The 144,179-nt window shown below is 43.1% G+C and overlaps 1 protein-coding gene across 1 annotated transcript; it reads left to right on the top strand.

Moving 5' to 3' along the window:
• Positions 1-23,864: 23,864 nt before the first annotated feature.
• Positions 23,865-104,478, top strand: ITPKB (inositol-trisphosphate 3-kinase B). Its single transcript, XM_048507999.1, has 8 exons — positions 23,865-24,205; positions 29,781-31,645; positions 88,800-88,899; positions 90,175-90,388; positions 96,567-96,771; positions 99,242-99,343; positions 100,488-100,559; positions 101,542-104,478. Exons 2-8 carry the CDS (start codon positions 29,969-29,971, stop codon positions 101,755-101,757), a joined length of 2,586 nt encoding a protein of 861 aa, XP_048363956.1. The 5' UTR covers positions 23,865-24,205; positions 29,781-29,968; the 3' UTR covers positions 101,758-104,478.
• The last annotated feature ends 39,701 nt before the right edge of the window (positions 104,479-144,179 follow it).

The following is a 144,179-nucleotide window of genomic DNA, read 5'->3' as shown; positions in this document are numbered from 1 at the left end:
TTAATCCAGAAGTGAGTGTACAGTCCGTACAGTGTGCAAGAATAGACCCAATAGAATTTGGTGGATATGGATTTCCACTGCAAAAGAACTTCTAAACTGTGGATGATGATTGCAACACTAATCTTGCCTCCAAATTCTACATACTCTGTTAATAGTATCAAGTTTATTTTTTTTTACATCTAGCCTAGTTTGGAGGTGCTACTAGCCCAAGGCTTCTTGTTAGATAACCAGGTAGCAATGGTGCCTTTCACCAGTGATGAGCCAACTGAGTATTTCTTGGGCAAAAAAGATATTGTCATGATACTGCATGCCCAGGTAATGTCTAGATTCAGGGGCATAGACTTCTTCATTTTCCAGGATAGGCACAAGACTGAACTTGGTACGGGTCCATACTTACTAATCTATATTAAATTATTTCAATGTGAATTATTTATATTTCTGAAAGCCACATGCTATCAACAATTAATCATGTGGTTTTAAAGTGTGTGTGTGTGTGTGTTTGTGTGTGTTTGTGTGTGTGTGTGTGTGTGTGTGTGTCTGTCTGTCTGTCTGTCTGTCTGTCTGTCTGTCTGTCTGTCTGTCTGTCTACTGGTATATATATATTCACTCGTAATAGTCTGAATATCTGTAAGAGGAGGGGAAAGATGTCATGAACTTCTTCCCTGAGACAATTGAGGTATAGTTGCCCCTTCCACATCGTGACTTTCCAGATCGTGGTTTTGGAATATCACAGGTCAGCATGAGAAAGTACTGCAAATTAGAATTTTAGTGACATAACTATTCAATAAAATAAATGAACAGCTACATGTTTTTCTTAAAATTAAAATTTATAGCAAAAGAACTGTGGTTCAAAGCATGTTTATGGCAATCTCTCACATAACATCTCACAGTGATCTTGCAGTGATTTTTGAGCTTTGAAGTTTTCTAGATCGCAGGCAGTACTGTGCCCCTAACCCGCACAATGTGGAAGGGACAACTGTAAATACTTGTGTATAAAAGGAAATACATCTCTGTCTAAATTAGATTGTTGCAATTGCACTCCATGTGGGGCTGCCCTTGAAGAGTGTGTGGAACCTAAAATTAGAAAAACTGTAACCAAAGTGATGACTAAATTGGACCATATTACTCCAGTATTCTTCAACCTATGCTATTCCTCAGTTTGCTTCTGAAACCAAAACAATTTAAGGCACTGGTGTTGACCATCAAAATCCATATGGTTTGGGACTAGCATACCTTAAGGACTGCATAGTCCCCTGTGAATCTATCCAATCTCTGCAATCATCTTCAAGAGCCCTCCTTGGAGTGTTCTTGCATTCTAAGGCTGAATGGGTGGCAAACCAAGAAAGGACCTTTGTGATTCTGGCATGAAAATTATGGAATTCCCTCCCCAGTCCCCATCTATCATTGTCTTTTGCCTGTGGATATAGCCCGCCCCTTCCTGTTTTGTATGACATTCCCTCAAAGACCTTCCTTCCTGTTTTGTATTTTGTTTAATCACTGTTTTAAAAGTTGATCTTAACGTTTTTGATTGTTCACTGTTTTGGGGATCTAGATTGAGTGGAAAATTGGTGTGAAATGTTTTAAATAAATGAAAATAACTCCACTGTTTTCAGGTGTCTGTCAGTTCATGATGTCTGGAATGCTCTTTTTAACTGGTGTACCTTTCAGCAATCACTGGTTAGCTCCAAACACAATCTAGTACCAAAAATCACTGTCATTTATTAGTTGTAGTTATATACTAGTTGCTGTACATTCATAGAAATACTCCATTCCTGTACTTACAACTGAAAAAGATCAGGATTCTATAGCAACTCACTCATTCTAAGAATGTTGTTTATACACTGTGGCTTTTTTCCTGCTAGTTCTGGGCACATTCCACCACCACCACCACCACCATCATCTGTCATGGCTAGTCCTCCATTCTTGTCAGAGAGTGACGATGAAAGCACCCTCCTGCATCCTCCTCTCAATCTCTCCACCAACAGCGAAGGAATGTGGGTCAAGGGATGACAGCAGCTGTTCCTCAGAGGAGGAGGCGGAACAAGCACAGCTGTTTAACCCAGAAGCATCACTCCACACTGACAGTCCAGTGCCAGAACCATCTGCTGGGCCCTCTGACGATCCAGGACGTCCTCAGAGTCTACCCCCAGTACCGAGCAAGCAGTCCCCCCAGCTCACCTTCCCCTTTAGAACAGCATTGCCAAAGAGTATGCCTGGATCTAGCTGAGCACAGAAGATCAGCTAGATTAGCTTCTCACTGCCTGAGGGTAGCGGGCAGGACCAGCTCCCAGAAGCAAGACTGCTAATTAGTTCCTGCCCCTGCCCCGCACGCTGATAAAAGGGTGTTCACAGCTGCGAGCTCTCTACAGAAGGCAATACATCACCTTGATGGCTCCTCTGCTCCAGACCTGCGGATTGCTTCAGAAAGCCTGCCTCTTGGTAACAACCCCTGGACTCTGCCCCTTGGACCTGCACTCTGGATTTGTGTGTTGGACTTTGATGACCCGGCTGACTGGTGAGCTTTCTTGCAAACCCTAACACTGAACTCTGACCAGTGCTTGCCTGGTGCTTTAGAGACTGTTCAAGCTTGCTTAAATAAAGTTAGTAAACATTTGCCAGCTGCAAACTGTTTCCTGCGTTTCCATGACAGACAGCCCGTGACGACGACATCATCCTCATCCTCATCCTCATCCTCCTCATCATCCTCAATATTATGCCTAAGATCACTACATTTCCTCTGAATATGAGAAAGGTGTTTTCTGCTTTAACCCTTAGATCCACAGCCAGATTATCTTTTGGAAAAATGTAACATTAGTCACAAACATAAGTTCTTTTCAGATATTAGTCAATTTACTAGGAACTTACCAACCAAGCTTAATGGGAGTGCATATGATCTTCCTACTATTTGCAGTCACCAAAGTGTGTGAACAGGGTAGAGTGTGTATTTACCACTAATTGTACCTACCACACACTCATAATCTCAGTGTGCATGAATATGAACCCTGAAAAATCCAGTGGCAGTTTTGCCAGTATCAAAGCTGTACATGCATGTTAAACACATGGATTGCCTCTTTCACACAATTTGGTGACTGCACATATTGAGAGGATCATAGGTAGTGCATGCTTCCATTATACAGAGACTGTTTATGCTCATGTGGTCTCCTTCATTTTGATTGTACATTCATTTCAAGAATCAAAATTCATTTGATTCTCTGTTCCTACACTTTCCTGCTCCCTGGCACTCACCCTGCTGTCAGATCAGAGAATCGCCATGGTTTCTGAAAACTCTGTTAAGTGCAACTTTTTCTCTCCCTTTGCAAGGAAAGTGAGGGAGATCACCACATGTTCAGTTTTCCTCAGTTTTTTCTTGCTCCTCCTCATCTTCCCCCACCAGTAGCACAGTAGTCCCTCCCACTCTTCATGCCACCTTTTCAGGAAAATCAGAAGAGATTCCTTTTTTATTTATTCATTTTAATACTGAAAGTCTGTTGCTGAAGCAGTGAACAAACCCAGGGAAAATGACCAAATATGACAACAACAACAAATAAGGCAGCAGGCAACTCCCCCCCCCCCCCCATAGAGGTTGCTTAGAAACAATGAGGAGGCAAGGGGGAGAGCAGTGGTGGATTGACCTGGATAGGGACACTTCAGGAAATGTAAACAAAAATATGCCCAGAAGTCCCACTTTGAAGCCAAGAATTGCTTCTCAGCCATGCAGTAAGTGGTATGTGCATAAAGGACCAGAGTTGGTGGGCTGGCAGCAAATGCGATTATAATGTCTGAAAGAACTGGCATAAACTCTGCTGGATGTGCCAAGCAGTTCTATTGTTGTTGCCTGTAGTCTTTTGAGGCAGGTGGAGACAGGCGGAGCTGAGAGAGCTGTGCCCTTCGGGGGAGGGTGGTATACAAATCTAATCAATCAATCAATCAATCTTTCTAGTGCCTGGCCTAAAAGTACTTTAAATTTTGCCTTGCAGTCATTTCACAGGATCTAGACAAATTTGGATTATGGAAACAGTGTGGAAGAGGAAGTGGGGCAACCAGGCACCTGAAATGAGATAGAGACAGATAGATAGAGGTAGTGCAAGATAGACAGATAGAGACAGAGGTAGTGCAATAAACTTCTTGGCTGGGGTGGAGGTGCACTATCTGTGAGAGTGGGAAAAATCATACCTCCAAGCAGGGCTCCAGTCAGAATGAATATGAATATCAGGGGGTGACCGACGTTTGTTCCTGAAAGCACTTTTGCTCAAATGCTGAGAGCCAGCTTTCTTAAAATGTACAGATACTCAAGGGACCTACAGCAGAAAACAGCTGATGTTTGCCTGTCTTTGCTGGTGCTACAGTTGCCAACCTCCAGCTGGAGCCAGGAGATCTCTCACTATTACAACTGATTTCCAGAGAATCGAGTTTTCCTGGAGAAAATGGCTGCTTTGGAGGGTGGACTCTGTGGCATTGTGCCCTGCTGAGGTCTCCCTTTCCCCAAACCTTGCCTGCTTCAGGCTCTACCCCCAAAACATCCAGCTGTTTCCAAGTCTAAATCTGGCAACCCTTTTGGTGGTGCTGTATTAGTAATGAAAAAGGTTCAGGGACTGTAATAATAGTTCTTTCAATGTGAAAGTAAAATTCTGAGGAAACATTGGGCAAACTGCTGAACTCTTATCTCTTTGGAACATATACTTGCAGTTCAACTGCAAATTAAATATGTATTGGATAGTCTGGATTTTTAAAATGGTTAAATCCTTCATGGACCTTTAAAAAGTTGTAGTTGAGTCAAATTAATACTTGTTATGACTTGCATAGTTTTAATTGTGTTGCATACCAGTAATAGTTTATAAAAACAGTTACAACAACTTTCTTCTGAGTTCTACTATAGCAGTATCTCCAATTCTTCAACATATAAATGCACAAATATAAAGGAGATAGGCTGTTCTAGAATGAGCCTTGCAGAGATGGAAGAGGAAGAAGAGCTTGGATTTATATCCAACTTTTCTCTTCTGTAAGGAGACTCAAAGCAGCTTATAAACTCCTTTTCCTTCCTCTCCCCCAAAAAGACATCTTTTGAGGCAGGTGGAGCTGAGAGTTCTGAGGAACAGACTAGCCCAACATCACCCAGCAGTCTTCGTGTGTAGGAGTGGGGGAACAAATTTGGTTCACCAGATAAGACTCTGCCATTCATTTTGAGGAGTGGGGAATCAAACCCAGTTCTTCAGATTCAAGTCCACCTGCTCTTACCCACTACAACATGCTGCCTCTCCCCTTGTTCATCTCTTTTAAAAAATAATGCATGTGCTCTAATGCTAGAGGGGGTCTTGGTTCACAGGTTACATATCTTCTTTGCATGCAGAAGGTCCCAGGTTCAATCATCAGCATCTCCAGTTTAAAAGATCAGTTGTCAAATGAGGAAAAGACCACCATCTGACTGTGATAGGCTCACTATAAAGCAATTTCATGGTAATAAACATGGAGGCCAGAACAGTCTCTCATCAGTGTTACCACTAACTTATTTCTCATAACTGACAACTCTAGTGCTGTTCAGCAAGCACCTGTGATAGTTGCATGAAATCACCTGCAATGTTACCATAGTAGCACTAATTGTACATATGGAAGGAGCTTTTTGAATATGAGCAACCACCATATGAGTTCCTATGAAACCTGGGGAAACACACCCTTGCCATTGACACAAAGCACAACAGGAAAAATGCATATATTGTGCAATAAAAAGAACACCAATGTGTTTCTGTGTTTCTGGAAATATATCACCTGTAAATATCCTACTATAATTACTTAAATTCTGCAGGATGCCATCAAGATGAATTTGATAGTTGAACCCCTCACAATTCACACCATTTATAGTCAGTGTGACTCATTGTTGGCTACACACATTGGCTCCTGATAAGGGAGCACCCTGTACAGTTACAGTCTGTCTGAGCAGGAGGAGTGACATCTGCCTTTGCAGTCCTCTCTAGATATTAGACAGGCAACCCGTGGGTGGGTGGAGTGGAGTGTGGTGTTCCTAAACGGCTAGATAATTGTTATGCCCAGCAGAATGGTAACCAAAGCAACGACATCCAGTACAACGCAACACAATCCCACTATTATCAGCAAAATTAAGTATCTCTGCTTGAGGAAAGGAAATGAGAAATGCTTTTAATGCAACAAAATAGCTCTTCTGTATGCTTATCCCTGATGGTAGAAGTGATCCCTGTTTATCCCACTATGAAAAGGAGAATGGCAACAGCCAGTGTAGGGTTTGTCTTACTTGCAGAAATTGTATATATATGCTAGGGTTACCAACCTCTGGATGGTAGCAGGAGATCTCCTGGGATTACAACTGATCTCCAGGTGACAGAAATCAGTTCACCTGGAGAAAACTATCACTTTGGAAGGTAGACTCTGTAGCATTGTAATTTGTACCCCATTGAAGTCCCTTTCTTCTTCAAGCAATACTAATATGCACACACATACACCCTACACAAATTTCCCCATCAGGCTCAAGCTCTTCATCACATTTTGAAGTAGAGAAGTGTGAAAGGGTGTGTGTAGGTTTTCCATATCCACTCTCATGACAGATGAGATCACGGGCAGAAAAAACTACCCTTCACCCTTGTCCTGTATCTCTTTGAGCTCAACTTTTATTAGAAGAGTCATACTGGATCAGACTGAGGGTTCATGAGGTTCAGCATCCCGTTTCCCTCAGTGGACAATCAGATCCTTCCATAAAGTCTATAGACAGGGCACAGAGCCCTTCCTGCTGCTGTTCCCCAGCAAATGGTAGCCAACGCTTCTCTGTCTCTAAAAAGCAGAGTGCCAGTCAGTCACCAAATAAGAGCCTTTGATGGACCTCAACTTCCAGAATTTTGCTAACATTAATTAGACAATCAGCATAATTCTTTTCACTTTTCTCTTGGCTTTAAAGTGCCACTTTTGCTTTCGGTTTTCCCATGTCTGCTTGATTTGATTGTGTTGGTGGTTTTTTAAATGGATTTTGACATTGGTCTATTTTAATATATCCTCTTCTCAGTGGTGGGATTCAAGTAATTTAACAACTGGTTCAGGTGGTGGGATTCGAATAATTTAACAACTGATTGTATACAAGCACCATTTTAACAACCGGTTCTGCCGAAGAGGTGCGAACCTGCTGAATCCTACCACTGCCTTTTCTGCACAGTTTGTAGAGAAGTTAGAGATGAATGTTTAAATGTATAAATGCATGATCTTATTTTAAATCTAAGCTAGTGGATATGACTACACCTTGTGGCAGAGAAAAACTAATTATGTCTTGTGCAAAGAAGCACTTTCTATCATCTGCCCTGCATCTACTTCCCATCGATTTCACTGAGTGCTCCTACCCCCACTAGCATTATGGGAAAGGGAGAAAAGTTGCTGCCTTTTTTCACTTTATCCACACTGTGCATACTTTGATCAACATTTATCACATAGCCCCTTTATAGTCTAAAGTGAAAAGCACCACACTCTTCAACTTTTCCGTGCAGAAAGATGCTCCAACCTCTTGATCATTTTGATTTTTTAGAATCTGGACCTAAACCATCTTTTTTGAGACAAATAATATTTAAATGCATGCATCGTAATACTTATTTATTTATTTATTTATTTATTTATTTATTACTAATACTTTATTTGGTATTTAATTTACTTTACTACTTCTACTTACTTACTTACTCTACTCTACTTACTCCGCACTTACTTACTTACTTCTACTTTATACTTATAATTTACTGCGCATTTACTTACTCTCTACTTACTTGGAGTAAACGCCTTTCCTTCTAAAGTTACAATCGGGAGATTTCAAGGTGTTTTATTCGCTGACAGACTATGCCCATGCTCTGTTAATGCCGTGGATACAATACAGCATATCCTCCTAGAATGTCAGCTACACTCTGCATTACCTAGTCACTATATAATCCCGATTATTAAACCTAAAACAAATCTGCCTTCGGCTTATGTAGTGAAGTATTTACTTAGAGATGCATCTTCTGAGATAACCTTTAGGGTCGCTACATATCTAGCGGAAGTAATATCCCAAAGACGGTACTAAAATGTGTCCCTCAATGTATCAAATCATCTAAATTACATTGATTTGATGTCTGAGGCTCAGGTCATTGTGGTGAACATGGGAAGTCATTCAAATCAGTTTTGATTAACATATGGATGTTGCGGTGTGTCTCCGGAGAGTTTGTGTATGATTTGTCCTAACTTGGTGTACTGGATTCCTTGTTGTATTGCTGTTTATCATACAAACATACTGTATGCAGAATTATTTATGCCTAATAAAGGTTTACTGTACTGTACTGTACTGTACTTACTTACTTACTTACTTACTGTTTCGTTTTCTATACCGCCCTATTCCCAGAGGACTCAGGGCAGTGTACAACATAAAACCTACTACAACCAAACAGGGAACATGATTAATACATTACAAATATACAGGCTCCATCAATTTAAAATATTGCTAAATCCCTTTAATTTGATTGAAAATTTTATACACACACACATAAAATTTTCACACACACACACATACACACACACACACACAGAGGTGGGATCCAGCAGGTTCTCACCAGTTCCCGAGAGTGGGTTACTAATTATTTGCGTGAGCCGAGAGGGGGTTACTAATTGGCTCTGCTTTTCCGTTAGAAATCCCATTAGGTCCAAAAATCATCAAGTCCTGTTGTTTCCTATGTGGCTGGTTAGCGAAGGTAGAAAATGGGATCATTCTCCCTGTTGGGCTGTTTTAAAAACATGTTTTAGAAATATGGTCAAGTTCCCTGTTTAAGGAAAGTATCCGTCTTTTGATTTCTAGAAACAAAATTAAGTATTTGAAAGTATTAAGTATTTGACAGGCAGTCAATTAGAGGAGAAGTAGTTGTTTCTGTTGGCAGCAGACGACAGGACTTGGTCTAATGAGTTTAAATGATGGACAGAAAGATACCAGCTGGAAATTAGGAACTTTTTTGTTTACAGTAAGAGTTTTTTACAGTAATAGAGAAATAATTAATGCCCCGCCCCCGGAATGCCCGGCCACGCCCCCGTCGTGCCCCGCCCAGCCCCATTGGCGCTACGCCACTGTTTGAATCCCACCACCATGGGAACCTGTTACTAAAATTTTTGGATCCCACCACTGCACACACACACACACATTTCAGGGTTCCTGGGCTGTCCCTGTTGGATTCAAGCCGCTGTATTGTTCCTTTGTGAGTCCAGCTGTGCAATCATGAGCGTAATTACTCAGAGGTACACCCCACTGAGTTCAGTGGGGCATAGTCACTGGTAAGTATATTAAGGATTACAGTCTAGATCTATTTTTCTTTTTGCTCAGATATATTATTCAGTTTCCATATGTACTTTTGCCTGTTTTAATATGAATCTCAGTTGCAAGTTTGAAGATGTTGCATTTCATAATTAACATTTGTCCATATATTTTTGCTAGTTAGAGTACTGAAGGAGATTTTTAAAGGCTATGTTTTTAATTTTCTGGAATAATGTTCCTATTGGTAATAGAATCTTGAGATGTTGGAAAAATGAGACACTAGAGGGAGCTAAGCAAAAGAATACCCTAATCTAGTGATAGCGAACCTTTTCGAGACCGAGTGCGCAAATTGCAACCCAAAACCCACTAATTTATTGCAAAGTGCCAACACGGTAATTTAACCTGAATACTGAGGTTTTCGTTTAGAAAAAACGGCTCCAAGGCATGTGTTACTCAGGAGTAAGCTTGGTGGTAGTCTATGGCTTTGCTTTGAAGCAACCGTGTAACTCTTCCAACAGGTGAATCAAGACCCTAGGAGGGTTTACTCAGAAGCAAGCCCCATTGCCAGCAACCGAGCTTACTCCCAGGTAAAGGATCGTGCTTTAGTTCTTCGCATGAAAATCAGTGGGGTTTAACAGAACTTAACAGGGTTACCTACACTACTTCCCCAAAACTAGGTCTTAGGTTTAATGCTAATAATCGAGCCCAGTGGCCCAGACCAACCTAGATGTGTGTGTGGGGGGGCACTCTGTTTGCATGTGCCCACAGAGAGGGTTCTGAGTGCCATCTCTGGCACCTGTGCCGTAGGTTCTCCATCACAGCCCTAATCCCACCTCACAGTTAGTGAAACCTTGCCACAATTTTCCCTAAGCCTAACATCCAAACCCACATTTGGAGAAGAATAAAAAGTCAGCATAAGATGCCAACTCATGATTTCCATTGCTGGACAGAGGACAGGAAAAAACCCGGTATCATAATTGAATGCTTTTTTTAAAATGGGGAAGAAGGAAAATCCTTTATTGTTGCTGATGTGCGTTAAGTGTCATCAAGTGTACTGCCTCTCTCTTTAATAGAATAGATTACATTAAGTAGAATAGATTACATTATCTATTTTGCCTACAGATTTCCTTTTCAAAACTTTCATAGCGTCTGATTTATTTTGTTCCTTCATATATACCGCGTCTTTCTTGCAAAGCTGAATCACATGAAATTAAAAGCCAATTAAAAGCCTAGAACTGTCATATAAACTATAAACACAGTAAAAAAATTATACAGTAAGAACTCTAGGACATTTCCACAACCATTAAAATTTATATAAAATATATAAAAACATACAAAATACATTCCTTATGAAATGCCCTCCTACTAGTACTCTCAGATACAATCACTTGGGTTTCAAAGGGAGCTATCTTTATTGCCCCAGGAAAAGGGTCCTTTGAGGAAAAAAGAGGGGGAACCCACGTCCTCGATATGCTGGCTTTTAAGTCAAAGAAGTTCTTTCCCCACATTCTGTTATTGATTTTGCATTTTACAATGGGACTGTGGTACATCCTGTTTGCTATCTCTGTTTACAAAATTCAGTGAACAACCCGGTGGCTTGCTGGGATGCAGAATTTGTTCCCTTGTGAAAGAAGGAAGGATCTTTGGTTTAATATTTTTTTTTAATATAGAGCTACGACTTTGTAAAGAAAGAGCCTTTCTGCTAGTACTACTGTCAATAAGGCTACTATAAAATGTATTTTACTAATGGTCACTCAACAAGTATATTAGCTAATGATTAGGGCGATCTTGACCAAATTTTGTTTTTCTGGCCTAACACAACATTATGGTTTTGATAATTCCTTGGTCACTACTTGCTGCTCATGAACCAAATGCCATGTTTTACAAATAGTTACCAAAAGTCTTTCTTAATCCTAACTTTCAGGACAAATGAAATGTGAGGCTTCAAGCTCATTCCTAATTACAGCTGGATCTCTGAAGGGGTGCTCATTCAAACAGACTTTGGAGCCCATAAGCATCATATTTGTGTCCAGGCATTATGGGCACAGAAACCAGCTGGTGCCAGATGTGCACAGAATTCAGACCAGACCAGACCTTTGCAGCCAGTCATCACTGCAGCTTCTAAGTGTGGTGAACAAGATGTAGCATCATTTGGTTCTTTTGTGGAAATAGTCAAATATATAAAAGAAGGAATAAAAGATATTTCACATGTTCCTCCAAAATTCTCAAGCTTGTACATTTTTCAATGGCAGCCCTTCTGTTTCCTTTTGAAAGACTGTCAAGGTTTTTTGTTACGAACAAATATTTTCCCGCCATTTAGTTCATCACCCCTGCTTTTTGTGACTTTTCTGTGGCTCCTTTCTAGCAAAGTCAAGGAAGAGAATAAAAAATGATGTGGCATTTGGAAAAGAACATTTCTGCCATTAGAATATCCCTACATAGTTCACACTCAGCTTCATCAGGGGATCTATAAGGCAACCATCTCTTAGCAGCAGTGGCGTAGGAGGTTAAGAGCTTGTGTATCTAATCTGGAGGAACCAGGTTTGATTCCCCGCTCTGCCGCCTGAGCTGTGGAGGCTTATCTGGGGAATTCAGATTAGCCTGCACACTCCCACACATGCCAGCTGGGTGACCTTGGGCTGGTCACAGTTCTTCAGAGCTCTCTCAGCCCCACCTACCTCACAGGGTGTTTGATGTGAGGGGGGAAGGGCAAGGAGATTGAAAGCCCCTTTGAGTCTCCTGCAGGAGAGAAAGGGGGGATATAAATCCAAACTCTTCTTCTTCTTAGAAGGTTCCCTTCATAATAAGGCTCAATTCTGCGCTGGTGTGTCCCCCTTTTCTGCATTCCTTTGTAGCAAATGCTCATTTCCATTAAAGACGTGGAGACAGGGGGGTACATGGTGTTCTTCCTTCTCAGTGGGTCTATCCAGAATCATGCTGACCTCTTGCTTTGTGGTTTGTTCGCAGTTTTCACTTACTGACTCTTGATGCTCTGTTTTGGCTCCTAATGGGTGTGCAAGGATTTCTTTTTTAAAATGCAAAGACTGACAATGTCAGGCAATTGGCAGCACATCTTACCCAAATAAAGCTCCTAAGCACCTAAACTCTCTCCTGCTCTCCTTCTCCAGCAAGTATCCATTTTCAGTCAGCGTTCTCCAGTCATTCCTTTTTCACTCCTCTGGCTGCGGATAGAAGTGTTGAGTACAGAACTGTACCTTGCAGATCCGGTTGGCAAACACAAAGGTGACATTTGCAGATGTCAGCATGGCTACCTATAAAAATATGGAACAATTGGCTGGCAAGAATGTCACGCAGGCCTTCAGAATTGGATTAGTGGAATTATGTTTGTCCCATTAACCAGTTCCCTGTATCTTCCTCAAGTGCAACCGTTCAAGTTCTTATTTGCTTTTAAGAAGCTCTCCTTTAAAATAGCCTGAGATATCTTCTTCTTGTACCCCCACAATTGAAAAGAAGGTTTCTTTGTACGAGTTCCCTACCATATCGTCACACAACACTGTATCTGCTGAAACTAGAGTTGCCAACCTCCAGGCGGGGCCTGAAAAGCTGTTATTGCCGTTGATAGTGTTACAACCGATATGACAGTTGATACAGACAATAGTGATCAGTTCCCTTGGAGAAAATGGGTGCTTTAGAAGGCAAACTGTATAACATTATACAGTACCCTACTGAGCTCCCTCCCCAAAACCCAACCTTCCCAGACTCTACCCCCAAAATCTCCAGGCATTTTCACACCTAGATCTGGCAACCCTAGCTGAAAGAGTCTTTATATCATTTCCATCATGTCCAGTAAAAAATAGGTAAAGAATCTTAATATATGAAGATTAAACAATGTACCATGATAGGCCAATACAATAGAGTCCCCTTACCACTGAATTAAAGGGAATTCCAGTGGAAAATATGTCCAGTAGATAATCTGCTATTGGGAAATAGAACAGAGTTGGCATGACAGCAACCCGCATTGTTTCCATAGGTTCCAATCGCTGCCTGCACGGATGCATGCGAACGCGAAAACAGGAAAGCAGGTTACTTTATCCCAACTGCAATCTGCTATACATTTGCTGTGTGGAAAGGCCCCCAGCCACCAGAGGCGGAGCTTCCATGGGGTGGCCTGGGGACATACGCCCCGGCCGGCCACCCTTCAATCCCGTGGGGGCCCCCCGGAAAATTGCCCCTCACACTTCTAGCCTGGCTGGCCTTGGCTGGTCTGGCTTTCCTTTCAGGCAGCTGCAAGGCCTGGTGGGTGTGCTGGTGAGCATGCTGCCTGGTGGGCAAGGATCGAGGCTGAGGAGGCACACTTGTGCACATCCACAGAGTGGAGGCCGAGCAAGCGGGAAGGAAGCGGTGCAGCATGGCTGCAGTTTGAGGCGCTGCACAGGCTGGCCATGCATGAGGCGCTCTGCTGGCAGGGGCTGAGCTTCAGCTGGGTCCTGACTCCTGGTCTCCTAACGAGCAGGCGTTGGCTGCTGGGCTGAGAGTGAGTGCCGGGCACGGGCAGAGTGGGTGGGGGCGAGCAGAGTGCTCCCTCCTAGGGCTTCAGCATGGAGGGAGGGGTGGGTGTCCCCACAACACACATGCAAAGTTCCTCCATCCCTCCCAGCTTGCAAGAAGGGCAACACCTCCCCCCAACATCACTCCCTTTCCTCTCCCCCAACATCCTAAAAGTTTTTACCTGCACAGCTGCAGCAGCCCATAGGTTCTTGCAAGCTGCTCCCTCCAGCCAGCTGCTGCTGCTGCTGCTGCTGCGCCCAGGCAGGCCATGCTGATGGTGTGTCTCAGGGGGTCTCCAAGGCTGCTGCGGTGCACTAGGGCACTTGGTGAGGCCGAGGGGGCATGGGCGCACACCCCTGCCCCTGGGTCCATGCCCTCTCATCCTTGCCAAGTGCCTGAGCGCGCCATGGCAGAAGGGATGGAGCCGCCTGCTTTGGAAGAAAGGGGCAGGCATCATCTTGGGGGGGGGGTGGCCTCTGGGGGTGGCAGGCTCCCAGCCCTCCTGCTCCTCCTCCGGCTGGCTGAGGTAAATGGGGTGGGAGGCAGGGCACGGGGAGACAAGGGGGTGGGGGCAGGGCACACACTTGGGCAGGTCTTGCCCTGGGTGCAATTTCCCCTCCCTATGCCTCTGCAAGCCACACATGGATTTGTTCAAAGATTAGTTATTCAATGGCTATATGAACAAGAAATGGGAAAACTTAACATATGCATTGCTTCATAGAGCATTGACAACCAGGACTTTCAGCATGACATGCACAAGGGTATGATTTTGTCAGATTATTGAAGTTCACGTATGAATGTTCTAGTTCTCCATTGTTTGCAAACTGACTGACACTTAAAGCTTAGATTGGCACTCTGTCTTTCCAACATCCTCCTTGATCTTTGTGCCTGACTTCTGACAAAGGTTCAAAATATTTTTAGTTTAGTTTTTAGAATAAGACACAGAAGTCTTTTGACTGCAGTCAGCAGCGTACCTGCCAGAGTGACATGTCCCTGGATGCCACTTATCTGGTCACGTGGGAGGCACAAAATGCCCCCACAGAACAAAACCTTTTGCTGGCTCAAGTGGACTGCAGGGGGGCGGGGGGAGTGGGGGGGCAGGGGTAGCATCCCGAGCAACTGTTGCCCCAGGTGCCATCCCCACCCCCCCCGACACACCTCTGACTGCAGTAGATTTTGAAAAGAGGTTCTAGCACTGGTAAAAGATGCTAAAATCTTCCTGTGTACTCTATTAGGAAATGAGATGGCAGCAAGGCTCCTCCCAAATCCATGAGACACAGTTTTGTCACACGTGGGCCATTCTGTGCATTGTGGAAGGCACGGAGATTCCCTTACACTTGCTTGTGTAGGCTCCAATTTATTTTTCTGTTCCTAGAAGCTCAGCAAGCCAATACAATACTACAGCACTCATGCCAAAATAAATGAAGAGATTGGGAGATGGTTAGGATAGTTAACTTCCATTTTAAATTACCTACCTGCACACTTCTGATCCAGCCTGGTAGCAGACAGTGCTCTATTGCTGCACAGTGTATATTTATGGTGGCCTATGAGCCCCACCTTTGACCCAGCTGTAGAGATATAAGAGGAAGGCTGAGGGGGAGGGAGTGGCAAGTATGCCTGGAGCCAGTTTTGATAGTTTCTTACCAGACTGGGCTAGTTCAATCATTTCAATTCAGAAAAACTTGGCACATTCAGTAGTTATTCCTCACTCTTCAGAATGTCAAAATTTTCCAGTGAGCTTCTAATATTATCTACTTACAAAGATAATAATCTAAAAATAGGGGGGGGGGGGTGACACCTTGAGGGCCAAAAGCTTTTGTAGGCCAGAGTCTACTTCATCAAATGTATGATGTGAACTCTCAGACAGCAGATTCATGCATATGGAGGAGGAAAAATGTGAGTATGGGTTAAAATGCATGTGATAAAGTGAGCGGTAAGCAACAGAAGCATATGCATTGACAAATCCATGAATCTTTGAGGTGTCGCACAAGATTCTGTTTTGTTTTCACTCATGGATATCCCAGGAGAATTACAATAAAGCTAACACTGAAAGCTGGTGTGTTTTGGCCACCATCCAGGATTTTATTGTAACAGGCCAACTATATGAAGAAGGCTTGAGAGTGCGTCTAAATAGGTGGATAATTGCCTGGGGGCGGAGGGGGGCGGTTCTCATTTTGTTGCAAATTCCCATTCTAGGTCATTTCAAGTTTTGGCTAGGTGAAGGCATGCCTATGTGACTTATGACTGATAGAAACCAAATGGATTCTGCTTAGGTTCATGCAGCAGAATGGTTCCTCCTATGCCAGCACTGCTACTTTTGTGGTTACCTCAGCCATACAGGGTATCCAGGCATCTGTGAGATGTTTTCTCAGCTATGAGCTAAGAAGTACTCATAAATCCTGATTCTCTAGTAAATACATTTTCTGCATGTGTCTGGTTGTACAACTATATTTAAGTTCAGGAGTATGTAACTTCTGTCACCCTTTTCTGAGCATGGTCACAGTGCCAAATCAGGAGGATCATGGAGACATGGGCTCAAGTTCCCATTCTGGCATGAAGTTCACTTGGTGACAAAGGTGTACTGCCCATGGGAACTTGGGGTATCCCATGTCGCCAGACACACACCATTTAATCATTGGGGGGGGGGGGGCACCAGGCGCCAGCCAGGTCCTTGCGCCTGGCTTCTCCTGCCTGGTGGCTCCCTTCATGCCGGGGCACTGCCCCTGCCCTCCCTGTCAGCAGGGAGGACGGGGAGGGCAGGAGCCAGCCTGAGGCAGGTGGTTCAGGTGGGCGCTGTGGCTGCCGGAGCTGCCTGCCTGAGCCGCCTGCTGCTGAAACATACAAGGGCTTGTCCCCAAAGGAAAGAGGGCTGCGCACCTGTAGGTGTAGTGGGCGAGGAAGATGTCCAGGTGGAGGAGGTTGGTGCAGCAGTGAAGCTGGGTGCCATTGCTGCAGAGGACAAGCAGCAGCAGAAGCAGGAAGGAGGGTGCCTCCTGCAGCACCCAGGCCAGCCAGGCTGGCAACCGCCAGCCCAGCAGTACCGCCGAGTGCCCCAGCAGCAGCACCGCTGCCATGCAGCAAGCCAACACCAAGCTTAGCCCCCGCAGTGCCTGCTCCTCCACCGGCCCCGACAACCACCGCCAGAATGCCACCACACCACACCAACCAGCCCCCCGGCAGCCCCATCATCCCACCGGCCAGCATGTGCTTTGCCTAACTGCCAACTGCTCACCAGGACAGACTAGGGGCCTGGAAGGCTAGCAGAGGTTGCACCTGTGTGATCCCACCTGCCCTTGGGCCAATGCTCAGTGGGCCTTTTCCAGGCTGCTGCCAGGCCGGTCCTCTACCTCCATCGGCCAGGGGCTGGGAAGGGGGGGGGGGTGAGGAACCAGGCAGGGGAGGTGCAGGGGACAAGGCACCATTTTTGTCTGGTACACCTCTGCTTGGTGAACTTGAATCAGTTACTCTCTGACCCTTTCTGCACAAGCCCCTCAAAACATTTTGCAAATGTTTTCATAACCCTCCGTTGGTCCACCCTTACCCCCTCAAAAATGCTTCTTGGCCATCATTTTGTGGTCATTCGTTTTTTAAACAGATCTGTAGATCCTTTGACACGAGACTTCAAAACCTCATGATGTGATCTTCTAGGGGGGTTGTGTCTACATAGTAGTTGTAGACACGTAGACATGACCCCTCCAAAATGAAAAAAAAAACACTAATGGAAATATAGCATGAGACAGCCAGTGCGAGCACAGAAAATGGCATCTATGAGGAACTCCAGGGAGTGTAGAGCAGCATGGAAAACGTTTTAAAGAGATCTGAACAGGAAGTGAAAATGGTTCCACAAAAGAAACGCTTCCAGAAAACTGTTTTCAGAAAGAATCACTTGGGTACAGTATGCAAACAATTTTTTTTCAGGCAGGAAATACAACTTTTGGGGCTAAAAATCATGCAGAACTCCATGGAGAAAATGTTTTACTTCCTGTCCCAAAACATTTTATTTGGTTAGTATGGAAAGGGTCTCCCTCAGCCGTACTTACCTAAAATGGAAAGGAGGTAGCCATCTCTGTTGTCTTGAGCTCAGTGAAGGAAAGGTGCAATAACAATAGAATTATGATGGTAACAATAGATGAAAGCATTTCCTGGGGGGGGGGGGTGAGTGAATTTTCTCAAAGGGCTCAAACAATTGCTTGACATTTAAGGGCTGGTGAGCTGCTAAGAAAAACTGCACTTCAGTGCTCATATCAGATCACATCTCCACTGGCTTTTGTAATATGTTGCATGGCAATAGGAGGTATTGTATACAGATAATAAAACTGTTGTCCAGCAACCTCATTTAAGGCTATTTTCATTGTTCTGTTGCTTTTTAAGATTAATAATAACCCAGACATCCATTTTTAAACATCTGTTACACATTTTCAAAGTTGTCTTTCTGTTTCATAGAATGTACAGCCTGAGATAAAGATCTGTTTTTGTGTATTCAATGTATTCTTGAAACCCCTTACAATTGCATATATAAGGCACAGGGCCTTGAGGTATATCTGTGCCTGCTAAAGTTTTATTTTAAATTACATATTTAAAAAATTCCTACCTTCCCCCTTTGTCTCCAAAGTTACAGAGTGTTTTTCTCTCCCTACCCCCTCCCTGTTTTTCTAAAGTGCATGGGTCATGCAGCCCAAGAGTGGAAACTTTTACAGCATTTCATGTGACTTCCTGCTCATCTCATCCCTAAAAAGGTGCTGTGGATTGTCTCAACAATGTCACAAAATATATGTCTATTAGGGGTTACAAAAGCAGAACAAATGAAATAGTGCCAAGAATAATGTGAGACAAAGAAAATTGCCTTCTGTGACATACTACAGACTTTAGAAAACAAGTCTTTCTTGCTGTAATAAAAATTATTTAATTTTTATTTACATTTAAAGTGATTCTATTATGATTATATGACAGCCAACTGGAAGGGATAATGTTTTCAGGTACTCTTAATAGCGTATGTGGACAGTAATTACCTTTCCCCCTTCTTAAATGAACTTTGGTACTATTCATGCTTATAAACTACATCATGATTATAAACACATTGCTTAATAAGTCCCAGTCCTTCGCAGCTTTAGTCACAGATCTTTCCAGCTCCTATGGCTGTTGTTAATGTCATTCTTTCTGCTTCATGTAAGGAAAGCATGCTGCTGAGTGGTAAGCCATGGCATAGCTCTGAATCAGCCATATCTGATAAACAAAATAAAAACACATGTGGAAATAAGTTTCCATGCCCTCATCTGCTGTATCAGATGCGCAAAAGCTGGGTGGACTTGGGTGGGGAAGAAAGGTCAGATCAAATAATGGGGGGTTTTATTTATCGATTTAAAACATTTCTATGCCACCTTTTTGCCCAGTTCAAGATTTCCCAGGCAACAAATGTAAAAACATTTCAAACATTAAAAAGCATTCAAAATATAAATATATGTGATTTTTTTAATGGCTAAAGAAAACACAATCACATAAAACACATGCACAGGGATGAGGGCTAATAAGATTAGGAACATTAAACATCCCCCTCCCCCCAGCAAATCTTCAAGCACTGGTAGAAGACAACAACAGAGGGCATGTAGCCTCTTGCCTTAGTATGTGGGAATGACCACCCTAGACCAGGTACAAACTGGTCCTGGCTTCAACATACCTGGAAGGTTTGTGGAGGACCACAGGCAGCTGGGAGTAAGCTGAACCCCATTAATACAAGCAGGGTCTAAGTCATGTTCTATTTGTACCCAGCCAGTGGTGGGAACTGTGGCTTCCCATCTACTGCTGCCAACTGTCAAATCAATCAGCCCAGAAGTGCTGCCCCACACAGAAACAAAAAGGAGGAGGAAAGCGTGCAGGCATAAAGAACATTTAATTTCTTACCCTTTCCTTAAATATCAGACCCTACCCAGTTAGGGCAGGCATACAGATCTACCATGGTTGTTTCTGGTTTGATCCCAAGTCTACGTGCAACAGTAAGGCCAGATTTGCCCCTGAGAACTCACTGAACAGGGAACTATGGTCAATTCCATTTTCCTGTTAAAACTATGTGTATGTTGCATATTTACAAGTTGTTGTAGTGATCTATCGTATCTTTATACATGTTCCCTTTAACACCTAATGTCCAAACAGCACAACATAGCCAAAGGTCAGTGAAGTAACATCTAATTGATTTCACTGAGAGTGTGAAAAGCATGTTCTCAAATCCTTCCTGTTGAAGTTAAACAGCCTGAAGGTCTCATAAGCAGAGTTATGCCATTCTAAGTCCATTGAAGAGTGTTACTCTTCTTAGAGACTGCAGCATTTATATCTGGCTCATAATAGTGAAGCAGCCCTAAAGTATGCTTTCCTTTCTGAAAGCATACTCTATTGAATAAAATGGAATTATTTCTGAGTAGACCTGTTTAGGCATGCTCCATATGCCCCCTGAAGAGTATAAAGACCATGTAAAGGACAGATGTACAATACTTTCAGGTTAATGTGAACTAGAAGAACTATAGGTTGAACCAGAGACATTATCAAGCAAAATTGTGCAAAGATGATTCCTGTAGTCAAAAGAAATGAAAAGCCTCGATGGATGATGATGAAACACTTAAAATTACTAAAGCTACATGAGAGGCAAAAGTAAAAGGTAGCAGAAACAGAATCAAAAGTCCAAAGCATTCCAGCAACACAAAGACAAAGATAATAATTATTATGATCACTGTAAAGAAACAGAAGAGAACAATAAAAAGGAAGAAGAGAACAAGAGTTCCACAAGATCCAAGATCCAAGCGAGTTCCACAAGATCCAAGAAATCAAAGGGAAATTTAAAACTCAGCTAGGCATGCTGAGAGATCAATACAGAAAACATCGACTGAACAAGACAAAATAAAGAAAAAGATAAGAACAATAAACTGAAGAGATATACTGAAGAGATAAAAGTGACAAATTCCTTCAAAGAAGAATCTTTAGAAGAAGAACCTTCAGTTTTAGATAGTGAAGTAAAAGATGCACTGAGAGCATCACCAGGAATAGAAAAGTTGAAGGCAGCAGGAAAAGAAGACGATCCAACTTGAGATGGATTTATTTAACAAAGAAAGTTCTGGTCTGCAGTTTGCAAGTCTTGGGCAAGGCTGTTAATGATAGGATGTTTTGGAGATTGTTAATTCATAAGATTGCCATAAATTGGGCAACTTGACAGCACTTAAGTGTCCATCAGATTCTTTTCTCACAGATAAGCTATATCAACAGAATTCGCACAAAATAAGTGGAGCTATGTTGCTGACAAAATGAAGGAAAATAAAGGCATATTCACATGCTGGCTTATTTTAGAATAAACATGTTCATTTACATTAATATGATGTCATCATTACAATGGGCAAACAACACTGCATCAACAGTGTTAAAAATTAAATTGCAAAACACTACATACCTGAATTAATACTGATCCATACCTGCTTGACAGTCTGCCTCAGCTTTTCTGTGCAAGCTCAGACAAGCCGATCAGGCAGCACTTCTGCAAACGGCCCATTCTTAGACTCTGACAAGTCTGATGGGAAGTGAGGGCCAGGGGTGTGAGGCAATCACTTAAGAGTGACTTTGAATGTTACAAATGAGCAGTGACAGAGCAAGTACAAATGATTTCCATTTCCTGTTTTCACATTCCCTGGGTCTTGTACAATATTTAGGTTATCTCATAGCTGTGGTGAGGACTCTGTAGATTGAAGGGGGTGAAAAAGAAAGAAAGAGCCCCAAATATGGGAACAGGCATATAGATGGTAGACAGACAGACAGATTGACTGACAGACAGTCAGACTGACATACATACATACGTACGTACGTACGTACGTAAATACATAGATGCAAATGGATGAGAAGCTTCCTCCCCTTTCTCATTTCTTTGTTCTTGATGCTTATTTATTGAAGTAAGTGGTAGATCACTTACTTCAGAGTAGACCAGATTGCTGTCTCTTTCTCACTCACTCTCTGTAGGCCTTGTCTCTTTCTCACTCACTCTCTGTAGGTCTCTTTCTCACTCACTCTGTCTCTTTCTCACTCACTCTCTGTAGGCCTTTCTCACTCACTCTCTTTCTCACTCACTCTCACTTGGCTCAGCCTCTCACCATTTTCTTTTCTCCTTACCAGATCCTAGGTTTGGCCTGCTCAGTAGACTGATCTGTGATTTTTGTCTGTCTCATGCAACTTTGGCCATGCACATGATGTAATACTTTCTCAGAAATTAAAATGTGATACATGCGCTTTTGTGAGAATATATGAGGCAGATTAAAAGGAGTCAGAGGAAGCAGGTTGTTTTTTTAAGATGGAGATGTGTGTTTTGGTCATATCTCAGCGTAAATCTTAATGCTGTTCTTAAATCCCTAAATAGGTTTTGTTCCACAAATGGATCACCTTCCAATCTTCATTTGCCTGTGTGTGTTCGTGTACCAGTGGCATAAACATTGATGGACCACATCCCATTTCCTCAGGTGCCTACTGATGAGGCCTTTCATTGCACAGGGGACTGGCTGTTTCTAGAATGTGAGTGAGAAACAATACACTGGTCTGGAAACAAAACATTTACAGTGGAACCTCGATTTTCGTTGGTAATCCATCAGAAAAGAATCGATGAAAACCGAAACTGATGAAAATCAAGGCAAACTTTTCCATAGGAATCAATGTAAATCCAATTAATCAGTTCTAGGCACTCCAAAAAACATACCAAAAAACACATTTTTGGAGAATAAACATACTGTTCAATGCTGAAAACAGTAACAAACAATAACACTAGGACCAGCTTCAGAGCCAGTGGACCAATGTCGCACCAGAAAGCTGTCCAAAGAGGTTTGTTTCTGATGTCTCTTTAAGATTTGTCTGAAATGGGGTAAGACTTTGTCATTAAACAAGTTGCAGACACGGCCTGCAACAGCTTTGTACGGGTGATTTTTCTCCACAAACCCCTGCACCTTACTGCAAATCGATGAAAACCGAGGCAAATCGATGAAAACCGAGGCAAATTTGTCACTGAAAAAATCAATGAAAACTGAAACCAATGAAAACCGAAGGCAATGAAAACCGAGGTTCCACTGTAATTAGTTGGATTATTTTTAAAGGAATAAGAATGTAAATGGTTCTCATTACGTAAAACATATATTCAGTTGCGAATGATTTGGCAAACTGTCATTTTCTAACTGCAGTTTAATATAGGTCATCTCATTCTACCTAATGTTAGGGCTGGCCTTGTGGATGGAAAATACCTGGCCATTCACTTCAGTACGCAAAGAAAGACTTCAGTAGTTTTATCAGAACCAGAAGAAAGACCAGTTGGCTCTGAAAGTCAGCAAAAACTTAGTGGTCATGGTTGCACATACTTGTGCCAAATTAGAAACACAAAGACTGAAGAGAAACTAGGCTTCTAGGCATAATTTATCCTCATTTGTTTAATCCTGCACAAACTGCACAAGGTGGCAGATCACTGCCTGAAAGAGTTTTGGATCAAAAATCCCCAGCAAGGGAATCAACAGAGAAGGGGGGCTGGTGGAAGTGGGTGGATAATCAGAAGAAGGGGAAACTGTTCATTTCATTTGCTTAGTTTCAGTAGGGAAGGGAAACCAGATAAATGGCTCTTGTGATTTCTGCATGCATCCTACACGAACATCGTCATGCATGCTTACATAGGAGTAAACTGTATTGAAGTGGTGTTTACTTCCGAGTAGACCAGAGTCCTGTCTCTTTGTCACTGACTTTCTGTAGGCCTTGCTGGTGGTTTTGAGCGGAGACCAGAGGGCTGCAAAAGCAGAAGCCCCAGCCTAGGATCTTGTTGTGAACGAATTTTTAAAATATGTTTTTAAATAGCCGCAGTGAGAACGGAGAGGAGTGGAAAAATGGATGGTGGTATCTTTAACCCTCAAAGGTTGGAGCGGATTTTGTTCTGAGCTAGTTAACAATGGAAACTTTTTTTTTCAAGTGTTTCCCTCCAGCGGTCCTGCCAAGCGATAGAGAAAAAAAAAAGAGAAAAGAAAAGAAACTTGTTCCGCTGAGTTCAACCCCAGACAGGCTCACAACTTCCTTCCTGCTTTCCGACCCCCTCCCCTCCCTGCTCGCTCGCTCTTTTTTTTCTTCCTGCACATTCAACAAACATCGCGCTGAATGACAAGGGTGGCGTTGGTCAAGAAAAGCCATTAAGCAGGCTCCCATCAGTGAACAAAGTCAAGTTCCCGACTCAGCCGGAGAAACAATTCATTCGAGGCTCTTTGTTGTTGTTTTTACCCCGTTACACTGTTAAGAGGGAAAGAAAGCAAACACCTCCAAAGCCTCGATCTGGACGAGGAAATAATTGCTTGAGTGTTTTTAAAGTCTGCGCGACGCTATGCCCGCGCTTTCACCCGAGGAGATGTGAACTGGTAGGGTGCATCAGTCTCCATACAACAGGTAAACTCGACCTCTATGCTTTTGCTCTGCTTCCCCCCCCCCCTCTCTCCCTCACCCTCTTCCTCCTCTTCAAGGGGATCGCTCTTTGGGGGACGGTGTCAAGATAGCCTGGGCGGCACGAATTTCCCCATCACAGAGCCTTGTGCCCCTTCCGGTGTTCCCGGACGTATTGGGCCATCAGCTGTGGTGATCCAGAGCCCACCACGCCTGATGCATGAAGGTTAGCCTGTGACAAGTGTCCCCAATCCAACCTCGTTGTTGTTGCGACTGCAGCGGCACTGCTGCCCTCCCGAAAGTTTCTGTATAAAGTTGCTTGCACGCCTTAGTTTCTGCAAAACTCCTCTCGGCTCTATTGAAGAGGGAGAACTGGCCGACCCTTGCGTTAAAGTTCAAGTTTGAGCTCCGGCAAGGGGGTACCTGAAACAAGCTTCCTTTGGGGGCAAGATCCGAGGAAGGCTGGACTCGAGTGGTAAAAAAGAAAAAGGAAAGAGAGAGATTCCAGGGGAAATAGTGGTCTTCTCTCTGCAGTGTCGCTGACTTCGAGTTTGTGGCTTTGTGAGTGATCTGTGGTGTTATCGATGATCCCAAGCACTTTTATCTTGGACTGGAGTTTGGGTAGTCAGCAATTTGCCTAGGATAGTGAGGGAAAGTCATCCATCAAGGGCCTTTTAGATTGTACATAAACACAGATGGCCACTTCCAGCCTGCTTACAAAATATCTAACATGCATTGGTTCCATCCACATCTGGGGACACACAAAGTTTCCATAAAATGAACTCTACTCTTAATGGGCCATGCAGGGACCACGAAGACCGCTAGCTTGCCTCAGGTCCCTCTTGCTGTAACTGCACATAAACAGCAGGCAAGGTTTATAGATGAATTTGTGTGCAGTACTTTGTGTATAACAGCAATCTGTGCTGGAATTCATATAGACATTCCAAGTCAAGACAAGTAGCTTGTCCCAGAAGAAAAATATGTGGAGCTATAAAATAATAACAATAGATGCAATTTAAAGTGGATTTGTTTATTTACTTCTTTTATATATGCTTTCCTCTCAAATGGAGACCTGAAGCAGTTCACATTGTTTTCTCCAATTTATCTTCACAGCAATCCTGAGAGGACGGTTAGTTAGGCTGAGTGTTTGGCCTATGGATTCCATGGCAGGGTGGGCTGAGAGGCTTTGAACCTGGGTCTCCCAAATTCAAGTATCCTAACTGGCAGAAATATGCACAAAATGAACCAGTGTGACATAGTGGTTAAGAGTGTCAGACTAGTATGTGGGAGATCTGGGTTCAAATCCCCACTCACGCCATGGAAGCTCTCTAAGTGAGCTTGGGCAGTCACATTTCGCTTCCTAATCTACCTCACAGGTTTGCAGTGAGAATAAAATGGAAGGGAAGAGAATGGTACAAGCTGCTTAGGATCCCTGCTGGAGAGAAAGACAGGGTACAAATGCAATCTTCAATATGTGCAAGCTCTTTATATTTCAGAAGAGCAATGAATACTTCTCTAAGGCTCATTCCGCACATGCAGAATAATGCACTTTCAAACTGCTTTCAGTGCTCTTTGAAGCTATGCGGAATGGCAAAATCCACTTGCAAACAGTTGTGAAAGTGGTTTGAAAACACATTATTTTGCATGTGCGGAAGGGGCCTAAGAGACAGTTGGTAGTAACATGGGAGGTGGGAAGAAAGAGAGAGATGTACATAGATGTACAAAGCACCCAGAAACAACAGCAGGCAACACAAGCCTTAAGCAATGTATACCCATCCCTGGACGAACTGAAATAAGTGTAGTTACATGAGGATAGTCCAGTAGCATAGTGAACCATATTGTATTCACACAAATCCTGAACACAGTTGCCATCTCACAATCATGGACTTTTGACCTTAGAGAATTTGGAATGACACAGACTTTGCTCTCTTTGATAGAACGGGCTTAGAATGTAGAAACTACTTATGTGAGTTGTTTAAATTGTAAGCCACCTCGAGTTCCTCATGTTGCCAAGGTGGCAAATAAATATTTTAAATATGTACTTTAAAAAAATTATAGCATAACTGTAGTACAAATTCAGCTAAATATTCTGCTAGTCGCCATGTTGAATCTGTTGCACAAAAACAACAAAGACATTGTGACACTTTAAGGGTTGACAAATTTATTGTGGCATATGCTTTTGTAAGCCATAAGCCACCTGGAGAAAGACAGGAAGTGTTAAAGTTAGTGACTGTGGGTATATAGATGTGTATGGGAGGGGATTTTCATATATATGATTGACAGTGATATCCTAAGCAGGGATAAACTTTTCTAAACCTGCTACAGTCAATTCGTGTAGAAAGGTGTAATTCTGCTTAGGATATCACTGTCAATGCAGTTTTAAATTAATTGTTTCTTTGACTGATTTATTTTGCTGTTATTATTCTGAACTGCTTTGAGAACCATCATTGCTGAAAAATAGTATACAAACATTATTAATAAATGAAACAAGTATCAACCAATGATATCACTTTGTCAATCAAGTTCTAAGCTGGACCCCCAGTTCTCACATCTGCAGACTTATGCTAAACGTATGTAAAAGTATGGCATAAGCCTATGGGGCAGTTTGGGTGCTTGGAGGGTTTCCCCCCCCCCCCTCTCATTTCCGTGCTGCCTGAAGCCTCTTTGGAGGGAGTGCAGTGCTGCCTTTTCCGTGCCGCCTTCGGCCACCACAATGCCCCTCCCCCCACTCGATTGCACTGTTAGGATGGTGTAAGACTGCTTAGAAATACATTTTGTGTATCTTCCAAAATAGGCTGTGGCTCATGGAAGGCTTATGCCATAATACGTTTAATAGATCTATTAGTCTTCAAAGTGCCACAAGTCTCTTGGTAATGCCACTGGCACTTACATACAGATATAAATGTATGTGTGTATATAAAACCAGAAGTCTATAATGTAGTACCACAAATGTTAGACCACACACTCTGCACCAGATGACTTACCAGGCCACTCATCCATATCAACTGGAATCCGTATTGCTATAGATGCCTACCAAAAGGCACTCTTTTATTATTCCTTCGTGTTCCTGGTTTTGAGTACAAAATGAAGAACATTAAGTATTCCATTTTAAATAAGCCAGGGCATTGCAAAAAAAAAGGTAGGCAGGGCAACACCGCATGAAGCTTGTAGACGCTTCCCTACTATTCATCACAATCATTGTAGTTGCATGCTGTCTACTACCTCTTATATGGGGGAGTTGGATAAAATACCGGTATATCTGATATTAGAAAAACTCTGCATATTGTATAGCCCAGTACTGCTCATATTTACTCATAAATGGATCACACTAAATTGTTGTGTGCCTTGGCAAAAGACTAAAGTCATAGATGGCTGACCTGGCTGCCCAGTAACCCCACACCCAGAGTTCATCAAGTTGCCTAGTTATTTCAAAATTCATGGACTAGATTCAGTGACATGTATTGGTTAGTTCATTTTTGATCCTAAGCAGAGTTACATCCTTCTCAATACATTGACATTCATTTTCTCATCTGTATGACGGCAAATGTGTTTCTGGCAGGCAAGAACAACTTTCTCGGCAACCGTGCCCATTCTCAGAGTGGCATTTAAACTGTTCTGCTGTTCATGCACGGTTGCTACATGTGTAGTGTCAGCATAATATTCACCAAGGCCACATGTTTTTCAGCATTCTGTTACTACATAGCAATATTTTATAGTGACAGGAGGCTCCCACTGTCAGTGTGTTGTAGTGGTTGAGCAGAGACACCCAGGTTCAAATCCCCACTCATACCATGAAAGCTTGCAGAGTGACCTGGGGTCAGTCACACACTCTCAGCCTAACTGACCACACACGGTTGTTATAAGGATAAAATGGAAGATAATTATGCAAGCCACTTTGGGTCTGCTTTGGAGAGAAGTTAATAAGAAAGTTATATGAGATACTGGACATGTACAATTTTGCACAGATAAGTTCCTGCCTAGCAGTGTCACGTTTCAGTTGGTCCTAATTTCATTTTGCTTAGCCACTAGCATGACTACTAGCCCCATAAGACTAGCATGTCTCGCAGCCTCCCCTCCTGTAGTCTGTTGAAACATTTATACCTTGGGCTTCTGTTCTCACTTCCTTCAAAACCTCACTCCTTCCTTACAGAAAAGCTTCTCCTTCACATATGTTTTAATTTTCTTCAGCTTTATGGCCTTCCTCCTAAGGGCTTTTGCCTTCAACCTTTACTTTCTTCAGCCCCATGGGTAAATTTCCAGGCCCAGCCTTTCTCCCCAATCCCCATTCTCTCCTTGGGGGTCAGCCTATCACTCCTTGAAGCCCCACAAGCAAGTCTAGAGTAAGTCTTCTCAACCTCATAACCTCCTCCAGCCCCTCTTCAGTCACATTAAGTGTCCTCATACTGGCTCAGGTCATTGGTCTGTGCAGGTCAGTATTGTGTACTCTGACTTGAAGCAGGTTTTCACCTATGGCCTAGTACTTTTAACTGGAGATGCCAGGGATTGACCTGGGATTTTCTGTATCTAAAGCAAATAAGTCATTTATTTAGAGATATTAACCCCCACCTGTTCCCCCAACGGATACTCAGAGCAGCTAACAACACCATTTCCCTCATCTCCAGTTTTTTTACCCTAACAATTACGCTGTGAAATAGATTAGTTTGAGAGAGTGACAGGCCCACAGCGTGACAGTGTGATGGATTCAAATCTAGATCTCCTAGTTCCCAGTCCAGTTCTTGAACCACTGAACTTGCTGGTTCCACCTCTGATCCACAGGCATACAAAAATGTATGCCCCTGTCCCTTGTTCCTAGACATAGAGGCTGATTGCCATGAGAGGTTCACTGCATTTGCACAGTGCCACTCTTCTTATTCTTCTGTATTTCCCACAAGACAGAGCATTGAAACACAGTTTGAGCTGTGGTTTCCTGGCAGTATTTCTGCAATCAGTAGTGGGATTCTCTTCAGCCAGCATCACCACTCAGATCCTTGAACTGAAATGTAGTAGGGCCCAGACCGATTTAGAAAACATATTATTTCAACTGACTAGTACCACACCTACTTTAGAGAGAGTTGCCCTAGGAGTCCTTAAGGTGTGTTATGTGTTCTCAGGAGTTAAAACCAGAGGCAACTTGAGCTGAGACACCTGCTAGTCTGATTTTCACAGAAGGAATAGTAACCATTTAAAGAAGACAGAATCTGACATGATTCCCCTGGTGCTCTACCTTCCAGTGAAGGAGAAGAATAAAGTGACAAATTATGGCCTGATTGTCTGCTCCTGATTGCCTGTGTGAACGAGTCCAGGTAATGATTCACGGGACTGTCTCAGTCGACTGGGATGGAATTAAATGTAAAGTTTTGCTAGCTGGGATGGCATTTAGAAAGTCAAAGAAAGGGCTGAACTCTGGTGAGCTGCGCAAGTCCAAATGGGAGCCCCCCCCTCCGTCCCCCGCCTCCCCTGTAGCGCAAGTTGTGCCGCCATTGGCCGCGCTCTGAGAGGCGGCAGCGAATGAGCGCTCCGGCGTGGAGCTCCCGGTTTTTCCCGCGCTGATTGTTGTTGTCTCCTTCTGCTCTCTCCGCAGTTGTGTATGGAGCTCCGGGCCGGGGCCGGCTTCCCTTCCTTGCGCGCCTGGGGCTTCCCGGGCGATGCCGCCGCCGCCGCCCCTCTCGCCGCCGGCCCCGAGAGGACCTGGGCTGCTCGGCAGAGGCTGAACCCGGGGCAGGAGGAGGAAGCGGCGCCTGTTCCCCCCCGGCGGCCGGACCCAGGACTATGGCCGTGTCCTGCTACGCGCTCAACAGCCTAGTGGTCATGAAGAGCGGCGAGGAAGAGGAGAAGCGCGGCGGCGGCGGCAGGAGCAAGACGCCTCCCTTGATGCGCAGGCAGGTGCAGCAGCCCGCTGTGGGCCGGGCGGGCGAGAGGCATAGCAGCTACTGCCCGGCGCTCCCCAGGCGCAGCGTCGGCTCCAGCAGCAGCAGCAGCGGCAGCAGCCCGAGCAGCAGTAGCAGCAGCGCCGCCGCCGCCGCCGGGCCGGCTTTCCTTTTCCCCGAGTCGGCCGAAGACGCGGCGGGCGGGCGCGGGACTTCTCGACGCCTGAGCAGCCCCGGCTGGGCGAGCCGCTTCGGGCAAGGGTTGCAGCAGGCGAGCCCTCCGGCTCGGTCCCCCTCTCCGGCCTCGAAGCGGATCCTCCAGCGGGAGCTGCAGCACGTGCAAGTGACTCAGAAAGTGGGACTCTTCGAGGCGCACATCCAGGCGCAGAGCTCCGGGGATCCCGCGCTCCTCCTCCAAAGCCCCCGCCCGGGCAGGAGGAGGTCGCCTTCGCCCAGCCCAGTCCGGCCAGCCCCGTTGTTCGTTGGCATCCCAGCTGAGGGGACCGGGAAACAGGAGGAGGAAGAGAAGGCGAAGGGACCGGGGAGCCCTTTGTCCCCCTTGGAGATCAAGGAGGGGACTTTGGAGCAGGAGAGGGTCCAAGGTGCTGGCCGTCTCAAGGCAGAGAAGAGCAGCCACTCTTCTGGTGCTGCTGGTACAATGGACTCTTCGGTGGAAAATGGGCTCTTCGGTCTGCAGCGCCCAGAGAACATGGAGATGGGTGGCAGGCTCTCCAGAGCGCAAGACTCAAAAGAGGCAGAGATGGGGAACAGATTGGCCCAGGCACCCTGCCCCGACGAGGCAGAAGAGGATGTGTTTTCAAAGAGGCATTGTTGGGATGAGATGGAGACAGCAAAGGGAACATCTGGGACACAGGGGTTGGGAAAGGTGAGGAGGCTGGGATCTAGTGGGAGGCAGGACCGGGATAGGCCGAGTGAGTCCCAGGCGTCAGAAGGGACCAGCAGCGAGAAGCAGCCAAGAGAAGGTGATGGGAGGTGTTCAGAAGGGCTGGATGAGGTGAACAGAACCTGCAAGGACTCCGGCTTCTCAGAAGCCCAGCAGGGAACGAGCAGCTTTCCCAGAGGGCAGGGCTTAAAGGCTGGGGAGCTGCCCTTTGGAGAGCAGCTCCAGGAGGCAAGCATCCTGCCTTGTCCTGCCAGGACTGATAAGGAGGGCAGCAGCTGCCTGTTGGTTTTGGCAGACTCTAAGCCACTTTCGGAGCTCATGGCTGAAGTCACCAGAGATGACCTGCAAGGAAAGCATCCTGGAGAGCAGCTGTCACCATCTGCAGAAGCAGGAGCACAATGGGAGAAACCTCCAGGAGAAGGGGAGAACTGCTGTGGAAGAGGCAGCAGCGGCATCCCTGCAGTCATTGTTACTGACCTGGGCACTCAGGAGGAGGGAGAAGCGGGAGAGAGCCCCCCACAAAATATGCCCATCAGGAAACTATCTTCTTCCTCTGCTTCTTCCACTGGCTTTTCCTCATCCTGGGAAGAGTCGGAGGAAGACATTTCCAGTGATCCAGAGCGGTCGTTGGATCAGAGTCCAGCCTTTCTGCAGACCCTGGATAAGCCAAAAGTGGTAAGTTTTGAACAAAGCAGGTCTTATACAGTAATAGGGTGGCACTTGGCGGGTTTCTCAATGTGTTGCTGAAACTTTCATTTCCCCTCCCACCTTGTACACATTTATGTTATGGAAATACTTTATGTTTAATTCTGCTTCTGTGTTGCTGCTTAGTACCAAGACTTTTCATAAGGAATATGTTAACTCCCTCCATGTTCGGGCTTGTTCAGCTGAGCTTTGTCCTGTTAGGGAAAGGTTGAATCTTTACACTGACGGAGTCTTTGCAGCTGAGTTTGTGCTGTCTGTCATATAGAGCAAGGTGGGAGGATCTGAAAGCTATTTGGAAAGAATGTGGAATGGATGATGGAGAACACCTCTTTTTGAGGGTGTCTCTAGAGAGGACCATGTGATGGTCTCTGTAATCATCATCCTTTTTCACTTCAATGAGGCTTCTTGCTAAAAGTTTGAAAGTCATCAGCCAGCAGGATGGTGTACACCAGGGGTGTCCAACTCTGGCTACCCAGATGTTAATGGACTACGATTCCCATCAGTGGCTGGCAGGGACTGATGGGAATCATAGCATGTGCACATCTGGGTAGCCAGAGTTGGATACCCCTGGTGCACATTCTTCTCTTTTCCCATTTCATTCTCACAACAAGCCTGTGAGGAACAATTAAGTCACCCAATGAGGTTTTGAACCTGGTTTCTAGTCCAGCATTAGTCACTACACCACCCTGGCACACAACCTGGGAGATTTAATAGAGAATATGTGATTAATTCATCCAAATCTTTTCTTTTTTTAAAAAAATTGTATGTTTTGTGAATGAGCAGGCTCACAAACTAGTTAGTTGCAAAGCAGCTGTTATAGCAACCAGAAATCTACTAAATCTAAAATCTCTGGACATTTAGCTTGTGCACATTGCAGAATGCTTAGAGACAGCTTTCTTTGTGTCTCTTTTGGTATATTCTCAAGGACACTAAGCAGGTTAGCTAACTGGAAGGTTAAGGCTGCAATCCTATATGCATTTATTTGGCAATAAGTCACATGAAACCAGAGGATGTTACTTTTGAATAAACACTCATAGCACACTTCTCTCTGTGATACACCTCTGAAGATGCCAGCCATAGATGCAGGCGAAACATTAGAAACAAGATCTACCAGGCCACAGCCACACAGCCCAGAAAGCCCGCAATAACCAGTTGAGTCTGGCCGTGAAAGCCTTCAGCACTGCACTAATAGAATTTAGTTGTACGATTTCAGAACTTTTAATAAAAAGGCTGATAAACACTAAACAACATGATGTTTTTCAATCAGATAGAAAGGTCCAGCCAGTGGTTAACAGCATCAAAGACATTCACTGAAGGGCTCAGATACTTGGGTGGTATACAATAGTACAATCTGTGTGGATGACCCTGGTGATATGTAGGTTGGCATTTCCTGATGACTAGTATTTGTGATGCTGTACTAGTCCCTGGTCCAATATGAAGGTGATATGTCATGTATACTTGGTTTATTTTGTAGTCAAAAGTTATTTCCTCCCATACTGGTCCAAAGCCCAACCACAGTCCACATAAAGTTCTCCTTTCCACATCACTGGAGTTAGGGTCACCATGGTTCCCGCGATCTGAATATTTATGGTATTGAAAGATAAAATATGTTCATATTACACAAGACTATACATATATTTTATGCATTTTTGTGTTTCTAAACTTTTTCTGTGCCATCTGCAGGCCTTTGCATGCTGTCTGCAGTTTCTGCAAAACTCCCCCAAAATCCCCATAAATTCTTAGGTCAACCCGTGATATATCAAAACCACAATGGGGAAAGTTGTGATGTGGAGGGGATAACTGTAATACCTTTATTAGGAACTGCTATAATGGCACAAAAGAGTTTCGAATTCCCCAGAGCTCTTCCTCAGGTTGAATGCCAGGGCAAGTCATTGTATACTTGGGCATTTGATGTAAGGTCGTGCACCATTTTGGGCCATTCTAGCTGGTGGAGGAAATGGCTACTGCAGGGACAGTGCCAACAAAAATGCTGCCACATGCATGCGAAAATGCTGAATTTTCCCACCCATGCAGCTGTCATCCATTCTTTGCTGCAGTTTGCTCCAAAACTTTGGAACAAAGCAAGTTTGAGAAAGAGTGGAGAAAAAAACAAAGCAGGGAAGTGCCAGGAGATATACGAATGCACCACAAGGCAGCTGGGGAAAAACTCACCCGCTTTCCAGCAGTATTGAACCTGGTGTGGAAGTGGTGTGGAAGTGGCCTCAATTTGAAGCTCTTCTAAGTGTACCATTATGAATGTTTGGTTTAAATTTAAACCAGTTTGAGCCACTTAGCATAACTAACATTTTATAAATACATTGATATAAATTAAATGTTTTTAAATTGTTGCTTTTAATGGACTGATTTAAACAATATTAATCGGACCGCTTTGGACAGTCCAATTCCATGTGAACCCTGCTACATAGTGATTGCAGCTGTTGTCTGCCCATGCAAACATGGGAAAGAGCAAAAAATGCATTGTTTTCATCCTCTGTAATGGTTTCTAAATTCCTGTGGTCCAAACAGATGTTCAGATGTGCTCACAGCCCAGTTCCACATGGATTCCCCCATAAGATGGTGACACAAAGTTATTTCATGGTGTGGGGGATGTATGTATGAAGGGACCGGTTAGGCAAAGAAAGCTTCAGCTGTTACATTAGTTCTGTTTCACTATGAAAAAAACTTATTCTAATTTGTCTTTCATCTTAAAGCCCCCCCCCCCCCCCCGCTGTTTGCCACAATGGTCTATTTCATTCAGCTGTTATTAAATCAGGAATGCTTCATGCTTTTATTCTCAATTAAAAGCCAAAGTTATTGTCAGGCCCTCTCCCTGACTGAATTGACTGTGACTTGACTTCTGTCTTATTGATAATGTGATTTTAAGAGCAGTTTCATACAGACTTTTAAACAAGTATCCACCAAGGAGAAAATAAAGCTTTTGACAACAGATTTCGGATCAAATTTAATCTCAGTTTCTCAAATGTTCCCTCTAGTAAGCACTCCATGTTATTGACCAGTAACATTTAAGACCAGAGTTGGCTAAATTGTGGTTCTCAAGTCACATGTGGCTGTTTCTGCATGTAAAGTGTAAATTTCCAGAGTTAACTCGGACTGTGCCTTACATAAAATTGGCACGTGAAAACCAAGAGTCTCTAATTGTTTTAAAGCAATGCATTAACCACTAAACCAGAATGCTGTACAGAGAAGGATCAGTGTCTCCAGTGATCAGTGAGCACAGGTACCAGTCTTCTGATTAGAAAGAAGTCAGAACTTGGTTCATTATAGGTTTTGGTGAAATCTTCTCTCAGCCAATGATCATTCAGTGCTGTTTATAAGAACTTTATTTAAAACCACTCTAGTTACTCTTGTACAGATTAAATAAAACGAAATAAGTTACGGAGAAAACACTAGCCTATGTTAATTAGATAAAAAGTGTACATCATTGCTTCTCTGTAGCTTGCATTTAAATATAAAATGTAATTTCTAAGATTTGTACCAAGCTTTTTTAGGAGATAAAAGACAGTTTTGCATCAGTCCAGATTTGGAAGATTTGAGGGCTTTTTTTGGGGGGGGGGAAGGGGGCAGGATCTGGCTGTTTTATATAGACACAATTGCATGAGCCTCACATGATGTTCTTAAACTATCAAACTTGTTTTCCTAAAGGCATGATGTTTGACATTGTTGTGCATTCCCAAGAATAGTTATTGCAAACTTTGTTCCATTTGCTGTGGGGATTTATTCTGGATATAAACGGCTGATTCGTTATTTTGGACGTAAAGCCATTGATTCATAAATTATCCTCAAGTTATTCTCAAAGCCGAAACTGCAAGCTTGCTGGAAGAATGAAAAAATGCATGATTGCAGATTTACGTTGGAATCTAAAAGCAAACTCTCAAGCATATTCCATCAAAACATTCTAAGCAGTGTGTTTAAAGTGAAAATATGCGACATGCTCGCAGGCCAGTTCCCACAGCATTCAGGTGTTTTTCCCCCCTTCAAATGATTGGTCATTTTCTTCTCCCTGTAAGGTTGCACTGTTTTGCACTCTGTCTTCTTTTGACATCCAGTTCCCACATGCAGTTGTGACTTGGCAAGAGGGTACATAGGCGTACAATTCCAATAGAATAGGCATCATGTGGAGAAAATGGACAAACTCAGGAGAGAACTGTTGATCTTAGTCAAGTGCAGCATTGGTAAATTACACCATGCTTTATAGATCATCACTCCAGATTAAAGGATAAAACCCGATCCACACGCACAGGAAAATGTTGAGGTGGTAGGATGGATGTGTCATTTCAGACTGCAGGGGGAGAATCAAGGTTTTGCAGAGAGTTCAGAGGAACATTCAAAGCCAGAATCCACCTATTACAATCTGGCCTAAGTTCTTGGTGGTCCGCATTGCCAGATGCATTCAATGGAACTTGAGTCCATTAGTACTCAGTCCAACATAACCTTGTTAGTTTTTATGGTACTATAAGTTTTTCGTTTAAGTTTTGTGGTGCATGAAATATGTAGCATCCATCTTTTGTGTGCCTTTTCCAGTTTCTAAGGGGACATTCATTTGTTTTTCCTTTTGTTGTCACACGTTGTGATAATTCCAGCAATACTTGATAGAGTAACAACCACTATGTGCAAGGAATTATACGGTATAGAATTATCATAGGGTTCATATCCTTTTTGCAGATTATAGTATTTCAGCCAGCTTGTGAGCAAATGGCTGACTACCTAATCTTATTTATTTCAGAAAAATAACAAAGACTATGACAACATCAGAAAAGAGGACTAGCTGTTTGCTATGGTTAGAGTTGACCCTCTAGCCCAGGGGTAGGGAACCAATTGGCCATGCTGACAGAGGCTGATGGGAATTGTAGTTCCTGAACATCTGGAGAGCCGCAGGTTCCCTACCCCTGCTCTAGCCATATTCTAGGTAGGGCTTGGCCACCATGACTTTCTCATCTTTTAGACGGCAGTACAGCTGTAATGATCATAACAGCATTTGTATATGGTCTGAAAAGAGAGGGAGAGTGTGTGTCCAGTTTGCTCCAGGAAGGCCAGCAGACTTGCAAAATTACTTTGCTCAATGAAAGATGGATCACTGGTGTTTATATTTTCAGTGGGATCCTAATCTTGCCTCTCTGACCTCACTTAGAATTACCTCTAGCTTCATCTTTCTTGTTAGGTTAGGTTAGGCCAAAGAGTAGGTACTAGAGTTTTTCTATTGGAATCCAGCTCTGATTCTGCCCATCATTAGTAGGAACAGATATGAGACCTTTGAACGGCTCTTGTGTATATGTGTACATATGTGTAATGAAACATTTCAATGGGCCTGTTTGTATAATAATCTGAATACATATGCATACAAATTTGCTTACTCACATATTATGATTTCTTATTTATTTTCTGGAAGGATGTTATGGTTAGGATTGAATTCACACAATGTACATTCAAGCCAATCTGATACAAACTGACTTTGACTCTGTATTGATGGCAGCCAGGAATATACTTACAACACAAACTGATCTCTTCTAGATTTGAGCTAACCAAGTTGACCCACATATTACAAAGTCAGTGGTCCACATCCAACTTTTCTGGAAGTCATTTTATAGTGAGGCCACTCCAAAGATCCTGGATCGTGAGTCCGCTTTCCAGGGATAAGCTAGATTCTAGGCACTTGAATACTTTTAGATAACTGTTTTAGTCTTTGACTAAATGTAATCATCTTGATCCTGCAAAACTGCAGTCATGGCAGCTTGAACAGCAGTGGCAAAGCATCACTTTCTTTCTCTGCATCTTAAATAATAAATTGTTTCCTATATAAAAATCTACTCATGTGCTGTGATAAGAGTCCAAAGTCTCTAAAGCAGTGGTGGCGAACCTATGGCACTCCAGATGTTCATGGACTACATGGCCAATTGGCCATGCTGGCAGGGGCTGATGGGAATTGTTGTCCATGAACATCTGGAGTGCCATAGGTTCGCCACCACTGCTCTAAACTGTGTGGGTGGGGGGAGGAGGTTGGTGGAAAGGACTGGCCCTTTACTTCCATTCCTGGCACTATGCCTCCAGGTTACTTGTCCACCAGTTCATTCAGGGATGGCTGTTTCAAGGTGGGAACCTCATAGAACCCAGAAGCACCATCAGGGAACAGCTTAGCCAGCTTTCCTGAAACATGTGGCAGGTGCCATATTGGGGAACGTTGATCCGGAGAGTCTCAGATTACATGCTAAACATCAAGCCACTGAGTATCACTGATCTAAAGCTATTTTGCGCTTCATGACATAGGACAACAGTATCTTAGTAAAAAGGTGGTGTGAGGCTGACTTTTTAAAAATCTGATTGCTCCTTATATGATTTTAGTGGCCAGAATGAGCAGCTGTCCAGTATACGTGGTGGCCTTTTATTACTGTTATTATGATTTATCATTTCTTATGTCATTCACAGTGAATAACATAAGCTGCAATTATTTATTTGTACCCTGCTTTCCTCTCCAGTGGGAACTCAAGGCATCTTATAACATTATTTTCCCCTCTTCTATTTTATTCTCACAACAGCTACTCTGTAAAGTTAGGTTAGTCTGGCCTGTGGTCACTCAGAGAGCTTCCTTGGCAGAGTAGGGACTCATATTTGAGTTTCCAACACTAGTTTCTACACTATAGACCTCATTTATCTTTGCAAAAGCCATATAAGGTTGGTTGGGCTGCGGACCTAATTAGATGTTAGTTTTTTTTTCAGGTCTGCATGTTCAAATGTTTGTTGCTAGATCTGTGCTAGGAACTTAATCCTAAACATGTATGAGTACAGTTCAGATTGGGACCACAGCCCTCAGGGAAAGGAGGCTTCAGCCCCCCTCCCACATTGTCCTGACTTGCAGGGGCCTGTGGGGGCACTGGTAGCCCCTTTGAGATCACTGAGGTTTCCCCAGGGAACAGGAAAATGACACTGAGGGGGAGACTTTAGCCACCTTCCACTTGATGTAGTCCCAATCCACACTAGGCTTCCAGATGTCTGGAATTGTGTCAGTATGAAACTCACAGAATGTGTTTTATTGTGCAAATCTGGGGAAAATGTGTGTGGTTAGGTCTCAAGAAGTGCATCAGTTTCATGGGTATTTGGACTGCTCCTAATAAAAGATAGTTAAGGTTCTTGTTTCAAGGTTTTTTCAGTGGTCTGTGTGGCTAAGATGCTGTTTTTAATTTTTGTATGTATTGTATTGAGAATTGCTATCTTTATGGATTTTTTTCATTAGTGTTATGGCTCTGGAATTTACCTGTAATAATTTATGGAGTGGTTGCTAGTGTGGCAGCCAGATATTAGGCATGATGAAGATAATAAATAGTACATCTATGATATCCGTGTAAGCTGGGCTTTATGAGTCTTTACAGTTCCAGTGTGAGAAAATGTACCAGGGCAAACACTTTCAGAAGGTTTACAATAAAACAGTTCAGATCCAGTAACAAATCCAGTTTAGAGCCCAACAACAGGCAGAAAGAAATATTTTGACACACTCTCTAATTAATTAAATATTAACTTAATTAACTATTTCCTCAGGTTGTGCTGATGTTTATTGTTTAAGTAACTTTGAAAAATGATTAGAGAGATGTACTTGCTAGAATAGCTAAAATGGAAACTCTGTATTTGGAGGCAGTACACCTCCAAGCATCAGATGACCTAGGATGGACTGAAAATGTTTTAACTCCATGCTGTGCTTGTGGACTTCCAGGTCAGTGGTAGAATAAGAATACTGGACTAGATAGACCTAAGCAGGGTTACTGGGACCCTTCTGAGTCAATTGATATTAGTGAATTTAAAAGGGCATAACTTTGCTTAGGATTACACTTACAGTCTGATCCAGAAAGGCACTTCCTACATTCTTCCCCCACACAGCATGGAATCTGCAGCATGTTGTGTCCTCCTGAGAATCCCCGCTCTCATTTTGTAAGCAAAGTTCATTTCTTTTTGTGATGGCTATTGCGTTTGATAATGTGTGGGCTTGGTCTGTTGAAAGCACATGGCTGGATTTCACCACACAGGAAGCTCCTGTGATTAATACTCAACACTGGTGTTCATTTATGGTCTGTGGCCTAACCCCTGCCCAATATTTGTTGATTAAACAGAATTACAGACATCATAGCTCTGGATCTATTAGTACAAATTTGTAGATTTTTAAAAATGTTGTTCCTGTTTCTTTTGCAACCTCACTGCCTTTCCTTCCTTTGACTCTTTCTACCTTCATGTGAAAACAACTGCACCTCAATTTATTTAAATATACTCAGTGATATGAAACAAATTTGGATATCTGTCATCTCCTGAGTACATAAATTGGATTATTTGACATCAAACACTATCAACACTTACTATAACTGTAATATTAATAAAAGGGAAACTGCCTCCATGTCTGATCAGCTGTCCCTTGTGGCTTTTTGTAGAGGTAAACATGCTGATGTTCTTTCCCGGAAGTATGATCTGTGCCTTGCTAAGAATCAAAAGAGCTACACTTAGCTAGATTGATGAGTATGTTATTCTTGCTTCTGTTGCAGAATATCTCCTGTGAGTACAGACTGCCATTTTTCAGTGGGTGGAAGAGCTTTTCTCCACCCCTTGTGCCCCATACTATACTCATACTTTGCATTGATGTTCTTTGTTGGAGATGAGGTGACTATATAACCCTGTCATTAGAGAAGTTCACTTGCTTGTCTGGGCTACAGCGTTTCTGATTCTAGCCAGAACAGCTTCCTGTGTTGCCGTTTCAAACCTAAAATCTGAACACAAAGTTTGTCTGCAAATGACCTTGTAAAGTTGTTACAAAAGTACAGATGTATTTGTAAGAGTTGCACTTTGAAACGATTTTTAGTAAAGGGATATAATCCAACAATCGCTCCAGAGTTTGCAGGTCTCAAAGATAGTCTTCCTTGTATCTTCAAGCACAAATGTGATTTGTGACAGTGTATAGTCTTTCTAGAAACAATGCAAGAAGTTGTTCTGAATAAGACTCAGTAAATGGTGTGCCATATAGCTTAACTAAAAGCAGGCAGGACATATTCAGAAAGCACACAATGAACTTTAAAAAAGCAACAAAAAACAACAGGTACCTTGTTCTGAGATATTGTTATAGGGATTGTATCTAGGTGATTGAGATGCATTCTTAACTCAAGGTAATTGCTACAAGATGTATGTAACCAACCTGGTATATGTTACCACGGCCATTCTGGGGCATTCTTTCCTTGATGTATACTTTATGGCTTCACACACTGAGTAGCTAACTTGGTTTTCCCTGACACTTTGGTCTCATGAGAACCGGGATTGTTTCTGTTATCTCGTGGGGGCAGGATGTCAGGTGGCTCTCTATCTTTATATATTGCTGACCTTGGGGCGCCTCAACTCCAAACTAACTCTTTCTCACATTTCTTGGGAAAATGGGAGTGTGAACTAACAACGGTATAAAGAGGATAGCAAAATCCAGGTTTGCCAGAACTGGCTTTGTCAATCTTGGTTCTTCGATGCCTATCAATAAATACTACTGATCAACAATACAGAGTCCGTTTATTGCTTCAAGGTTCGAGACCTAACAGATATACAATCTTGGAACATATATCTTCACTCCTAGTTGTTCTTTGTCTAGTCATTGGGTGAAATGATGCAGATATTTGTTTGAAATGCACAGTGTGTTTGATTTTTGGAGAATCTTTCCTTAATTTTTTTAATTCTCCCGTTACAGGATATGTGCGTTTACTGCCAAAGTTGATTTATGACCTTAAAAAGAAGATGTTGGTCTTTGGTTTTTTGACGCTGGCTATTTTTTTACCTGACCAATATGCAAAATAACTGTTGCAAAATGTAGCTTGTCCATGTCACCAGTTGTTAGCCGTCTTCTTGTATCAATTCCCACTGCAGTATCACAACTGCTAGAGAAAATGCAACAGATGGCTTGGAATTCAAAACAGTTAATAAAAGTGAAGGTCTTCTAGCTGAAAACACCATCCCGAACAGCATACCGTGCAATTCAGTTGTACTTAGCTTCTCCTACGCTAAGCACAGCTATTGAAAGACTCTAGGTACCGGTCAGTGTGTTCCAGTCAGTGTGTTCCAGGTCCAGCATTTGTGCCTCTCTTAATAAGCAAGGGCAAGGCATTCTAAGATCACGGCCTCCGTTAATGTAAGGAAAGCAGCATGACTGGTTGGGACATGCGTCTGCATCCCCATTGTTGAAAGGAAAAGTGTATCCATTCTTTTGATTGGCAGCAACTGTAAAATAATTCTGAAGTGAGCTTTGTTTACACATGGCATTTTCTAGACAAACACCAATCAGACCCTTTGCTTCTGTTTTTGCAGTTGCAAAGCATTGCGTAAGGGAACAGTTCTAATTAATTTCCCATTTCAAGAAGGCCTTAGTGCAGTGGTGGCGAACCTTTGGCACTCCTGATGTTATGGACTACAATTCCCATCGCCACCACTGCCTTAGTGGGATATAAATTCATTCCTTTTGTTGGTATAGAGCTGTATTGGCAATGAGAAACAAGAGAAACACATTGCTTTGTGAGAGCTAAATCTTGTGGAAGACTGGCTAGTAACTGGGACTAAGATCATGTGTTAGGAATGCAGCTAGCAGCAGAGGCGTAAACAGTAACACACTTTTCAGCCCTGTTGCATTAATTTTTTTAGGCTTAGAAGGATGTAACTCTGCTTAGAATTGTACTGTTGGACTAGATTAGTTGGTCTTGATTCACTTCATCATCAGCAAATTAGCTGGTGCATTGGCTGAATCCTAATTCAGCCATTTCATCAGGAATATGTACACATAATCTCCTCCCTGCACCTCTTTTGGGTGATCTTTTCATTATTATGAGGTTTAACTGAGACAGTTATGCCTTTAGCAAAGCTAAAGGTATTGACTATTAGTTGTGAATGGTGCCTGTGCTTTTTTGGTTCCCATTTGAATTTCCTATTACTTCATTTCACTTCCTGCATTTCATGTCCCCCTGAACCCCTTCATATATAAACTTCTACCTAGTGAGAACCCATTAAATTGCATCCAAAGAAGTGGCTTTCTTGTCTACAAAAGTGTATAGTGGAATAAAATATTGTTAATTGTTAAGGTTACAGTTAGACATCTCTTTTGTATGCAGGCCAAACGATCAGGTTCACCTGTGATTCTGTGGGAATATCCAATCCCATATTTTATTATCTCCTCCCCAAACTCCGCTTCTGTATTGGACAGATTTTTGAAAAATCATGGGGTGGTATGGACCTCAGGGGATTGTATCATTTCACAATGCAGGAAAGGGATTATATGATTGAGCCATTTAAAAAAAGCAGCTTTCTGCGCATAGAGAACTGGCATGTAATGGAGCGGGCTAGGCCAAAGCCTATTGATTTTCCCTGCATGCAGACATGCAACAGTTATATCATACATTTACTCTGAAGTACATCTGCAGTTACAATACAGTTACTTGTTTGTTACCAACTTTCTTTCTCATCTCCTCTTCATGATACTTAACACTGCAAATCCTTTACAGCTATGGTCCTGCAATCTGACTGTGTTCTCTAATACTACAATATACCACTAAAGGCCAGGATAGGTGCAATAGGAGCAGTTCTATGGGTTTAGTGTGGTTGCTAACCTCCTGGAAGTGCTTGGAGATTGCCCAGAATTACAACTTATTTTCAGACAAGAGACATCAATTTCCTTGGAGGAAATGTCATCTTTGGAGTATGGAGCCGCTGGCCTTATAGCCAGCTAAGCTCCTGCTCCTCCTCCTGCTCCTCCTCCTCCTCCTCCTCAAACTCTACCCTCCACACGATCCTCCCCCAAATCTCCAGGAATTTCCCAACCCAGAATGGTCAACTCTGGTGTTTAAGCCTGGAGTCATATGGAAAGAGGAAGGTGGGGATCCAGTTTGAAAAACTGAGCAGCTGTATGGTGGGAATGAACCGTTCCCCTTCCTGTGGCTTCAGTCTGAGCAATCCTCTTCACAAGCCATTTTCTCTCAGCTTCCTTTGTTGAGGGAAAGCATTTAAGAGAGGGGTTGTGTGTAAGTAAGCTGCAGATGACTCAGGCAATGCCATACTGAAACAGAATTGCCAGTGTTACTTCTAGCTTCTCCCTCCTGAATCCGCTTGTATCCTGCCTTTCACCAGTGGGTGTGAACCACTGTGGCAACAGTGCTGTTCGCTTTACTTCCTCCATTGTACTTTGTTAGCATGCATTTTATTAGGAGACATGTATATTTGTTTGCTTATAACATTTCAGTTGTTTTCTCCAGCCAATTTTAGCAGTCAAATGTGCAAATAAATATTTTAACAATATCAACATGATTTAAAACTTACTGAAACTTACTTTAATTTGCTGAACAGCATATTAAAATAGGAGTAAATAAAAATAACTCTAAATCCAATTGAAAATTAAAACGTCTTAAGCTTTCAGTGACTGCTGAACAAAGAGGAGAGTTCCTAGGAAAACAGTTCCTAGGTGAGGGAACTACCACTGAACAAGCTGTTTATGAGTCAGGTGCTGTTTGATGCTGTAATCATTTGTAAGAAGCTGAGGACTGGGCTCTTTCCTGTACTCCTGTTGCGTGTGTTCACTGTCATTGTCTTGAAACAAATTGTTAAAAGTGTGCGATGAAGTGAACTTGCTCATGTAGCTAGCTCCAAAGTGGCAGAATATCTGTGGAACAAATCATATCCATTCTAGTGTAATTCTGCAGAAGTTTAAGGGCCTTTGCAGCAGTGATTGTGGGTTTAATAGATGCAGCTGCCCTATAGCGAATCATTGGTTCATCGAGGTCAGTATCGTCTCCTCAGACTGGCAGCAGGTCCCACAGCCTGGTCCTCTTTAACAGGAGATGTTGAGGATTGAATCCAGGACCTTGTGCGTGCAAAGCAAAGGCTCTTCCATTGTGCCATAGCCCCTGGGTGTTCAGAGCATAAAGCCACGCTGCCTGGTGATGGATGATTCAGGATAACTTTTCCAGGGAGCTAAAAGTAGTCCACGCTATCTTTTTTTAAATTGTCTTCCAGTAGTCTATGGTCAAGATGCCTTTATTTGCTTCTGTAGCACTTCAAGTGTTACCTGGAACTATTACGGAAGTAGATGTTGGCATGGAACTGTCATTGGATAGTGCCCACAACAAACCATGTATTCTTGTTGAAGTAGTTCAACTCTGTGAAAGTGATTACCCATCTGATTGCATTTGTGATGTGTCTCTTCATATGGCTGTTATGGGTTTTCTGGACACTGTGCCATGGAAAGAAACATATCTTACCATGACATGCCTCTGAAGATGCCAGCCATAGGTGCAGGTGAAATGCGAGGAGCTAAAACTACCATACCACAGCCATACAGCCCAGAAAATCCACAACAGCCAGTTGATTTCGGCTGTGAAAGCCTTTGACAATACATTGTCTCTTCATAGCCTCCTTTTAAAAACTGCTTATAGTCTCTTTCCTTTAGTTTGGAGAGGCCCCTCCTTACATGCACCTAAAAATAGTATCATCTGATTAAATTCAGTTCTCTCTTTTTAAATGTTACGGTCCAGTCATGCTGAGATACTTATTTAAAGAACCAGGAAGTGTTTTCTATTTTTTAAAGCAAAGGATTTTTTGTATTTTGAAACTGAATTCTTGCATTTTAAATAGCTTACTTTCAGAGGCAGCTGGTTCCTGTATGAATTATTAGAGGAAATGGATCCAACAACATCCACAGACACCATGGGCAATTTACAGCCATCTCTTATCCCTCCCATTGCTGCAGCTTCTTCCACTACCCAGAAATATTATTCCTGATTTGCAGGATCCATGCAGAGAAAGGACTATGAAGCTCAGTGACGATGAGCTTGAGTGACGAGGCAAAGAGATGAATTGCCACCCTTGGGCTGCTGTTCCTCCCCATGGGTCCCTTGGACCCTGGGACCAATCCTTTGTGGGGTCTAAAAGAGCTGCAGCAATGGAGCGGAATGCAGGAGGGCTACTCCTTCTGCACAGGAAGTGGCCAGATACTGTATAATTGCCAAGAAAACTTGATCTCCCTTGCCTTTTCCAGTTTTCTCATATTCATCTGTTAAACCAGCCTGTATGGAGACCTTCCTCTGATAACAGCACTATGTAGCCATTTTTCTATCCAGTCAGCAGCACCAGGAGACTTGAGGAGACAGGCAGGGCTTTACTACATTTTTCAGCCACATCTAATCTTTTGTTCTCCTTATTGCTAGTCCTTATATTTATAGTTGGGGGGGGGGGGAACATGGGGTTCCACTATAGTCATGCCTTCCTCAGCTTGCTCCCAAAGACTAGTGTAGTTTCATGATTATTTTTCCCAGATGCAACAATTTGCAGGTTAGTTGTCCTTTTACTGGTAATGAAATATTGTACCAACTAATTTTATTGGTTTTTGTGCTTATCTCAGAAGTGCTGATGTCAAGAATATATTTCTCTTCCAGTAAGCATTGTTTACTCAGATGTTGCAAACTGTCTGAAATCCAGAACCCCCCATAAAAACTTCCTACATTCATATGCAAATGTATAACTGCTATTTTGCTAATTTAATTTTCATTTACTCATTAATAGTATCAGCTAAGTTTCACTTGCATGTTTCGATAGTTTCATCACGACTGGAAACTTTTTACGAGCTATGAATAAATTTATGCCTCTGCTTTCTTCCATGTAGTTTTATAGTTTCTATTTGAAACTTTTGGAGCTGGGGAGGCAAGTTGGGGAGTATGTTTAAGAAACTAGGAGAGGTTTAGCTTTCCTGTGGCTTAGGGAGCTAAATAGCTAAGTCTGCAATCTTTTTGGTATGCTTCATGCTGCTGGATTTTCTTAAGTTACAGTGCGGTGTTATTATGCCCTTAGGCGCTGCTCACATTAAATGTTTTTCCAGTTTTAGCAACATTCTTTCCAGGCTCAACTACATTTGTTTTTATCTTCTCTATGGCAATTGATGATCTCAGTCTGAAAATGCATAATTCGGTAGGATTTCTTGTTATGTATTTCTTCTACAGCTGAATCAGGACTGCCTAATCCAGTGACGTGTTGTAATGTTTTATGCTTTCTTTAAGAAATCCCAGATTCAAAGAGTCAGCAGCGTTTACACATTACAAGTAATAATTTTAAACAGGCTTGATGGTAATAAAGAGTGTGCTTAAATAACTGTTCTCTTTCCTCATCCACTCAGAGCTTACCAGTAGGAAACTTAACAGGAGAGATAAACGATGATAAGATAAACACTATAATCTTTTAATAATTTCACATGGAAAGTCAAACAGCAATTTGGCATGGGACTGGAGCAAGAAACAATAACCATGACTTAGTAAGGATTATAAAAGAAGCCTATAAATACCAAATAAGAAGTACATTACTGAAGATGAGTCTAAATTAAGAAAAAAGATTGTAGAACCGCACGCTGACTCTACAGCTGTAATTCTATGCACTATAACATGAAAGTAAATTCTAATGATGACCACAACAGGTTAACTCTTATGAGAACTTGAACTGTGCATTACTTTGATTTATGCCACTTTAATATGATTGAGCTGAGTTTGCTATTGCCAGATTTTATGGACTCAGCAGCATCTGTGAATGATGGGCTTCCAGTTTAAAAAATACTCCTGATTGAAAATAGTTGCCCTGGCTTTGCATTTTTACTACTAACAAGGTATCTTAAAGTTGTTGATTGAATATGGGCAAGGTAATTGAGCGAGCGGTGGCGGCTCAGCTCCAGCGATTCCTGGATGACACAAACGTACTGGATCCCTTCCAGTCTGGCTTCCGCGCTGGTCATGGGACCGAGACGGTGCTGGTCACTGTTGTGGACAACCTCCGACTACACTTGGACAGAGGCGGTTCGGCGCTGTTGGTGTTGTTAGATCTCACCACAGCGTTCGATATGGTAGACCACAACCTTTTGGTCCACCGCCTCGCTGGTATCGGGGTTCGAGATTCAGCCTTAAATTGGCTGATCTCGTTCCTCCGAGATCGGGGACAGCAGGTGGCATCGTTGGGTGAGATCTCCAAGCGTCGCCCCATTATGTGTGGGGTGCCGCAAGGAGCGATACTCTCCCCGATGCTTTTTAATATCTACATGCACCTCCCCATGGCGAGTCTAGTTCGAGTTTTGGGTGGCGGTGTCATCAATACGCAGATGACACCCAGCTCTTTGTTCACAATGGAGGGCATTCCGACCTTGGCCCCTGATGCTCTCCAGCGTTGTCTTGATGCTGTGGCTGGTTGGTTGAGTGCAAGTCGGCTTGAAGTTGAATCCCACTAAGACGGAGGTCCTGTGGCTGGGCGGGGGGGAGTGTCCGGTGGCCTTTTGGCCTTCCCTACCCCTTCTTGGCGAGACGTTAAAATTAACTTTGTCCGCCAAGAGCCTGGGGGTGACTCTGGATCCCATCTTTATCATTGGTGGTCCAGAGTCACCCAGACAGCCCAGGCAGCTTTTTACCATCTGCGGCAGGCACGGCAACTGGCCCCCGTGATCTCTCCTTCGTTCTGATCTAGCCACTGGGTGATCCATGCCACGGTCACCTCTAGATTAGACGCTACTGTAACTTCGCTCTACTGGCGGGCTTACCTTTGGCCATGATCCGGAAACTAGAGAACTTCATTACAGAATGCGGCAGCCAGACTCCTTTCCGGAGCAACAGCAAGGGACCGGATTACTCCGGTCCTATACCAACTGCGCACTGGCGCTACCGATCGAGTACCGGGTCATGTTTAAAGTTTTGGTTTTGACCTTTAAAGCCATCTCCGCGGCCTTGGCCTCTGCATATCTAAGAGACCGTCTCTCCCTATATCGCCTCTTCTAGGCCCCTCCGTTCATGGGAGGCGGACCTACTTGGTGATCCCTGGCCGAAGGCTTATCTGGCTGGCCTCTACAAGGGCTTGTAGGGCTTTTAAGGCTCTGGCCCCTACCTGGTGGAGACAGGCTTTCCAGGTGGAGATCAGGAGCCCTAGAGCTCTTACAAAGTTTCCACAGGGCCTGTAAAGCGTTTGACCTGTTCCATGGGCATTTGGGCCAGCTGGGATGATAATGTCAACTGCAACAAAAAAGCAAACATCTGGCCTCCTCCGTGGAGTTCATAAAAGGGGGAATAGAATAGCTGAAGCCATCTTTAGTCTAATATTTTATGTATTTTAATTAATTTATATATATGATGTTTTAACTTTTTATTTTGTTGGAAACCGCCCTGAGCCTCCGGGGAGGGCGGTATACAAATACAATCAATCAATCAATCAATCAATCAATCAATCAATCAATCAATCAATCAATCAATCAATCAATATATTGCTAACAAGAGAGTTCCATTAGGTTACCAGAGTCTGCTGTTTTCCCACTTCCCAGAATGTATTGCAATAATTTCAACATGGTTCCATGGACGTAGGTAAGAAAGGGGGGTGTTTCTGAGTTCAAACCCTCCCATTACATGTGCGAAGCTCCGCCCCCATTTGTGGTTTTTTGTATTTTTAGTGCTTTTTCAGTTTTTGGCCTGCAGGGGGTGCAGTTTTTAGGCTAGCACGACCAAATTTTCAGGGATTTGTTGGGAGACTCTCCTGATGATACCACCCAGGTTTGGTGAGGTTTGGGTCAGGAGGTCCAAAGGTATGAACTCCCAAAAGGGGTGCCCCATCCCCCATTGTTTCCAATGGGAGCTAATAGAAGATGGGGGCTACACCTTTGAGGGTCCATAACATTAGACCCCCTGAACCAAACTTCAACAAACCTGGGTGGTATCATCAGGAGAGTCTCCTAAAGTTACCCTGAAAGTTTGGTGCTGCTAGCTTAACAATTGCACCCCTGACAGCAGGCACCCTCCAAATTTCCCCATATTCTCCTTTTAAATCTACCCCCTTCGGCATGGATTTAAAGGGAGAATCTGAGATCCCCAGTTGAAACATTGAAAGTGAGGCTGTTTCAGGGTGGGGGATAATCCACCCCAAAACAGCATCACTTTCAATGTTTTAACTGGGGACCCCAGATTCTCCCTTTAAGGTGGATTTAAAAGGAGAATCTGGGCTCCCTGGTTTAAACACCATTGAAAGTGATGCTGTTTGGGGGTGGATTCCAGCATCACAGCGGCCACAAATGGGGTGGGGGGTGGGCAGGCTCCATTTTCCCTAGCTACAGCTCTGCCTGGAGGGGAGTTCAGAAGGGACTGCCGGCTGCCAGCTGGGAGCCCAGCTGGTGGGAGGGACGGGCGGGGCAGGGGAGTCTGCTGTTCCTGGTCTCGGAGAGCTGCTTTTATAAGCACTGAGGCCGGGGTGGGGCTTGGGGAGGGTGACCATGCCCCCAGGGGCAGGTAGGAGCGTGGTCCCACCTCCTGAACCCACTCCATAAAAAAATCTATACCTACGTCACTGCATGGTTCCCACTGTAACTTCCCAACTGTCTTCTGCCTGAACTCTATTTTGTGTCCTTGCTGGAGCCATTTTTGAACCAAACCTGTGCTTTAATGTACACATGGAGGAGAGTTATTAACTGCCCCAAAGGATCATGGAAATGTCTGACCACTAACAAAGGAGGGAGGAAGAGTCAGCTCAACTTGCAGCACCTGTGCATCCTCTCAGGTGAGTGCTCACCCAGGTTGTGGTGGCCGTTCTGCATGCACCTTGTTTACATCAGGGAGGCAGCTTTGGGAGTTGCACCTGGCTTACAGTAGGACACGCAGTTCCTTGCTCACTTGGGCTTTCAGGGGCCTGCCTTGGATACTTTCATACTGGCTTGTTTTATGTTGTTTTGCAGGTAAATCCAAAACTAATTTTAGGTAGTCAAAAGCTCTTACTGCTTGAGATGCACGTGCAAGTAAACATTCCTCTTGGCATTTTCACACAGAAAAAAAAAGAGATCCCCGCCCCACATGGCCTGACTGAGCTTGGGACAACACTGTCAGATCAGTTTCACTGTTTGAATCACAGTGGTCATCTGCAGATTTCTACATATACATAATTCCTGAGGAATCCCAAGTTTATGCAAAGATGCTTTGTACATGAATTTCAAGATAAGGAAGGCTTTGAACAAATTAAAATTCCTGAGCTGTCTGCAGGGCTTTTGTTGTTATTTGATGTGCAAATTGAAGGTAGTACAGAATGAAGACATCATAGTGTAAATATATTCTGTGCTCGTAAACCTCCACGATCCTGCAGAAATTTTTGAGAAGCTGTCTGGGTGAGCGGAGCTACCATAACCAGCATGGCGAGCATCCCTGGAAATGTTGCTTCCCTAAGCTTCATTTATCTCTATGGTCAAGCTAACTCTGGATATCTCAGGGATATCTCATAAATATTCAGCAATCTAATGTTCTGTGCTGTGTAGAAATCAATCCTAAATTAAACCAAAGTTACTAGCACAAATATCACTCTGTTTCTCCTGCAGGTCTATAGTTTAATCTGCCTGTGTATATTATTATTATTATTATTATTTATTATATTTATAAACCGCCCTCCCCCGAAGGGCTCAGGGCGGTGAACAGACAAATAGCTAGAGCACAATAAAATCAGTAATCATTAAATAACGGCTCTATACATTTTAAAATCAACCCCGTTTAAAATGCAGCGTTCCAACATCAGATAAGCAATGGCATCCTTTACTTCAATAGATCCCCTAAAAAAAGGGAAGAAGCTATAGAAGAGAGGGACAGCAGGGTCCACAGATGCTAAAGGTGCTAATATCAACGGCCAGCCTCACCAAAGTGCCCCGGTGGAATAATCAACTTCTGAGGCCCTGCAGAAATCATTAAGATCCCGCAGGGCCCGCCAGAAGCTGGTTTTGTAGAGTAAGTTCCACCAGGCAGGGGCCAGAGTTGTAAAGGCTCTCAGCCCGGTAGAAGGCTAGCCGCATCATTGAGGAGCCTGTGAGGATCACTCAGTAGGTTACCCTCTGCTGAACGCCCAGTGGCTCCATTTGGGACATATGGGGCGTGACGGTCCCGCAGAAGTCACGGAGGTCCCAGGCGGCGCTGGGGCGTCTTTGGGAAGGTCAATACCAGCACCTTGAAGATGGATTCTGACTCAACCGACAAATCAAAAGCAAGCGGTATAACACACAGGTGAAATGTTGATCTCTGGCGGCACTCTCACTAGAGCAGGCGGCCGATTCGACTGGACCAGTTTTACCTCCGGACCAATTCTAAGAGGAAGGCCTGCATGAGGCCCGAAGTTGCAATAGTCTAGTCTGCGGTGACGTTGCTAATGGGACTACAGTAGCGCCAGATCCGGCTTGGGAGAGGAAGGGGCCAGCCGCCGGGGTTTGCCGGGAAGATGAAAACCTAACCCAGCTGGCATGGGCCACCTGTCTCTGAGCTGAAAGAGATCGAATCCGCGTGATCCCCCAGCTGGACGGAGGAGGCAAGCCGGGTGCCACCAGCCCCCTCCCACACCGGGCGGCTAAAACCTCAAATCCTCCCCCCCGCCCAGCTTGTGAGGATCTCCGGCTCTCGGCGGATTCAGTTTTAACCTGCTCTGCTTCAACTAACCCAGCCACCGCCTCCTAAAACAATGCTGGAGAGCTACAGAGGTGGCCACCGGCCTCCCTCCATCAACAGAGAATGAGCTGAGTGTCACTCGTAACATAGGTTGATGACAGAGTCAGCCCAAAGCTCCACTACCAACTGAGCAAGGGAGTCTGGCATATAGAGGTTAAAGAAGGGTCGAAGGGACAGCAGCTCCCTGAGGTACCGCACACTGAAGTGGGCACTTTTCGGGAGGCTGGAGTCCCCCTGACCACACTTGCTGGAGTCCGTCCTCGGAGAAACCAGCAATCCACTGAAGGAGAGTGAAGCTCGCACCCCAGAAACTGCCAGCCGGTGGGTCAAAGATCGCGGATCGACCACATCAAATGCTCGCGGTAAGATCTAACAACATCTGCTCCAGCAGCTACCATCCGGCCAGTCAAGCTGCATCACGTACGTGGAGCGGCTCCAGACGGGCGACAAGAACAGTCTCCGTCTCCATGCCTGTAGCACGGAAAGCCGACTGGGAAGGGATCAAGGTCGATGTGTCCTCCAGGAAGCCCTGAAGCTGCCCCAACATCATTCTCTCACTTACCTTCCCCAGAACCAAAAGATTCAAAATCATGTGTAATTGGCCAGGATTCTCAGGATCTAACGATGGTCTTTTAAGAGGGCGGACCACTGCCTCCCCTTCAACCCACCGGAAAAACTCCTTGCTCAAGGGAGCTATTAATGATATTCAACAGGGTGGGGTCAGGGTAGCTCACGCCCGGCATGCTTTAATAAGCCAGGAAAGCACGGATCCAGAAGGACAGGTAGTAGGTCTAACAGCTGCCAGCCCGCAGCCTGTGGAAGCTGTAACCCTGAGAGCAAGGAAGAAACTGGAATGGCCAAACAGCGGGGCTTCTGTGCCACGCAAAGGAGCCTCCAGTTCAACAATTTTATTGTCTCGCAGGAGGAGAGGAAGGGTCCTGGCGGGCTGACGCTAACTTCGGCCTCGCGAAAAAAAAAAAAAGCTCATAAATGCCTCTTCACAGCTGATAGCCAACAAGATTTGTAGAGCTCCTCTCAGTCAATGAGGTGAGTGACCCAGTGATCGCGAAATAATGCTTGGGCGAGCTAGTAGATGCAAGAGAAGGAGGAGAAGAATGTCCTCTTGCCTCCTTCCGCTGCTATCTAATCCCAGGCCTTCATAAACGCCCTATATAAGATGTTCGCTGCTCCGTCACGACTTCCTCCACACTTTCGCCTTCTAGCCGCCTGAGCTCCCTGCTTTCATACCGCCAGAAGCTCCTCAGTTGTACCAAGGACAGCTTGACCGGCGAAGCGCAGAGAAACGGGAGCAACAACCTCATGCATTCTGGTGCGCCAGGCCAGAAATTCCAGTCTTTCCACCTGGCTACCAAAAGGGTGGCGAAGTGTCCAGGGTCCCGGTGAGCATATCTGTGAAACCCACTTAGGATCCATAAGTCTCCGCTGGCGTGACATAAATCCGCCTTCGTCAGCCAGAACAGGGATGTCGTGACACGCCCACCCGGACTTCTGTGCATAATGGTCAGACCATGGCACTTTATCTGTAGAGGATATGACCATATCAACCCTGACCCCAAAGACTGGGTCAGAGTGCATGCCCAGCCTCAAGAGTGGGGCCAGAATTTGCACCAAGGAGAGGCCCGAAGCTTTCGCCATGGATGAGATGACTAGGTCTGCAGTCGCCATTGACGAGGCAGTGTTTGCCATGGACGTTGCAAGTCCCCCCAGGACTGGCAAGTAAGCGGAACCCTGTAAACCAGTCCGCCACCACCTCCAGTGCAGCCTAGCGAGGCAGCGTCCCCTGGCGCGCCAGGCGACCGCACCAGGGTGACTGCCAACCCTCTCCGAGGCCATCCACTCCAGGCCAACACATTCAAGACCCTGCGCATCTCTCGGACATGGTAACAGCCACTGGGAAGGGATGACATCACCGGATTAACATTGCCACACCACCCCCCCCGCCCCTGTGTTCGCGGACCTGCGGGAGGGCACGCCGAAGCCTGGTGGTGACCTACCTGCGGGCGACGGGTCTCCCTTCCTCGCACTTACCAGCCCTGCAATGCTTTCAGCGGATCCATCTGTTGGTCTCCGAGATGATTCTCGGAGAACAAGCGGTCTATTATTTATGGATCTGGCATTTATCAGCACACCAGTGTGAAGCATGAGTAGCCCTGAACCACCTACTCAAGTGCTCTTTCCTCCTCGATAGAACGGAGGTCAGAAGGTATGGCGAGCATGTCTGCATCTCTCCAGCTCTCTCTCTCATATATGGCCAATCGCCTACCATCATATTTCAGTGCCCTGCCCCATCATCACTGGGATCCTTAGACCCACATGGGTGGCCCCATTTCCATTCTGGCATCGTTCTTGGACTTATCTAACTTCCTTGTGAGATTCCCTTTGGTGGGCCTAGTAATGGCCTCACCTCTACTTAACTCTCTATCTATCTAGCAGCCTATCTACACAAATTAATTGAACAACAATACAGTCAACACTTAATAATTCCTAATTAATTAACAATTATTTCCTAACCACTCTGCTCACATAGCTACTTACAATAATTTCTACCTCAACTACAGGGAACATAACCAGAGCCAGAGATGTCCAATAAATATCAGTCAGCATTAAGATCTCCCAACAGATTTGGATATCACTAAAATGACTTCCCGATGTTCACAATTCAACGTGGACATGTATATCCACAGCAGCGTTAACACAGCCAGGCTCACATAGGGAAACAACAACATAAGCCGTGTTGCCACTAAGAAACACCAAAGTACAGAGCTGAGTACGGGACCACTTCTCTGTACTTGTGCCCTCTGGTGGTCATCAGTAGGCACAGGATTACAGTCACAACAGGAGGATCCAAACCTAGGGCCCACACCACCTAGGCGGAGCCTCCGTATTAGTCTCTGAATCCAAGGATTATATAGGGCCGAGGAGTTAGAGTATGTAATAATAGCGAGCAAGTAGTAGGGCAGGTAGCACAACAGTCGGAGAACCACTGCCACTGGCCACTCCTCCCAGATCTCAAGGTGCCGATTCCTTAGGTCAGTCATATTTGATTTCCATTCAGACTGAAACATGATATAGTGTTGAACAAGAAATAGTAGTGGAGGAGGTAAGTAACTTCAGCAACTCCTCAAGAAGTAGAACTACAGGGATACATTTATGGAAACGAGTAACCTCCACTCAAAGCACCCAGACCTCAGACCTGGAAATTGCTGAGTTTTGTATGTATGGAAGTCAGATGGCAGCCATTCATTTCTTCAGACACTAACACTGGACCTATTCAACAGGTTTGCTAGACAGCTATTCAACTCCACACAGTGCGTTAGTTCTTCACCCTAATATGAGCAAACAACATACTTTCCAGTTACAAAGAGGGAGGGAGAGGAAGCTGGAAGCATTTGGTATGCAATGAATCTTTACCAAGGGCCTGCTCTAACCTACTTTTAATATCGGTTGGTGGCTTGTTGTAAAACCCCTGTAGATCTTCATGTAGAAGATTGTATAGTAGAATGAAGCATTTGTGCAGCTGGTTCAAAAACCATTTCATGATTTGTATCTCATTTAAGATTAGGAATTGTTTATGGGAATGAAGATTTTTGTTGCAAGGTTAGGATATTTTCATTGATACAGTATATATTATGCAGATTAAGTTATTTCGGGGGCGGAGGAGGAAACAGGTGAGGAACAAAACCCAGAGCCTTTTAATGAACAAAACAAATTGTACTTTCCTGTGTACTCATGAGCATTAAAATCATCTAGTCTCTTATAATCCTATGGTAAACACTGCTTTACAAAACATCTTGAGTGAAATATGGGAGGGACAGATGTTCACTTCTGAAGTGAATTTATGAGGGCCAAGACAACAGACAACTCCTAGACCTAAAAATGAGATGTGAGAGACAGTGTGGTAGATTAGAGTGTAGGACCAGGATCTGGGAGAACTAGCCTTGAATCCATACTGTAGCATGGAACCTTGCTGGATGGCATTGGGCCAATTGCAGCCTCTCAGTCTAACCAGTCTCACAGGGCTGTTGTGACAATAAAATGGAAGAGAGGCTAATTATGTATTCTACCTTTTGTCCCCATTGGGGAAAAGGTGGGATATAAATAAGGTAAATAAATATTAGATTTGGACTTCAAGCCCTGCTTTAGGAAAGGATACTGCCAGATAGTTAGGAATTGCACTACCTACCTACCTACCTACCTACCTACCTACCTACCTACCTACCTACCTACCTACCTACCTACCTACCTACCTACCTACCTACCTACTTCATGCATACATGCATATCTAGAACACCAATTAACCCCCTTTAGTCCTCCACTCTTATGTCATTCTATGAGGATCACATGACTTGTTCTAGACTTCTGAGATAGCCAGTGGTCTATTTTAATTGGCTGTGTGCGGTTTATTTTCCAGAGTGCCTCAGTGAGAGTCAATTAAGACTTACTCAACTGATCTCAGTTACTTGATTCTGCTTCTGAGACCGATTTTATGGTCTGAACATGATTCAATTCTAGGATGTAATGTAGATGTTTTAGCTTCTTTCTAAGGTTGGTACTTTTTTCCTGACTTTTTTCCCCTGCACTTTTAACAGATGTGTGTAATGCAGGAATTCAGTAGGAGCAGCATTTTGGAGAATGGAGGTACAGTGATGGGAAATGATGCAAATGTTGGATTCCTGCTAAAATGAAGGATTTACAAGCATAGACCTTTCAAGGAAAAGACAACTAATAATCCTGTTTCTTTATTGTGTTCCATGTCTAACCACTGAAGCCTAAAAAAGTAAAACTAAAAGGTTTCCCCCTCCAACCGACTCTTGATCCAGGGGTGGAAGGAATTAGACATAATGTGTAATACTGAAGTAGCAAAACCAGTCATTGGCCAATTATGCACGAAGTCTTTGCTGTGTAGTGGAGGCCAGTGATCACCGCAGCAATTGCATACTGTGTTACACGCTTTAACCAGACATCCCTTTGAGCCAATTTCGACCATCTCTCTAAAACATCTTCAGATGAAGGCAGTCTTTCTAGTTGCAATCACATCAGCTCGGTGAGTCTCTGAATTGAGTGCTTTGTTGATTAAACTGTTCTGCATTTTCCATAGGGATAAGGTAGGCCTTAGAGTTGATCCCACCTTCGTTCATAAGATCAATTAAGCCTTCCATGGACAATTGAAAATTTGTCTTCCATTTTTGGCTGAATCCCAGGCATCCCAGGAAGATATACTGGCACAAGATCAATGTCCAACGGTCCTTGAAGGCATTTCTGAACAGTACTTAGGATTTCAGAAAATCAGAAATAGCTAATCACAATAAAGGATCCAAACTATCTTCTCAAACAATTAGCAAGTGTCTTCAAGAGTTTCATTGAAGAGATTGTACAATTCAGAATCTGTCAGTTCCGGCAGGGATCACGGCTCACTCAGTTCACAACTCCTCCACTAATGCTGCCTTTAATAACAATGCTTCAGTGGAGGAGGTTTGCAAAGCAGCCACGTGGTCATCAATTTCTCCAGTTGTCAGGCACTACAAGCTAAATTTCTTCGACTCTGCAGAGGTAAGGTTTGATCGTAAGGTGCTTCAACATATTCTGAATGAGGAAAACGATTCCACCCATAGTTACTGTGACACTGCTAGGGGAGATCACCCAGATATCCTTGAGCTCAAATGGAAAACAACCATTGGTACTTATTTGTGAAGGGTCCTTTTCCTTTGAGTGGAAGAGGACATCTGCCCTCCCAAGTCATTGTTTTTTCTCTCACATTTACCAGGCAACTGCATTGTATATTTCTTGTTAATGTTTAACTTCCTAGTTTCTTATGAGCCCAACGTTATTCGGGTTACTTCTCCAGGTTATGCTCCCTTGTGTTGTCTTTTCCTCTATTGTTTCTTATAGCAAGAGAGTAATGTTTTTCCTAATGGAAAGTATGAGACTGCTTGTCGGAGTTTCCAGAACTGGAGAAGTGGGTGTGTTCTAGCACAACTAGGAAACAGAGAATTAATTTATTCCTGCCTCCTCTGATTGGTCACTGGAAAACACCCAGATGTCCTCTTCCGCTCAAAGGAGAAGGGGCCTTCATGTGTAAGTACCAATGGTCATTCACAGTATCTATGTAGGTACCACAAACATCAATTGAGGCAAGGGAAATGCGTGGGGGGTGTGGTTTGGAACTGTGGGAGAAGCTAGGCTCTTTGAGTATGTGGGTCATTGAAGTAATGAAATGTTTTGAGTAGCCTACTGAGATTCAAAGAAAGAAAAGCCAGTGGATTTATTCAGAATCAGACCAAACTGCAGAGTGTCTGGTCTCATCCTAAATAAATGTTGAAGGTAACTTAGTGAAATTCACAGTTTGAAACCTAATCTTTTCCCCCACCCTCCCATTTGAAAATTCTGGATATCCCTATTGACAACCACTGGTAAGAACTGTGCCATCCTATCCCTTAAGCTATTCTTAGGTAATTTTTTCAAACTTCTTTTCCCAGCTGGTGTCCCAGCACAGACCTGTTCAGTTTGGTTTCTCTAACATGTCATCCATCCTCATAAATGTGCCACAACTAATGTATAAACTATTAAAATCCATTCTGATTTTTAGCAAACAGCCTGCTTTCATATGATGTTCACAGTGCAGTAAAGTGGTATCATGTCACTTTCTAAGGAATTTTAATTAAACACCAGTCGTTAAAAACTGAGATGCTGCATTTGCAAACACTTGCAATCTAGTGTTACAGTGCACCCAGCTTTTGGATGCTTTCCCCCCTGTTCCTTGTGCCTCTCAGTATTTAAGCAAAAGATGATTACTTTCAGATGTGATGGCACCATCTTTGCCAGTTCTGCAGAACATGCTTTTCATGTTTTTTTCAGTTCTTCTTTTCCAAGTTACCTCATTCTCTCTTCATTTCCTCTGATTTTGAAGAGCATATATGTATTTAATGCTCCTCAGTGGCTGCATGTAAAGAATGATGATTTTATCAGTAAGGAGCAAATTTCTTCTGGCTAGCAGTATTTGCAAACTATTCCACTAATGATGGTGCAGTCATGCCAATTGTACTGTGGGGCAACAGTTAATAACTACATCTGGATAGGGATTTAAAGTTAGCAGCTGGATCAAGCCATTCATTAAGACTAGTGTTAGATCCTGCCCTGAAACATGGTACCTGCCAAAGGGTATGCCAAAAATATGTATTAGGGGAGAAATGTTAGAGTGATAGAAGGAAGGGCTGCAGCACAGTACAGGATCTGGTCACACAGTGACTTTGTGGCTAAGATGACATTTCAACTACTACCTTTGCGTCCTATTAGCCATTTCACAACTGGCTTAGCATAGCAAAAAATTGCCTTTGTAATTTTACATAAATGCACAGAAAGAATGAGTCAAACCTGAAGTTACACAGCTGCAATTGAAATGGTTGACTCTGAGAGGAGACGATCAGCAAGAAACGTTGAGCAAGTGGCTGGTCAGACAAATGGTCATGCTATTGCCGGGTTATTGTTTTTCGTTTGCTAATTTTGACTAATTGTCAGCTTGACATTTTGATGAAGCTGAATTGAATAGTGGCGGTAGTAACAAGCAATGATCTTTAGAAAAGACAATGTACTTGACTGAGTAACTCTCAAACACCCCCTCCTGAGAAGTTGACTGAATTGGGGATGATGTAGGAAAGGCATCACAAAAGACTGAATGTTTTATTGAAAGGTCATATGAACAAAGTGTGGGTCATTGGAAACAACTTATAATTTCAACTCTGTATACAGGTTTGTTCATGCCAAGATAACCCAGAGTTCTTTTCAAAAGATGTGCTTCATTATTCTCCTCTGATAGTTTGTTCTTGCTGAAGGTCAAATTATGTTATCTACTTATTTTTCAATCTTCAGTTGACTGAATCCAGGCCACTGTAGTGAGTGCTACTCTCCCATTTTGGATCTTATGAATTGGCAGAATCTCTGTCTCTAAAAGGGTATGCTGTGGGAACTGATGCTCAAGACCATCTCAAACCAAGTCTGCCAACAAGCTCAGGGCAGAACAAGTTAGAAAAGGGAGAATCAGTTGAAGGAGGTCAAATGCTGGGGCTGGACCATGAAAATTTGGATTCAAATCCTCAATCAGCCATGTGCTCCATGGAAGAAAGCAAGAATATAAATGCAATAACTAACAAGAGAGAGAGAGAGGTGTGCATAAGGAGCGAGGTAGGCCTCAAAGGGTCCACTGAATTTGTATTGAAACTACAAAAGAGCACAAGAATACTGGTGATAAATTTATTTAAGTAGAGTGCAAGTGTCTAGAGAGAATATACTTTAAACAGCAAGAAAATAAAGAACCTAGCTCATCTCAAACAAGAGACTGTCTAACAGGAGACTGTTTAACATACAGTACAGACAACAATGGCAAGGCTAATGCCTAATTAGAACATCATCATGACTAGAATAGCCCAGTTGCTAAAGAATGCATCTCTTTATTGAAGCTACTTGAACAGAAGAAAATCTTTGGACGATAGAGATCCTGTGTAAGCAATGGGCATGACAAAATATATTTATTGCTGATGAAGTGGAATTATAGGCCATCTGAGAATTATGATTTTATTTGGACACCACTCCTGACTTGGAACATGTACTTTGGACAATGCAGTTGGACTCTTTGGACTGATCTGGATTTGGATTATGACTTACTTTTAGAACACTAGCTGATTGTCCAGTAAGTGGTCTGGACTTTTGCAGTGTTTCTAGATGTGTTTGTGTGGTACTATGATTATGCTCTTTGGATATTTAGAGGCTGTAATTTATTAAATACACATGTATAAGCATACAAAGTTACATGCTATCTTGTTAACCCCAGCATAGTGATTTTAGGTTTTTCCCTTCAGTTGAGCAAGCCAAGTCAAGCACATGAACCACAGATTTTTTAAAAAGTTTTTTTGTACAATCCTCCCAATAAGAGCATACTGTTTCCTTTTCAGATTTAGATTGGTTTTCTTGAAGCTCTTTTGAACTGACCTCAGTTGCAGTCAAAGAGATCTGCTATCTTCTAAGTTAACTGTAAACAACATGAACTGATGGGGCCAAGCATAAGAAAACCCAAAGTGGATGTGTTTTTCTGATATTGTTTCATGAACTAGTTTGTCTGGCAAGCTTGCAGAAATAGTAACTGGGCAATAAAGAATATGCCCATGTTTGTAAATAACATATTTATACATGAACTTGTATGGGCTGTATATTAGTGAACATTTTCTCTTTTTCCTCCCTAAAGTTGATGTGCATTAGCCATGATTGCATTGTTCTGCAACAAGCACACATGTTCTTCCAGTTCTAATTCTACTTCCATGGAAATATCTACTTCTACTTCCATGGAAATGTCAAGCTTCAGTGGACTGTAATGATTGTATCTCTTTCCTTATGTTTATCTGTGTAGAAGTAAATGGAGTTGAGAGGATATGTTTGCACTTGCTGGCCCCACCCAAACCCTCCTTGCATTCAAGGGGCTGATGTCTACAGAGCCTGTACCTATACTCAAATGTGTATGCAGTCCAAGTCTGGGTACTTGAAGAACTTGGATTGTGCATATGGGTTTTTGTGTGTAGTCTCTGCACATAGGACCTTTAGATGTAGAAGGCAGTGATGGGCCATTGATTGTGGTCCTGGTGATCTCCACTGCATAGATTAAGATGCTGAGTTGTAACAGGCATAAATGGAGGACCATTTGTTTCACAAAACAGAATTGAATGCAACCTTGAGGTGCAGATGTTGACACCCTTTAAGGAAAAACTGATCCTTCTTTGCATTCCCACATATGTGCCTGTGTGGAAGCAACAAAGCTCTAAGGAGCTTTTGGCCAGAAATCAGTTCTCAGAATTTTCTTCCTGAAGGAGAGTTTTACTACACTGAACATGCCTTGAACGGAGGTATATTTTTTATTTATTTCTTAAATTTATATACCGCCCGATCCCCGAAGGGCTCTGTATGAGAACCTTTCTGCTCTGTCATGTTAGCAGCTCTACATGTTTTCAAGCTGTGTTTGCCACAGGCTTTTCTCACACTTTTATCTACCTAACTTTGAGACCTTCTCACAGATACAGTTAAGATCAAGTGGCTAGAACTTTTGAAAATTGGGCAGTTGTCATTCTAAGAATGCAAATCTGAGCATTCTTAACATGAAAGTGAATTTTATTCAAATAAATTTATTTGCACAAGGATGTGCTTAGGGTTCTAGTGTGATTTTTCAAGATTGGTATTGTCTGCTGAGACAGGCAGCAACCCTCCAGGATCACAGATGGAGGTCTTCACATCATCTACCACTTGATCCTTTTAGCTGAAAATGCTGTGGATTAAACCAGAGGCCTTTGGCATGCAAAGCAGTTGCTCTGCCACTTAACTATAGTCCCTCCCCATTGTACACATTTCATGCTGTACATGCATATTACGTTCTCTATCCAGGTTCAAAATCCTGGTCTAATATGTTGATCCTTAGAGAAAGATTTTGGATCCTGAGTAAATATTCTAATTATACCCTATAATATTTTAGGGCTGCCAAAATTTCAGATGCCCAGTGACAGCCTCACCCAGGGTGCACTCCCGCGGGGTGGGAGTGGGACCCTTGATATCAAGGGTCAGAGTCTGTGTGGCCAGGGACACAGTTGAAGAGTCAAAGGCTGAGAAATACTCAACAAAAATATCAATTTAAACTGCACAGCTGCCTCTGGCTAGTCAAAGGGAAGCATAAAGGCAGTCAGAAGCAGTTGCAGTATTTAAAGAAGCTTCTTTTGAGACCCTGAAAAGACTAAGGCTGGCTAGTAGTTTAAGAACTGCAAAGTTCTTAAAGCTACAGCACAGCAAATTCTATAACCTTAAAAAGGTACTAAACAATTAAAAATAATGGGGTTCAACATGTCCACATCCCTGCCATCAGAAGCATTTTCAATTACACACTGTTCTGCCCTGTTTGTTATTTGCAGACCCCCATGGTGTAATGGTGAATGTTTTGGACTAGGACCTGAGAAACCCATTTGTGCTATGGAATCTTGCTGCCAGTCACACACTCTTGACCCTGACTCTGGCTAATGAAGTTCAGTGAAAGCTAGCATTGTTGTGAGAATTTTGGGGAATTTTAGTCTGTATCTGCATCATTCCCCCCCCCCCTCCCCCCGGTCCTGGCTGGGATGAACGTCAGATAATTGTTGGCAGTCGCTGCATTGGATCCTTAAAGAGCCCAAACTTTGTTGCTGCTGTTACAGCAATCCTCCTTCTAGCCACTGTCACGATGCACATCACTGTTGTCAACTTTTGAGAAATGGGCAGGCCTATTCTTGAATACCCCTTGCCTATTTGCTTCATTATATGAAAATTCATTTCCTTCTATTCTATTAAAATGTTTTGGCAGTTATCCATGGACTGGGGGATCATGGCAGTTGAAAGCTGACAAACTGGTGAGACTGTGGTTCCTCCAAGAAGCTGGGGGGGTGGGCATCTATGGGACGTCAAGAGCCTAGATGTATTAAGCTTCAGAACTGAAACATCACTTAGATGCTACTGAATCTAGCCTAATAAACTCAGGGTTCTGGCTTTTGTATATTATATCTTTGTATAATTCCTATTCATGAGAATGCATTATTAAAACTGAAGCTGAGTGGTTTAATTTCTTCTATTCAGGTACTTTATATTAGCTGTTTCTGCAGCTGCATAATGGAAACATGGACAGGGCATATGCTCCACTCAAAAACTCATTGTGTTCCCACACTCAGCAGGAGCAGAATACAGAAAAGACAATGCTGCTTAGGCACTGAACCACAATGTGGTAGTTTATCAGTACTAAGATGTACCAAGGCCAAGAGTCTGTTAGGTTTTTATCTTTACACGTTATTGTTTAAAATTTCCACAGACCTGAATTGTTTTCGTTTGCTCTTTGATATTCCATATAAAGGGGTGCAGAGACACCCATATTCCATGGCTGTTAGCTGCTCATGTGTGGGTTAGCCCAAAGCGTATATATAATAGCAGTTTAAACCTCCACCCACACTTTGCTGCGCATGATTGAACATGTTGTTTCTTGTTCATGGTTATGGACATGGCCCAGTTTTTAGCATTTGTGCAAGTCTATTTGACTCTGATGCTGGTATGAAGTGGCTGAAAAACCTGGTTTCTGATCTGGCATTGGTGTGGATATTGATACTTACAATCAGAACAAAGGGGCGGAAAATGGGATGTGATATGTGTACTGCTGGACTTCTTGGACCAGAAATGGTTTTCTCTCTCATCAAAAGGTATAAATGTCCAGTGATCAACAGAAAAGTAGTTTTTTACAAATACGTTGTTTGTAATTTGATAAGAAACTCCTTGTAAGAATTCTGGATACATTCTAAATGTTAAATGTTTATAGTTACTTCTAGTGAATGTTGACAGCAACCATTAAGTAATTGTTCTCTTTCAGAAATTTTGACGCTCTCCAGATGTGTACAAGATTTCAACTTTCACTGTTAACATTTATGTGGCTTTAAGCTCATTTGTTTTAGCCTGGAAGGAAAAGGGATTTGGCTTGAACCTGAGCAGCTAGTTTACAGGAACTGACTAGTACCTAGTACAGTATGTGCTGTGCAGTCATAGTTCTGACTTGTCACTGGATGGAATAACAGAGGTGGCTGTCAGAACTGAAGAATAGCTGTAGCCAATTACTTTATATCAACCTGGGAAACCTCTGGGAAACTTCTTTCTCTCTGCTGCTGGATGGGTTTTGCTCACAAAGTATAAACCTCACAGTTCATGTTGTACACCGTTTCTAGAACAGTGAAGATGAAGAGAAGGGCCAGCCTGTAGCTGGAAGTATTTCCTTCAGCATATGCACCAGTTCTAGCAAGAGAAGGTGGTTGATAGTGAGGTCTGTATGGCAATATTAGAGGCTCAAAAATGAAAAAGCCACAGTGGTCAGGAACAGTTCTAAAGAGGCATATTCTCCAAGGTAAGGGTAAACCTGGTCAGTTACTGAGATTGGCAGATCTTCGCTAGCACATATACTCAAATTACTGTAAGAGTTTCAAAAGAGTTTAGGTATCCACAGAACCTTCTTAGGGAAAAAGGGGGTTTAGTAGCAGTCTCCTTTTAGAGTACAAAGCAGCAAACTTATTTCTTTGATATGGTGGGAAATGCAGTGTAATTGTTAACAAATTCATTGCTACATGGTCACTAGTTTTAGAGCAACACAAGTAGTTGTAATCTAAATAAATAAATATCTAAATAAATATTTATACCTCACTTTTATCTACAGTGGGGCCCCTCAGCAGCTTCCAACACTGTTCTGCTCCTTTTCTTGTTCCAGCAACCACGCTGTGAGGTAGATTAGTTAAGAGAGCTTGACTGCCTAAAAGTCACCTACAGAGCTCTTGTGGGCCTTTGGCAGAGTGGAAAGTTGAACCTGGTTCTGTCATACTCTAGTTTATCCAGGGTTGCCAACCTTTTCTTTAATGATAGTTACTTCTGGGAAATAAGTGATTAAAATATCCTAGGTTGATACCAAAATACTATAAAATAAAAGCAGTAAAAATACTATACAGCAGATCTTTTCACTGCCTTTTCTGAGTCTTCTAAGGGATGCATGAACTACTCTACAGCAGCTGATGACTTCTGCTGTACCTACTGTGCCATGCAGAGGACTGATCTACACCCTCTTAAGGATCTAGTGAAGTTCTTCCCAATTTGAGATCATAGGGTTATATTACTGCAGGTCTGTTTAGATCTAGTCTGTATTTCTCAGGCTGTGATTTTGGTATCATCACCTTCAAAATAGAATTAAACTGTGATGTTTTGCTGTCTTCTGTGAAGAATAGCCCTGCAGCTACTTTTTCTGTGACTTTTGGAGAGTTGGAGTTACCTTTTAAGACTCCTGCATTAGACTATTCAGCCAAGGACTCAGGAAGCAGAGAGAGAAGGAAATGTTTACTGTTTAGATTTCCAATTCCACTAGATGCCTACAAAAAGGTCAGTCTGAACAGGAAGCTAGAACCCAAACTCTGAGGAAGAACAAATGAGTGGGGGAAAATGGTGGGGGGAGAGAATGGGAATGTAACCTGCAACCAATTGCACAGCCAGCCGCCACCCCCGCCTTCCTGAAAGATACGCCAGTGATTATAGCTGCAAACTCTGGGTTGGTGAATTCCAGGAGATTTGAAGGAAGAGCCTAGGGAGGGCCCTGGGGAGCTTGGCAGGTTATAATGCCATAGAGGCCACCCTCCAAGGATGCTGCTTTATCCGTTGGAACTGATCCATGCTACTCTAACCTTGAAGCTATATTATTGTAATGTACTCTTTGAAAACAGCTCAGAAACACCAGTTAATATAGAGTGCACATTCCAGTTGCTGATGGTAGTTAGCAAATTCAGTAATATTACTGAGATCTTGAAATGTGTGCATCGGCTGCTGACTGTTTTCTGAATTCAATTCAATTTGCTGGTTTTTGATTGCATAGATATTCTCAGAATAGCAATCTAATAATTTTACTTTTCCTTTATTTTTCATGGCTGTAATCTTATGCACACTTATTTGGAAGCAAGTACCATTAAACCTACTGGGATTTACTTTTGAATAAACATCTATAGGATCAGGCTGCATAAACTAGGAAGTATAGTTTACTTCCCAGGAAACAGGCAAACAAATTGAACTATTTGCATATTGGGAAATGGAGTCTTTTTCATAGATACTGTTCTTTAAGAAGAGTTAAAGAACTATATTCATGATTATACAGGTTTGTATATGTATGTTGTAGCAGGAAAGATGGTCCAGCAAGTATGTAGGTCCTGGGACGAGTATGTGGGTCCCAGATTGTCTGCACCTATCTTCAGTTATTAAAAAGATGGGTGCTGGATGCTCATGCAGTGGGAGGTTCTTGCCCCAGGCTCCATGTTCTGTAACTATGCCACTGTAGGACATTTTGGCGGACATTGATTCATATGGTTGCCATGAATCAGCAGCAACTTCATGGCACTTTACTCACACAAACCTCGAGAAAGTCATACCTACACTTCTACCAAATAAGCAAGTTTCTTTTCAAGACATAGCCTTTTGAAGACAGTTATTTTTTCTTATTCATACTAGGAAGAAAGTTCCAGTATTAGATGGAAGTTGGTAGGAAATGTGGAAATAATGCCACTTTTTTATTTTTATTCTACAATGATGTATTATTATTGTTTCATGGTAGAGTACAAGCTTTGCCTGCAGAGTGTTCCATATGTGACATTACCACTTAAAGGATCTTGAATACGAGTTGTTGAGAGAGGCTTCTCTGTGCCTGAGATCCTGGAAGCCATTCTAGCTGAGCAGAATGCACTGAGCTGGGTAGATAAATGGACTAACTTGATATAAGGTAACTTCATATGTCATGCTAGGCACCAAAGGGAGTCCTTATTTGGTCGATTCCCCACTGAGGATTAGATGTGTGCTCGTCACACAAAATATCCAGGTTTCCAGCAGAATTCCCCACTGCACCAGCGCTGAACATGCTTTCATCCCGTTTCTGGAGCTCCCCAGGCTCTCAAGACGCATCGGTTATTTTAGAACCTGCAAGAAAGTAGACCTTTTCAAAAAACGTGTGGGTAATCTGGAGCAGTGGGGAAGTTGGGGGGGGTGAATCCGGATTTGTTCTTCCCGCCACTGGTAGTGATGTGGAGCCTCCCATCCAATGAGAACGCAGTGGGCTGTGCGCTATGTGTGCACAGCCTTTTAAAAAATTTTTGCGGACCAGAGCTCCACGTGGATACGAAGCAACATGGGGCTGGTTTTGACTGACTGAGTAGAAGGCAATACAAAGCAGTGCTACACGTCATATCCACATGGAGGCATGCGGAAACAGGGCTTCGCTTTAATTGACCATTTCTTCGTTTCCGCATAGCGTCCTTCTCCGCATGCTCACAGAGATGTGGATCCAGAAGTTTGAAAATAAAAAAAATTCCCGCCCCAACACGACGCAACAGCCAATCAGGATATCCCCTGAGTGGATCACATGTTCAATCCGCCTCAGTGGTAAATCCTTCGTTGCTGCTGCGTTTCTGGGAACAAGGATCGTTTGTGAGACAGAAGCTGCAGTGGGGATGCTGAAACTGTGCTGAAAAGGTCCCAGTTTTTCCTAAACCGGTTTGTATCTACATTCATTTTTTCAGTGGGAAATCAACCTTTGATGATGTATAACCTATGAACAAGATCGAAGAAAGGGTCACATTTTATGCATCACTTTGGGGTTAGGGTGATTTCTGCAGTTCTAGCTCAGTCATTGGGTACTATACCAGAGGCTCCTTGGCAAAGAAAAAACAGCAAAGTGTCTGCCTCCTTTCCTGGCTCAGTGTTGCGTCTTTCCCTGTGTGAACAGTGTTGACCTCTTGCTGTACATTGTTTGTGTAACACTGCTTGAGCATGAGCAGTCTGTGCAGCTGATAGGGACCAGATAAAATGAACAAATACATGCAATCTTGGAACAGCACTGCATACAGAATGCCTTAAAACAGTCTGGATGCCATGTGATTGGAGCACAACCTACCACTCTGAAGTGCCTGTTCACGAGGAACTTGGATCAGCTTGGCTCATTTTGCTATGCTTTTGTCAAGCTGGTGCCTGTACTGTATTGTTGGCTACTGTTTAAGAAGTAGAAATAGTTTTTTTGTGTCACAAAATTTCCACTGACTTTACTCCTGGGTTTTTGTTTGTGTTTTTTTAAAATAAAACCTCTACTAGCTATGTAGCAGTTAGGTTGCTGAAGCTTCATCCCATCCCATTATCTTTATGCCGGAAAGAAGGCTTCAAAAGTCCAGGAGCAGAGCCTGTAGAAAACCTTACCTGTCTGCACAGAACGCCAGAGTTTAAAATGAAATTTTAAATTGAATATGATCTAAAGCTGACAATATGATTTCAGGACTTGGACACTTTAAATATGAATAAGGTAGAATACGTGAATTGTTGTACTGTGAATTATTTATTTTTAGTATGAAAATAAGTTATGTTTTTAAATATTAGTCACATTGTAATTAAAATATTTTAAAATTCTAATTTACTGTATTTTTTCCTGCAGTGGTTCACAGGAACCAAAACTAAATAAAAAGGGCAAATAAGTATTTGATAAAATTTGATTCTTAGTGAAAATTCTGTGGAGGGGTGTTTCTTGGCTGCTGTCTCCTGCCCATTTGATGGCCTTATTGATAGGAATTAGAAACACAGATCTTATGAACCTCTCTGTGGGATTCCATAGGTATTTCTGCTGGTGGAAAGGGTGTGTTTGTGTATTTTCTCTGATTCTCCCCCTCCATCAGATCTGTGACATGCGTTTCATGCTCCTCAGAAGCAGCACTTTAGGGGGGATTTGGGTCTGCAGTGGGATTGGGGAATTCTTGTTCCATTATTGGAAATTGGTTCCCGCAGTGTGGGATCCAACCCTTCTGGGTGTTGCAAGTTAAGGAATTTTGAATGTGGGTCAGGTTTTATCGGTCTTCTATCAGTAGATGATATCATGTATAGATTAAAGAGCTGGTTTGAGAGTCCAGAAGGTAAAAGGTACATACATACTCTGCCACCAGTGTACAACATGCTTCACACAGTCATATGTGCAGAAAAAAGTAGGTTCTTGCCCCCAAAGTGCTTACAGTTTGAAACACAGAACATGTGGTGACTTGCTTCATCTATCAAATCATTTGCCCTTCTCTATGAACTATGAATGATGGCTATTCAACATGCAGTTGCATTGGGAAAAGAACTGGGAAGCCTGAGTTAGTTCCTTGTTATCTTATGCTATACGCTGAATCCATGGCAATGGATGCACAATGCATGTTCATCTTGATGGACACATGAAAGGGTCTCAGTCCTTGAAGTCTATGTGGATGGATTCACAAAAGCAGGTTTCATAGAAACAGATAAATGTGTGGGTGGGTGAGCAATTGAAGCCCTAGCTCTGGTAAAGCGAACGTGAATGAATTCAAGGTCAAGACTTCCTATTTGGCAGATTTCTAAGGGCCACACTGTAATTTGTATTTGCTCCAAGTCACTGCTTTTGTTGGAAGTGGTGGGTGCTGACTAGTTTATTTTTGAAAAAACCCTTGTCATCCAGTGAGCCACACTTCCACAGCTTGCCTGCTGAGATCCTTTAGCCCCCTCACCCCCCCTCACAGCTCTCCACTGCTCTTCATGTAAATATTTTTCCATGTCTCCCTGCTTTTCTGCAATCATCACCCTTGCTGCTAGAGCAGCCTCTCCACAGTCCACTGAGCAAGACCGGCACTAGCCACTGCACACCCTACCCCTCAGATGCAAATGCTGGCGATTTGTACATTCTGCTACATGACACCTGCATTGCCAATTTAAATGGAACAGAAAAAGCCGCTGATGTCATCATTTCGTAGCTCCAAGATCATTTTGGAATTTGTGGTGAATTTAATAATCAAATTTAATAATAAATTTAATAATCAAAAACCCCACTAAGACCCCTGGGCCTTGTGGTCAACAGTCCTGACTTGCTAGAAAATTTTAGGAGTAAGAGACCTTGGCTGATTCTGCATGGGCCAAAAACAGCAGTGTGAAAATGGTGTAAAAGGGTTTATACTGTTTTCACAACGTTTTCACACCGCTGTTTTTGGCCCATGCGGAATCAGCCCATGATTGTTGGTGCCAGTTTATACTACCTGCCACATCTAAATCTTATGGGGTATGGTATCTGGAAGACTGGGCTGGGAGAAAGTAATCAGAACAAAATAGAGCACATCTAGTCTGCAATTGACTAGATGATTTTATGTCTGGAATCTGTATGTTATTGTTCTCAATTTTTTAAATCTAATAATAGTGGCAGGTAAAATATGCAACAGTTGCTTGCCTAGAAAACCTGTCATCTTGAAAACTTATCTTGATTAGCTTACTTAAAATGAACAAACAAAACTATTGATTGACAATGGCAGCTTCTCACCTTTGGAAGACCACCTCCCTAAAACCAGGATCTGCAACCTGTGACTCTTCTGGGTGGATCCAGTGTGATATCCTAACAAACCCAGGCTGCCTGGAGAGCTTGCATCTTTGCCAGAACAGTATTTCACAGCATCTGGATATGATCCACCCACTCTAGCAAAGGGAAAGGGGAGTAGGTAGGGGGAGGGGTGCCATGTAAGGGAAGAGAAGTGAGGGAGGATGCGGTCACACACATCAATGACATCACACAGTATTAGCCTGCGCATTTCCATGAGCACGTACTGCTGGCCTCTGCAATTGATTTGCTACTACTGTCCCTTTCCCATTTCACCACAATAAGCCATAGCAACGCGTGGCCGGGCCCCAGTAGTAGTAGTAGTAGTAGTAGTAGTAGTAGTAGTAGTAGTAGTAACAATAATAATAACGTTCATTGAAAAAACACAAGAAGGTCACTAGATACCATGATTTGAAAATCAAGCTTCAGCATCTATGGCACAAACCAGCTGAGGTTGTCCCAGTGGTAATCGGCACGCTGGGCGCCATCCCCAAAACACTAGGGCAGCACTTGAAACATCTTCGAATTGACAAAATTAACATCTGTCAAATTCAGAAGGCAGCCTCGCTGCGATCTGCACGAATACTACATCGATACACTACAACTTCCTAGGCCTCTGGGTGAGGCTTGAATTGTAATGAAGGCCAACAACCAGCTAAGGATCTGGCAGCTGTGAAATCTACCATAATAATAACAACAATAATAAAGTATTATTATTTATTCAACTTAATAAACCACTCTCCCCCAAGGGGCTCAGAGCGATGTACAGGCAATAAATATCAAAGTACAAAAAACATTGAATAATATAATTAAAATACATAAACCAATAAAAACAGTAGCAGCAATACAACCCACCCACAATTTGGTGGATGGCATCCAATCCTAACCCTGGGAGGGGACCAGCAGACAGCCGAAGAGAAACATATGCAGGGAAAAATGTAGGGGATGACTCATTTGATTGTAAAGGTTGCTGACTCCTGCCCTAGAGGTTTGCCTGGTGCCTGCTTCAAGTTTCCAGTTCAGAGCATGCCTTGTGACCCAGCCTTTTCATTGAAGTATTCCATCTTTTACTGTTATATGTATAGTCTATTTCTTGCCATCTGAGATATCACTCCCCCCTTCTTTTAAGGTGATGTGAATTTCATTACTAATATTTCTAGCAGTTTTAAAATGTGGCATTCTTTGCCACCTCTGCCTTCACAGCTGAACACATCACAACTTCACACATTTGAAGTTAATAGTGTTTTAAATTAGTGTCTTCTGAAATAGGTATATTTAAATTTCTGATCTGATTGGCCAGGTACTATGACTTATCTGTGCATGTAGCTGAGACTGGATTTAAAAACTCAGTGGGTTTATTTCTGCCCTTGGGAGGCTAGCAATTGCTTACCTTCCAGTTGTTCAAACTGCCACAGCAAAGTGGAAGATGCCGCTGGTGTTGGTTCTTTCATTGACTGAAATCTAGCATAGCAGGACAAGCAGAAGGTTCATGGTCCAGATCTTGACTCAGAGTCAGATCATGAAGTCCCTGGTGGCCTTATGCTGTGCCATGTTTAATAATGGGATGATGCTGGCTTATCTTGGAAGGTCAGAATTACAAAGATGATATACATGAATAACTACATAAATATTAAGTATTACGGTAACTTAAGCGCCTGTTCCTAAGAAGGGATGAGAGGAAGGAGGCCTCTATCTCCTTTATTGCTCCCTGTATTCTAATTTGGTCTTGCTAGTCTACCCCACCCTACCTTGGCTGTGCCTGAGACTAAGCTAGTAGAAACTGAATGAGGCATGGGACTGAAGGATGAGACAGATTCCTTGTTGTTATTGTTGTTGTTTTTAAATTTGCCTTTGTATGTGTATTCTAATCTCCATTGCTCAACCTCATTAGTCTGCTCCAGTGGGGAGGGAATGACCAGAATGTGGAAAGGAAGGAAGGACTTCTCTACATGCTCATATGTTCCAGCTGTTCCCTGGCAAGGGAGGTAGTGGGCATCTTTCTCTTACATTGCTACAAAAGTGTCAACTACTGAGTAGTAGGATCTGGCTACGTCATTCTCCCTCTGCCTTCTTCCATCAGTTCTTCTTTTGAACCACTGATGCAAGTCTTCTTTCTGCTAGAATTTCTTATTGCAAGTTCCAAGGCTTATGTTTGCCTAAAAACAAGGCTCGTTCACCATCCTGTCAAACCGTGGCTAATTGAGACACTGAATCAACAGGGATCAATAGTGTAGGAGAAATGGCAGGTGTGACTGGTGCTGGTTGTCACTTCCTGTTCCCACTTCTGCCTGAAATCCAAGGAGGGCTGCAGAAGCACTTCCTGTGCATGTTGTCTAGAAGTCTGCCAATATGGTACAGCAGGAGGCATAAACATTCTCTTTTGCTGTTGCCGTTTGGGATCCAAAATGGGCTGCAGTGGCACTTCTCCTGCATCAAACCTGACCAGGGAGACAAGGGAAGATGCAGTGGGGGTGGCTAAATAGCTTGAACCAGAACTGCCAGAACAGCACAGATTCTGACCTGGAAAGCCACCCCCAGGATATGCAGCAAAGAGTGCAAGACATTCAATTAGTTTTCAGAGGTGTGTCTGCCTTGAGCTCTAACAAATTCAGACCTTGCTTCCAGCATCTGTCATCTGGTTGATTGCCAACACTGATTCAGCTGATCTGACTGGCGACGTGGGTGTCACCTTCCTCCCTCACTGTTCCAAGTGAGTTGTGTGCTTGGAAGACAGCTGCCATCCCAGATTCCTTGCATGTAAGTCATAATGGAAAGATATCTGTGCTGATATCAAAGACAGAAAGATATCTATTCTGATATCAAACTTCTGTCCTCTTCTCACATTGTCATTGAGGTGTCCTTGGACTTTCTTGGCCTTTTTGGTGTAATATTCCTTTAACTATTATATCTCTGTATGTCTTTCTGGTGTGCAGCACTTGTTAATACTTCTTGGGGTGGTGAAATTTGTGATGCTGAATGGGTTATCTATCAGGTGCATGGTTGCCACAGCAAACTGCCACAGCAAATAGAATTAGATGAGTTTCAATTGCAAATGTATGTAGCTGGTTTATTTGTTTATGTTTTACAAAAAGGAAATGCCAACTAAGCTGCTGGGTTTAGCTGCAGCCTTCTTGGGCACTCACTGACAGGCCATTTTGACTACCCATAATAACATGAGCTGTCCCGTGACCAGTAGCCAGTATTTTCCTGAACATCAAGGAGACAAAAATAATTATTACTGGGAAATTATGCAATTTAAGGTGGACAATGAAGACATTGGAATGGTTCAAGATTTTCTGTTTTTGGTTCTGTCGTTGCCCACCCCATCATCAACTAAAATAAATTAGAAAGAATTATGGTTATAAAAAGAATGTAACCAAGAAATCAGAAAAAGATTGAGACTGGAAAGGACAGCCATGAAAGTGCTAGAAAAGATTCTTAAGCGAAAGGATGTGTCACTACCATTCCAGATCAAATTAATTCATGCCTAATACTATGTATGGTGTGTGAAGATTGGATAATGAAGAAAGCTGACCAGAAGAAAGCAGATTCCCTTGAAATGTAGTATTGGAGGGGAGTTTTATGCATGCCATGGACTGCCAAAAGACAAAAAAAGTGGGTTCTAGATCAAACAAACTCTCCCTAGAAGATGACTAAACTAAGGGAATCATTAGAGAAGGCAAGAATCACTGGAAAGAACAGTGATGCTGGGAAATGCTGAAGGCAGCAGGAAAAGAGGAAGACCCACAGAAACCACGGCCCTCAGTTTGCAAGACCTAAGCAGGGCTGTTAATAATTAGTTGGTTGGAGGGGGTGGGATGAGGAGGAAGGGGAGGCATCTGCCAATCAGTTCCATGGGATGTTTCATTCTGGGACATTGATTCATAGGAGAGGGGGGAAAGCAACTTTGCAACCCTTGTCACACATACCACCCCCAGAAGGCTTTTTGAGAACTTTTTTTTGCTATAGCTGTCTCAAGGTCCATATTGAGATTGCCATAGATGGAGGAAAGTGCTTGGGAACATCTCATGTGTGGAAGCTCTGTTGCCAGTGCTTATGCCTTCATTTGTAGCAGCAATGGAACCTATAGGGAGAATCTCCACTGTGTGGAAGCAACTTAGGACCCAGTTCCTAAACAGTGAGGACTGTTAACTCACATGGCTTTTGGTATATCCTTCTATGATCTGAAGATACTTTAAAAATGAGGTTTAATAGCTGTTGGGTAGGGAAGTCATTTTTTGTTGTTGTTGTTAAGGATCCCTGGTGTTTACACAGGTGGATAAACACGGTATTCAAATCTGAGATTTGCCAAACAATATGCAAATATAGCTTTTGGTTTCCAGCCTTTAAAATGCACTGCTTTACATGTGACCATATAGAACTTTGTTCTGCAAATCTCTGAGGCTTCATTCAGATTTTTTTCATGTCCAGGCATTTTGAACTATGTTCCTGTTTTGTTTTCTTATTTTTTTAAAAAAATTGCTGAGGCTCACCTGCCCAGGTCACCTGAAAGTTCTTTGCCCTGGTTTTAGGTTTGTGGTTCTGGTGAAAATAGAAGTACTCAACCTCTTTCTGTCTTTATATGATTTTCTTTTGCAGGGATAAGGTAAGCCACGGTGGCTCTATGGTGGATCTCCAGTAGGCCATATTGGGACTAGGCTGCAATAACATAGAATCTATGTAAGGTGTACATATTTTAATGGAAGTAATTACTGGCTCAATGCCTTGCAGAGTTCCTCCAGTCTAGGGTCATAGATTTCACCGGGCTCAGACTAAAGTAATATCTGGGATTGCTTTGTAAATCTGCATGTGGCTGATTCTTATTATCTGAAAGTGAAAACAGAAGGCAGCGAGCTTTGATTTAAGGACAGCCTCTTTCTAGCAAGACAAATGCGGGAGGTTGTGTAAAGAAATCCCAGTCATTTTTATTCTCCTACTTTTTGCATTGGAATCGCAATATGAGATAATTAGTTTCTTTGCTTGGAGATCTCTGCGGCTCACCAAGTGTATCTACTGTCATGCTTTGCACTCAGGGTATACTTTCTCACTTAAATGTGTGTTTGTAGACTCTTAATACCCTGTTGGGCTCTTGTAATCTGTTGCTAATCCGTGGAAAGCTAGTTTGTTTGAGAGATTCTTCCTATTCAGGCTAGCTAGCCTAACTGAGGACAATGTAATGGAAAAATGTAGAAATGGAGCCTGCTTGCACGTCATGCCGTGTCTTAGCAACCAACCACTTCACTGAAGCCTTAACAAGCAAGCTTGCCTGATGGTTTCCTCATAGTACTGCAAAGCTGTGTGTATCTCCCACCCCACCCCCTTTCACTGAGATGCTGAAGAACAGGGAAATACCAGGGCTTCCTGGTGTCATTAAAGCTAAGCTGTGTGCCAACAGAAAAGCATTTCATGAGCTATGCCAAGAATTTCATTGGTCTTCAAGCAGAACAGAAATTATTCAGCAGCTGCTTGCTGATGTAGGGTTAAATGTATTCAGAACTGCAGTAGCATTTCCTGTTGCTAGCTTAACAATACACATCATAACAGCCGAATAACAGTTTGTTTTGTAGTAAATCTCTAGTAACAGGAAGCTGGGAACAATCGGAGAGCCTGCAGTTGTTTATGATTTTATTTTTGCAGAAACAGAATTTTCTTTTTTTAGTATCATGACCATAAATTAGTAAGCTGTGCTTAGAAGTGGGGTCTGTCACAAGTCGCCATTTGTGGTCAGATTCAAGTTCATTTCAGTGTTTTACAGTTCTTATTCCTTGGCCTTTCGTAACTGTGTTAGGTTAGGCTGAAATCAGACTAATAATCAAGACATTTCTGAGCAAGGCTGTCTGGTTAATTTAAGATGTTTATATGCTTTTCTTCCATTTATCTACCTAAGGTGTGTTCCCTTTTAAAACTACAGACAATAACCATAAAATAAATAAAATAACCATAACCATAAAATGAACCATATACAACACCAGTGAAACTTTCACCACTGTAAAAACTGGTAAACAGTCACGAAGCTCCTATGAAATATCTTTTCTAGATAGTGAAATGAAAGCCATGTGGATATTTGACAGGCTTTTCTGGGAAGCGTGGTTTATGGTCAGAGAGCTATAGCTATCGTCACTATTAGAGACTCTGTTGGTAATTTTAACAAACAGTTGAGTTCATCTGACCGAATGAGATCCCAAAGAATTTAGAGCTTTATTTCAGCATGGATCCTCCACATCTAATCCTGGTTCATTTCATCACTGTTGCCCATACTGTTCTTATTCCACTGGTGTAACCCAGGAATAATATTGTTGTGCATTTGGTGTCTGACTGCTGTGAACAGGTCTGTCACTATGGTTCTCCTGGACTGTGGTCATCCGACCAAGCAGACCTGCCCATCAACTTCCTGGAGATCAGGGCCATTTACCTGGCCTTCAACATTTCCGCACCAGTCTTCACCACTGTCATGCCTTAGTCAGAATGGACAACGTGACCGCCAAAAGCTTACCTGAACAACTAGGGTGGCTCGAGATCCTCCCAGCTACATCGGGAAGCTACCAAAATCTTATCCTGGACAGAAAGGCACCTCTTGTCCCTGACAGCGAAACACATTCAGGAACATCTCAACATCGAGGTGAACTGGCTCAGCTGGCAGGCGGTAGTAGAAGCCGAATGAAAGCTCAATCCTTGCATCTTCCAACTGATCACCCAGGAGTTTGGGGTCCCAGCCCCTGGGCACCATAGTGTTGCCTGTACTTTCCCTGCTGAGCTTTTCAGAAAGTGGCCCCAGCCATTGTAAGATATGGTTTGTTATTGGTCGCCTTCATTCAACCAAAATGGGCTTTTGATTGCTTCAGCAGTAGCCATGGTCACTTGAAAAACAGGAAAATCGCATTGACTTTCCTACCATGTTAGCCTTACATTTGGGAAATGTGAATTCAGATCCCTGCAGAGCCATGAGACCTTCCTAAGTGGATTTCTTAGTATGGCCTACTTTGCAGGCTTGTTTTGAGGCTGAAATGGATATCCTGAGCTCCTAAGTGCAAGCCCACATTCCAATGCAAAAATAAATAAGAATGTGTACAGCCTGCTCCAAGTTACAGGTTGGACAAGAATTGTTCCTGGGCTGTCATCTCAGCACTGTTTTGTGGCTTTGCAAGCATCTACATGTCTTTCAGATACTGATCTATTATTAATACTAAAACATTCCACTTTCCTGTTTCCAATGGCTATTTCTACTTAAGGTTCGAGAAAAAAAAATCTCCACAGCACACATTAGAGCAGGATAAGTTCTGCTAAATAGTTTTATGTGTTTTATAACTGTACCCCTGCCAGGGACTTCAGCAATGGGTGGGTAATAAGTGTACAAGTAAATAAATAAATTTTAAAATGTCCTGTACTTCTTATAATTGCCTAAAATGTTTTAAAATAACAGGGCTAATGATACTGTATCTTAGTTCAGAGTGAAACTCATGAATAAAATTTCACACTTATATTTGCACCAAAATACTTCAACAGTGTCATTTTATATCTTTTAAAAGCATGATGTATCATACATAGACATTAGAATGTTTAGATAGTTAAAATTCTCCAATTACTCTATATAGCCATAATGTTGCATTTTTTGCCTCCAAATTTTGCCTCCAAATTTTTTGCCTCCAAATAGTCTTAGTTCTTGGTTAAGGTTTCAGCAATCAAGAATACAAAGGTGAATGTCAGAGGCAAAGTAAATCAGAGGCAAAATAAAGGATAATTTCTACTATGCAGGGAAACTCACAGGACTTTTGTGGTTTGTATGAGAACAGTACACAGCTATTTTAGATGTCTTACAGTTCACCTGCAACACATTTTATGTGGCTTATACTGAGTCATGCCACCAGTTCCTCTAGTTCAGTACTGTATACTGTGGCTGGCAGTAGCTCCCTAGGATCTTAGGCAAAGGCTATCCTAGATGCTTTAACCAGGGTGTTCGGGACTCAGCCTAGGACCTTCTGTATGCAAAGTATGTGCTTTAGCACTGAGTCACAACCTCTTCCCTATTTTTCCAGACGCAGTAATACCCATGTAGTCCTGAAATGGGAATAAAGGGTTGTGGGTTAGGGAAAGGGTTCTGGCAAGTGCCATTCAACCAAAGACAGTGGATTTATGATTTTTGCACCCTAATAAATGCTTAGTAACCAGCTTTAGTTACTGATCATTTCCTGTGTTGAGTTAGTCATGGGAGCTACTACTAATATGGTATGGCTAAAAGTAATAAGGATGCTTCCAGATGCAGCTTTACATATGGGAGCCCAATGGCATCTGCTTTTTGTCAGTGTAGGGTGCTTTGCTGGCTGTACCCACTTAAGTAGAGAGGGGGTCAAGCCACTGCTACAGGTCAATTGATAACTTCACATTTTGACTACTGCACTACCCCCTATGGGCCACATTTGTAAGTTGCTATTTGTTGAAAATAGAGGAGCTCAGCTGGGCTTTCTCCATAGTTGCACTCAGAAGTTTGTTGTATTCCTTTTTCTTTGTACCTTGGTAAAGTCCTGTCTGTCCTATTTAGAAGAATGTGCTTTGGTTTTGGTAGGGGCTCTGTGTTAGGCTTTGATGTTCACTATTTTTATGCACAATTGTCAATTGATGTTGGTGTGGCACTCTTTGAGTAATTGGCAAAAGGTTTGATGTAAATGTCAAATATATCTTAACATGCAATTTGTTTCGGATATGCACAGCTCAACCTTGCAAATAAGCCCACAGCAGATGCTAGCTGATCAATTGTAATTACTAAGCTGTAATCACTACTGTAATCACTACTAAAATGGCTACCTGTGCTAGCCATTTTTAAATGAAAGCAAAGCATAGATGTTTTCATGGTTATGGTGCCACAATACGTCTGCACATCTCTGAGTGCAGTGTAACTATTCAATTGAAGGACAGGATAGAATTAAAGAAAAGGCATAGAGGAGAAATTGAATTCTTCTGTCTTATCCCCTGCAGGCTACTGTGAATGTTAAAGGTTCAGAAGACAATCTGTTTGTTCAACAGAAGCCACAGTGGCTGTGAGGAACTCTTCATCCCTAGAACTACCAACTAGTCAGGAGAAAAATGTCCTGATCTTTTAATAGAGGCTTAATGTGTGGAAATTGACAGGGGACTCTTTTCATGGCATGGAGGAAAATATCATCACCTAGTAAATATTATTCTCTTAATCCTCGATTAAAAGAACAGGACATTTTCCTCCACGTAGCTGGCAATCCTATAATCATCCCTCTTGCTACATTTACAGTTTCAATTTCAAAGTCTGCAAAACAATAAAAGTTCAAATAGCACTTTAATAGTTTAAAGTGCTGTCCAAACACGAATCCTGCTAATGCCAAATATAAACCACAGGGAGTTAAAAGGCCTTGAAAGGAATTAAAAGGTCAGGGCTGCTAAGTAGTTTTAAGGCTTGCTTTGTTTGTAAAAAATAATATGGGGCTATTTCTAAAATGACTTTTCAGAGTCTGTGAGGGTAAGTTCCAAAGAATGTTTTGGAATTTCTTGTTCTGAGAGAATGTGAGACAAAACAAACACTGAAAGACCTTGATTCTGGTGTGTGAAATGAAATTATTAAAATACTAATTGGTTTTTCCTGGAAATATTACATCTGTTTCATAATGATAAATTTCAAGATATAAGCCCAATATAATGCTCTTAAATTTTACCTCACTAATGACCTAATTTTTTTTCACTGAGACACAAGGTGAATTACAAAATATAAAAAATTCGTAGCCTAACAGTGCAATGGGGGGGGGGGGGGCGGCAGATAGGAGGTAGTGTGGTCCCATTTTCCAGCATGAATGCACTTATGCTGGAATAAGGGGCATTTACACTAGCGCAGAGGAGCCATGTGGCAACACGACACCTGTGTGCAACCACAGAAGCAGCACTCAACAGGTGCAGGAGCCGGCACAGGTGCTGAAGGGGGCATTCCAGGGGACGAGGCCAACTTCAGTTGACTTTCTGAGTCATTTTGGCCCAGGAACAGCCCCAATGGTTGACACGGATTTATGCTGGCAAAATCAGTGGTACAGCCCATTGTGCTACATAGGCTGTGCCATCCCTGGCAGCAGCACAACTGTCCCCCTCCCCCCGAGATTGAATTGCCCAACATTCAGTGTACAAGGTAATAGGGCCACAGAATTAGAAAATAAGGCTATTAAAGAAACTGTCTAAAGCATAATATACCACAATAATGCAGAAGTGGATCACAAAAGTAGAATGCAAAACAAATAATCAAAATACCATAAACATTACAATGGACTACACTCCTATTCTTTTAGAGAAGTGCTTTCATGATCTGCTCCATTACACTATACTTCTAATCCCTTTGTGAAAACGCCTTCCTGGCCATTTGGTTTTGAACATTACACAAAATGATCGGAGCAGGGGAGCCTTGCTGACCTCCTCAGGCAGACTCCTGCTGGGAGCCATAACTGAGAAAGCCTGGTGGGAGGTGGGAACTGGGAGGTTGTGTGTGGCCAAGGCACTGCTGCCCTGCTAGCCCAGACCAGCTTTTGAGGAGTGGTAGGAGGGGGGAACCAGGAGGCTACTGGCACCCCTGCATGGCTTTTAGGGATGGTGGAAGGAGGGAGAACTGGGAGACTGTTGGCATCCTGGCAGATCAGAAGGCACGAAGGTTTGGGTTTTTCGGGTGGGGGTGGGGTGCAGAGTAGGGGGGAACCAGAAGGCTAGCAGTGGGCCCGGTGGTGTGGTGGAGCAAGGCGCCTCTGCCCCATTGGGCCGACTTGTTGTTTGTGCACTGCCATAGTTTTTGAGTACAACAGCAAACTCCCAATCATTGGGATCACAGGAAAATCCTGCATCATTAGTGAATTATATAGGGGAAGATATATCAGCAGAACATAGCAGAGAGTAATATGTTCCTATAAGCAAATAGCATTGCCACCAATCCTCCATGAGATTGCCTGAAAGATTCAAATTTCAACTTAGTCCATCCAAACCATAGCCTCTGTTTTCCTTCTGGTTACATTCTGATTGCTGCAGAACCTTCTGTGTCTTTTTTCATACATGCACTGTACTGCTTCTACACCCCATGGCAGGCTGCATTCCTGAATTCTTTCTTTGCAACACCCTTCCCACCTTCTAATTGGGATGCAAGGCCTAAGAAAACTCCATTCCAACTCATATCTGATTAAGACAACTTTGACTATTGGAAGCCTATGCCTTGAAAATTGGTCTCTAATGATCTTGAATCTAAGTAATCTCCTGCAGACCATGTCTACCCTCTGAAGCTGACAGTGTGGTTGTGATCTTCGACAGCATTCTCACATTATACGTTGGAAAGCAAAATCAGCGCTTGCCATCTGTGCTCATGGAGGCTGCTGCTGCTGCTGGTATAGTCTGTACTTTTACGAAAATTGGAAAAATAAAACTTTGATATCAGGAGCAATGGGTTTTGCTTGCATCTGAAGAACGGGGTGTCATTATAACTATTGGGTTGTTAGGCTTATCTATGTGTGGGAGCATTCCAAAGCTGTACTTCCAGGATAAGTTGTTTAGCCAGATGTTTCTTCTTGCCAAGACCTACAAAGTGATAGCGTAATTGTCTGCTCTTCATGTCCTTGATTATGTTTACTGCTTGCTTGCATAAGAGGGAAGGATTTTTGTTGTTGTTCTAAAGGAACAATCACTATGAAGGTCTCATAACAAGAACCTGCCCCACACACAAGCAAAAAAGAAGTAAGCATGAAGTGACTTTACTCCCTGTAGTACTGATAGGACTGACCTTGATAGGTGAATGGTCTGACTCTGTATAAGACAGCTTCATATGTGTTCATACAACCTAATTTGGGAGTTGTCATGTCTCAGTGCTAGAGCATCTGCTTGACATGCAAAAGGGCCCAGGTTCTACCCATGGTTTTCCCAGTTAAAGGGTCAGTAGTGAGTTATGTGAAAGATCCCAACTTGAGAACCTTGGACAGCTGCTGCCAGTCTGAGTTCGATGGACCCCGTGTCTGATTCTGCACAAGGCAGCTTCACGTGGTCTCATAAGAACCAAAACTGAACATGACGCAGTCAAAATATGGTGAGGCTTGACCTTTTGTTGATTTGGGAGAGATCAGCTGGTCCTGGAGCACATGAGGAGCTTCTGTTTTACGAAGATAAATGCTGCTGTTGTCTGGCAGTGATGGTAACTCCCACTGCTTGGTCATCTTGCTAGAGGTCAAGGTGACTCTTTAAAAACTTCATTGTTGTGGTCATTCGTTATCATCAGATGACATGAGAAGCAGGCCACTGTGTGGGGAGATTCCAGTGCTGCAAGTGTGAAACTGACAGATATCCACCAGTAGGACTGCCCCCGCCCCGCCCGGTTACTGACTTTGGCATCCTGAAGAGAATGGGAGCGGGAGGATGAAGAACTCTAGTTTCCTGTTTTTTTATGGTAGTCAGAAGTGACAGAAGAAACTGTAATTTCTCTAGTTTTCTTTCACTGCATTCATTTATTGGGAACTTGCTGCAGCTGTAAATGCAGGTTTTCAGTTGTTCACACCCCATCGAAATTAGCTTCTGGCTGTGTTATTGTTTGGGACACAACATGATATTTGGGGGGGGGGGCTAATGTGAAGATAAGTCTTTGCCTTTTTGTGGGGGTTGGATTTCATGATCTCTAGGCCTTTTTTCATTCCTCAGGAATTCCAAATAAATTGCTTATATTGAGAGAGAATGCTAGGAAAACACGTGTGTGTGTGTGTGTTTGAAGGACATTGACAATTGGTTACAGCTGAATGGTGTAGTGGTGGGTAGGCTGGTGCGGAAATGAGCACTAGAATGAATCTTCTGCATCTAAACAGGCTTCTTTCTCTCATCACCAAATGCTTTCGGTGTTTTTTTCTCGGACATTAGCATTGTACAGGATGCATTGCATGTGCCCCTGTGCATACCATATACAGGGGTTTCCTTCCTCAGAACTAGGTCGAAGGAGCTTTAGGACAGCTTCTACTCTAGAGCTGCGCTATGCTTAAACCCATTTTGCTTCATATTGATGTATTTGGGGGGTTTTAGGATGTGAGGAAGGGGAAGTGAGGATGATGTATGAGTCTGAAATTGTGTGCATCGAGGAATGCTGCTGTAAATTTCGTTGTGCGTGCACAATGACAATAAAATGCTTATGCTTATGCTTATGCTTATGCTTATACATGTCTGCTGGTTTAGAAGAGAAGTAGTAGGGTTGTTTTTTGTCCTCCACTTTTCTTTACTGTTAAGGAGTCTCAGAACAGCTTTAGTCTGCTGGTTGAATATCTGGTATTGGTTGCCAACTTCACAGCAGACGACTGGAGAATTTTGAAAAAGACTTGTCGCCTTTATAGTATATATACAGGATGTTTTCTGAGGTTTGAGGATCTTTATAATATATTTATGCTTGTCTTAGAGTGTTATGTATGTTTCATGCTTGTATGTATTTATCTATTTAATATAGCACACCTTTCACTCTAGCACTTCATTAAATAGCACTTTGCACTTGATTTATGCACAGTTAATGCTTGGGGGTATAGTTTATTTTGTTTGAGTTACAGTAGTTATACTATATCCCACCTCTTGTATTTACTCTTAATCACTATGCCATGGTAGCTCTCGAAGCAGTTTTTGAATTTGTTTTGGGATTGGGACTTGTGTATGTATGTGTACATTTAAAGATTCCTTGTCCACGTATTGCCCTATTGCATACATACAATGCTGCTCTTTTCAAGGATCGAGTGCCAGTGTATCTACTTCATATGTAATTGGGCAATGCACAGATATGGAATATTTGAACTTTTAGACTCTGTTTGCAGTGCTTCCCTGGAGAGGGTCTTTTCAGTGTCCTGTGCGCAAGAAAAAGTTGTTTGACCTAGCCCTTGATTTCTCCTGAACATCTGCCTTGAATAATTTCTGAGCGTATGCTTCTAGGATTTTACTCTTCATTGGGACATTAAGCTGACCGTGTGGCATTTTAGGGAAACTGTTGTGATGATGTATACTATTCTTGAAGTTGATTTACTTCATTTTGTTCTGGCTTTGAAGTACTTAAGTGTTTTCTGTTGCTATATGGCTAACCAGCAAGAAAACCATGTTGGTTCCTGAATAGCTATTGTTCTGGCAGTGTCTGTCATCCAGGGACCCAGCAGCTTGTATTTGGTAGGAGGATTCCTCTCTGGGGCAGGCTGAGTCTTTATTGATCTGAAGCATATCTCCTTTATAAAGATGGCTCTGCTTTCCTTTAAAAAAAAATAACTTCCGTTTGGAGCAAAAGCATGCCTTAAGAAGGGAAAGGGAATATCCAGTTATGTACCCTGCAATAGGGAGCAAAATAGACAAGATATGGAAGTCCTGGTATTGTTCTTAAAAATCTAGGTGGTGGAGTTCAGGGATGTCTCTAGTGGTTTTGACAGTAGTCTGACAAAAATTACAACTTGAATAAACATGAACTTGGTTGAAAAGAAGAGGAGAATGTTCTGAGGTGCCCGCCAAGTGTTTTTAGAAAGTAGAAATGGCCCGGCAGGGCTTTTGCCCAGCTAGCCTTCTGCTTGACTACTGGAGATTTGATTGGCTGTGCAGACTTTTCAGTGTGTTGCTTTGGCAGCAGCTGCCACTACAGCACAAGGATCTGCGTTCCTTTACTCAAGTTCAGCCATGGCAATCATATTGTGGCTGAATCTGTCCCCTGTAGAAGCCATTTTCTGGTGGCCATTTTGTTGCTGCACTTACTATGCAGTTTCAGAATTCCAGATGTTCCCACAGGCTCAGGAAGGTTTGGGATACCTGCTGTAAAGAGTCCCAGAGCTAGACATCCTCCTAGTTGTATAGCTGCTAAACATTTGCATGGTCAGTTTCAATGGTTCTAAGTGCACAGTTGCTTAAGAACTGCTTATAAAGGTTTAGGGCATAAGGAAAAAAATATTCACAGGCCAATCTTATAAGACTTGAGACTAAGTCCCACAGTGATCCTTTTATATTTTTAGTAGTTGCACCATAGGGGAATTTTTTCTGGGCATAATTGTTTTTCTCATAAAGTTGCCATGGCAGGAGAACTTATACTTTATTTTATTTAAAACATTTGCATGCCCCCCTTTGCACCCATCAGAACCCCCAAAGTGGTGAGAAATCAAAACATTAAAACAAACTTTTAAAAAATGTGCACACGTGTGCATACGCACACATATGTATAAAAAAGTAACACAACAATTAACAAAACACATAATGATAAGAAGGGTCAATAAGGAAATGGCTGACAACGCACATAGATAGTGGGGGTCAAATGCATCTCCCTGAGGAGAAAATTCCATAATTTTAATGCCATGACTGAGAAAACCCCTACCCATTCAGCCTCAGATGATGGGGCATCTGAAGTGAGGGCCCCGAAGATCACCATAGTGGTTGGATAGGTTCATATAGAAGTAGTTGATCCTTAGGTTATGCTGGTAACAAGCTATGTAGGGCAACACCTTGAACTGGACTTGGAACTTGCTAAAGTTTTCCTTTTATCTGCATCTTCTAAAAATGTAAACTCTGTAGTCTAAATACCCACCTATTACTGGGACAGAGTCCACCAAAGTGGGATATTACATACATGTGAAAACACCAAGTGGTGCAGGAATACCCCTGACCAGTTTTGTTTTCTTGCCCTCCTCCCACAATTTTAACAGCAGCCTGGCCTGGCCTGCAGTGACGCTTTTTCCTGGCATGCAGATGAAATATTGAGAAAAAATTTCACTTGCTAAATATCTGTGCCAAGCTACTGTTACAGGCACAGGAGCTGAAGCCAACAAAATACTGATTAACCTTAAATGGAATGCTTGATGGGTCTCTGGGAAAGATGGTTAGAAACAAATAGATGTACTTGAATAAATGCAAGGCCAAGCATATTGCATGTGCCTCTGCTGTTGTACTCTTTGGTCTGTAAGCAGTCTGTAGTGCATCTTGGATTATGGCTGCATCTCTTCTGATGCCAGCAAGGGAGAATGAATCAATGTCTGGACTGTGGAGGATTTTTACGTGCACTTGGGAAGTTCTTCCATGATAGGAAGATCAAAGCTGCAAAAGTGGGGACCCCCTATTTTGTTTCAAATATTCATTCATAGCTACATTTCTAATTTTATTTCATTTATACCCCAGACCTAAAGTGGCTTACGTGGTTCTCCTCTCCTCCATCTTATCCTCACAACAGGCCTGTGAAGTAGATAAGATGGGGAGTATGTGACTGACACAGAGTCTCCCAGGAAGCTTCCATGGCAGAGTGGGAATTTGAACCTGATCCTAATCCCAAGACTCCCAAGTTTTTTCGTTGCATATAGTTGTCATTCTGTTCTTGGTTAAATGTTTCAATGAGGGTTTGAAATGTGATAACCAATTAATTGGTTCTATGACACTGGATGTCTCATTGTGTACAACTAGGCATTTTGTCCCATTGTCTTCTATTTGCATGTAGTCTTCCTAACTAGTTTGTGCAGCCTTCTGGTTTTGAGATAAGAAATACCTTAGCCTCAATTAGCTCTGAGTTCCAATTGAGCCATTTGTAGGAAATTGTTTTACTGCAGGAAGGATTCTGAGGTTTTCCTGCATCTAAGTGTTTCTGATGCACTTAGTGAAGTTTTTCCTTTTGTCAAGAAGTTCCCATGAGTTTGTACACTCAAAAAAAAAGTCACAGTTCTGTGGTGTTTTACTACTACTAAGTCACTTCAAGGGATGAAGAGCTCAGAGCCCCCTTCACCTCCAGATGACATTTGCCATTTCTCTGCATCCTCAGTCAAGGCATGCCTCACCCTGGAATGTAGCCAGATTTAGGGGTGAAGTGACGGGTCACTTTTTACCCCCATCCAAATTTTTTCAGCAAAGAGTATCTGTTGGTAGACTCAGTTAAAATTGTAGTTAAGCAAGATCTCCTGATTTCAGAGATTTTGTTTCCACTTAGTGTTATATTTGCACTTATGAATACAATTAACAAGATTAAATAAAATTCCTGCAAGAGCAAGAAGGTCTGTCATCCACTGGTGGAAACCCTGTCAGATCCTGCTTTCCCCCTTCCCCCAGTTTTGGCTCCAACAGAGAGATCTTTGCAGATAGATATTTAGTCCTAAGTGAAACTAGTTTCAGCGTGGCTATTCACTTGTTTGTCTGGTCAACATGCCTTTCTTGTTTTCAAAACTAATGACTACAGCATATGTCTTTCTCAGGAGAACAAAAATAGCAGAGTTTTTTTTCTTTGCAGAGTGTGTGTGTCTCCAGACATCCCTTTCTAGAACTGTTATGTTCTTTTCTTGCTTTTTGTATATGTGCTTCTGTCTTCTCTCACATACAAGCCTAAGGAATAGGTGTGTATGTACATAATTTGGAAAAGAGTAATCATTTGTACAGAGTGTAGAACCGGCAGCAGTGGGGGGAGGCAATAGATATATCTGTTCATAAGAACATAAGAGAAGCCATGCTGGATCAGACCACGGCCTATAAAGTCCAGCAGTCTAATCACACAGTGGCCAACTGGGTGCTTGTAGGAACCCCACAAGCAAGTTCTTGGACAGTCTAACAACCCTGTCCTATAACCTATGATTCTGATTAGGCTTGTTCTTCCATCAGTGTTGAACCACTATTTGTTGTCTCCAGGTCAAAAAGCACTGGGGATACAGTTTCCATGTACTACTCAATATATTTCCTTCCATAGAGCAAATCATGGCGGAAGATAAAGAACATGGTGCACTGGTCCCCATTTGTAATGTCCTTCAAGAAGAAATATCCTTGGATCCAACTAGCAGGACATGCAGGTACAGAACATTAAGTTGCGATGACTAAATCTCAGTAGGATTTCATTTAATGAAAGGTAGGTGTTAGAAGTCTCTTGGTGAACTTAAGATAATTAGCTACCTTAACCTAGATTGTCTCTGGAAATTGAATTATAACTCATTCTACCGTGCTATATCATCTCCTCAGAGGCTGGCTGAATAAGTGCTACAGCACCACAAAAAACCTTGGGAAGTTGTATAGTAAGTGATCCAAGTAGAACAGGTGAGCCAAGGAATCCTTCCCATGGCCAATATTAATGTCACAAAATTAAAGTCACAAAAGACAACAACAAGCTACTGCTGCCAGCAGATAGTCTGAACTTCATGTGCACATCTTTGATGTGACCGAAAATAAGAGGATTCAAAACTCTGACCATGTGAGCAGGAAGCGATTCAGACTAGTTCATCAATCTGCCCTTTGCCAGGATATTCTAATTATACCCCTAACTGGTCCCTCTTGAAAACCTCCCAGCAAGAAGATTGCACAGTCTCCCTAGGGTAATTTATTCCATTGATGAGCTGTTGTTAGATTAGAAAATTCTCCCTAGTGCTTTTAACTGAAGGTTAACCTAATTTTCCTTCTACTGTAGTCACATGTCAGAAAAAGTCAGCCTTTCATACTCATTCCAGGTACCTAGTCTACCAGCTCTATCTTTAAGTTCACAAATGGGTACTTACAAGTGTGCCAGGGAATTTCAATGGCTGGTGAATTTCCCCAGCCTAGTGAACGTGAGCCTCCTTCTGCAGCTCAGGGACCAACGGATTTGTCATAAGAATCCAACTGACATTCTTCAGGAACCTACGCACAGTTCTCTCTGTACACAGGAAAGATTGTTAAGCATCTTTTAGTAATTGGTACAAGTTGTCTTTCAATGGAAGAGAAGTAGTGAACGTTTGAAAGAATGATCCACTAAAGTTTTGAAGGGTTCTTTGTCTAATCATCCCATATTATTCTCACACATGAGGTATGGGCCACTTGGTAGAACACTAGATGGAGCATTCGTGACCACTCACAAAGAACCCTAGTTAGAAGTCAATGCAATCTGACATTTGTCAATCAACTTCACTGCACTTAAGCATTTGAGATTCTACACTTGTATAAAATGTTCTCTAAACTCTGAAGATGCCAGCCACAGATGCAGGTGAAACATCAGGAGAAAATGCTACTAGAACATGGCCAGCCCAGAAAACCCCACTACATCCCAATTCTCTAAATTAATGAAAAATCTTTCCATTTTTGTATGTTTTTCCCGGCAGGTAGCTTCAAAGCTGCAGCAAATGGGAGGATCTTGAAGAAGCATTGTGAATCTGAACAGCGCTGCTTGGACCGCCTGATGAATGATGTCCTTAGGCCTTATGTTCCTGCCTACCATGGGGACATAGTGAAAGATGGGGAGCGATACAATCAGATGGAAGATCTGCTAGCTGAATTCGACTCTCCCTGTGTTATGGACTGCAAGATGGGAGTCAGGTCTGTGTTCCTTTGTAGCTAAAAGTTTAAGTTGGAACCGAAACCTTTTCTCTGGGCATTCCTCTTTTCAGGCACTGCAGATGGAGTCCTCTGCTGTGTCACTTGATTCCTGGCAACTGAGGCACTTTCTTTGTGCAATTACCACGTTTTGCAATGAGCCCAGAGTGCCTACTGTGAAAAGAAATACCTGAAGGAACGTCCACAAGTGGTCTTGTGTGTTTTACTGGTCATGTCTACCAGAAGAAATATTTGATGAGATGCTTTCATGCTCAGTGTTCCTCTACTCTGGTTCATTGGTTGCTATTTTGGGGGGACAGACAAATACTGAGCATGAAGCCACCACATAGCCCTTTTCTTATTGCTATGTGTAACCAAGAATATGTGGGTTGGGGGTAGCTTTGAATCTTCCATAACAACTAGAAATTTCTCCTTCAGTTGACAATGACAGCTTTCACTTTGAATCTGAACACGGAGTGAGAAGGGCAGGGGTGTACCTGGGGGACATATGGGGTCAAATGTCCCCTGGCTGTAGCTATTCAGTCATGTGGGGGGCAGAAAGTTGCATATTTTCAGGGGACCATTGCTGTGTTCAGATTTGTGATGGTGATTTTGAGATGACCTTGTGCAAAAAAAGTTGTTCGGTCATGGTTGGGGGAAGAGGGTGGCTGCCCATAAGGGGAGGGGGGGAGGGAACCCAGATTTTGCACTAGGCTACATTTTCCCTAGATATGCCTCTGGAGAAGGGTCACTAAAAGTACCTCAGCCTCCTAGACTGGATAAACCTCCCAAAAGCTGTGGCCATTAATGCAATTCTGTAGTTTCACTGTTACTCAAGTGTACAACTAGCCCAGTGCATGTGTAACTCTAGCTGAGATGGTTGCATCTTTGGAAAAGTGTGTATGTTTTGAGCTTTCTGCCTTAAGTAACATATTGAATTGCCCTGGAGGAAACATGTTTTTCCACTGACCGGTGCAAAGAATCTAGATAACAGGACACTGGGAAGCTGCAAGATAAACAATAACTCCTTCCTGACTTCTCCTATGCCTTAATTTATTTATTTGTTGCTTGTTTCAGTTTATGAGACACCCTTCCCCTTATGGTCTCAGGGTGTCATACAACATCAGTATGATAAAATACAATAAAAATTCATACATTCTTAACTGTACAGGCGTCATAAAATCCAATTAAGGAGAGGGTAATTAAAATAAACTTTCCTCAAACTCACTCATGTTAGCTAGTAGCCTAGGGAATCGCCCTTCCAGATAAATTAGGATGGCCACTCAGCACCCTATCAGCTCTGTCAGGTCATGGGCCACTCACATTGGCCATGCTGGTAGGGGCTGATGGGAATTGTAGTTCCTGAACATCTGGAGAGCCGCAGGTTCCTACCCCTGGGCTAGAGGGAAGCACAGGGGAAAAGGGGAAGAAAAGGGAGAGCAGGGAAGACAGGCAGGGGAAACCAAAGAGATGAAATACTGTTGTGTTGAAGGAGACAGTTATTAGACTGCTGCTCCAAAAACCTTTATTGACTAGGGACTGGGTAGCTGATTCACTTTATCTAGGGAAGGTGATAAGAGTATGTTATTGCAGAGAAGCTCCGGGATTTCCGAATGGCACATATGCCCTTGACCTATTGTAATGGTTTCAGGTCTGGGTTCAGTACTTTGTTTAAAGCCGAACACTGGACAGGACAATTTTCCCTGCTGATACTATTGGATCTATCAGCAGCCTTTGATATAGTTGACCACTGCATTCTTATCCACTGCCCAGAACTTTGCATTTGGGTGTCACCAATATGTTGATGGAACCCAGCTCTGTATTTCATTATCCAAGCCTCCAGATGCTTCCATCTAGGTTCTGAACTGGTGCTTTGAGGCTGTGGTCAGGTGGGACATATTGAAGCTGAATCCAGACAAGATAGCAGTAATGCTGATTGGGAAGGCTGATATTCTAGAAGAACTACTGAATCCACTTGTCCCAGATGGAGCAATGTTGACTTTTTCAGAGCAGGTTAAGAGCTTGAGGATGCTCGTGGATCCTACCTTGCTGTTTATACATGTTTATCATGTATGGAGGGGTAGCCTGATGTATAAGAACCACAGTGAATACACTGCAGCTCTCCTTCAAGTTACTCCTTAATCAGAGTGTCTGGAAAATCCAAGGAGATTCTAGATTGCTTGACCTTTATGTGTGCCTATGACTTTTAAGAGGATTTTCACATGTTAAAATGTTCACTTCTAAGAATACCTTTCAGTCATCTCAGTTCTTCCTGAGTTCTACTGTGATGAAATGTGGAAAAAGGCCAACTAGGCTTAGCACATTCTGATCAGTGTGGTTTTATACTTAAATTAAATTTAGGAGACTAAAATAAAGGGCTAAATGAAGGACTACAGTGTGTGGGAAGAAACACCCCAGATAAAATGCATATTTGTGTCAGGAACTTTACCCGAGGTGACACGTTGAATGTTGAGTTACCTTCTCTCTTTCCTAGGATAAATACCTTCACTGTCCTGTGCCATGAGTTTATTCTTTGTGAGGAAAAAGTCTGTTTGGCTTAGACTCTGCCAAAGCAAAGTTCAAATTAACTATAAGAACCAATGGAAAAAAAACATTCTGAGCTGGGCTAACCAGTATTCCCCTCCCCAGTACATCTGTGTCCAAAAGATAATGGAAGGTTACTGCAATTTGATTGACCCCGCAGTAAACTATGGAATCTCTGTTTCATATCTCTAGTATTTATATGAGAATGTATTACCATGCTAAGCAGGTTGTTTAAAAATTAAATGATCAAGAACTGTAACATACATCTACTGTGCTACCATAGTTGCCTTTTTAACTCACCAATGATGCCCTGGTGTTTACTGTATTTCTGTGCGGCATCCTTTGGCTACACTGGGAAGATGGAATTATTGTATTTTTAAAATTTATGTTAAATATATTCAAGGTCATCCAATGAACTTGATTAACAGTAGATTGAAGACTAACAAAAGGAAGTCCTTTTCTTATAACTCGTGGAATTAACTGCCATAAGATATTGTGGCAACTTCTAAAGAGATAAGACTTTTTCATAGCCATAGTTGTTAACTTTAGCCTCCATGTTTAGAGGCAGTATACCTGTGAACACCAGCTGCTAAGAGAAAATGTGTGTGTGTGCGTGAAGTGCCGTCAAGTTGCTTCTGACTCATGGTGACCTTATGAGAAGATAGTTGTCTTGCATAAGGGCTTCCCGGAAACAAGTGTGTGGCCACTGTTCGAAACAGGATGCTTTATTTTAATGGCTCTTGGTCTGATCCTGGCAAAGATTCAACCTTCCCAGTCCAAGGCATCAACTCTTTGTTGACTGTTTAGTAACTTGCACAGCTAGGTCCACAGATATTTCAAAGATTATAGTTGTGGGTGCAACTTAATGGCGTTCAGTCTTTAAACATATATGAAACAAGAATCTATATTGATTTATTATTTATAAAAACATTTCTATGCTCTTTCCCCCCAATTCAAAGTCCCAAAAACAGCGAACATTAAAGCAAAAACATTACAACATTTCAGACTTTAAAAAGAATTTGAAATATAAATACATACAAAACATTTAGAACAATTAAGTAAATGAATATAAAAACACTCAAAAATATGAACACATAGTCACATAAAGCACAAACAGACAGTGAGGACATTTATTGCTAAGGGGCAGAAGTCACCGTAGCAGGCAGGCAGACTTATGCTTATGCCAATGTCTCCTGAGCCAGGAGTGCCCACCTGGCATTAAAAGCGGCTTGAACTGTTGACTCTTAGAAGGCAGAGACCTCTTGTGGCCAAATGGGGAATTCCTAGCTAAAGAAAACTGGCTTTCAGACTCTTTGCTGCCTTTCCCCCAAATGAGCTGCAAAAGTGAACTGAGTTAGTAGGTTTGCTCCATTGGATTATGCAAACATGATCTATGATGTGGGCAATTTTATATAAATCACTTCTGAAAGGATTCCAAAGTATGAAATATCGAGCAGTTATGAAATTCAATCATGTGACTGTGGCTTTCCCTTCAAAATATGGACAATCAGAGCTTGATTGCATTTGCTTATTGTATGTATTTCGAAGGAAACACGTTATACCCAAAGATTCGTTTATACAACTGCTGTGTATGAGTGATAAGCCATGTTTTTACAGTCAGCCTTAATACTCTTCAATCTAAGGAGCTATTCCAAGATATTAAAATCATGAAAAAAAATGACAGTTTGGCATGGCAATTTAAACCAACCCAACCCAACTGCATTATGAGAACCAGTGTAGTGTAGAGCTTCAGACTAAGATCTGGAAGACCCAGGTTTCAAATCCTTGCTCTGCCATGGAAGCTCGCTGGATGACTTTCGGCCAGCTACACACTCTCGTGAGGATAAAATTGAGCATGTAGCATGATGTACACAACTACTCTTGTTTTTAATAAGTTTTTCATTTCTTTTCTCTCATACACCAATCCTCACAGTCTCTGTTGAGGCATAACTTATTGAGACATCGTTGTCACTAATTATGGCATATCCCTTGTTTTCTGTAAAAGGTCAGATATTTGAGAGGCTTTTTGAAGTATGACAAATATGATTTTTATTTGTCTCTTTTGGGGGATTTAAAAGTCAGGTCAGCAAAACTTGATAACAGGAATGTGGTTTGTAAAAGAATAACATAATTGAGGACCTTGAGATGGTTATGTTATATTCAAGTGAGATATTGTAATGTGTCAAAGTGGTCCACATACAAGTTTTTAAGCTTTTATTTTCTATTGAGAGTGATTTCATCTGGCTGTCACTGGTTTGTTTCTTAAATGTAAGCTTTTTTTACACAGTGGGTCTTTAGTTGGAGAAGTTGGGAACATGGTCCTTGTTTTCAGTACTGGCTTCACACAACATGCCTTGAGCCATCTGTGCTTGTGTAGGCTTGTATGGAGTAGTTCATGTGAACACCCCAATCACAGATATGTCCTGGTGCTGGGTTGGATCCAGCACCAGGATTGCGCAAGGACTGCTGATCTTTTGGGCTTTCTTCTCTTCCCAGCAGCCCTTTCTGTCCTGGGAAAGCTTATTCCCAGCATTTTGTCTGACCCATTTGGAGTAATAACCTTGTGGTTCAAGATGCTGCAGTGCAAAGGGGGAACTGCTCTGTTCACAAAAGAGTCAGAAGGGAACGATATCACCCCATTTCCCCTACCCTCTGCAGCTTCCTAACTCCACCTGACTGTGAATAAAATATCTCAGATTTGGAAGGGGAGGGGAAAGGTAGAAAGATTGGCACCTATCAGTGCCTTCCATTGATGGTTTGTGGGATCAAACCTGCCCGTTTCCACAATACATTGTACATTAAAAAAATTGTGGAGGGTGCTGCCGTTTTATTCATGGACTGGCACATTCTTCTATTTATCATCTTCATGAGGGGATCCATGACCATTGACTACTTCAGATGCATTACATGGAGCTGATTTTTTGAGCATGTGAACTATTCCCAAGAGAACAGATCCGTGAGAATGAAATGCCAAGACCATGTCTGGTCTGTAAAGTGTGCCCACACTTGCTTTGTTGGCTTCTGTTTTTCATCATAGGAAGCAAATGTTCCTTTTGAAACACTCCCCTGGAAGCAAACTGATATATGCTCATCTAGAAGCAATGTTGAAACAGGCTCCTGGAAAAACACTGTTTTTAGCACATTGCTACAGCAGTTAGGACTTTGAATTAAACACAAAACAGCATGTGCTGTATGGAAGGAGACACAGTAGATTATCAGCAGAACATCAGGTGCAGTTTTGTAGCCAAGTGCTAAGAAATAGAAGCTTTATTTCTGCCAAATAATACAGTTCTGTAATTAAACTGGCATATGCTCAAAACATCACATAGCTTGCAAGTTTGTTGTTACAAAATGGTGCCCGAAATCCACAGTACAAAATATTATAATTCCCAGTTGCACTAGATGTACAAACTTGTAGTGTGTATGGAATTTGTTTCAGGTATTGGCAGATGGCATAATTGGCTGACAAGGATACCAGCTTTCTTGTGTATGCGTGTGGGGTGTGTGTGGGGGGGACTTTAATAGAATTTAGAGGACCAAAAGAAAAGAGATCAGCAACTTGCCCACAAAGTGGCCATGAGGGAGTTAACAGAATAGTTAAAGAAGGTGGTATTGATAATTTGTATTGTTCTTGCAGAACCTACTTGGAGGAAGAACTAACAAAGGCCAGAAAGAAACCAAGTTTACGAAAGGACATGTATCAAAAGATGATCGAAGTAGATCCTGAGGCTCCAACTGAAGAGGAGAATGCTCAACATGCAGTAACCAAGCCCCGATACATGCAGTGGAGAGAAACCATAAGTTCCACAGCAACTCTGGGGTTCAGAATTGAAGGAATAAAGGTGAGCCTGCTGAAGCTTCCTTAGGGAAAAAAAGCACTTGAAAGGATTGAGAAATCCTATTAGGGCAGATTTTCCAAGTGAACCTTAGATGTCCCTTTCATCCTAGACTGCTTTTTAGATCAAAACCTGGTATCTAGATGTCCTAGTGAACAGTTAAAAGAGAGTTAATACTTTGGCGTTTTCCTCTCTGATGTTTTTTTCCAGTGGCTGAAGAGACTGTGAACACAGGAAATTGTTTTAAAGTCCCATGTATGTGTACTTCCACAACACGGAAATTTAGGCAACTCAGGAAAAGCAGTCACATTGGACTGCACAAACAAAAAAACACCTTCAAAACAAGACTTTTTTTGGTCAAAATGCCTTTTTAAAACAGCTTTTCATTTATTTGACTCTAGTGTAGGGTGTTCCATTGAAATGGTTTCTGAAATTTTGTTTTTCTTGTTTCTATGTTGCAGTACATGGTTTCACTGCTTACATGATTCCCAATTCTCAGGGTTGTGGGAGTGGGTCTCTAAGGGCTTTAAATGTTTTCCCCTGGTGTCCACAGTTGCAGACACTTGGGAAATGGGAAGTAACATTCTCTGTCATGTGTATTTATATATGGTGACATTTAAAAAACCCCTGTGCATGATATTCTCTTGTAAACAAAGAAGATTTCAGTTGAACATAATACATGAAGAAAATCATGGACTTAAGAAAATCTGGATGGCTCCAAACAACCATTGATGCAAGACCCAACTTAATTTAGTTGTTAAAAGTATTCGGGAGACCCAGGGTTGAATCCCATCTTCTGTCATAAAGAAAAAGAGTTGGTTTTTACACCCTGTTTTTCTGTACCTTTAAGGAGTCTTAAAGTGGCTTACAAACTCCTTCCCTTCCCCTCCCTACTACAGACACTTTATGAGGTAGGTTGGACTGATGGAGTTCAGAAAGAACTGTGACTAGCCAAAGGTCACCCAGCAGGCGGAATGTATAGAAGTGAGGGACCAAACCAGTTCATCATATTAGAGTCCATCGGTCATGTGGAGGAGTGGGGAATCGAATCAAATCTGGTTTTCCAAACTAGAGTTCGCCACTTTTCATTATCATACCACACTGAGGCACAGCTAGTTCATGTGGTTCTTGTTGTGAGGATAAAATGGAGAAGAGAGCGATGTTATGAGCCATTTTGGGTCCTAATTGGAGAATGAAAGCTTAGCAGAAGTATCTACAGTAAAATAAATGTGTTGGGAAGGGGAAACAGGTATCAGCTTGTCTGCAGCCTTCTGCCCTGCATTGTGCCATCCATTTAACATGCTTAATTTCTATGCTTATCCATGTAGGTAGGGGAACTTGAACGTGCATGGCTAGAGACCACAGATCTTGCTACAGCCTTTCCACAAACAGCCTCCTATTATGACCATTTCAGATTGTGGAAATGGCATAGGAGGGAAGACTGAAGCCCCTCCTCCCCCTGCACCATGCTTACAAGCTGAATCTGCCCCCAGAATGCTTGGGAGAATTAGCTCCCTGGTGGTAATCGGTGATTGCAGTCAGATCAGGGGATATGTGTCCCAATTTGTTTCACAAAGGTTGTTTACACAGACACTTAGATATTGGGAGAAGCATGGCGTAGGAATATTTATTTCAACCCAGTGCTGGAAGCCATGAATACCAGCTCCCAATACAGTAAGAGCACCTCGGCAGGAAGTTCTGAAGCATCCAAAATGTACATAATTAGTTTGATTTCATGTTATGAATTTGTTTTTATAGGATGATTTGCAAATTGTAGTAGTTAGGAAGTTCTGATGGTTCCCCCCTCCTTGAAATCACACATTTGCAGCAAGAGCAATGGGTGCATAGAAGCAGACCCTGTGTGCATATACCCTGCTGAATTGGGAAGCAGGCATGAAAAGGATGCTTGCACAAATAAACATATGCTGGCAGATGCCACGGATTGTGGACTGGGAAGGACCTATTCAGGATACCTTGAGGAGTCAAGAAACTTCTAGTCAGAATAAGGAGTATCTAGATTGAATTATGGGCTCTTCCAGATAGCCCAGGGACCATACCCTATCAGTGGGCGTCAGCATGGCCAATTGGCCATGCTGGTAGGGGCTGATGGGAATTGTAGTTCCTGAACATCTGGAGAGCCGCAGGTTCCCTACCCCTGATCTAGATGGATCAATAATCTGATGTTTTCAGCTCTCTTCCACTCTTGTAATCCTGCTGGACAAGCTCTAAGAAAAAGTATTGTGTTCAAAACTGAAAGGCGGAAAAACCTGCAGTTTCTCCTATCTTCTCCAGGCACTCAGAATACTGTCCAGGCTTTTCCTGTGGTTATTTTGTTTTTGTTTTTAACTAAGGTTATTTCCTATCTCTGCCCTAAAAGTAGGCTATTTCACATCCTGTTTAATGAACTGCATGGCTGTATCTACACAAAACTGTTCATCTCAGTAAAGGGCTTACAGTTTATTATTGGTTTTAAAAGAAAGAAGATGGCACTGTAAACAGGGATTTTAAGAAGACCAAGACAAAAGAACAGGTCATGGAAGCCTTCAGGGAATTCACCAAAGGAAACTGTAATATTCTGGTGAGTCATAATATTATATTTTATAAGTTTTTTTTCTTCTATGTTAAATTAATATCCGCGACCTTGGGCTAACGTGCCCTTTTCCCCAAGAGGGTAAGATTGACAAACATAAATTTGCCTAAGAAATGATGCAACATTTTGTATCTGTATCTTTAGAAAGAATCCAGTAGTCTGTGATTGTTCTAATGATCACATAGTTGGTTCAGTGTGAGAAGGAAATGGACTTCTGGCAAAAGAGGCTCAAACAGCAACCGTGTGGCAGAGGCTGGAGATGAACAGCATGCATGGAGAGGGGTTCACAATTTTTCAGGGTTGTTTCTAGTTGTTACTGCTGCCTTATTGCCTGGTGAAAAACTGACAAACATACTTTTGCATTAACTCTGCAAGTTGCCTAACTGGATAAAAGAGCTTAGTTTTTAGACTCTACTATATAAAGCCTCTGATGAGTGACTCTTTATCCTTTGCAATCTCACTGAAATGGTTTACAATAGCTAGCAACTCATGGGAAGCTTATTGAGTTGATAAACAAAGTTGCTATGCTGTTTACTGCCAGGTCCTCCTTACATAAATAAATTGGCTTGAAATCCTGTGTTTCAGAAAGGTTTGAATGAATAAAAACACAGCTGAACAGACCTCTTAATCCTGACTCTTAAAGTTACTCCTAGCCAACCAGTGATCCAGAAGCTGCCAGTGAGACTTCTGGGCAGAAGCAGAGGCATCTGTGAGCCTGCAGTCCTCCTGATTTCCTCTCAAGTGCTACTTAGTTCCTGACTCAGTGAGGTCCAGGCAAAACCACCCCAAGCAACAGGAGGGGATAAAAGCTATGTAGAACACACTAGAGCAAAGGTATCCAACTCTGGTGCTTCAGATGTTCATGGAATACAATCCCCATCAGCCCCTGCTGGCATGGCAAATTGGAATTGTAGTCTATGAATATCTGAAGCACCAGAGTTGAACACCCCTACACTAGAGTGACATCTTGTCATTCGCTAGACTTGTGCCAGTTGATCTGTTTTCCACAGTGTTCACAACTCCTTGCACCTGAGCTCTGTTAGGAATTATCAGCCAGCAAGGGCAATGTTTGTGCTATGAGGCATAGAAGAGCTTTCAAATGCTTTAAAATATTCTTTTCTTGCAACTTCAGAACACTTACCTTAATCGGTTGAAGGGGATACGTGCCACCTTGGAAACATCGCCATTCTTTAAGTGCCATGAGGTAAAAAAAAAATCCTCCTTCCTGTGATCCTGAAAAGCTAGACATCCATCACTTTCCCTGAACAAATAGCTGATGTATTCGATGATTGCCTGGATAAGCAGGAAAGACTGTCCAAGGGTTCCCCTCTGCATTACTGGTGACACATACCATACATACTCGCATATAAGTCGAATTTTTCAGCACATTTTTTGTGCTAATGGGAGCTAATAGTAGATGGGGCTACATTTTGAGGGTCCATAACTTTGGACTCCTTGAACCAAACTTCACCAAACCTGGGTGGTATCATCAGGAGGATCTCCTAAAGATACTCTGAAATGTTGGTACTACTAACATAAACATTCCTCCCCTGACCAAAAATCCAGTTTTGAAGGATTTTAACTCTTGTGTTTTATCTTGGTTGCTGGTTGAGCTAAGGTTCTTGTACTTTTAAAGTTATTGTTGAGACCATATTGTTTTTGTTGACCCTCTTTTCCACTTTCAGAGCTAGTTTACTGTTTTTCTTTGAAATAAATATTCAAAAACATTTAACCTCAATTAATGTAATTTTATTGGTATCTATTTTTATTTTTGAAATTTACCAGTAGCTGCTGCATTTCCCACCCTCGACTTATACGCAAGTCAATAAGTTTTCCCAGTTTTTTGTGGTAAAATTAGGTGCCTCAACTTATATGCGGGTCGACTTATACATGAGTATATACGGTATTTTATTACCTTCTCATCCTTGGACAGTGAGAGCATACGTGACAAGGGGTGGGGGGAGGACGCTAGAATGTGGTTACCAGGATTTCATCTTGTTCTTAACTGACAAACATGTATCTGTTTTTCTGATCATCTGAAGTTGTACTTACATCTCAGTGACTTGAAGAACTATGAATTTTGCGCTAAACCATAAACTTTCCACTGTCAAGCCACAGTTTTAGATAAGCCCTGACTTTAAGCCCAGCCCTGTAATAATAAAACATTTTTCTATTTCCTTTTGCAGGTCATTGGGAGTTCCCTCCTCTTCATTCATGACAAGAGGGAGCAAGCCAAAGTCTGGATGATAGATTTTGGGAAAACCACGCCACTTCCGGAGGGCCAAGTCCTCGAGCACAGTGTGCCCTGGGTGGAAGGGAACAGGGAGGATGGCTACCTCTGGGGACTGGATAACCTCATTGAGATCCTAACAGAGCTGGCTCAGAGTGAAGACTTGCATTAAAGCCAAAAGTCCAACCCTACAGCTACCCAGGACCAGCCCTTCAAACTGACTTTCTGAACTGCACTACAAGACACTTTCCTCCCACCTTCTCCCTTCCAGTCTAAAAGTTAGAAACCCTTCTATTTAAGGTGTAAATACATTCATTCCCTGCCACAACAAATGCTTAACGTGAAGCTTCACTCGGAGGATGGAAGCAGATAGCAAATACTTGCCACTACCGGTTGAACTTTTATGCCATGACTTGCATAACTTTTCCACAGTAGACTATCTGGCTCCTGCCTTGTATGTGTTTTAATACAAAAAGCCTCTTAATATAAGGATTTATACAGCTCTCGTATATTCTTCAGCTGAATGAAGATGGTGTCCGAATCATGTTAAAAATTTTATCTAGCTACCAGGTCCAGAAGGATTCATTTGTGGCTAGTTGCTGCCCCCTTGTGTCCAAAGCTGGTATATTATTTGGACATGAAGTTAAAGATATATATTCAAATTGCATTTTCTGTGTGGATCATAGGTGCTCTTCCTGTATTTTTACTTACTAACCTCCTTATACCTAGAAAGCTGGCTGTAAAAAGCCTTTAGAAACAATACCAGGTCAATGTATATTCAGTAATTTCTAGGCAGCTTATAACTATTATGCAGTATTTGAGCGGCTGTGTGGACTATAAAGCTGCTTCCATGGTTCACATTTAACTTGATGCAATTGTTGAGGTGGATTTAGCCTGGTGGGGCAAAATCCTTTGCTGAAAACTTCCATTGCTTTGGAGCAACCTGAGAGCATGTCAGGGCACAGGACAGACACGGAGTGGGAAGGACTGTAGCAGTCATCATTTAGGTGCCTCTGTTAACATTGCAGGCTCTTTAACAACCATAAGCAATTTCTCAGGTGCGTTTTTGCAAAATATTCCATTTTCATATTTCAGAGTGGTGTTAACTAGATCTAAAAGAGCATTTTTTTTGCAAGTAGAATTCTAGAACTGTGAGCTTACATACCTTTCATCCATCTGCAAGGAACATGAAAAGGAAAGGAGTTGGGACCTCACTGAGTACTGAATGTCTGATTTAAGGCTCTCCCTTCAGTCCCACGAATGTAACCACAATTTGTCTGTTTGGCTTTCTCACGGCCAGATTAGCTGTGCCTGTTTCTAAAATTCCTGGCTTTTCCCAGATATCAGGCAAGTGTGACCCCAGTTTGAATCAGGACCATGAGGAAGGCCTTAAGCCTTTCTTGGGGAGCTACTATTTGTACATGCCAGTTTCCCTAACAAGGCCAGTTCCCCTAGCAACTCTCCAAGGCCATATCAGGTTGGGGAAGTCACATGGGGGGAGGGAGCATAAAACCCCACCCTCACCTCATGGCATGGTCCCAACCCAAACTAGGCCCACATATGTCTGGTTATTGTTTTCTTAATAGTGCAGGAAGCTTCCTGAAATGGGCACATCTGATTTGGCCACACACATGAATGATGCCTATGCAGCTTTTAGTCTTGTGAAAACATTTGCCTCTTTAGTTTAGGATGGAACCTATTTTATAACTTCCTGGAACATCTGAACTAAGCAGATTACTTGCATCAGAACTGGCTTGCTAAAAGGTCAACGGCTGACAGAACAGTAGGGAGGGGAAGGGCTGCTGGTGTGTTTTAATTTCTCAAGGAAAGTAAGTGCTGCAGAAACCCTGCCAGGGAGAATTGTGTTTGGTTTACCCTACAAATCATCCTGAACTGGTTTTCTAGCTGGCTTCAGTCCTGACATTTTAAAACTTCTGTCAGTTCATGATACATATCATATACCTCTAAAACATGCTGTTACTATACCCTGTTCCACACCCGCCATCTCCTCCTGCCCCACCCTCCACGGTCCCCCCCCCCAACTTGTGGTTTCATCTGGACCAGGCTGCGACAAGTGGAGTACATTGGGGAGGGGGCAGGAGGAAATGACAGATGAAGTTGTAAGTAGTGATGCCTCCCTTGCAATGGGATGGCCACAGTTTCTGTCCCTGCAGCAAGAGTCTCTGGCACTGAGGTGGTGGGCAATGTCATCGGCCCTTAGCTGGTATGCAGTCTCTGCTCAGACCTTGCAGAAGGACTCAGCTCTCCTGGGGTTCCTCTGTTCATATCTTGCTGGGCACATGTCTGTTGTTCTTCAGTGCTGTTGTAAATAGCTGCTCTGTTCAACTGCTTTTCCCCTTCAGGCTTCCTATGCTGTTTAATAATAGCCTCTGTGGAAGTGTCTTATGGACTAGTCTCTGTTCCGTCTGTGTCATGGAAAAGTGTTCGGGTTTTTTAAAGGTTCTATTTATTGCTATTTTTGAAAAGTTGCACAGAACACTAAGTCTTAAAGCATGGAATCTTTTTTTTAAGTTTAGTTTTAAAAACATTTTTCCACCTTTGTGGAAGGGGAAAAGTCCTTGAAGCAGCATAAGTTTATATCATTTTAAAACTGTAATTAGCTTTTAAATTGCTTCTATTAGTCACTGTTTTAAAAAAAAGTAAGCTTGTTTGCAAAACCAGATTCCTTGCTTTGTTGTTTTAAAAGAAGTGAAATATTTCTCCAGATGTCTTTTGACCTTCCTGGAGGCTGGAACTGTTGCTGTGAGGTAGTTTCTCCTCTCCCAATTTCTCCCTGATTAGCAATGACACAAAGAACTTGCAGAATTATAAAACACCACCAACGCACAGTGCCTGTAAGTCAAATAACTCAAAATAAAGGCATACAAAAGGGTTACTTGTGTGATGTGCTGTCATTGTCCATTTACATTCCTTTCACTTAGAGCTACCTGGGAAACAAGATTACCTAATCAAATGAAATTGGTCTGTATGGGGACAGAGAAACCTGAAAATGTAATCAACTAGAAATGACATTAAAGACTATACAATATTTTGGGCAGACAAGATGACCAAAACTTTAAGGGCTGCTTCACAGATTATACATTCCTCCTGGCTCCCCTTGATGAGGCGTGCTTTGAGAGTTCTGTGCTTAGATTTTGATTCCTGGGTGCATGCAGCACCTAGACCTGTAGGTAGTGGGAGCTTTCACCTTCCCTTCATGACATTTTCCTGACTCAAAACGGCCCTGGGAAGTTGCTATTTCCATTCTAGAGAAACTTTATGTATAAATATTCATACCTTGCCTTATGGCAGGATCTCTAGATGGCTTACACCGGTTAAAGACAATAGAAACCACAATCAAAACATAACTAAAATGTAACAAAACAACAATTAAAACAGTAATCCAGCCTCCCAGACCAGCAGCTGTAGATGGGGTTTCCAGGGGCCGGGGGGGGGGGGGGCTAGCCAAATGCATGGGGAAGGGGAAGGTCTTTGCCATGCACCCAAACCCATAAAAGAGAGGCATATGGCAGTTCCAGAGTTTGGTGGCAATCACAGAGAAAGCCCTCCCATGTGCCTCCACCCCCTGCACCTTGGCAAGGGAACGTACTACCAGGAGTGCTTCCCCCTGTGATCTTAGTGCCTGAGCAGGTACATATGAGCATAGATGCTCCCTTCAGGTCAGCAGGACTCACCATAATGGGGCATTGAATGTTAATGTCAACACCTTGAATTGAGCCCGAGAGTGAATTGGGAGCCAGTGCAGTTTCTTAAAAACTGGTGTGATGTGCGCCTGACCAGATGTACTGGCTAACAACCTAGCTGCCAAGCCTCCCAACTTCCAGACCATCTTCAAGGGTAGCCTTGGGGGTAGCCACATAGAGCGTAGGAGGCCTAGAGTGTAAATTGTGCAGGCGATCAGCAGAGAACCTCACACTTTGAACGGACTGCCTGGCTTCTGTTATTTTACCCAGAGCACTTAGCTCAAGAAGAATGAATCAGGTGCTCCCCATCAAAATAAGGCAAGTTTGTATGCTTGAACAATGCACACATGTTCACACATCTGACAATTGGCATCTGATAATCTGTGAAACTTCTCCGTTGAAAAGTATTGTTTTTCTAAGATGGGATGGACTTTTTACTTTTGATGGCATTTTTATCCACTCAAATCAACATAACGGTATAGTCATCTAGCAAAAGCAAATATATAGATCTGTGAACCAAGCCTCAAGAATAGCACCATCCAAATGATGGATTACCACTCAGCTATCCCAGACAGACTGTTTCATGTCACTTCACATAAAAATTTTCAAAGGAAGCCATTCACCTATTCAGATGAGATTCAATGACACATGTTAGATGGATTTGTGTGAGTCAGATCCTGATGAAAAGCTCTTCGAGAACACTGAAAAATGAAAAGGCAGTTTAATGGTACAAAGCGTTCTGGAATGAGCAAGGGAAGGTTATTAAAAAAATGTATTGCACAAATTATTACCCTCAATAAAGAGAACAAGCTGCGTCCCCTCTTGTTTAAGGCTTTCATTGGGTGTTCCAGTGGCTAGAGTGGGGAGACTGGAAAAATGAAAAGAAAAATGATCAAAATGTCATTTTAAAAGATTTTTAATACTAGAATGAAAGACATTTACAAAAGCAGCACCCACAGGACAGCACAATTAACCCTCACCCACTATTTCCTTTTTGCTTCCTCCATAGCTTTTCTCCCTTTCCTGTTCCCTTTTCTCTTTCCCATCCATCAGCCAACCTACCTTCATCTGCCCTCTTGTCTTCAGCTTTCCTTCCTCCTGACTGCCTTTCCCTGAGAAAACTCTGGCCAAGTTGTGCTGGCCTGTTGTTGTGTCAGGCTGGACCCAGTTGCACAGTGTTGGCTGAGCGGGGCTCATTTGTTTGGTGTGGGCCAGGGTGGCCCCCTTTGCTTGTTAGGGAACCTGCAAGGAGTTGTCGGGGCCCTCACTGTCTTCTGTATCCCCCTCCTATAATATTTCCTGTATTTCTTCTCCTGGCAGCCCTATCCCCCATCCTCAACTTTTCCTTCTTCTCTCCATCTCACCCATCCAACATGCCTTTTATATGTCCCCCATAATTCTGGTATAATTATTATTTACTTCCTTTATATCCCTGACTTTGTCCACAATGGGGACTCAAAGTAGTTTACATCATTGTTCTCTCTCCCCTTTTATCTTCACAACAACCCTGTGAGATTTAGAGTGTGTAGCTGACCCAAAGTCAACCCAGTCAGCTTCTGTGGTACAGCAGGGATTCAAACCCAGGTCTCCAAAATCCTGATCTGAAACTCGTCTAACCACTATACCCCACCGGTTATTGTCAGGTGGCTATTACAATTGATCTCCAAGTTACCAAGATCAGTTCCCTTGGGAAAAAATAGCTGGTTTGGAGGATGAACTCTATGACATTAAATCCTGCTGAGGTCCCTCCCTTCTCCAAACCCCACCCTCCCCAAGCTCCTCCCCTCAAATCAGGTATTTCCCAACCCAGAGCTGGTAACCCAACGGCCAGGCGAGGGAGAGAGAGGCTGGATAATAAAAAGAAATAAAAGAAAACCTGCAGGGGGAAATGGAACAACACACTGACTAAGGAAAGCCTGGCTGCCTACCTAGCTCATTTATGGCCATAGGGAACAAGTTAAACGCTTGGAGCTCTTTGAGGCCATGCAAAGACTTAGATACGTGCAATAAGAAGGGAACTAGAAGCTCAGCCTAGATCTTATGCAGCAGGCACAGATGCTTCCAAAATGTCTCTCTCAATCTGTGAAACCAGAGTAAGGGACAGGGCTGTCCTCCACAAAGGAACTGTCTGTCCTGCACCATTGCTGAACTATACTGCAGGTTTGTGCTTGTTGGCGCTCCTTTTAGTCATCAGGTGGCAGTACTTAGACAGCTACTTCGCACAGCCAGGAAGACTGTCTCTGGCTTGCAAAGCCCTGAAAGAAAACACAACAGAAAATGACTTAATGTGTGATAGAAGCTCTAATTTTGTTACACTACTGTAGTAATGCACTGCTGACCCAGCAGCACCGTGGTAGAACGTTGGGACGCCAACGGACCTACGGCCTTCTGGTCGCACCGCACCCCCACCTTCTCATCCCCCTATGAGTCACGGGTCATGAACTGTCTGGCTCAGTCACCGGGCGCAGGGACAATGGTCTTGCCCCCAGGTGAGGATTAGGCTCAGACGCTTACGCTCCTCTCCGCACGTAGCCAGGTGAGATCATGCATCACATGATGATCTCCCGACCTCAGCCTCCCGCTCTCCCGGAACTCCCCCCGGTCCTCCCTCCCACACGCCCCCGATAGAATAACAATAAAAGGTGCCAGGAACGAGCACGCGGGAGACTACCTAGGAACACGGACCTCCGGGCTCCCGTACGGCTGGCGATCTCCACCAGATGTTATCGCCGCGTCTTCGCTCCTCGCTCTTACGCTGACCACGCGGGTCGCACTACAAGCTGGTGCCGAAAACCCGGGAATCCTCTAACCTCCACCCTGCTTCCACCGCTTGAAAGGGCTTCGATACTGGAATCAGCTGATCGCGCGATCCAGGGACGCCACACCGCTTCGGTATCGCTTGTCCTGGATCGGGCGATCCAGACACATGGCCCCAGGACACTTCTCTCGGTCCATCGGAACACCGGTGGAGCATGGGAGCTTGCAAAGCAGGGCTTATGACAAGCACGCTTGACGAACTGAAAGCGTTAGCTTAAATGCGCGGCAGGGTCCCTGTGAAGAGAAGGAGCTGGCGCAAAATTGGTTGAGGATTGAAGCTCAGTGTCCGGCGGTGGTACCCAGAGGGGGGGACATTGAATCTTATGGATTGAGAAACATCGGGCGACTCTTCAAGACAGAGCCCGCTACCGACAAGTCACTGGCCGTTACTGACGGAGACATCGCTATGTCGCCATCAGCCTGCAGACCGGTACTTCCCTTTGCTGCAGGGTCACTCTCCTTCGACCTTTCACCTTCACTCTCAACCCCGGAATTTTCTCTATCCACCAAATTGGACGCTCGTCCTCCTTCTGCCCCTGCTCCTTCTTCGGCCTATTTCAAACTCTCCTTCGCCGCCCAGCCGCCTTCCTCTGTTTGTCTCTTCATTTTCCTCGGCCATCAGACCTCCGCTAGCCATTTAATGGCTGGTTTTCAAAACTATATTTATTAGCCACGATCTGCAAAAGAAGAAACCCTGACGGAAGACGATGCCGAGTTCTCGCATTGTGCCCCGGCCCATTTCATAGATACCGAGGGGAGGATGGTATTGTTCGGGCGGGTTGTCAAGTACCGCCCTTTGCCATAACATCTCACTGAGCTCCGCAGCGAGCGCGGTATGAGGGAATCACTTCAGCCCCTACGCGAGAGGCATGCCAGAGGCAACGGCAGGAATCACTTAATGGTTCCGGACGACTGAAGACCACCACCGCAGATGCTCCTGAGCCCACTTAGATCTGGGAGCGAAGTTCCGCCAGCAATGCTTTTAGCAGGGCAGTCATGCCTACACCATCACAAGCAGCTTTATGGCTGCTTTCTCGCTAGCCCCAATGCACAAGTCGCCTGCCGGTGGCCACCCTTACGGTCGCCTTCTGAATGCTCTACATGAAAGTCCCCACACCGACAGCCAACCCAAAGTTTTTCTAGCATCCGCAGAAGCCTCAAGAGCCCTATGCAGAGTTTGTGAACAGGTCTAGGAGGCCCTCAAGAGGCAGGTTGACAACGAGGAGGCCCAGTGGGGCTTAACTCCTTAAGCGCTTTGTCAAGGAGAACGCCTGAGTGCCGCAGTTTATCACAGGCCTAGGAAGGAACCCCCGAAGCTGGCTTCAGACATGTCAAAGCTTCAGGATATCGGGTCTTTTCACCATCAAGCCAGCCTCTCGAAGCCACTTCTCTCTCCGCTGCCATGAGACAGCCCTCCCAGACGAAGTGTTTCCACCAGGCAAGCTGAAAGGCTTCGAGGAATTGTAGGCTGCCACCCGCTGGGGGCCTACACCTCGACGGAGGAGGGTCTTCTCTCAGAGGGCTAAGACCCCAGGAAAGTCTAAGACCGGCGCCCTAATGCCCGCTGGGAGTGTCACCAAGGCCTGGCATCTCCCCAGCCTGAAACCAAGATCCGCACTCAAACCCTTCCTCCGAGCTCCCCATGAGATCTTCACACCCCAGCTCAGTATAGTGATCCCATCCCCACGGGAGCACCATTGGGCTGGTCTTGCCAGCTTGCTCCCCCCCCTACGCTTCATAGTACTTCCTGCTCTGCTAACCCCTTCTACTTCCAAAGTCACTGCTCTCCACCAGTGTCCCCAGAATGGCAATGATTTCAAAATTGCAGAGTCCATACAGTCACTGAATTGCAACAGAAAGAAATGCTGATGGAAGAGGACTGTCGCTTTGAACCTCTCAGAATGCCCCATAGCCAATCTACAGGACAATGAGGCATGGAAAGGGGAAGATGCTCTCAGACAATGGCTCTTTAAGCCAAAAGTCCTCGTGGAAGAAGAAGCCCCTTGGCCCCTCTCCAGCTGTAAGGTTCAAACTAGATCTCTATAGCCTCTGAGAGCCCGTGCAGCCCTGCTTCCAAAAGTTTTTCCCAGTGGCAGCAAATCGCCAGTGACCTCAGAGAGAGCAAGATCTTCAAATCAGAGTCGCAATCCTCCTCGCTACTTTATATGTGCTCTGTATGCCTATGTATGTTCTGTATGTCTTGCCCCTTTCAAGAGAGACCTCCCTAAAGCCTCATAAGAGGATTTTTCCATTGCTTCTAAGCTATGCTCTTGTGCTTCAATTAAAGTTTTTCTCTGATTATGTGTGCTATCGCTTTGAAAGGCTTCTCGGCCATTACAGCATCTCGGCCAACGGACACAGCTCGGTAAGGTTTCCTTTAGATACCGGATGGGACTCAAGCTTCCAAGTCACTTCCATCTTAGTTTAAACCTTCAAACTCTTCTTCAAATTCTTGAGAACCTTTTTCCGGTAGGAAGCGAGCTCAAACCGCCAAAGTCTTCCTACAGGAGGGAAGGTAGAGCTGACTTCCCAAACCTCTTTCCCCAAATTTCTTTTCTGCACACCCTCCTTCTTCTCTCATGGGCTGACGACCCCACCTCTAGATCTGGATCTGACAAGGCTTTCTTTGCAACCCCTCAAATTGCTCGTGTGATCAAACCTCAAGCCCAGGAAACTGTTTTCTTTGCATCTTCTAAATCTCTTCCTATGAATGCTATATTACGACATACCATAATTGTGAATTGTCGTTTGCCCATCTGCTGTTCCTCTCCCTTCTCCTGCCCTCGGCAATTCGCTGCCTTTGTAATGCCTTTATGCAGCTGTAAGCGATCGCTTGTCGGAATGGGCCAACTGCACCTAAGAAAAGCTTGGCTAAACAACGAAAAGAAAGGGGAGTAGTTCCCCTATTGACCCAATCAAGGTCTCCATCCAGCAGACCATATCCAAAGTACTCTTTCTATTCTCTATCAAAAATTGCCCGCCCCCCCACTCAGGGCTCGGGCTTTCCATTGTCATCTATAAGAGAACTAACTCTGCCAGCACGCAAAACCCTGGGGAAAAGCTGCCGCTTGTTTTTTTTCTCTTTCTATACAGGAGTCCAGCTCGCCATGCCGGCCAGCCCCATCCTGGGAGATGGAGCCGGGCCTCCTGGAGGATCCCGGGACTCACGCCCTGTTGAGAGAGCCCGATCACCCCCCAGCCTGGGCTGGGTGGGAGTGGACCTCTCTGGAACCAGTACACCCATTCTTCCACGGAGATCGTGAACCCTGCCCCCCCCCCCAGGGGAATGGCAGCCTGGGCCAGCTATGGCTCAAAGGTTGACGCTGTGTGTCGCTGCTCCTCATCTACAGCCGCCATTCTCTCCCTCTGGGTCACTCTGGCTGAAACTTCAATTGCAGCCAGGAACATTCCTGATAGATTAACCCTTGAACTCTCCGGGCTGTTTTCAGCCTTTGAATAATTGTTGAACACGCTTCTCTCACAACCTTGCTCGTGAGAGTCACTGAACCTGCAATGCTAAAGACTATCAGTGCCTCCCCACGCCTGAGAAACCCATGGACTCTGCACCACGCCTGTAGCTTTGTAGTCAAAACAGCAAGAGCCATGCATTGACAATTATGCAACCAATGGTTGCCTTCCTTCCTTACATCTAGCCTATGTACTGTTTAGCTATGTTTATTGTTTTCTATTTATATGATGTCGCCCATCTACAAACATGCATGTCTTGTATATATTGTTGCCAACGCAATGTCTGATGCCTTGCCCCTTTATGCCCATTGAGCCGTAATCTCCAAGGAATTGCTGAGTACTATGACCACTGATTATTGAAGCTACTGCATGCCTTAATTTTTTTTAGAAGCATCGATTTGTTGTTGTTGCATTCCCGCCATCTGCCTGCCGGGACTCTCTACTGTCAGTCTCACCATTGTTTGCATCAGGCTTCACCTCGGAGCCTAAGCACCGTGCTTCTCCGCCTCGACCCCTTTGCCGTGGGAGCGACAGAGCCGCTCTAGCCAAGGCGGAGAGGTTTCCTATGACTCCCCTTTGTGGAGTCCCCGACTTGTTTCCCATAACACTAAGACTATCGTCAGTTTGGCCTGTGCCCCTATGGGTCTATCAACTCTACCCCACCGCTCTCTGATGCCTGGCTCGAAAGCAGCAGGAACTCGCTGCTTAATCTTAGACAATCGCCGCTTATTGGATTACTTATTGTTAATACATCACCAAGCTGTGGAGAATGTACATAATATATGTGTTGTTTTAATCTTTCTGATAATTCCCAATTGATTCATATGAAAGTATCGAGCTGCAAGAAGTTGTATCTAATCTAGCCATGATGTTTTGCCCCATTGGTATCAGCCCTCTGAGCTGGCTGGCCGGGAGGATGATTGAGTGCTATTGTACAGCTCTGCATTGGTTTAATTGTATGCCTCATTATCGGATCTTGTTTCGTTCAATGTATGTCTAGTATTGCCTGTAACCCGTGTAAGAAGCCCTCGAATTTCCCCTACCCTCAAGAACTAAGTTCTGATGTTACAAGCAGCTCGGCCAGCTTGACCAGACGGCGGAGGGAGACAAGCGCCCCTAAATCCTTATACTCGTCCCCCTTCTAAAATGAAAAAGGAGGAGATGTAGTAATGCACTGCTGACCCAGCAGCACCGTGGTAGAACGCTAGACGCTAACGACCTACGGCCTTCTGGTCGCATCAAGACCCCACTCCTCATCCCCCCTATGAGTCAATGGGTCATGAACTGTTTGGCTCAGTCACCGGGCTTAGGGACAATGGTCTTGCCCCAGGTGAGGATTAGGCTCAGACGCCACGCTCCTCTCCTCAAGACGTAGCCAGGTGATCATGCATCACATGATGATCTCCTCGGACCTCCCGGCCCTCAAGCCCCGCTGAACTCCCCCCGTCCTCCCTCCTACACGCTCTCGAGAATAACAATAAAGGTGCCAGAAGAGCACGCTGAGACTCGCTAGAACACGGACCTCCGGCTCCCCGCTGGCGACATCTCCACCAGATGTTATCTCCGCCTTCGCCTCGTTTCACGCTTCGACCACCGGGCTTCGACTACAACTACATAAATGGCAATTTTCTCTAGAGATTGAGTTAATCCTGCCTTCAAGTCCTAGGAGTTTTGGGATATTATTTTACATGCACGATAGTCTCTTTTATGGCCAGGGGACAACATTTGTAAAGCAGTGGGGGGGGGGAGCAGACTGGACTACGTCTTCTGCAGCAGTCAGCAGCTGAGGCTATCTGTGAAGGTGAGAAGTGTTTCTTGCTATTGTCTACATGTCAAGCTAGTATTAACAGTTTAGGGTAAAATTAGTAAACCAAATTGACAGTGCTGGTCTTGGAAAGCATTTTAAAGTATTTACTTCTTTCTCACTGAGAGTCAAGGCAGATTACACAGGGCAAATCAATGCCATCAACAGGTTGAGACTATAATAAGTAATGTAATAGCGTGTGTAAGTTCCATCAAGTTGCTTCCAACTTAGGTGACCCTATTACCTCCAAAATGGCCAATTGTTAGGGTCCTACAATTGACATCTTTTCTGAGAGCTTGCAAATGGAGGGCTGAGCAATTGAGCCAATCCACCTCACATTGGATCTTCCACTTTTCCTGTTGCCTACAACTTTTCCAAGCATTATTATCTTTTCCAGTGAGTCTTTTCCGATAATGTGACCAAAATACAAGGGCAGTTTAGTCATTTTAGTGTCTAGGTTTGATTTTAGTTCAGGTTTGATTTGATACAGATGTAATAGGACTAGGATTACTGAAATCTGAAACAAAACAGATCTGAGCAAGGCATAAATATTAAATATGACATGTTAAGCAGCAAATGGTGTTACGAATGCACAGATCACAGAATAATACACACAAAACCATAACCCTCGTCATAATGTAGTCTAATCACCTTTATAACAGTGCCCTTCTGAATAATTTTGATTTAAATAATTTGTAGAATAATGGAAGTATGGGAACTTTTCCGACTGCCTCAGGCAAACCATTCCATAAGGTGGGGGCCACAACAAAAAATGCATCGATGCAAGCAGTTGTTCATCTTGTCTGCTTGCAGTTTAGTACTTGCAGAAGGCCCTGTTCAGATTCCTCTCCAGTGCTGTCAAACCTGAAACAGGGTCTTGGAAGATAGCCAAGTGGGTTCACAAGGGAGTAGGCAGCTCTTCAGCTATGCATATTCCAGTAATCTAATGTAGGTGTAACCAGGGCACACACCTCAGTGGCCAGATCTTTTCTGCCCCAGAAAAGTTGCAGCTGCGTAACCAGTCAAAACTGGTAAAGTGAAAGGCAGCAGCAGGCGTGGGTCCAGGAGCATCCCCAGACTACAGCCCCATTCCTTCAAGGGGGACGCAACCCCATCCAGAATGGGGAACTCCGTGCAGACCTTGCACTCATCAGTGAAACCTCTGTCTTGACAGTATTATGCTTCGGTTTACTAGTTTGTATCTGACCATAGCAGGGTATCCTTCTTCAGATAAATTAGGAATCAGCACTCCCATCAGCCTCTGTCAGCATGGCCAATTGGCCATGCTAGTAGGGGCTGATGGGAATTGTAGTTCCTGAACATCTGGAGAGCCGCAGGTTCCCTACCCCTGCACTACAGGGATCAGTTCCCCTGAATAAAATGGATACTTTGGAAGATGGACTCTGTGGCATTATACCCCACTTAGGTCTCTGTCCTCCTCAAGCTTCACCCCCAAATCTCTAGAATTTTCCAACTTGGATCTGGCAATCCTTCGCCCCCCCCCCCCCCCATCAGTGGCTGGGGGGACCAGGCAACCCTACATCCCATTGAAAAGAGAGGAAGATAGTTTTGCCCATTCATTTGGAGGTGATGCCTTCAGTGAAGTAAAAGGGGACAGTTATAGGAGGTGGCGTAGCATAATGGTAGGAGAATGGAGTGTACTTTGGGTAGCTGCTGGTTCAAACGTCTTCCACACTGCAAACTCACTCCTTTACAAGGCTAACTATAAGACCTATGCTCCAGTACAGTAGTAAGGATTATTGAGATAATAACTTTGAAAGTATTATGTTAAGTATTATTAAATACAAGTGGGAGGCATGCAGGACTCGTGGAAAGATTCCATCTCAGCTTCAGGCCCCTATCACCTACCTTAAGTTTGCCATAGTAGACACACCTGGAGTTTTCCTTGCATCTGCTGCCATGGCAGCTGAGCCTTTCCAGGCATTCACCACTGCTGCAGCTGAGCTTGGAGCTGTTTTAGGTGTCTGATGCTGCCGCCAGGCTCAGAGCCATTCCAGGGGTGCAGGTGACCACTGATACTGGTAGGCCTGGAGCTGTTCCAGGTGTCTGCCACAGTAGCTGGGCCCAGAGCCAGTCCAGGCATCCCACCACTGCCACAGCAGTGGATCACTGCAGGGGCGCTTGCTACTATTTCAAAAGGTAATTTGTAGGGGGGTGGAATTCAACCCTCCTTTTTAAGGTCAGATTTTTCTACAAATCCAGGTGGTCCCCCAAGTCTGCAAGAAAAATCTGTTTGGGGTTAGTGTGGTCCCAATCTGTATATTTAGGTATCCACAGATGAAAGCCACACATTTGCAATTAGATGTGTAGATATGAGTGTATTTGAACCCTCACATAAAATTACTGCCATATTTATTCTTTTTTAAATAAACATTTTATTTCACCTTTCTTCTAATGAGGACTTAAGTTACCTATGACTATAACTAATAACGTTTTCAAATACTTGTGATTTGAAAAGGTTATTAGTGATAGATGACTTCATGCTTTGGAGGATAGCCTCTGTGGTTGAAGGTTTTTGTGGCACCGACAAAAATAGGATCACATTAAAAAAATTATTTACACCATTTATACCCTTCCTTTCTTCCCAATAAGGACATGCAGTAGCTTACATCACTCTCCTCTCTTCCATTTCATCTGCTCACCAACCTAGTGAGGTAGGTGAGACTATAACAGGCCCAAGGTCACGCAGCAAGCTTCCATAGCAGAGTGGAGAGCCTAACCTGAATCTTCCAGGTCCTGGTTCAACTCTGCAGCCGCTACTCCACACTGGCTTTCTACAAATGGAGATTAAATAACATCATAGATAATGTCCCATTAACACCCTGTTAAAGGAACAAGACATTTTTCTGAAGACCATTTGGAAACCCTGTAGTAATGGTCAAGTGGTTTCTGTTGGGCGAATAATTTTGAGAGGGGGACCTGGAAACTGTGATTGTTCTGTGGTGCTGAGAACAACCTAATGAATACAGGAGTGCTGCACCTTGCTATTTCCAACAGAGGCTTCAAAAGGAATGCAAACATCCACATTCTACATTATTAAGTTATTCTTAAATGCTATTTGTGAAGCAATATAGAATGAGCCTGCATCCATTCTATTCCATAATGCAAGCCCAACAGTGTCAAAATGGGCTAGAAATGGTAGTTGCCTCTTGTAATTTCTCTAAACATCGTGTTTCCGAGCAAAGATGTGTTATTTATGTCTATTTTCTATAAAGCCATTTTTTTTGTCTCCCCTTTGGCCAGTTCTTTCTGGTACTACTGATATACTGTTGTTGCTTAGCAATGAGTTTTCAAGTGTCCCATACAGCTCATTTTTGCAATCCAGCCTTAATATCCTCAGCTATCACTTCCCAGTTTCAGTGTGGGAACCCGAAAGGCTCCCTGAGCTATTTTAAGGGAGGGAGTTTTTTTGCAATGATGCACGCAGGGGTTAAGTCAACATGACCCAAAATGCTAAAAGCACAGTAGACCTTTAAAGGTTTATAAACCAAAGTAGAGCAGGCTACATGCAGATCCCTGCACCATGCTATGTGTCAAGTAGACAAGATTCTGCCCTGGCTAGAAATAGTTTAAGTATTTTATTTAAAACATTTTCATGCCAGTTCTGGTGGGTTTTCCGGGCTGTGTGGCCGTGGTCTGGTGGATTTTGTTCCTAACGTTTCGCCTGCATCTGTGGCTGGCATCTTCAGAGATGTGAAACAGACTTTTCTCTGTGATACACCTCTGAAGATGCCAGCCACAGATGCAAGCGAAACGTTAGGAACAAAATCCACCAGACCACGGCCACACAGCCCGGAAAACCCAGCAGAACCAGTTGAATCCGGCCGTGAAAGCCTTCGACAATACATTTTCATGCCACTTTTCCACCCAATGCATTATTCCCCACCCCAAGGCAGCAAACACTAGTCCAGTTCAAACATTTCAAACATGTCAGAATATTCAAAACAGTGTTAGAAAGACAAATATATGCATATATCATCATTTGACCAGTTAAATAAATATGTAAATGCACAAACACCCAAACATAGAAGGGGGCTAAGAAGACCTTCATATGGGTAAACCAAACCAAATGAAAAGGTCTGTTGGTTGGAGATAATGATAGAGGGAGACAGACAGATCTCCCTGGGGAGGATGTTCTGAAGTTCTGTCCCCACAACCGTAACTCTTTATTGGGTTACAGCCTATCTAGCCTCAGATGGCAGAGGGTACCCAAATCGGGGCCTCTGGACTAAAGTAATTGGCCTGTACTAAATTACTCTGACATGTTTCAAGAAATTAATTGGTCTGGACTAAATGAATCTGGCATTTTTCTAAAATGTGGAGCTGAAGAGCTAAAGATGCTATGAAGTCAGGAACATTGATTCAGACAGTCATGCTCCTGCGCCCCCCCCCCCTATCTTTCTTACTGCCGGTGTTGCTGCCATTGGTTTTCCGACTTGAGGGGATGAAAAGGATTGGGGGGGGGGGCACTATGGAGATTATTCTTCGTTTCTGGCTCTGACCTGGTCTCCTACTATGAATTGGCCCACTCATAACCTGTTGGTTGAACTGCCCTGCTATCCGCTCCAGATGCCCCGGGTGATTCCCCTGCTCACTGGGTCTCTTCAGGTCTTGTTAGAGGACCTTTCCCTGTTTGGACTTAGTCGGCTGCTTTTAGAATTCTCTTGGGACCTGTGGGTTTCTTACCTGTTTGCTGGCCGTTGTCTGCCTTTCTGCCACAGGAGGCCTCTGTGTTTCACTGAGGCAGGGCTTGCTGTGTGCCATCTAGGACAAAGCCAGGATTTGCTGCTAAGGTGGTGACTCTACTGCTGGGCTGGAGGTCAGCAAAAATTTTGGGGAGATGGCTTGGAAGCTACAAAGACTCAATAAGAGAATAGCATGCTGACAGCTAGCTTACTAGATAGCTTATCAGTGAAAGGCATCCCATCACTGCTGCAATCTATTTATCAAACAAGAAGCCCGAGTCTAGCAGCTCACCCAGGCTATGAAGCTTCTCCTTTAGGGGGGAATACAACCGAATCCAGAACAGGAGACACCCCCAGTTCCTGGGTCAAACCACACATACACAATAATAGCACCTCTGTTTTGTTAGGTTATAGTTCTATTCCTGTCACCTCCTATTTTTGCTTCTAGTCTATCTATTCTTTAGCAATTAAAATAATTTCATCAAACATTGAGGCTTTTCTTTCTTTTTTGGCTGTAGGAATAATTTGTGTTCATCAACAAAACTCAAAAACCACCAAAGCCACACACATGAAATTTGGCACACCTATTCCTTACGTACTCCAGGTGCTCACTAAGAAAGGATTTCCCAAAATATTCACTTCCACTCGATTTATTATCTATTTACTGTTTTCACTGCTCATCTCTGGCCATCTGCGTGAACTTTCTAAGGGCAAACCAACCCCTCAGTCCACAGACATGCTGCACGAACATTCTAAGGGTGACAGTTAAACACTACCAGCTTCATGTCCTTCACCAAGGTGCGCCAAATGCACTCTAACACTGCCCTCCACAACGCATGCGAACCTATCCCTTCTGCTGAAACCGCTATAGGGAGAAGAGGAATTAAACACAGAAATCGCTTTACACACTGCATCTAAAAAAGACAGCTACAGGAAGCTGCTGCAAAATATGCAAAAACAAACCCATCAGTCCTCAGACAGGCTGTGAGGAAATATGCTGCATGTCACCCCAAAGTTCACAAACAGGCTGCAAAGAAGTAGGCTGAATGTCACCCCAACGTTAACAGACAGGCTATGAAAAAGTACTCCTCCACCCACCCTCACGTTAACAACACCCTACAGCCAAATACTATCAACATACATTACAAACCACACTATAACCTTGGACTACTAAACATTTGTCGGGTTTTGCATATGGACATCAGATTGATTACTGTGGAGACAAGTTTACTGCTCTCGGCCTCCGATCACCCTGTGCTTGGTGTCGTGCTCTAAAGAGGCGGGATGAGTCCCTGGGAATGTGCTACAGTGGCGGTACAGTCCAGCTCCCTGCCCTTCAACCCTACCCTGAACCTCTTCACAGTCTTCTCACTCAACAGCATCCAATGACGGAACACTTCCTTTCTGCATCCCGAAAATACAACGGCTGCTTCCAAATGACGTCTTTTAGAGCCCACCAGGTAAAAGAGAGCAATAACACATTGGATTAGAAAAAGACAACTACAGAAAGCTGCTGCAAAATATGTGAAAACAAACCCATCAGTCCACAGACAGGCTGTGAGGAAATATGCTGCATGTCACCCCAAAGTTCACAAACAGGCTGTAAAGAAGTATGTTGAATGTCACCCTGAAATTCATAGAGAGCCTGTGATGAAGTATGCGTAGCGAAGCACGGGTGCCCTGCTAGTCCTTTATATTAACAATTCATAGTCTGTACCCAAAACAGCTCCTGGTTTTAGCAGAGAAGACAGAGCTACTCTGTCTGCTACTTCTGATTATGTAATCTATGTCTGAATTGGCCATCCAGTGGTTCCCATGTATAAATTGTTTATTCAGTTGCCTGAAGTTTGTGTTTGCAATGAAAACATTGAATTCAATAGCTTGGTTATTATTGGTATCTAGTTGTATCACACCCATTCTACACATACTACATTGGCTACTAATCCTCTACTGACTGTACTTCAAGGTTCTTGCTATCACCTACAAAGTCCTTAATTACATTGGATCCATATAGCTGCCAGGCCACCTCTCCTGCAATGTTCTGCTGCCACAAATCTGAATGGAGAAAATCTGAAGGTACCACCCTGCAAACAGGTAAAATTGGCAGCTGCCTCACTCATGTGCAATCTGTGTGATAAGGTCTGCCTGAGGCTATCAGGAAGGTCTCTGTGTTTTTGTCCTTTCACAGAATGCACAAAACAGAAACTTTCAGGGTCATTTTTATAAAGGGATCAGAACTATAGTATAATGGGTCAAATGAGAAGGTAATATAACTGCCTTGTCTTAGACAGCTGTGTTTGCTAGCATTGTTTTCCAGTTCTTCAGTCCTAACCCCACTGCCTTATGCCATGTCAAATATTAAGTCAAATCTTGCTGTTTGACTTAATATTTTATCACATTTGTAATCCTCCGTGAGTCTCAGTGAGTCAGGCAGACTATAAATGAATTTAATAATAAGAATAACAGTAACAATAATAATGCAAAATTGTGGTTTGATGTTACTTTAATGCATTTGGGGGATGCATTGTGATTAGTTTGGGCTTGCCCTACAGGATATAGCAAAAATAATACAGTGGGGGATGGTACAGAGTCAACCATATATAGTAATAAAATCTGTACCCAATCCAGATGTTAACTAATGTATTAAAAACAATACTTTATTACAACTTAAATTGCTCACAATAAAGATTGTCATTTACAACATTAATTCTCATGTGTAATATCTATTGCTCACTACATAATCACTCAAAATAACATCAAATAATGCTGATCAACAATTCCTCATGTAGCTTAGACACCCAAAGCTCAATATGTGATACTAAACAAAACTGAATGTCAGGAAGGTGATATAAGTCATCGATTGCTTAAATATTCCATGCTTAACACAAACCCACATTTTGTTTTAAATCCTGACACAGAATCACAGAGTTGGAAGAGACCACAAGGGCCATCAAGTCCAACACCCTGCCATGCAGGAACACACAATCAAACATGAAACAGCGCAAGGGTTTAATACCTTCCTTCCTTTACAATGTTACTCCTCAAGTGTATTTGCGCATTAGTCATCTCATAATCATCCAAATAACATCAAATAACACTGATCTATAAAATCTCATATGGCTTAGAATCCCCAAGCTAAATACATATTACTAAACAGAACCCGATTTGCCCTTGCAGTTGATAAAAAACTGGGATGTTTCCAGCTTTGTAGTTTTATACACAAGCAACCAGTGATTGCAGACCCCACTGGGAAAAGCCTGTCAGCCTTGACCCTTGGGTTTACTGCACATCAGGAGATGGATGATCGTGAACCTGCGGATGGGGCGGAGCAAGGGGAAACTGCGCCTGGGGCACATTGCCCTGTAACCCTGCCACAGCACCGCCCCCGCCCCAGAACACCCCTGGAATGCCCCCTCCATGGCCATGCCATGCCATGCCCCTGCCGCAGCTCCACCCAGAGTGTCGTGCCCCCCCTCCATTGGCACTATGCCACTGCCTGAGGAGCTTAGCAAATGGCAGTTCATATTGTCCTTTGGTGGTTTTGCAGTTTGCACTCTGCCATTACTCCACCCTCACCTCCCACCATAAAAGGCAATCAGTGTTCAGGCAAAGTGTACAGATACAATATTTAAGACTTTTCTTTAATTGTTCACCTTTTCATGGCAATATATTGATCTATTGATAGATTGATATATCAATCTGTTGATAAGATTAAAGATAAAAATTAAATCTGTTGATAAGATTTAAGATAAAAATTAAAGCATGCATTTGAGATAGAGAACCTGTGAAACATTGGTGCCCCCCCCCGCCCCCGGATTGCAAGCAAAAAGCCAACTGATGGGTAATGCCTGCCCTGCTACAAATAGGGCAGTGGATAGTAATGCTGAACATGCTCCGAAACAAAGATTCCCCGGGCAATTCTCTTTGAAGTCACGGGAACTTTGCTGTGCAGTGTGTTCTTTGCCACAACATGTGTTAGTTTAAAAGGATCATCCTCAAGATCCAGATTCATCCTCTGGAATGTACAGTAAGTATCAGGCAGTGTTTCGAGCCAAGCAACACAGTTATTTGTTTTTCCCTGTTGAAATCCTAGTACTGTTTAGTCTATTTTTAAACAACCATTCTGACAAGATGAGACCTTTTGGGGGAGAAACAAAGGAGTTTGCTGAAGCAACCTGGCAAACAAAGCCTACAGAACAAAGGAGAAAGGCAAAGGCTCAAATGTAGTCATTAGGTTATGAAACTGCTTCTCCCAAGTAGTGCTGGTGAAAGAAAGCACAATACATGCCCAGATGGTTGTGTCAGCTTGGTTTAAAAAAATTGCAAATTAGGTTTTTCTCTTCCTAACTTAGGCAGTAAGGAACTGAGTTTAACAACTCAGTGAACTGCTCCTACCCCCACCCCCCTTACTCTTACTCTGATGCAGGCTCAGTTCACATTGCTGTCTCCAAACTTTAGCTTAGTTATTAGAAATGTGCCTGGAACTGAACGGCCTCCTTGTATCCCTCCCCCCTTGCATGGGAATCTCCCCTGCTTCTTGAATTAATTTTCCATAGCATCAGAACCAGGCAGATTTAGAGTTAGGATTTCCTGGAGTCGTAATCCAAGTTGTGTTTTTTTGGGGGGGAGGGGGGGCTTTTAAAGAAACATTTAAAGAGGCAGGAGATTCAGTCACAAATCACCAGTGTGCAACTCATGTTGGCCTTCAGAAATGTGCATTAAACATTTTTAGAAATTGGTTGTGAGTTTTCCGAACTTTGTGGCCATGGTCTGGTAGATCTTGTTCCTAATGTTTCACCTGCATCTGTGGCTGGCATTTTCAGAGGTGTATCACAGAGAGAAGTCTGTTGCACACTAAGTCCAGTGAGAAGGGAAAGTTTAGTGGGGTATATATTGTCTACGTCCCAGGGTGGGGAACCAATCAGTAAGTGTTTAGATGGAACTTGCTATGCAAAGGTGTGGTTGACTGCATGGTAACGCGGGTGGGGTTTTTCAGTCCAGGGAGTGATTCACATTTGCATTCCCTTCAGCATCACCAGTCTCAGTGAATGCAAACCCTGTGTCTGGGTGGAGTCCATTGTCCATGAACCCAGCATGCCCTTGGCCTTTGATTCTTGTGTTTTAAAGTACTGGTAGCCAAGTTCAGTTAATTCTCAGAGTCTCTTCCGTGTTGAAGCTGTCTTGGTGCTTGTGGATTTCAATGGCCTCCCTGTGTAGTCTGACATAGTAACCTTCCGAGTTGTCCAGAATTTCAGTGTTTTGAAATAAAATGTTATGTCCAGTTTTGTTTAGTTGCAGCATACAAACGCTATGCAAAGTTCTTTAGCTACACTGGACTAAGCACTCAGATCAGTAAGAAGCCTAAAGATACATACAGAGTTCTATACACTGCCTTTATAATGGTTCAAGCTAGTACTTTGCCCAGCAACAGTCTTCCATAGGAACAGAATCACAGACTCTTGCACCATCACCTTAAAGGACGACTATCACAAGTTGCTCCAGACTTTCTGGCTCCGGCTCTGTTGCTGACCCTTCTTTCTGCAATCTAGGAGATGAACCCTCTTTTTTCACATACCATGACATCTCCTCCTTTCCCCCCTGATTCTCAGAAGGAGCCAAACAAGTCCAAATAAACCAACTCAATATTGGTGTCCATAATAATTCTCTACATTTGTTGGACCAGGCTCCCTTTTAATCTCTTACAGTAAACATCAGCTTGTGTATTGCTAATAAATGTCCATGTTTATTTACTCACTTAGTGATGTAGAGACTTGTAATTGTTCCATTTCTCCTTAAATATACATTCTCACAGCTACCATAGCTGAATTGTTCAGCACTTAAAAATTTAGAGTGCAACTATTTAAACTGTGTTATCAAATGTACTTGGAAGAAAGTGTGGTTTTTTAAAAAGATTTTGAGTACTTCTTGACTTGTACTTGACAAAATGGATGCCAAAACCAACTTGGTGGGTCTGCCTCTTACGTGGTGGATGCACCACCCCCCAAGCTCTTTCAGCCCCCACCCCTCTGGATGGGGCTGTGAAACTCTTACCCAAGCAAAATGAAATTCTAGCAGAACTTGGAAATAAAAAACAGGACAAAATATATAAGTGTGTGCTTTATAAGTCTAAGATATGACTTTTGACAACTAGATGGCTTTTTCCCTGTTTTTTTTCCTGACCAACCTTCATTGAGAAGTCTTTTTCCCTCTTCCCGGCCAGTCTTCATTGGGTTGCTAATTTGCAGGTGGGACCTGGAGAACTCCCAGAATTATAACTGATCTCCAGACTAAAGAAATCAGTTCCCCCAGAGAAAGTGGATGTTTTGGAGGGTGTACTCTAATGGCACAACGTCTCACTGATGCCCCCTCTCCCCAAATCCCACCCTCCCCAGACTCAACTCCCAATTCTTCAGGAATTTCCCAACCTAAAGTTCACTATCCTAAGCCTTCAGTAAATGTGCACAGATCCCCAATAGAGATCAGGCTTGCAGTACCAGAAGAAGAAAGGGATAATCCTTCCCCATGGTCATTCTTCCACTTCCAAACTGCTATGAGACATGGTTAGATAAAAACAACCAGATGTTCATATTGTACCTGTCTTTTTCCTCTTGAGACTGTTGCCAGATGGAGAGTGGGGGATCTCTACTGGAGAAAAAGGAACAAGGAAGGGTTAACTCCTCTGCGCCAAAACTATAGTCCTGATCCAAGTCAGCATGCTTTCCTCCTTCAGCTGGTTATAAATATGTAAGAAAGCATCGTGAGACTTGGCCATGGATTTTTGCTTAAAGGGTAGTTTTGCTCTGAGTGGGTATGGGAGATGCATCTCAGTTCTTATGGATATAACATAACTGTGTGCCCATGGACACAATGGAACCATTTAGTGCACACACTGCAGTCATGGAAACAAGTTTTGAAAACACTGCATGATAACTCCATTAAGTATGATTTCTCTTTCATATCTTTAGGCTGATGGGCAAGCACTGTTTTGGTTTTTTAATTAATAAAGGAAAGTTTATTGAAAATTTAATTAGTAAAACAGGCAGAATTGATCTTTTCAGCATAACAATGGAAGAGGAGCTCAGGCAATGACCCTTGCTGTGAAAACAAGGATGTTTAAAGTGTGTCTCTATTTAATACAGCAATTCTGCCATAAGACTTTGAATGCTCATCTGAAGGGAACCAATAAAGGTTTATTTTAACCAATATTTTTCTGAGAAGTGTGATGTGCTTGCAGTTGAACTAAAGGAACTAAATTTCAAAGGCATCATTTAAATGTTTCCATGTATTGTGATGGGTTTTAAAGGTTAGGGCCTTTGTATAGTGAAACATACATTCATTTTCCAAAAAATACAAATAAAATCATGCTTTAAAATTGATTTTTTTCCCATTTAATGAGGAATTGCTTCTTTGGCATTTAGATTACCTCAGTAGCTGTTTCATGGATGTAGGGTACAACTGGTTTCCCCTGGAATCCCCCTGTAACTCTTTGTTTGTTTAATGTTGTTTCTCTTTCAAATATAGTGATTTACTTCAAAATGCAGAAACTAAACAGTTTGGATTTGTTTTGTGTAATAAGACTCTTTTTGACTATAGTTTTACAAACAGTCTGGATTTGGTTGTGTGTACATGTAGCTGTCTGCAGAATAGCAGAAGTGGCCTTAAAAGGGGGTTAGACAGATTTCAAAGGAGAGGTTCATTGTGGCGTCCTGCCTCCCCTGCAGCCGGCAGGGCCCCCGGGTCCGTCCCATCTATCCTTTCCCAGGCGCTATCAGGCCCATCCTCACCCCGGGAGACTGGAGTTTTTCCTAAGTTGGTTAGTCATTGTAGCCACAGGGTCGTGAGGCCCCTACCTTTCCTTGCAACTGAGTCCCTCCTTGCCTCCTCTTCTGCGGAATACTGGGCCCATCCTGTCCCTTCCTTAAGGGGTGGGCCTCTCTGCTTTCTCTGGTCTGTTGCCTCCTGAAACTTTCTCTGCTACTTTTCTTTCTGCTTCCTCCTTTTACATTCCCACCCCCCCAGGTCTCCTCCCCTGGGCTCTCAATGCCAGGCCACACTCCTCCTTCTCAGCCCGGTGTCATGTTTAATCTGCTGGCTCAGGCTTGGGCATTCTCCATAGGATGGAGTCAGGCTGGGATCCCTGATGGCTATCTTGGCATGGCTACAGGGGCGTAATGCCCATTGGGCAAAGTGGGCAGTTTCCCAGGATGCCCCCTAGTGGCAGGCGCCAAAAATGCAGGGTTCGTTTGTGGGGTTTTTTGGCATTTTAGTGGGTTTTCTGTTTTTGGCCTGCAGGGGTGCAGTTTTTAGGTTAGCAGCACCGAAATTTCAGGGATGGTTCGGGAGACTTTCCTGATGCTATCACCCAGGTTTGGTGAGGTTTGGTTCAGGGAGTCCAAAATTATGGACTCCCAAAGGGGGTGCCCCATCCCCCATTGTTTCCAATGGGAGCTAATAGGAGATGGGGGCTACACCTTTGAGGGTCCATAATTTTTGACCCCCTGAACCAAACTTCACCAAACCTGGGAGGTATCATCAGAAGAGTCTCTTACTGATAACACCCAGGCTTTGTGATGTTTGGTCCAGGGGGTTCAAAGCTATGGACTCCCAAAGGGGGTGCCCCCATCACACATTGTTTCCAAAGGGAGCTGATAGAAGATGGGGGCTACACCTTTGAGGGTCCATAATTTTTGACCCCTTGAACCAAACTTCACCAAACCTGGGTGATATTATTAAGAGAGTCTCCTAAAGATACCCTGAAAGTTTGGTGCTGCTAGCTTAACAATTGCACCCCTGCCAGCAGGCACCCCCAAATTTCCCCAGATTTTCCTTTTAAATCCCTCCCCTTTGGCATGGATTTAAAAGGAGAATCTGAGGTCCCCAGTTCAAACATCGAAAGTGATGCTGTTTCAGGGTGGGGGAGAATCAACCCAAAAATAGCATCACTTTCAATGTTGTTTAAACTGGGAACCCCAGATTCTCCCTTTAAGGTGGATTTAAAAGGAGAATCTGGGATCCCTAGTTTAAACACCATTGAAAATTATGCTTTTGGGGGGTGGGTTCCAGCATGACTTGTTTAAACTAAGGAGCCCAGATTCTCCTTTTAAATCCACCTTAAAGGGAGAATCTGGGGTTCCTAGTTTAAATAACATTGAAAGTGATGCTGTTTCCCCCAATTGGGGGGACTGGATACAACACGATAAAATCTTTTCATAGCAGTAATAAAACCTTTTGAAAGCATTTTGAAAATGTTTTTTAAAAAATTATTTCTGCTGTGTGGCATGGCCTATTGCTGTGTTCAGATTTGTGAGTTGGGGCATGTTCTACAATGTGATGGTGACTTTGAAACAACCAGGTGTAAAAAATAATTGCTTGGTCATGGTGGGGAAGGCAGCTGCCCATGGGGGGGGGGGGGGCGCCAAACTCCAGTTTGCCTAGATATGCCACTGGACGTAGCTACAAGGAGGCCAGGGGGAGGGGGTGCGCATTTCACCAAGCACACGCCTGGGGGGCATCAAACTCAGGTTTTGCCCAGGGCTCCAGTTTGCCTAGTTCAGGGGTAGGGAACCTGCGGCTCTCCAGATGTTCAGGAACTACAATTCCCATCAGCCTCTGTCAGCATGGCCAATTGGCCATGCTGGTAGGGGCTGATGGGAATTGTAGTTCCTGAACATCTGGAGAGCCGCAGGTTCCCTACCCCTGGCCTAGTTACATCACTGCGTGGCTGGATCTCCCCATGGCTCCGCCTTCCACTTCTGGCTCAGCGCAGTCATTGGGTGCAGCAAGAGATGCATCCCTCCCCTCGTCCTCATCCTCTGGGCCGGCAAGGTCACCCGGTGAGTCAGGGGGGAGAGAAGTGTGGCCATTGGGGTTTGCACAGCTGTTGGGGTTTGCCCATCCCCACTGGGAGCTCATCTGGGGCCGGGGTTGTTCCCTGGGCAGGGTTGCGGCTGCATGCCAGCCCCTGACATCCATCAACAGCTACTTGTCATGATGACCAAAGGGAACCTCCATATTCAAAAGCACCAGTTCTCAGAATACTAGTGCTACAAGGCAACATAAGGAAAATGTCTTGGCCTCTATCCCTATTTTTGACCCTCCAGGACTACTGTTTTTTTTTTGCTGTGTGATAGACGATGCTGGCCTAGATGGACCGCTGGTCTGAAGAGTAGGGCTCTTCTGATGTTCTTATGTTGAAGACATTTTTGTGCCTAAGAGGGGAAACCAAATGGTACCTTCCTCTTCCCCCAGAGCTAAAAGCAAATAATTAACAACAAACATCCTTAATTGGTGCCCTAAAATTTGTCACCTGAAGAAGCATGTTGCCTAATCCTGCCTGTCCCTGTCTGGCACTCCATTCTGTTGCTTTCCTGGAGCACTTTGAGACTGTAAGTCCAGCCTTTGAATGGAGTTTTGCAAATTCTCTGGCTGTCTTGCTAATGTTTTTGTCAACAGTTTGACCTCTGAATATCACAGCAAGAGACAAATATTATATAGATCTGGCTGCAGGGCTGTGAGTGGCAGGTGGTAGGGGCTGAGGAAAACAGAGCTGTGGTGGAGTTTCAAACACTCTCAGTTTTGAAAGCTAACAAGTGCCATCAAAGTACTAGAAAGCAAAGTACATGGTATGAAAAGAGAGAACACAAAGCAGTGTGAATTTCCTTTCCTGATTTGGAAATAAAAGTCTGCTATCTGATATACCAAGTAAAGACAGTAACATCTCACACACTGTTTTTCTTAAGGTAGTCTAGATTATATTCTCTCTCTCTCTCTCTGTGTGTGTGTGTGTGTGTGTGTGTGTGTGTGTGTGTGTGTGTGAGAGAGAGAGAGAGAGAGAGAGAGAGAGAGAGAGAGAGAGAGAGTGGGGTGTATGTGCAATGCCAAAAGTCTGCAGATGGAAGCCTGCAGTTGTATCAAGTATATGGCAGAGAAACAGAAGGGTTCTTTTAAAGTGCAATTGTAACACAGGTAATCTTTTCTAAACAAGGGAATTTGTGCCCCATCCCAATGTAGTATGCTGTCTCTCCCCAGAGGGGAATTGTAGTTGCCCAGTATATTGTGACAAAGAACTCCCCTTGAATAGGAAATGAAATTATGTACCTTAGTATATTGTATCAGGAGGAGAAGAGGAAAACCTGACGTGAGATGGATTCACTCAATCAAGAAAACCATGGCCCTCCATTTGCAAGACCCGAGCAAGGCTGCTAACAATATGATGTTTTGGAGTACACTGATTCATAGGTTTCTCATATGTCAGAAGCCATTTGACAGCTGTTCTCTCTCTCACACACACACACACACACACACACACACACACACACACACACACACACACACACACACACACACACTGAACCAGCCCATATGCTGATATGAGGCAAGCAGCCGTCTTCTTACTTCAGTTCCCGAACAGCTCAGCTCTCTTTCATGAAGGGAATGGGTTAGAGAGAATGCTTAAGCTCTATTGATTAGTTACATTGCAAGCGAAGGAGACCTCCATAGCCTTGAGTGATGTTAAAGCCTCAGCCAGCTGTGGCCCTGGTGCAGACGTTTGAGATACCAGGCCAAGAATGGCATGGTCTGACAGGATACAAAGTTGACCTGATGGTTGAAATATATAACATAAAGAAATCACCCTCCCCCAAATAAAATTCAATTTTTAAAAAAGTTAAGCACATAAAAATCTCATTTGATTTCAATGGGAGATACTTAAGCAAGAGAAATTAACACATTTAATAATGCTCCTATTTGATGGGCTTCTGACCTGAGTTTCCAGGTCTCAGTTAATGGATATGTGTTGAGGTGTCAAATTCCCCATTCAGACAATAACTTACTTGATGGGTTCATGGATTTTATTGATGACATGAGAGTAACAGCGAAAGACAGTTCTGGCGAAAGGGCGCCAAAACTGTTGATAATGTGTTGTAGCAAAAACCCACCGACTCCCCATGAAAACCAAGACGGTAGAAAGAGTCCAGTCTGAGAGCTCATCCGAGCAGCAGAGCCTCAAGCCAGGGAGCAGATAAGCACCTGCAAAAGCACAAAGCAGCCGCTCACCCCAATAGCTCCCCCTCCCAGCAAAAGGCATCCTGACATGAGGACACAGGCCATTTTATGGACAGCCAGAGGGAATTTGGGTAAGATAATGGTGCCAATGTCAGTGGGACCTTTATAAATGCATACATGGTGGGCCAATACTTTTTGGTTACTATCTTTTGAAAAATAAGGTAGCAAATCACACTTTGGGAAAAAGACACCACAAGACAGGGGGAACATAGTAACAGTTAACACCCCCCCCCCATTGAAAAATCCTGGAAATATTCAGAATTTACTGGAAAGATTGGGAGCCTGCATTTGCAGGCTTCGATGGGTGTGGGGTTTTTTTTAAAAAAATCCCATTGGTTTTTGAGTCTGGGGGGAGGGGTGTTCTATGGGCTTTCCAGGCTGCTTGTGTTAATTTCAAGTGAATTTGTCAGTTTTTTTCTTTTTCAGAGTTGCTTTGAGTCTCCTTCATTATTTTTACAGTGCTGCTCAGTGATTGGATTTCTTCTGCTGTGGGTTCACTTTAGTCCTGTTGACTGTGCACTGCTGCAGCAGCACTGAGTTCTGCTGGGCATTCTGTACATTGCCATTTGTTCTGTTTTTGCAACACCCCATTTTGCAACACCCCATCCTTTGCTTCAATTTGTTCAGCTGTGATCCTCCAGTTTGACAGTAGTCCTTTTGAGCTTGCTATTTCAAAATGCCCCTGAGTTCTGCTGGGCCTTTTGTACATTGCTATTTGTTCTGTTGGGCTTCCAAAAGTGCCCCCCCCTTCAGTTTCTCTGGTTTGACATTGGTTCTGTTGGGTTTGCATTGCCACTGTGACCCTGGATTCTGCTGGGCATCTGCACACTGCAATTGGATCTGTTGGGCTTGCAAAAGTGCCTCCTGCTGGAGTTTCCACTGCAGAGATTACAGGGACATAGGTATAGATTTTTATGGGGGGGTTCAGGGGTGGGTCCAGGCCCCCACCCGACCTTGGGGGCGTGGCCATGCCTCCCCAAGCCCCGCCCCCAGCCTCAGTGCTTATAAAGGCAGCTCTCCGAGGCCAGGGATGGCAGAGTCCCCTGCCCCGCCCTCCCCTGCCCCCCCAGCTGGGCTGCTAGCCAGCAGCTGGCAGCCCCCTCTGCCCTCCCCTCTGGGCAGAGGCATAGCTAGGGAAAACGGAGCCCTGTGCAAAATCTGAGTGTCCCCCCCAGGGGCTGCTGTGATGCTGGAATCCACCCCAAGGGCAGCTACTCCCCTGCAATTTTGGTGCCTGTACCTCTGAAAACAACACCCCCAGCTACCCAGAAATTTCCCCATAGGGGAATAATAGACACACAAAAATTCAGACCCCCCCCCTCATCTGAATACCATGCAAGTATTGGAATTAAGGAACATTGGTAATACTGATAGTTTTTGGGTCCAATATACCTGAACCCCCAAAATACTGATTGTTTTGCACACCCCTAGCATACAGTACAAATTTTGAAAGCAAAATAAATGGAGTTAAACTTGAGTTTATTAATAGTGCAGCCAATAAAAGGACTTCTATACATCCATAGCCAGATCTAATTTGCTAACAACCTCATGTTCTTTTACAAAAAGTCCCCAAATGACTTTCAGAGCAGAGGCATGAAGCCAGCATCTTTGGAACTTTATGGGTATGACTGCAGGAGACTTTACAAGGGAGCTGAAAGCTAGCAGAATTACAGCTGATTATTAAAATAAGGCACTGCTAAGGATATTTGCTTAGAGGAACTTTTTTTCCTGTTCCAGGGGAGTACATAGAAGTCGCTGGAGAGTCTTTTCAGCTATGAATAAAGAACATTAATGTTATTAACTTTTAATTGTATTAAGTTTGTGTGACTAACAATGGGCAGAAAAAACTGTTTAACTCTGCCTCTATTTAAGGTTGAACTGCCTCCCAATTGACTTGTACATTTCTTTTGTTATTAATTATTGTAATTGTGAAATTGGTGTGTTTTGTAATTATTGTAATTAATAAGAAAACTTAACATGAAATCAAATTACCCATCTAAACAGTCCATAAACCCCCCATGATTTTCTTTCTTTTTTTATTCCCTTCCTCTCATTACTGCAGTCTTGCCTCCCTCGGATGGTCTACTCACTGCTTCCCCTTTTACAAGGCAACCAGTATGTTCCTAATAAGGGCATAAGCTGAGTTCCTTAAGGTTAATAGAGGAGAGCAGCTTGCCTGAGTGTGACTGCAAACTGTAGCCACTAGGATTCCATATAGGTCTGAGGTAATACCATCCTGAAAGAGTTGGAAGCACTGCTTGCTAGGAGATGGTGTTTGACAGGACAGGAAGTGGAAAGTAAGAGGGAGGAAATTTTCTTGGAGTGCTGCCTATATCTCACTTACTCTATCTTAATGCAGCAGATGCTGGGCCTGTTTGAGTTGTATAATAAACCTGCTTGGGAGCTTAACTTGATTTTGTTGATTTTTGTGTTCTCATCACCAGGGCAGCATTTAAAAAGGCACACTGCAGTGGGTCTCACTTAAGAAAGGGCCTCTTTTATTGAACTTTAAAATGTCTCTGTTAAAATAAAGTAGAATTAATAAAAATTACTGGTCAGATAGTTCAAATAGACTTGTGGTAGTCCTGCTCCCAAGCTTCATGCATTGATTAGAATTTGTGCACCCCATGTTCACACCGTGCACATAGGCTCTGAATACATAAACTTGCATCCTGTTAAAAAAAATGAAGGTAGAGATCTATGGTACTTGTCGATTTCACAATAACCACGCTCAGGTTGAAATGAAGTAAATTTATTGACCAGAGGGTTGCAAACAGGATACATTCTGGCTTTGCCAGAACTAAAAGTCTAACAGGTTGCTACTATAACCTGTTCCACATAAATGCCTAAGTAAAATTGCCTGGCAGGCCCATGGCGAGCTCCCAGCCCGGGCAGGGGGTGTGTCTCCACAGGAAGGTGTGGGGGCAATTTTGCACCCCCACTTGATCTAATGGGTGGCACCCAGGGTCAACTGACCCCCCCATGTCCCTCTGGTAGATACACCCCTGCAGCTTCTCCAAAGTCAAGGACTTGATAAGGCTCCAGGTGCTGTCTATAGTATATTATAACAAGCAAAGCAAAGCATTATTAATTGTTTAAGATGCAGGTTTCTGATGCCACACACCCCTGGCCTGTTCTGGTGCAATGGAAAGAGCCAAGTGGCAAAGCCTACCACCATTTGGCATCCAAAGATATGGCCAGAAGACACAATCTTGAACTCCCTTTCCATGCATTCATTTCTACACCATTTGAACATCTGCAGAGAGTTATAATAAGGTATTCAGTCTGTCTGCAGAGTAGTGCATGCTTTGACTTCCATCCATGATGCAAAAGGTAGCTGATGTCCCAAGACTTTGGTTTTATAAAATGTAAAAATTGTTCCATTGATTGCCAACTGTTTTAAAAAAATGAAATGCCATATGGCAGTCAAAGAGAGACAGGTTGTGGCATTTGTGTTTGTGTGCGGGACTGCAGCAGAAAGAAGTTAACAATGTAATAAAACTAGACCGTGCTCAATAAATGTCACTTCTGTTGGCAACAACTGTTACATTTCAATAAACATGGCACAGAACTGGAGTGAAACCCCCCCCCCCTTCCATTATTCTGACATCTTGATAGGTAGAGCTGCCAGTAACACTGGGTCTATATAATCAGCCTGTAACTTTAACACAGTCCCGAGTTTTCAATGCAAACAACATAAGGCAGATAAATATTCTGCCACCCAGTCTGATGTGTGTTTCAGACTGCATGTGAGTAGCCCACAAATATACATTTGTATCTCTCGTCACGTCATTGTTTACCCACAAAATAATGTTACAGATAAGCCACTCAGTCTGTATGCACTTGTATGACAAAGACACACAACACTTTCCTGCTTAAAAAAATGTGTGGGGGAGGAGTGTGATTGTGTGACCTGAGTTAATAACATTGCTATAATTGTTATCAGGAACACACAAAGTAACAGCAACTACATCTTTAGCAATACAGTTGCCCCAAACCCACTAAGAGCTGCAAGCAACTTTGGATGAAGAAGGGACCACATAGACAAGTGGATGTGGCATGCCTGGCTCTTCTCTCCCACATAGTCCAGCTCTTACTAGAAGGTTGCTGATAGACATTTCCCAGCTCTTGGAGAGGAGGACAGAGAGGCTAGATTCCCCTGCTCCCTCCTCCCTGGTCAGTGTGATCACCACTTTTCTGACAGGCAGGGGCAGCTCCAGTCATTCAATAACACCGGTGAAGTATAGATTAGCAGCAGCAAGGGACAGCCTCCTCTCAGCCTCCTTTGCCTTCATGTCCAGGGCTGCCTCTGGGACCCTTGCAGGTACAGCAAAGACAGGAAAAGTTTCTCTCCCCACCCCCACTGCTGTCCTTGAAATTGGGGGCTATTGTACTGAAATCTCACTTGGTTATCAAAGTTACTGCTTCTTCATCCAGGGGCTTTCAAACATAGTGCTGAAAAAAAAAACTCTAGCCCAAGGAGCCCCCCTCCAACTTAAAAAAACTCTTCTGTTCAAAAAAATATTTCATAAGGCAGACAAATGCCTCAGACTTTGCACAGCAGAGTGGTATGAGACACAGAGTAGCCAATTAAAAATGCTTGGTTTAAATGTGAAATTGATAAATCCAGTTCACTGTTTTGTTTTTGCTGCAATGGACTGGCAAATCTATTCTTTGGAACTGGTCACCACCAGGAAACAATCACACCAGGCCGAAGTATTGACTTGATCACCACCAACAAGCATTTAAATATGAGATGTCTTTGGACATTTAATATTGGTTTGGTGTGATTCCTTCTACTAAAAGATAAGTGAAAAGAGGCACTGCAGGTGTATAATGATTTGAAAATTATGTAAAAGATTGCAACTTAAATAGAAACCGAATCAGCAGCCCCCTGGAAGGTTGAAGAGCTTCAAAATAGACAGGCCAATATCAATGGAAACATCAGCTATATATCATATAGAGGACAAAGGTAAACAAGTGTGAGGACAGCCATCTTCCCCTCACAGAATTCAGGCAAAGTACATTTATTTCATGTTCACTCACATGAATTATGACCTATAATGTTGGATGGAGTCATGATGGGAGAGTTCTCCAGTTTGTACCAACTATAAACTATATACTTAATCGTGATAAGTGGTCCATCTGCAGATACTGAAATCTGCACCAAAGTTAAACGGTGGACTAAACACCAAAGTTAAACTGATTTTTCTGCAACCTTGGGGTACTCCCCAGGTTGGCAGAAAAATCTGAAAAGTTAAAAAATACATTTGGGGGATTTAAATTCCGCCCCCAAATTAGAAAAAGTATTGTGAGTTCAGACAACACAATTGAGCTAGTGGTGACTGCGCCAGCCCTGGCTAGCATGGTGGAGGATGCCTGGAGCCGCTCCAGGCCCAGATTACATCGAGGAGTATTTTCTTACTTTATTGAACCAAAGCAGAGTGATACTTAAAGCATATCCTTCCCAATAAAAGTTTTGCTTTGCTTGGATAGCTTCCAAAGGAGGGGAATCCATAACCCACCCACTCCCAATACCTTGCTTGTGAATTGCTATTCAATGCACTACTTGGGCAAATAAGAGTAAATTTCAGGAAACCCTGAATGATAAACACAATAAAATCATAGTAGATAAATGGCTCTGTGTGGAAAACTTGAGAATTTCGCTTGCCATGTCCTATGACACCTTTTATTTAGGGATCCCCCAATGAGATTTCTTTCAGACTTGCTTAGTAAATTTACTGGACTAAAAAAACCCTAATGTCCAGTTATTGTCTGATCTGAACAAACACATGACCTACAAGCCAGCACTTTTGGCTTTAGCAGCTGAAAATAAATTGGACCTAGACATGTGTACTCTGCTGCTGTTTCTTGTTGAACTGATCATTTAATGGAAGTTTGGTATAACAAACTGAATGTTCTTCAGCTGCCATTTGCTCACCCATCAGCTCTATGGTCTCAATCTCTATCCTGCAAATCAGCTCTGGACTGCAATAACTTGAGATTTCCCATGTTTCCTTCCTTGGTGGTGTCTCCAGCAGCTTACAAGGAATTCTGTTTTTGGTGGGTGGGTTTTGAACAAACAAGATTCCATCGCTGAGTCTTTTTTTTTTGCAAGGAAAAGGACTATTCTTCCATATTTTCAACTATGGAGCTTTAAGGAATATGATTCTGGGATTTTGCCTCTGGGCAAGTATGAGGTATCAGTCAAAGAGATGAGTTACCAGCTTTAAGTCTCAGTATGGATTGATTTATCACCAAATAATAAATTGATTAGGCATTCAAATTAAATTTGATAGGCAAATCTTTTTTTGTTGCAGGCAAAATCTAATATATTTTCACCTAGACTATAGATAGCACTTTAGTTCCTTTTGTGTTTTCAGTTCAGCTACTAAAACACAGAATAAATACTATTGAATTTGTTCAAAAGAAGTAATGAAACAATAGCACTTACATGCAAATTATACACCCCAGTGCCAGTTTTGTACTACGGATGATGCTATCTTTGCCAACATTGTTAAAGCAATAAAAGCAGCCAACACACAAGCATAATTAAAAGGATGCAGTATCAGAAGACAAGACAGCCGCTAAAAGTTCAAGATTTCCATAGCAACTGTCCCAATTACTCCTGTTTCTTCATTCTTGATAGAACACACAGAATCACTTGACCAAAAAAAGGTATGTGTGTGTGTGTGGGGGGGGGGCATCCTGAAAATCCTGTCCAAGTCAGGCATACAGTATATTGTCATACTATTCTGGATCGTTGGCAGAAGATTCTGCCAACAGGCCATTGCCAGAGGGCAGCTGACATCTTAGGAGACTATCCTGTGGATCATAGAGTACTTGGCAGCAACATCAGTACTCAGATATGTTTTTTTAAAAAAAAGTAAAGTCCAAACAAAGTTGTATTAAAAAATCTGACCCCTTAATATAATTAAGTATGTTCAAATATCAAAGCTAGACAAATCAATGTTTCTGCAAAACTGAAATGAAAGAGCTGCTGGGATCAACAGGACATTTATTCTAGCTCCAATGATGGAATATCTGGTATCTGAGGTGATTGTGGCACTTGCACTGTCATACTGCCTCCCAGGGAAATTCAGCAGGACGGCTCCATTGACATTTTAAAGAGTTTTTTAATCCCAATAAAGGAATTTTTATTCTGTCAGGCCTGAGTGTGATGGGCTTTTGATTTCCTATGGCGTTCTGAAAACAAAATAGCATTACTATGAGTGGATTGGTTTTTAACTTTTCCCTCTACACTGTATTCCACAATTCAAATCACTTTCATACCAAAGCTGCCCCACGGCATTTGAGTGAAGAAAAAGACAGAGCAGTTATTCCTTGCCCCTTCACTGTGCAGTTTCAGGGGAAGATGATTTAAATTGTGAATGCAGCATGGAGGAAAGGATTAAACAGCTCCTCCGTAGTTATGATTGGTCCACCTTCAGTGCAGCCAAGTGTGGCTGCTACTTGGCTTTTAAAAAACAGCAGAAGATCTCACCACAGGGCATATATCTTATGTCTTGTTTGGTTCTAGGATTCTGTTAGCAGCACAGATTGGCTCAGCTGCATTTGATAAGATTTGTTTCCTCTTACCTCTCTCATCATCATTTTGGGGAGAAGTGACTGGTGGGGTACCGCATGGTTCCGTCCTGGGCCCAGTACTATTCAATATTTTTATCAATTACTTGCATTATGGAATCAAGGGCATTCTCAAGGGCATTCTAATCAAATTTGCAGATGACACCAAATTAAGTGGGGTAGCTTCTAATACCCCAGATGACAGGGTCAGAATTCAAAATGACCTGAACAGATCAGGGCCAAAACTAACAAAATGAATTTCAACAGAGATAAATGAAAGATACTACATTTTAACAGAAAAAAAATGAAATGCACAGATTTAGGATGGGTGACACCTGGCTTGACAACAGTGCATATTAAAGGGATCTGAGAATCTTAGTAGACCACAAACTGAATATGAGAGCAGTGTGATGTGGCAGCCAAGAAAGCCAATTCAACTGTGGGCTGCATCAACAGGAGTTCAGTGTCTAGAAGGGAAGCAATTGTGCCATTCTATTCTGCATTGCCCTGATCTCACCTGGAATACTTCTGATGGTGTCACTTCTGGACACCAACATTCATGGAGAATATTGACAACTAGAGCATGTCCAGAAGGTCTAGAACCCACATCCCAGGAGGAGGGAGTTGGGAGCTGGGTATGTTTAGTCTGGAGAAGAGAAGGTTAAGGGATGACATGATAGCTATGTTTAAATATTTGAAGGGATGTTACATTGAAGAGGGAGCAAGCTTTTTTTCTGCTGCTCCAGACACTAGGACATGGAGTAATGAATTCAAACTAAGAGAAAAGAGATTCCACCTAAACATTGGAAAGAACTTCTTGACAGTAAGGTGAAATGTGTTGCCTTGGAGGGTGATGGAGTCTCGTTCTTTGGAGGTTTTTAAACAGAGGCTGGATGGTCATCTGTCAGGAATGCTTTAATTGTGTATTCCTGCATGGAAGGAGGTTGAACTGGATGGCATCTGTGACCCCTTCCAGCTCCATGATTCTATCTAATGCAATTTCCCTTTTGATGGGAACTGCATCATTAGACACATGTCAGGGAATAAAGGCCATCACTTACAGGCCATAGTCAGCATCCTGCATGAAATGATTTTTGTGTGACCTTCATAAGCCCACCTTCAGTTTTGTTCTGCTTTTTCCTATGACTCTCTGGAGCATGCCTCCCAGTTGTCACTGCTGTAGATACCAAAGTGTGGTGACAACAGTTTCCAAGAGAAAACAGCCAAGAGGAGTGGTATCTAGATTGACAGACAATGATGTTACCCACAGCCTGACTCTACATACCTTGCCTCACAAATATTGGCCTGTACTACTTCATTGCAATGCATTTCCTTTCAGAAATGGAAATAACAACATGAGTAAATGATGTGGGCACTGAAAACAGGAAACAGAAAAAGGGAGAGGGGCCAGCAATTGGAAATTGTGGCTTTTTTTGTTAAATAAGAACCACAAAAGTTCTGTCTGCGTTACTGTGAATGCATGCACATCTTGCAATGTTTGCAAGAAAGAGCCAGTGCATGTTCACTTTACAAATGAAACTAGGTACCAGTACCTGGCTAAAGATGGGATTTAAATTATTCCTTGAGCTGCACATGCATTGAACATGAGAATTATTCGATGCATATGTAAAGAAAATTCAAATGTACACTGTACAAGAATCAAATGTACGCTCCCTGTAACTTGTGCTGTGGTCTTATGTATGGTTTGATTAGGTACTAAATAATTTAATGCAGCCCTATCTAATGAAGTACTGTACAATGTTTTGAATATGCGGGCTGATCTCAGAATGCTTCTATTGCCTTTAACAAAAATATACATCTACAAATGTATTTTAAATATGCAAGAGTTGAACTGTTGTCATGCATTTAGAATAGAATAGAATAGAATAGAATAGAATAGAATAGAATAGAATAGAATAGAATCTTTATTGGCCAAGTGTGATTGGACACACAAGGAATTTGTCTCCGGTGCATATGCTCTCAGTGTACATAAAAGAAAATACATTTGTCAAGAATCATAAGGTACAGCACTTAATGATTGTCATATAGGTCTAGTAAGCAATCAGGAAACAATCAATAGTAATAAAAACATAAAATGTAAAATCATAAAATAAAATGAAATGTCAGCACAGGCTATAGTCATACAGTCATAATTGGGAGGAGATGGGTAATAGGAATGATGAAAAAAGTAGTGCAGTAATTATATAATAAATATATAATAAATAGTTTGACATTGAATCGAGGGAATTATTTGTTTAACAGAGTGATGGTGACTCGTAAAAAAAACTGGTTCTTATGTCTAGCTTGTCTTGGTGTGCAGTGCTCTGTAGCGACGCTTAGAGGGTAAGAGTTGAAACAGCTTATGTCCAGGATGCAAGGGGTCAGTAAATATTTTCACAGTCCTTTTTTGGACCCGTGCAGTATACAGGTCTCCAATGAAAGGCAGGTTAGCAGCAATTGTTTTTTCTGCAGTTCTGATTATTCTCTCTGAAGTCTGTGTTTCGATCTTGTTGGGTTGCAGAACCAAACTTCACACACAGTTATAGAGGTGCAGATGACAGACTCAATGAATTCCTCTGTAGAACTGTATCAGCAGCTCCTTGGGCAGTTTGAGCTTCCTGAGTTGGCGCAGAAAGAACATTCTTTTGTTGTGCTTTTTTAAATGACATTTTTTTGATATTAGGTGTCCATTTTAGGTCATGAGATATGATGGAGCTCTAGGAAATTTAAAGCTTCCTCACCGTTGATACTCGTGTTGTCTAGGCATTGTGGAGAGGAGGTAGGATGGGGAGGCTTTCTCCCGAAATCTACCACCATTTCTCACGGTTTTAAGTGTGTTCAGTTCTAGATTGTTCCAGTGGCACCACGAGGCTAGTTGTTCAACCTCCCCGCCTGTAAGCGGTTTCATCGTTGTCTCGAATGAGACCAATTTCCACTGCTGTATCACCCTGCAAATTTCAGTATTTTAATGAGATGGATCATTTGAGGATGCAGTCATTGGTGGCAGAGAGAAGAGAAGTGGTGAAAGTACACAGCCTTGGGGCCCCCCCTGTGCTCATTTTTTTTACAGGTGTTCGATGTAATTTTTCCTAGCTTCACCCGTTGCTTCCTCATCTGTTGTGTGCTTGTGATCCACTTCTACAAATATGCTCAGGTAAATTGCTAGCTGATTTAGTTTGGTTAGAAGAATGTCCTCGGTCTGATAGTATTGAATGCTGAACTAAAGTCAAACAAAGAGGACCCTTGCATAGGTCTTTGATGATTCTTACGCTGTAGGATATAGTGCAAAGCCATATTAACAGCACTCATCTGTCGATCTATATTTGTTCGGTATGCAAAATTGCAAGGGTCCAACAGTGGATCCGCGGATGGTTTTCAAATGGTACATCACTAGCCTTTCAAAAGTTTTCTATAACTACAGATGTTAGAGCTAACTGGTCTGTAGTTGCAGTTAAGTTCCTGATGGAAGGCTTCTTCGGCACTGGGATCTATAGTGGAGCCGCTTGAAGCAGGAAGGAACATAGCACATCTCTAGTGATTTGTTAAAGATTTGGGTGAAGATGGGGGCCAATTGGACAGCCCAGACTTTTAGGCAAGCAGGTTTTATCTTGTCTCGGCCTGGTGCTTATCCAGGCGTCTGTCTGGGAAATTGATCTTGCACTTCCTTTCTGAGATCAATTAGGTTGTAAAACCCAATGAAATGGGTTCAGTTATAGGAAGTTTGGCTATTGTTGGTGCATCTGAGATAGAGGTTGTGGAGAAAGGTGACTGTAGATTGTTTTCAAACCTACAGTAGAACACGTTCAGGTCGTCTGCCAATTGCTGATTTCCTTCAGCTTGGGAAGGTGGTTTACTGTAACCGGTGATATTTTTGAGAGTTTTCCACATGTTTGCTGTTCCGTTTGGTGAAAACTGATTTTTTAGCTTTTCAGAGTAGTTTCTTTTTGCTGCTCTTGATATGTACACATATATAGTTCACAGTGTTTTAAGCCATATATATATATATATATATATATATATAGTAGCCTGCACAAAAGGGTGGAGCATGTTATATAAAATCATCTTAGCTAACATCCCTGCAGAGGCTTGGAATTGAAGTTGCTGAAAATCAGGTAAACACAAGGAATGTGAAGGGGTGCCAAGGAGCAGCCTGACACTAGCTCTAAGTTGAAAGGAACGGGGCCTCTCAGTAGAGATTAGCTAGCAAGATGTTCACAAAATAGATAAGAGTTAGCAGAAGACTTGATTGCTATAGAAACTGTGTACATGAGGTGTTTTTAGACTCAAGTTACATTAAAAATATGAGATGGAAAGGTGTGGTAAGAGGTGGGATAAGATGACCAGGTCTGTACGTTTCTACTTGACTCAACCTAATCGAGCAAGAAACGGGAGGTATGTTTTTGCAACTATAAATTATGTTACACAAGCAACAGCCCCTTTGAACCTCCTCCCTGTTGCTAACAGAGGAGAGTTCCTTCTAAGCAGAATTGAAACAATAAACTCTGAACACTGAAGAAGCTTTATGGATGGTTATTTGTGAGTAACCGACAGAGTTTTAGTTTCTGAACACAGGGCTCTGCCCCAGTGCCTAACAATTGGTGGTCTGGCCCGTGACGGGAATTAATCTTGATCTAGCCTTAATTTGACAGTCTCTCTGTGGGCTTCACCCTTTAGGGTGGTCAGGGTCACTTCGCTCGTTCATTCTGCAGCTCAGCATCGGGATTGAAGACTCGGTTACAACTTTCTTAGGAGCCAATTCTTCAGTGGCTCAGGATCTCTTTTAGCAAAGATTCCTGAAGAGGGAATCCTAAAGGTAACAGTTAGGAGCAAGGGATTTCTGGAACACGGATATCCTGGAGTAGGTCCTGAAATAGGGACAAGATGGTGAGCAGTGCTATTGAAATACACTAGCAGGAGAGGGAGGAGGGAAGGACGCCTTCAGAGGTCAAAGACAGGGCATGGGCCCCTCAGACCCCCCCCCTTTAAGGCACAAGCAAGTACGTAGAATAAAGGAGGAAAGGGTACGCTCTTTCTCAGAGGTTCTAGGATGGGAGGTATAGTGATAAGGATACCCCCGGAGACCCCCCCTGGCAATAAGGTTGGATGCCATGTGGACCAAGATGACCCTATTGTTTTAAAGCATGCAATTGCTTTCGCGAAGCCTCTTCCAGGTATAAAGACAGCATCTTATGTTGATTTTTGCTCCCAAAGATGCTGCCCTGCTCTTGTTTTTCAGGGATGTCTTATATTGGGGAAACAAGGTAAAAGTTTAAATTTAAGCAGCCAAGAGTGTAAAAGATTATTGTATTTAAAGTCTTTTGTGAGTTTAGCTAATTTTTAGAGCTCTTTTATTTTAAGAAAATATTTCTGATAAAAAAAAAGAATTAAAACAGGCTGTTTAAAGTAAAAGAAAAAAAATGCTTTTGTATGTGCATTTTTACAACAGGAGGAGGGAGGCAAATCCTGCTCAGTGGTTCGATCATGTTTTGTGTGTGAGAGAGGGAGGCTGAAAGCTGCACGCGGGAACTGGAAAGAAGGGGAGCTTGCATGCTATGTTAAAGTTTCTGTTTTAGTTACAGAGATCTAGAGGCATGGAGAAGCAAGAGTTTTAGCCAAAGGAATGTGGAAAATGAGAAAGAGGCAGAGGGAAGAAGAACAGGGGGTTGCCACCCTTGGAAACAACCCTCTGCCTCGAGAAGGAATCAGAGTATAAAATGTAAAAAAAGGAGGGTGAATGATGTTTATGAAGATGAATTTATGATGGCAGTTAACAAGAAAGTAAATTGAAAAATAGGATGGACATTTATAAAACATAAATTGTGTAAAAGGATACCATGAGGCTGGTCCTCAGTCCTTATAAACAGGGCAAATGGGAGAGAGGAGAGCTAAAATGTTGCAACATTAATTAGAGAAAGCAAAATGCGTTTTTTTTGAGGTAATAAAAAGCATAAGTTTTGAGTATTAAAGTAACAGGATAAAGAAAAGGCAATGAGTTAGTTAGTTTCTTTAATGAATGACATGTTTTAGTAATGCAACAAACAAAATATGAATAAAGCATAGTAGTTTTAAGCAGCCTTAAGATATTTGAACCTAGTGTTTTTTAAAGATAATGTAGCCTTGAACCCAGTTTCCAAAGACCCTGCAAAAAAATTTTTAAACAGAGGTTTCTAGTATCAAGAACCAGTTTTTAATAGCCGCAGGGGAGAAACCAGGGGAAACTAGCACATGTTTGCACTTTTAAAATTCTAAAATTTCAGAATTCAAAGTGAAGAGTAGAGCTCCAGAAACTAACGCAGCATTTTCTGACAGGCTGTCTGCTTCCAAATTATTCAGGAGAAAAAAGCTGCATTGAATTACGTAAGATGAGATGGCAGGCTGCATGCCTGGAAGAAAAAGGAGAGATAGCGAATTAACCCTTTCTAACTGTGAGATGCCAGCTCCACTTAGC

This window comes from Sphaerodactylus townsendi, linkage group LG01 (genome assembly GCF_021028975.2).
Source record: "Sphaerodactylus townsendi isolate TG3544 linkage group LG01, MPM_Stown_v2.3, whole genome shotgun sequence".
NCBI lineage: Eukaryota > Metazoa > Chordata > Lepidosauria > Squamata > Sphaerodactylidae > Sphaerodactylus > Sphaerodactylus townsendi.
Note: the sequence above shows the minus strand (reverse complement) of the source record. Positions and strands in the feature narration are given on the sequence as shown.

What these genes read in the sequence shown, in the direction of transcription:
- ITPKB (XM_048507999.1), top strand. Translation starts at nt 29,969, where the DNA reads ATGGCCGTGTCCTGCTACGCGCTCAACAGCCTAGTGGTCATGAAGAGC. An exon ending in TCAGAATTGAAGGAATAAAG is followed by an intron (nt 96,772 to 99,241) that starts GTGAGCCTGCTG and finishes TGGTTTTAAAAG; the next exon opens with AAAGAAGATGGCACTGTAAA. An exon ending in AAGGAAACTGTAATATTCTG is followed by an intron (nt 99,344 to 100,487) that starts GTGAGTCATAAT and finishes TTGCAACTTCAG; the next exon opens with AACACTTACCTTAATCGGTT.